A 144,179-nucleotide genomic window follows, 5' to 3' on the forward strand; every position below is an offset into this window, starting at 1 on the left:
TAAAGTTATCTGAACAAAAAATGCCTTGGATGAAGAATCCAGTCTCGAATTTTGAACGCTCTAGTACAGAGTTGGCCAAACTTCATGTCAGTATGAGCCGCACGTTTGAATTCAGGAATGTTCGAGAGCCGCATCTAGATTTTCTAAAAGCCTAGTATCTGATACTCTTGACTCTGAATTACCCACACTGTGACCTGCAGGGAAATATTATGACCAGATTATGTTACAATAAAAAAAATTGACACTTAGGTCTTTTTTTTATTTGTTTGCTTTCTATGATATTGATTCTCTAGAGTCTAGACAAACCACGAACTAGAAAATTAATAATATATATATGATTTTTAAAAGTTTTTTTTTCTTTTTGGAGGTAACTTATGTCACATAATTAATATTCAGGGCTTTCCGACAAATCATTTTAATATATTCCATGGTTTAATCGCGTTAACAAAGTCTGTTACCAAGTGATTTATAGGACCATGATTGTGACCTGGAAGAAATTAAGGCCAGATGCAATCAGAAACTTTTGACCCTTAGATCTTTTTTGTTTGTTTGTTTGTTATTTAAGCTATTGATTCTCTAGACAAAAACCATAGGCTAGGAAATGAATAATGAAGACGCGGAGAAGTTAGTTACTAGAGGGTTGGGAAAATGAGCGTAATTAGAAAGAATTGCAATAAATAGCAAAACAAAAAGCAGTTGCGACAGAAATGTCTTCAGAAGAAGAGGAAAAAAGAGAAATGACCCTAGTTCCTTAATTCACGAAATTTGTACAAAATGGGATAAGATGCAAAGTTTTCTCATAACGATGTCACCTTTTAATAAAGCTATAGTATAAACATTTTTAATGATAATGGCATGTGTCACTGTAAAAGGATTTTTAAAACTTCGGCCCCTCAAAAAATAAAATAAAAAACACTGGACAAATTTTGAGTAAAACAGAGGCTCAACAAGTCTTCAGCAGAATCATGTGGCACTTAGAGACAAAGAGAAAATGAAATAAGAGAATCATCTGATGTTTTCAGGGAAGCATCTTTCGCATCCAAACAATAACATCTTCCTCTTCATTTTCCACTTTTGCCATCTCATTTGTACCGCTTACACTAAAGTTAAATTAAGTTTTTGTCTATCTTATCTCTTAGATATTGTGTTTATCTTTTTATTTGTATATCTTATTTCCATCGGTTTTGTGTTAACCTTTCCACAAAGTACTGTTTTAAAATTTATATGAGCAATCACCTGTAGTCCAGGAATCACTTAATCCATTCTACATTAATTCCTATGCGAAAACCTGTTTTGTATGACGAATATTTCGGTTGACGAACAGCCTTCAGCAACGAATTAAGTTCATGAACCGAGGTTTCACTCTGTTAATAATTCAAAATTGTGTTTTCATTTAGCTGTCGCTTGGGAGAACAACTTGTTCGGCGACTACCAAACATCGATACCTTAAGCGGCTGCCTATGATGCCTATGCTTGGATATAGCCTTTATGGGCATTTTCGTGTTTTAGTTAGCTTATTTCACTGTAATTTGGCATAACTATCACTGCTTCATGGTTTGAGACACTCGGTCTCTAGCTGGCCTTGTTATAAGCGTGAAAGAATATGTTAGTTTATAAATGAAAGTATTTGTAAAAGTATTGAAAAATTCATAGCGTAACTGTTATAACACCGTACAAGTAAAACTGATGCAAACAATTCAGTGTGCACGGATTACGTTAAGAAACTTAAATTATTAAAGGGGAATTGCGTCGGGAGTACATTTTAGGCGCCAGATTGGCCACCCCTACTTCAAAGCGTTATTTTTATAAAAGAATAAAATACTGATATTGATTGATGCAAAGCTATTTATTTAAAAATCACTTTAAATTACAATGCTTAAAAAAATTCAACTTCAATGCAGTACATCAGCTTGGTGTTTCATCAATATTGTGGTGATTAAACGATTAAGTCGCTCGCATATCTTATTATAAATTTCGAAATTCATGTTTCTTCGTTTCATATTAACCATTGCTGAAAATCTTGCCTCACAAAGAATATGGCTTGGAAAATAATGATAATGTTATTTTGTTAGACCCGGGTATTCTTTGACGGGTATTCTTCCACGGTCTAAAGAGAGCGAAGTCGGCGCTTTTTCATTCAAAGAAAAACTGAAAACGTCGGAAGGAACAAACGGATTTCTTATCCAATCCAACTGTTCAGTGTTAAACAAAGGAAATATTTTCAAAATTTTTCTTCTGTTATTAAATGTTTGATTATTAACGAAGTGACTGCATTTCCACAAAGTAGCGACGAAGGGATACTTCCTGCATTTCTTTCTCTTACCTGTCTCTCTCATAATAATTTTCTTTTTCATTGCATATAGTTGTCAGTCGGTGTGTAAGGTATTTTCTCCTTCTTCATCACCTGTCTTTATGGTGTAACTGGAAAGTACGTCTAGTTCGCAATCCGGAGGCGCGCAGTTCTGATCTTGGTGATAACCAACGCATAATATTAATGTCTCTTGCTCCGAAATAAATTACCTTATGATCTCTGCAGATGTAAAAATGTTTGTGTTGTGTAGCCTTTCATTGACTCATTGACTCTTTCATTGGGACTCAAATTGACAGTATGAAAGTAAATATATCAAACAAAATATTGCAACAATTAATATTTTGCAGATATTTTCCAAAAGTTTCGTGTGTTGCTGTTTCGAAACAGGAAGAACAATAACAACTAGATTTCATAATTGGAACGCAACGATTCACAGTTACCTCACTTCCTATTAAGAAGTAAACATTCATTGTCTGCTTTCATAGATGAACAAAATCGTTTGAAAATTTGCTTTTCATCGCTTTGGCTTTTCGTTCATTTTAATAAAATTAACCTTTGAAATTACTCAATACTTTACTTAGTTGATCAATACTTTACTTAGTTTCTTAGGTTAACGTATAAGGTATTTTATGTTAACTAACTATTATTATGATGATTTCAACGTTTACTGTAACTTCTCTTTTCCGTAATCCTCTCCAAAATGCAAGTTAGTTGTTTTAAACTGAAGGTTTGAATGTTTAGATTAGAGTTTCTGACAGCATCGTTTGGCTATTACTTATTATCGTCATCTCTGCCTAAGCTGTATTCCGGCTTTAGCTTCTTGTTAGCTCATGTTCTAAAACTCGCACCGTAAACAATATGAAGATGCTTAAGTAGTGTATATTATGTGCACTCTCAGACCACATTATATACATTTGAAAGTTCGTCTGTCGCACAAGACTAAGCGATAACTCGCTAAAAGTCAAATAGGGTCAGCAAGACTTTGACTCAAGCTTCTAGATACAGTAGATCTCTATAGCCGTCTTTATGATATGTACGTCTCGGTGTAAAAAACAGCGATTAAATACTTATACTATATTTAGATCGATTTCGTTCACCCTAAAGTTATAACTATTTGATTGATCCTATGATAGATGCTGCTCGATTGGAACAAATATCGACACATTCAACCACGATTATGTGAACGTATTTAAATACGAAGTTGATGCGGCAAATAAAATCTGCCAATTGTACGCCCTAAGAATTTTTTGTAGCATGAAAATTGATCTATTATTTTCTGTCTGTTGTCGTCCTGGGTACCTGCTCGCTTCTAAGATTTTATGTATATACTAACTACGAGCAAAATATTCCTGAGCCACTTTGTCATCCAACTGAATTCAATGTTTCGATTAACTGTAAGTCACTGGCGTGATTCAAAGGCCCTGCAGTCTGTACTGATGGGTCAAAAGAAGAATGTGGCAACCAGCAGAGGATATTGCGTACTACATGGAAGTCAGATCATAAAGATCTGGGAAAGAAAGTTCAGGCAGCATAATGCAGTTTTTCAAGCTGAATTGGTTGCATTAAATCTGCACTTGTCTATGCATTGACTAATGATTATTTCAATATTATTATTTCAACTTTGCCTATAGCTCTCAGACAATTTAAGTCACGTAAAGTGCCACTAGTCAGGAGCACGACGAATACCTCGTCAGTCGCATTTCTGTTTTTGAATATAAGAAAAATTCCTCAAAATATTACTTTTCTCCTTAAAATAACTGCATGAAAGTATACATATTTTCCACCCTAATTTTGAGCAGGTAACTATGCAGAAATTAACGCAGGGTGAAACATGTTTTTTACTTTCTTCTCATAATACTTACCTCTGTTTTGGGAAAAGATATTTTAACGACATTTCAAAGTGAGATATGATTTAAAGAAATTCTTTAACTTACCCAAGAAAGCGCCATATTAGGTGATCTTGAAAATCACTTAAGTATAGAGGCTGTTAGCACATTTTTTACACGATTTTCATTAAATTTACAGAAATATTTCACCTAAACTTTTGTATTTTAAATGTTCCAATTGATAACCCTTACTTTTCACTATCTTTCCTCACTGTAATTTCCAAGGTAATAAAACCTTTTTTGTACCGAAAGAAGTATTTTATCCCATACCTCTTGGAATAGCTTTCCCTAGTCCAAGGCGAGTTGTAAGTCGACTTCTGGACAATTCGCTTTTTAAAAGTCCAAAAGCGCAAACCTCGTAGTTGATATATCAGGAGATTTAGTAGGAATATTACTGAAGAGTCTGGCCTTGATCCCAGTTTCTTGTTCCATTTTTTCTAGGAAATTAACAATGAATTTTGACGTACGGCTGCTTTGTCTTGATGCAGTTCTACTGATTGATGGCATTGTGGATAAAGAGAAGGTATTTCATATTTGAAAATTGGGTATAAAATGTGTTCCTGATAATATGTGGAGCTTGGCCCTAGGTTTCTGCAGTCTGTTTAATTATTATTTGTCGTTATATCAAAAACCAGCAACAATCATAAATTCCTTTATTTTCCAAGCAAGCGATTTTTTATATCAAAGAAAAATCGTCTAAAAATGTGCGAACAAGCTCTGTATATGTTCTAAATAGCCTATATAATAATCACTAATTAAGGTATTAAGAAATGTTATTATTTGACTTTTGAAAGGCAGCTAAATATGAGCAATCAGTTATAACTCTTAATATTGACAATATGAAACAGCGTTCAGTTATTGAATTCTTGACAAAATGAAGCAGGCATTGACAAGCATTCATGAACTCGTGATTGCAGTTTATGATGATAACAGCACAATCTTGCATCATCATTTAACCGTGATTTGTTATGCTTAGACAGCAGAAAAGGCCATTGGAAAATGATCCCAGACCAGTAAAGTGCAGAAGTGGCCACCGAAGACCTGTGCTCTGAAATCGAAGAATATAATAGATGTGTGACATTTTCTTAACTTATTAAAGAAATAGATATCATTGCCGGATCAGTGGAAAAAGTTCTTTATAAAATGTGAAGATATCAAAAACCGTAGCCAATAGTAATGTTGAAACCAGAAAAAACATAAGATCAATGTTCGAGAGAGCTTCTTTCCTTGATAAATGCCAATAAAAATGTTATTCAAGGTTAGTGACAAAAGATGAACCGTCGCTTCACCCAAAAATGAAAGCATGGACTTCCCCAAACTTGTAAGTTCAGAAACCGGTAATTCGCTGGAAAGGTAATGGGAACCGTTTTGGGGGATGAACATGGACTAATGCTTATTAATTATATGGCATATGATACCATTTTAAATGGCATTTATTATGGTAATATGTTGTCGCAACTTCAACAAGCCATAATGGCCTTCTCGTTCGTTTGAAGTAATTACTGATAAGTGTAAACTACGGTTGAATTCGCTGAATTCAGGCCTCGATCTGTAGACTATTTCTGAGGAATCAAGGAGTACCAAGACGTGAATAATAATTGCTTATGCCATGAACTTTTTATCCTTTTAAGAATATATTGTAACTAATAATAATAACAATAATAACAGCTACCAGTTAAAAAGAATACTGTAGAACGTTATAAGCAAAAATTCTGTAATTTGGTTTGGTATATTTTGAAGTTTCCTGGACTATTTAAAAGTCATTCATATTTTTCGATTATTCTTGCTCAAACTATTTTATCAACGATGATAATCGAGGATCAGATGCAGAAATGGATGTGATGTTATAATACAGATAAGAAATATCCTCCAAGAAAAGAAAAGAAATGCATTAAAATCTAACGGTCGTAGAAAACAAAATAAATGATTATTCAAAATAGGGCTGTGATTTACACATCATCAGAATGTTATAAATTAAAGAGAAGTTACCTTTAGGCATTCAAAGAAGCACTTTTAAAATAGAAATAAGCAGTGAGTCAAATATAATGAATAAAATAGAAAACAATAGTACAACATTTTAGTAATAAAAATTTTGAATTCTATGTAAATCAGAAAAATTACAATAGCGCAGAAATATTATACCTCTTCCATTTAATTTGAAGATCCTTAAAATTTTTTGTATCGTAAATACATGATATATCCGTTAAGAAACATCTACTTTTAATCGTAATAATAATAAAAAATTTAATAATATTATTGACAATATTAATTAACAGTGTTAATATTATTAATATGACGTTGCTTTTTTATATTTAAATATTATAGATTTTTATAGGATTAGTCAACAGATATTTTTAGCATCGAAAAGCAGGAATAGAAATTCGAAATGCAAGCTAAAGAAACCGATTATTTTTGAATATGTATAAAATTAGCATTTAAAAGCAAATTTTATATAAATGTAATAAGAAAAAGAGAAGAAAGAGAAAATTGGAAATAAACGCAGAAATCCACAACATAGTAATCGATAATCCAAGTACGAAAAGAGCACAAACTGTAACGGATTTCAAGAAAAAAAGGGATAATATTAAAAAAAAAAAATACTAGTTGTGTTTTTATGCTTAATTTTCATTAAGACTTATTTTAGAAAAAGTGATTTCGCTTACGACCATGAACTAAAATAACTAAATAAATAAAAACCGAAAAAACAAATAAAATAACAACAAGTAAAATAATAAGTAACTACTAAAAAAGAATCATTACATTCTGATTTGCTTGGTTTAAGTTAAAATATATCTGATTTTTATAAGCAAAGTTTTTGTTTGATAATTAGAGCAATTACGTATCACATTACAAAGCTCGAATTATACTATTTAAGATTTTAATGATATTGATACATGGAATTTCTCATTTTATACTTAGAGAATTAATCCAGAATCTTACAAGAATTCTACACTTTTCTGGAAAAAATGATTGACAGCAACATGTGTATACTATTCAAATGATTTCCAAGCAAAACATGATATACTTAAATTAAATTAAGATTCGGAAGTGAGCGGCTGTTAATCCTCACAGATAATCGGCTGATTTCTTCTTTTGATGCGGTTTCGCACAAAAAAGTCTTCTTCCCCTTCATTGTACTTCCAAGATTTTTCTGTTGAAAAATAAGAAAGCATACTTGATATTAACAATAATTTAATGTCATGGACAGAATTCAAATGATTCTAGTTTCACAGTGGTGGCCAAAACTCTGGAAGTGTTCTGATAATTAAAAAATATTATGTGAGTGCAAGTTAAAAGTGTAATCCTATTCGAAGAGTGTTTACTGAAAAAGAAAACTGTTTTACAGGAATAAATTATCCCTCATAACTGAAGCTACAATTCAAACTGTTCGCTTGCAAGACCATAAATATCTTTCTTTAAATTTATTTGATTTGGGGATCTGCTACAGCTTTGTAGATTTTGCAGATGAATTGACCTATGGAAATTTGAGAAGGGTTTTGAAAATGTGATACAGTAGATTTTCTATAAGGAGGCTAACAGCTAGGGTGTTCAATCCAGACAGCGATGTAAGTCTTAATGAATTTTCATAGTACTGACAATTAAGTAAGAAGTCAAGACGAAGGAAGAGGGTACTGAAAAGTGTTAGCAGCAAAAAAGCTCGCGTTTTCACACGAGTGGATTACTTGAAGGCAGGTACTGGAAAGAGGTTGACGTAATGCAGTGTACTCTCCTAGAGTATTGCATTCAACTCTTTAAATCGAGGTCTGGCAACTGAGGTGGCTTTCCTTTCTGGCAAATAATTTTCTTTTTGAAGAAATGTTTGAATAATTGAGCTCTATGAGCCATAGTTTGTAAAAATGAGCTGACATTGAGGGCATACCGACAACAAAGAGTGTCTTCTTATAACATTGTATAATCTCAAGTTGATGACGCATTTCATATCATTTAATGGGTATCCGGACATAATCCCGACAGCCGAAATACCGACAAGCCAGAATCCCGACAGACGGAATCCCGACAGGGTCGAAATCCCGACAAGCCCAAATCCCGACAGGGTCAAAATCCCGATTGTCCAATATCCCGACAGGGTCAAAATACCGACACGGGCGAAATCTCAATAAGGCCTAATGACCCCTTAACATATTTCCACAGCTGCAACCAGTATATGTTTTGATGACTAGCAAATCTGAAGAAAATTACAAAAGATTATTCCAAGATTTAATTGATTTCGCTGAAGAAAATAATATTGAACTGAGAGAATCTAGAATCATTAGTGATCTAGAAAAGGCAGCTATAAATGCTCCGCGCACTCAAAATGCTGTCGAGGATTGGCACAGAAGATGGGAGACCTTAATTGGACGGCCCATGTTGGCGTTTATAACATCATAGAAGGATTTCAAAAAGAACAGGAGCATGTGGAATACCAAGTTGAATGCATTCTTCGCGGAGAACAACAACCAAAACGTAGGAAGGTAGATGATGACAGAGAAAGGAGAATTATGACTGTTGCGGACGATCGTGATAATCGACCTGTGATGGAATATCTTCGTGCTATCGCTCACAATGTGTCATTGTAAATATGTCGTTTGCATGTGTAAGTGATGTTTTCTTTTTCTTAATAAAAAGAATTTTATAAATCTTCATTTGAAATTTTAACGGTCATTTCAATTTGTTAAAAATTATTTAAGTAATGACATAATTTTTATGATTTTTTGATTTAAACTTTTAATTAATAATATGTAATAGTTAGTTAAAAATTGTATTTTATTAAGCTAAATTGAGTGTTTGTATTTAGATATTAACTTGTCGGGATTTTGGACAGTCGGGATTTCGACCCTGTCGGGATTCTGACCCTGTCGGGATTCTGGCTTGTCGGGATTTTGATCCTGTCGGGATTCTGGACATTCGGGATTCTGACCCTGTCGGGATTTTGGCTTGTCGGGATTTTGACCCTGTCGGGATTTCGGCTGTCGGGATTATGACCCAGACCCCATTTAATGCTTTAGCCGTATTCATAAGGGTCAGTTTTGTAAGGTTTGTCTCACTACATCTATCCTGCCTGCCTAAGTGACAGTATTACATGAGCATATGCTATGTATGAATATGACCATCATTGGACGCATGACGAAGTAAGAGTACGTTAGGAGAATCATATCAAAGTAGATAACGCTATGTTTCAAATGTTGTTCATTATCCCGCAACAGTATTGTACAAACGATGCTCAGTATAGTGACATCTCGTGTCATGACGAAAAAGGATGTTCTAACGATTGATCTGTATAGTGAAAGTGGACTCAATATACTCTCAAAATTTGAGAACTTTCTGCACCGGTAATTAGAATGGTATAATAGCTATAATGTGCTGTCATCATAAAGAAAGCTGATTGTATTTCTAAGTTATTAAATATGTATTCAAATGAAGATGAATTAGCCACTTATGCTCGCTTAAAAGCACAGTATCTTCTAATATTGTTGCAAAACATTTGTTGGCGATTTTGAAGAATTTGTTAACGAGTATGCCTAAGGAAATAGGCTGATTGGTTAACAGACGCAGACGAAGATATGAAAATATTACTTACGTTCTTTACTCTGGAAGGAAGTTTACAGAGCATCAGTTGCTTCACAACTTCTGGCACAATCATTCGCTTCCATCGAGCAAATGCTATCAGGAATTTCATATAATCGTAGATGTTAAGCACTATCTTAGTCCTAAAAAAGCATAAAACTTAATTATAACTCTGTGGTAATATTTACAATAGCATCTAAAGTTAGGATTACGTTTGAAAAATATTTCGTTTGAAAGTGAATATGTAATTCATTATTAACTAATAGGGTAAAAATTCTGGTCATTTGCATTTTTGTATATAAATTTATGTACAAAAATATTGAATTTAATAGTCTTGAATTATATTTAGAGTCTGTGCTATTGAAATTGGTTAACCATTTAAGACATTGCTGTAACTGTATTTACATATTTGTTTGCACACATATTTGTTTCAATCTAGATAAGGAAAGAAAATTAATACGAACCCTGCTACTGCTTGAAACAATTCACTTGCAACAGCCAGACTATGGGAATCCGAAGCCAACCCGGCTTTTCTCAGCCAGTAATTGCTGTTAGATTTCGTTATGACTGCTCCAGATCTAAGGTGTCCTCCAAGCAAAGAAAATGAACGAAACGCATTTTTAAAAAAAGAAGTTACGATTTTTCTTATATTAATTCGTTTTAAAGCTGTTCTTGATTTTTTCCTTCTGCAGGTTCTTATAATTAATTTCTTTCTTTGTAAGTTTGATGGGGAAAGTGGGTCACTAGTACTTCCAGCGTCATGTTTTCTACTTCTCATACCAAATTGATTCTGCTTGGATTTCCCGTGTGTTCGAATTTTGCAACATTCGTCATTTTTTAAATGCAAATCGCAGTAAGGAAAACCACTGCTGTATTTCCATTCTTCATTAGAAGCACAAGGCAAGACATTTGCATTACTCTTGCATTCAGTTTTGAGTAAATTATGTGTACCGCTAGATGGATGTATGGGTATTATATTCTGTGAAGCTAATTCTTCAGCCCTTAGCGTTTTGATAACTTTTCGTGGATTGATAAGCACGCAAATAGGATTTTTTCCGGTGTACGTCCTAGAGCTCTGCAACAACTTCTCGAAAATTGTGCACTGACTGATACAACTTTCATTTTCAATAACAGCTTGCATTGAATGAATTGCATACAACAATATTTCTGTACTTTTACCAGTATTTCCTTCAGCGTATTTCAAAAGAACTGGTTTGTCCATAGAAAACCAATCAGACTTGGAGAAATGAGCATGAGTATTATTTGGGTTCTTGAAGGAATTGATTTCAAATCGTGTAGGTTGAATTATATTGCTTTTGCATCGGCTGATAATTTTTTTTGGATTACGTGGGAATTTGTTTTCATCTTTCAATTGTTTGTCATTTGTTTCAGAATGTTTTTGAGTAGTAGTTCTTGTTTCTGTTCCATTCATGGAAGCAGGATTGCTGTGATTACAGACTATTTCGTTTTCTTGTTTGCTGATCAGTTTACTACTATTAATTCCTTTTATTGATTTCTTATTCAATTTAAAATATTTATTATTTAAGGTCTTTGACAAAATTGTAAGTTCATTTCCTGATCTTCTCTTACCTCCATTTAAATTCGTTTCTTTTTTCAATTCAGCCGTCTCACGTTTAATAGGTAAAGTAAGTTCGGAGTTTGTTCTTCCAATGCCTGAAATTAGGTCTTCATTCTTTTGAATTCTGATTGGTCCTTTCTCTCTTATAGTACTTAATCTTCTGACTTTTAGATTTTGGTCTTGATTACTTCTTGTGTATACACTCACGCTTTTGATGTGTTCTTCTTGGCTATTTTTTGTACGTTCTTCTTGATCTAATTCTAAGCCATATTCTCTTTGGCAGTTCTGCATATAACCGAGTTTACATAGTTGCATTAGATTTAAATTTTGCTCGTTACTCTTTGTACGCTCAAATTCTAAATTTTGAGAATAAGGCTTAATAAGGCTTTTAAGCATAATAGGCACTTCATAGATGTTTAAAAATTTACTTCTGGTAATTGATTCTGAAATGTCTTTGTCTAAAATTGCTCTTATATCGAAAGTGGAACCTCGTGAACAGAACCGTCGGTTTTGTTTCACATTAACTTTTGATGCTGCCATTTTTTTGCTTATATCGTATGTTTCCCATGCCAGTTTTATAGAAGGAAGAGAGAGGAGTGTAGAATCAGATTTCATTTTAGACATTCTTTGAAAAATTTGTTCTATAAACTCAGAAGGTAAAGTATTTATATAATTTAACATACTTAGGCATAATGAATTTTTGTTGTCATCAAAAGTATTAATATTTTGAAAAAATGCATCAAAAGACTTATTTCCATCTCTCCCCATATTAGTTAATGTCAAATAAGTCATTTGATTTATCCAGTTCCTAAATATATTCAATTCAAACGTACATTTGTAGAGTATAGAATGAGAGATCCTTTCTCTATTCAAGTAAGAGATGCACTGTGATGAAGAGTTAAAAGAAATAATGCAGTTTTTGGAAGATTCAGCTGCCTGATTTCGTTGATAAGAAATAGACTTTAAATTTGCCTCGAATTCTAATTCATTAAATTGCCTATCAACTATATCTGGTGCAACTTCTGAATTCGTGTGAAGTTCTAAAATATGTTCAGAAAGCAAATTTTGTGAATCAGGTTCCAATAGTGGATTGCTTTCTGAGCTATTATCATCATTCCATGCTGAGTTATTTTCTAAAATCACTGGTGAAATAGAGGCAGATATATTTGGTTCATTATTTTCCGAAAATGAATCTGGACATTTTTCTTTTTCGTCTGTCACTGCGTCAAAATCAGCAGGGTTTCTGATGGAACTTGTAGAAAGAGGCCAGTACTTTCTCATAGCTCTCGGTACGAGAGAGGGAATATGAGATAAATTCATGTCAGGATTTTCTTTTTCCAACATTGGATTTCCACATTTTTCACAATTCTTAGATCTCTCAATGTCAAATGACATATTTTCGCTTATTTATTAGCGAAACAGACTTTTATATTTTACATCTAAATATGTCTTGAAATTTAACGGTTCGGAACTGTTAATGTTTTCTTTTTATTCATTTGTATACCTGCACAGAAAAAATATCACTTAATTAAAATGACAGAAATGGAACAGTAATCACATTCAATATAAATAGAAGAGTAAAGAAAGAAAACCTTCTTCAGACCGATTTAAAACAAATATGAAATGGAAATCTATAATATGAAAGGAATTTGAAACGAGTTTATGCTATGAAAAAACAGGAATTTTAAAATACGAAATGAATTTATTTTAGGATAATTATTTATAGTCTTAAAACATGATATTTACAATTTACAGAACTTATTTAAAATGTTTGTTAAAAACTATTGTTTTTTAAAAATCTAAAATTATTTTCTTTACAGTAATATTAATAATAAAATTATATTATCTTGAGACGAAACACATCATAGTTTAAGGTAGCGATCGATCGAAAGACATAGCATTACCATATATATAATATATACGATTTTGTTTCTAAGTTGCATGATCATAGAAAAAATGAAATAATACTAAGCAGTAAAATTGCAAGAGCTTCCTTTTCGATCATTCTGCAATTCGTAAATTTCCCGCTAAATGATCATAATGATATTAGCACATGCAAAATAAAACTATAAAACATGCATATGAAAGTTTTTGTGTTTTACGAACTTACTCAGAGTCAGAATACACACTAATATCTGATACGAAATCTTTTATATTGACTTGGATCAGAACTTAATGCATTTTTAAATACTATGAGCAACGATTAATAATTTTAGGAAAGGTATATACATTGATTAAAATTCTAATAAAAAGAATTAATTAGAATTCTAATAAAAAGAATTAATTTCAATAAAAAATAGTAGTGTAGAATCCTAAATTCAAGTTTTCCTGCGTCAGGAACCATATTTATTCTATGCGAGTGCACGTTTCGCAACTCGAAAGGAAAGAATAAGCTTAATACAAGTTATATATTATAATTACAGGAAAACCTTTAAAGTAAAAATGAATATTATGATAAAATTTAAGTAATTTATTTCTTGAATAACAAATTATTTTGGAGAACAATTATTGAAAAACTAAAGCAATTTTTTGTTTTCAGAGAACTATGTTTTGGCGTAATAAAAAGAAAAATCTATTTAGTAGTGTATCTCGTGTGTTGCTAAAATGTCATGTACATGTATTAAAATGATAGTCTAAAACTGAAATGCTATATAAGAAGTCTAGAATTAATTTAAAGAACAGCATGCAAATATTGCGAATAGAACTATCGTTAATTTCAGTGCAGCAGAAATGGAATCTTAAATTCTAAAATTAAGAAATCCCGAAACTGTTCGATCTATTTCATCATTGGAAAGCAAAGAATAAAAAACAAATATTATATTGTAACAGAACTATTTAGCCGTAACCGAACTATATTTTAGTGAACGCCATCTAGTGGCGAAATGGAACAATATAAGGCTCTAGCTGTTGATCCACACAAGTATGCCATCACAACTGTTAAGCAAGTACAATCGTTCGTACAAATTTGTTCCTGGTATTGTCGATATATTCCAAATTGTTTTCCAATAGCCAAATCGTTAACGGCTTTAACATAAAAAAGCACTGTGGAATTGGGAAGTAAAATAAGAAAAGGCTTTCCAGGAGCTGAAATCAAAATTAATAAGCCCACTGACTCTTAAGCAAGCTTATCGAACGAAGCCGTTTATCATTCGGATAGATGCTAGCAATGTTGCCATTGGAGCAGTGTTGCTACAAGGGAAGAAATATAAAGAATACCTAGAATATGTCAGACGCTTGCTCTCCTTATCAGAATGAAACTACTCCACCATAGAAAAAGCAGCCCTAGCAGTAGTATGGGCACTAAAATAAATTTAGAGTGTATGTCGAAAGTCAGTCTATCACAATCACCTCTCACCACCAACCATTGAAGTGGCTGATGTCTTCAAAGTCACTAACTGGTAGGCCTCACAATATGGGTATTACAATTTCAATTTCACAGTCTGACTATCAGTTACATTCCTGAACGATTGAACTTTATTGCTGATATAGTATCTCTTCTTACTTGTGTACACTTAAGTACAGATTCTTCTCAAGTCTGTGCTGTCTCTGACGAAATCCGTACTATTAACCCTGAAGAATTACGCCAATCACAACTAAAAGATGATGATTTTCGGAAGATCATTGAAACTTTTGAGAGTCCAGAGAAAGAAATAGACTATGAAAATTAGGTTGGAAGAGAATATATTATGAACAGAGTAGTGTTGTACCAATATTCCCCTGATTCGGAAGACGAAGCTCAACTAATTATACCTCAACAAAGAAAAGCAATCTTGAAAGATTCATGATTCGCCAACGGCCGGTCACTATGGATCTGAAGAGATGTTTTATCGAATAGCAAAAAGATACTATTGGGTTGGAATGAGAAAGGATATAGCAGACCATGTTTAAAGCTCTCTCTGCTGTCGTTATAAAATATTCTAATCAAAAGCCATCTGACTTACTCCAAACTCCTGTATATGCTCAACGTTTTAAAACCTCGTCAATTTATCGTTTTGGTCCATTTCCTGAAACACCATCTGGTGAAAAATGGATTTTCATTGTGCAAGACTGTGCCACAAAGTGGACAAAACTATTTGCTTTAAAGGAAGCAACGGCCAGAGAATGTGCCACTACTCCTTTGGAAAAAGTCGCCCTTCGATTTGGGTTACCCAGAAAAATGGTAAGTAATAATGGTGTCAAATTTACTAGTGCTGTTATGCAACAACTATGCTATATTTTGAACGTTGATCAAAGTTTTACTTCTGTCTATCACTCACAATCTAACCCAGTTGAAAGAAGGAATACTATGTAACCTGGTTCAGTAATACTTATTGGTAATGACCATCAGTGATGGAAGGATAAACTGCCATTAATAAGGTTTGCTTTAAATACAGCCAAATGTGATTTAACTGGAAATGCTGCTGAATTTCTTCATTATGCACGAGGGTTACAATCTTAGATAATGTAAAACATAATAGAAAAGTCGTAATTGAGAACGGTAATTTTATTCCCGAAATTACTTCGTATTTGAAACGTTTTGCAAAACATGTACAACAGATACGAGAAAGAATCGAATTACATCAAGATAAGCAGAAACGATATGCTGATGAGTAACGAAGAGAGACTCCGAAATTTGTTCCTGGAGATAAAGTTTGGGGTACAATCAGGAAAATTCGACTAAAGAAAACTGCTAAATTCATGCCTAAGGCGAGATGGTCCTTATTTGATAGTGACTACAAGATCTCCAACTACTTAGGATATTGCCGATCCTAACGAACCAGACAAAATTCTTGGCAAATATCATGCTTCAGCCTTGAAACCATATCAAGATCGCAATAAGCTTCAGACTTCAGCTCATGTAACTCCACTGGTTCCCTTTGTAACGTCAGAACACCCGTGTTGGATGCAAGAAAAGACAGGTTGTCTTTTAAAATATTTATTTTAAAAACTTAATCAGAAATTCTTGATTAAATAGTAAAATAACTGAATCATTACAGCCATAAATTAAACAAAAGCCCCTGGCCCGATGAAGACACCAAAATGCGCCCGCTTCCTCTCGTTTACAGCATCAAAAACTGTTACACAAAGCTCTCTCTTCGTTTTGTTAAGAAACCTGGACAGAGAATAATTAGTCCCTTATTGCCGGAAACCACAGGAGGGGGTTTCCGCTGCACATTTCTTCAAAGTTCTGCTGTCCATTTTGTCTCTGAACAAAACAGGAAGTTCTCATTAAGCACCTGGAAGTACGAGGGGTGTATATGTCTAATCGTCACACATTAAAGAAAAGGAGGACTCCCAAAAGTGTACTACCAAGCGAATCTGTTGCAAAAGATGCTTCTGAATCTAAAGCAAAACCGAGCCAGTCAAACCCGAACACGTTCATCTTGTTCTCCACCCACTGCACAAAGTAGACAAATATCAGTTCCTGACTTCTTGCCGAGACGTCTGCGAACTCAGAGAAGGATAATGTAACCGAACTATTTTAATGAACGCCATCTAGTGGCGAAATGGAATAATCTAAGATAGTCGACCTCCAGCCGCGATGACGTTAACTTGCACTGTGTTAGATGTCTCTATAATTCGAATGTTTAATGTTCCGTTTGGTTTATGTTTTATTTTTATGTATATTTTCTTTGTACCTATTCCTGCGTGCTCTGTTAATAAATACTTTTACAACTAGCCGGCGTTTGTGTTTATTGAGGAACGGCTACAATATGAAGTTTAATACGCAACAATATGAAGTTACATGAAGTTTTATATTGCAACAAGATTTAATTTGCTGTTCAGCAAACAACAAGCACATCGCTCTCGTTAAAGTGTGATTTTCTTTCATTCATTTTTGTATACTTAAAACAAATTCTAAAACAACTTCATTTCATGTGTAAATTGTTTACCAAGGAAATAAATTTTATTTATGGGAAAGTATTTATTTTTATATCTTTATTTTACATTTAATATCTGGGATCGGGAAAAAATCTCAATGACGAAAAAGGGTCATGAATGAAAAAGGTTTAAGAACTGCTAGCATACAGGGATGATAATACATTTTAAGTAAAAAAATAACTAGGCACGAAGGACTGTGCTGAATGCCCCAGATAAATAATAACGTTTAATTAAGCGTTATTGAACCAGAGTTCGATCAAAATTATAATCGAATAAATTTGAAATGTAATGCGTAACAAACACAATTAGATGAAAAAATGCGAACAATGTTTATTCAGTTTCACCTCTGTTAAATTTTGGTTTGTTACGGTAAACGAAATCTAAAGCCTTTGCCTTACAAAGCTTAAATTTTTGTCAAGAAACAGAAATTTATAAATTTTTAATTAGCTTAGTCTTTGACTCATCTTTCTTCATTTTCTTTGCTTGAAATTTTAATTAACAGTACTTCTAAGAAAATCGTTAGAGGTTATAACTAAGAGGTAAGAATTGTAATTTTATGAGCCATGGAGTTTTTAATTTTAGTCATGGAGTTTTAATTACTATATTTCAATTAGTCAGGCCTTGCCAATGATTATTTCATTAATCATTGGCAAGGCCTGACTAATTGAAATATTTTTAGCACTACTGCCATTCGACGTATCAAAAGATTTTAGCTTATCTTTCAAATATAAATTATGCATTACTTAAGGATTTAAAAGGAATATAATTAAAAGGAACTAATATTTAAAAGGAACTAAGTAAGTCTTTATTTTTGTTCTTTATGGTATACTTAATTAATGTAATTTATAATATTTCAGTTCACATAGTTTATACATCGATATTCAAAGTTAAGAAAATTTTAACATTTAGTTATCTCCAGAACTTATAGACAGATTTTAATGAAATTTGGTATGGAGATTGATTAATATAATAAAAAGATATACGTACGGTACAGCAGTTATGGTCCACGCGCATAATTGTGCGTAGAGCTTTTAAGCGAAAACAAGTCTAAACCAGAGGTTACAAGATCGAACAAAAAAGAACGCTTATAGCAATATGGTTCCATTTGACAGTCACACAGCTCTCAAAACGTGAATTCGTGTTGGAAATCAATCAGTTTCTGAATCCATGATGGCAGTCAGCCCCACTTCTGTAGCAATGCTGTTTTCAATACTTAGATGATTGCGGGAGGAAGAAGGCAAAGTGCATTTGCTCTCCCAAGAACATTCCAGAGATGTTCTATAGACTTTAGATCTGGAAATATGGCTGGTTAATTTATGTGGTTAATATCTTCACTGTACAGAAAATCATCCAACAGATTAGCCCTGTGTAGACGGAAGTTGTTATCCATTAAAATGAATTGAGATTTAACTGCACCTATGAAAAGTCGAACATACCGCCCGTATGTTAGCATATCTAAGATCCTTTATGTTTGCGAAAATACCTGCTGTTTGCGTCCCACTCACTTTTGCACTTAAAAAAAGCCCATTTAGCATGGCAAAGAGAGCATAAACTTTGCATCAAGCAACAGTGAGGGACCATTCTCATTCGCTTCCCAAATGGGTTCCTGTTAAGTCTAACCATGATTCTTGGCGTACTTTCATCTGAAGAAAACCAAGGATCTACTACCTACCCTCCAACATCAAGTGACCACCATAGCGGAGGTTTGATATTGTGGGCAGATATCATGTCGGACAGGCCCAAAGACTTTTGCCTATTTGACAGAGATTCTGTCACTGCTGTGAGAAGTAGGAAAGAGATGTTAGAGGCCTATGTTTACCTTATCAGGGAAGGAGGCAATTGGCCCTCTTTTCATTTTTATGGACGACAACGCTCGTTCCTAAAGGGCTAATAGGATGATTTTTCTAGGAAGTGAATACAGTAACCGTAGGGATTCGGCGCCCAGACTTAAACAGTATGGACCCTAACTTGTTTGGGGTGGTTATGAAAAGGCAACTACAGTTTATCATTTTACTCTTAGAATACTCCAGGGCCTAAATATAACTTCGCTGCAGGAGTGGAACTGACTGCCACAGAGACTCATAAGCTACCTCATTTCAGAATGAAGTTACGCAGTTACTCCTATTATTATCCTTTTTGGTTTAATCTTGTAGTCTCTGTTTTAGACTGCCCTGTGCCGAAAGCCGTGCGGCTTATCATGCATCTGTATCATGATCGCTGTAAGATATCGTGTTATATCAGTTTATCTCCGTGCCAATCGACCAAATGTGCAAATTATATTAATTTTGAATACCAGTGTATAACTGATTCAATTTTATGAATATTTTTACTGTTGTGGTAATTTATATAAGGAGATTCTACTTCATAGTTCAATAAAGAATGTTTACGGTTTGCTTAACCATGAGTGTTGTTTTAATTAGTTATTTAGATACATATTTATCGCAAAGCATTTACCCTAAAGTGGTGTACTCATCGAGGACTTCCTAGGAGATACTGATTCATAATTTAGGATACGCACGTAGAAAATCACATCATCACTCGCGTAATGGTATTTATACAGCAGAAATCCAATCAACGGGAATTAGTATTATTAAGCAGTTTTAGTAATCATTCGGGCACTGGTGAGTCACGCCCCGGGGAAAGAAATGTACAGAATTAAAACAGCTATGCATATTTTGTTAAAAATTGCTGAAAATGGAGAAAGAAAAAAAAAGGGGCAGAAGTTTTTCATTTGCAGAAACATTCTAATAATTACACTATATCAAATAATAAATAAATACAATTTTTGCATAAATCACACGTTTCACTTATTTCCAAACAATATATACAAATTCCAGATATCGTATTCTATTTTGAGAAAGCTATTGAAATAAAGATTAAAAATATGAAAATAAAGAATATAAGCATTAAAATTTCCAATATTCGTCTCGGTACTATTCGGTTTCAAGGCCCGTAAAAAAATTGCAGCGAAAATGTACGTGCAAAAGCGTCAAATCTAGCAAACGCGCCCATTTAACAGCGCGCCAAATCTAGCGTACGCGCTGATTTCAGATTGAGTAAGTTTATATAGTTCTATATTTCTCAAGACGCCATTGAAATACTAGTTTAATTTTTAAATCCTTTTCTTTTCCTTTTTTGATATCCCATGGATTAACAATTTGGGAGGTGCCCATGACGAAAACTCGGCAATAGAATTTTGGGTAAAGTGCAGAATCATCCACTGCTTGACGCGTTTTTAAGAATTGCACATACTCGGTATCTATGTGTACATCGACCCATTTTGACTTAAAAAAAATCCTAGAATTGCACAAAAATGGCACTGCGCACACCCTTGACTTTATCTATGTATAAATCGACCTATTTTCACTTAAAAAGTAAAATTGACAAAAAATCCAATTGTTTTTACCCTTGTAAAAAGCGGCAAACAAATAAGTGAGCCATTCTGCACTTTACCGAGAATAGTTTTAAAGAAAAGGCATCATTTATTATAGAAAATTACGTTTGAACAACCAACGAGATGAAATTATGCTTTAGCGATAAGTTGGTAGCGAAACAGCGATGCAGGCATCCATTCAGTTATGTTTAGCAAATTTTATATAAATTATAATAATGATCTGAAATAGTTATTTACTCTTATGCTTCCAATCAGTCATGTTTAGCCTCTTTCATATAAATTATAATAATAAAAAAGTATTATATGAAATTAACCTTTCATCTAAATTAAAACATCAATCTTAAATAGTTATTTACTATTATACTTCCTTTCTTGCCGCAATTATTAGGGTTGCCGCAATTATTTTTGGCAGCATTGGCATCAACAATAGTTTGGCGATTTTTTACGGCCCTCGAAACCGATTAGTACCTTCATCTCTTTTCCTTCACAGCAAACGTGAGGAGCAGTAGTGTAATTCTATTTTAGTTTGCATAATAACGCTCTAATAAATAAAGGAAGAACAAAGGCTATGCTTCTTATTTGATAGTGATTTTTTGTTTCGGTACATAGCCTTATTTGTATAAAAACTTTGGGTAAAAGTTTACAATTAGGAGCCCCTTGTTTCTTGGCGATACTTTTTTGACGTCAAGATCGGAGGGAAGAAGGCGTAATTTCAAGGTGGCCGCTACACAAAACCAAAATATGAAGTCAAAGAATTGCACAAACTCTGTGTCCATGTACACATCGATCTGTTTTCACTTAAAAAAACATCCTAGAATTGCACAAACTAGGCATTGCACACTGTCTTAAAATTGTCCATGTACACATCAATCTATTTTCATTTATATAAACTCAGGAAGCTAAAACAAATTTAAAACTATCATGGTAACCAGAAGTGAGGTTTCATCGCCAAAATTTAAAAAAAAATTGTCGCTAATTGAATGGGCACCCAATTCTACACTAGATCCAAACTCTTTGTATAAAACCTTTATAGCTAGAATGCTTAAATATCGAGTAGAACTTTCAGTTTTATCAAAGAGCAAAAATTAAAATTAAAATCATAATCCTCATTCAAATCAGATATTTTTTATAAACATGAAGTATAAAGGGAACAAAGTTCGGGGAAGAATTGAAAAATAGGTATAATTTTTATAATTGAGTGCCCCTGTTTTTTTTGGCGATTCTTTTTTGACTCCAAGATTGGCGCTAAGAAGGCACAATTTCAAGATGGCCGCTACGCAGCACCAAAATAAGAAGTCAAAGCATTGCACAAACTAGGTGTCTAGGTACAGATCGATCTATTTTCACTTAAAAAAATCAGAGAATTGCACAAACTCGGCATTGCGCACTGCCTTAGTCCATATGCACATCGATCTATTTTCACCTAAAAAAATCAGGAAGCTAAAATCAAGTTAAAACTATCATAGTGACCAGAAATAGGATTTCATCACAAAAATTGAACAAAATTTGTCGCCAATCGAAGGGGCACCCAATTCTACACAAATCCGAAAAATATTCTTTATGATGCCATCGCAATTAACAAAAAGGTTCCTTATTATAAAAGCAGCGAACTGTATACCAAAATGTTTACGTACCAAAGGAATACAAACACAAGTAGGCAAACCTGGTAGTACAATATAGCCTGGATTTGAATTTTATAAATGATAGCTTTTATTAAAATAAAGATTTACAAGAAATTCATATAAAAATTAATTTAACATTGTGAAAATGTAATTATCTTAATATTCCGTACATATACTGACGAAGCCAAATAAAATAAATACGCACTGAATACCTTTTCATCAATATTTAATATCCTTTCAGTGAATAAATATTGTATTTAATAAATACCAGCGTGCACAGTGAAACTGAATAAATATCAAACAATATCAATTCAGTAAATATCAAACAATATTTACATCATAAATAACGTAAAATAAGTATTTATATTATAAATTATGTTAAACACCTTAAGGTCGAAAATATATTAAATATTATAAGTATTATTAAACTGTGTAATTTTGTATTATAAACTCAAAATCCTGTTATTAGTATTGAATGCTTTTTATATTTAAGGAATAAAAATGAGAAGGAAATATTATATTTTTAAAAATGCTGCATATTATATTTTCTAATAAAAGCCATTATTCGCAGCTTAAGAGTCGCAGCTTAAGAGTACCCTAATAGCATTCTACGTTCGAAGTTACTTCAAAATATAAAAAAAAATAAATTAACTTACTTCGCTTAGGAAAGATCAAATGCTGAATTCTTTAAGAGTATAAATTAAACCCTTTGCTACAATTGTTGCCACTTTAATTTAAGAAAAGAACCTTTATTAAAATGAAAAAAGCTATATTTCAAATCGCGTAATTATTTATTACATGATTTGAAAAAGCATGCTGTCTGCTGCCAAGTTATTTTATTTCATTGAAAAATAAAAATATTTTTACGAAAAAAAAAAAAAAAAAAAAAAAAATCGAGGAAATTTAAATGCTTAAAAAAAAAAAAAAAAAAAAAAAATCTGAAATTTTTCAGATTTTAAATTACGTCTAAAGGGGCGTTTTTTTAACGTTTTGAGTATTACCTTTATTTATTAAATATCATATTCTTTGCACTTAAACCATAAAATTCAGTTCAAGAGCAATATCGCAAAATAATGTTAAATTAAGCATATCTTTAGAATTTCCGATATACACAGTCTCGCGAGCTGGAGATAAAAGTATTTTTTTTTTCTATATAACGTTGCCATTTCTCGCTTTTAAAGCATTGAGTTTGTAAATCAAAAATTCGTTAAAGTTTTACAAAATATAAAATCTATAATAAAACAAATTCCAAATTTGGGATTTCAGATGCCCATATTCGCAGTAGGATTTCGTCATTCAAAATTCGATGGCTCTATGTACCATTGTTTTATCACAATGCGAGAAATAGACAATCATTTATGCAGATTTTTCATTATTTAATTTCTTCAAATATAATGCAGGACTCTAACATTTTGTGGCAACAGTTTGAAAAGTGAACCGACGTTTATGAGTCCGACGCAAAATGCCAAAACGAAAGCAATAGTCCTTCGGGACTGAAATCCCTTTGGACTAAAAAGAAAATCTGAAGCGTTTCAGATTTTAAATTACATCCAAAGGGTTGTTTTCTAACACTTTTAACATTAACCTTTATTTATTAAATATCATCTTCTTCGCACTTAAGCCGTAAAGTTCAGTGCAAGAGCAATATCGCAAAATATTTTAAAATTCAGCATATCTTTAGAATTTCTGATACACAATCTCACGCGCTGGAGATAAAAATGTATTTTCTGTACAACATTGCCATTACTCGCTTTGAAATCCTCGAGTTTGTTAATCAAAAATTCGTTAAAATTTTATAAAATAGGAAATCGATAGTAAAACAAATTCCAAATTTCAAATTTGGGCTTCCAGATACCTATTATTCGCAGTAAGATTATGTCTTTCAAAATTGGATGGCTCTAAGTACCGTTGTTTTATCACAAGGTGAGAAACATACATACATTTAAGCAGATTCTTCATTATTTAATTTCTTCAAATATAATACAGGGCGATAATATTTGGTGGCAACAGTTTGAAAAGGGGTACAGCTTTTTAAAGATTTCAACGCAAAATGCCAAAACGAAAACAATAATCTCTAAGGGACAAAGCCTCTTTGGACTAATAATAGCTTGCACAAGTTATAATTACTGTCTACTAACTGTGACTTTCACCAAGAGATGAGCAGGATGTATACAACAAACATTTTTCTCATTCAATTTTGAACATTGTTTAGAAGATATTTTACTTTTCTGCTATCGCGACGGATTCAAAAATGCATGTATGTGTATGTATGTTTATCATGCACATACATACTTACACTCCGCAATAAAAATAGCACAGTTTTATATCGCCATTTCTATTGAGCCTATTGACGGAATTTAATTTACGTTTTCATTGTCTCGAAAACGCGACCTAGGATATATTCAGATTTATGTGTAGGATTGTTCTAAGTAGATATTTTGACACAACATCGGACTTCTTCTGAAATGGCATACCAAATCTTTTCCAATGCTTCAACTTTATGACTCAAATTATGCCTAAATATAAAATTTTGTTAAATTTGGGAGAAACTTACCGAGAAATTTAAAAATTTATCTTGAGGTACTTTTTTCAGTTGCGCCAAGAATAATTCATTTGGTGAAATTCTTAATTTATAGTAACCTATTTTCTTTTCCCTTTCATTGTGCACGAGCGGAAAAAAAGGCGCATCGTTCATTCTTTCAAATAATTTTAACAAAATAGAAAAACCAGATTTGGCGTTATTATCGCTTATAGCAAATACGCCAAATTTCAAAATACGCCAATATGTAAATTGACTTCCTTGTACGGAATATTAAATTAAACGCATTTTTTCTTGCATTTCATTTAAACTTATTGGATCAAGTTAAATCTACGTCGCCGATAACGCATAAACCACAATAGAATAAAGCGCTCTTTAAAATTCACTATATTTGTTTACCATAGTGTCACTTTGGCGCTATGTTCACTTAACAGCATTATATTTCATTCATGATATAACTCAGAATTCACAAAACTTACATCCTCTGAAGAACTATCTAATCGTTGCCACATGGTCTATTCAAATACTATAATAAATTTAAAACGATCTATAAAGGAAATTAAAGAAACAAACAAAAAAAGAAGCAGTTTTCCCCAGACTATTCAGTATTTCTCATTCAACTAGTTCAGTTATCATTTCGCGACAGGACAAAAATGCATAAAAACTCAAAATATCTATATTAAAAATTATGAAGTAAATCGTAAATACTTATTTCCTGGAATAAATTCCAGAATGGGTTAACATGATTTAATTCGCAATAATAAAAGAAGGCGGTATCTTTGTTGTTGCGCAGCTTAGTTTCTCTAGATTGGCAACAAATCCACTATTCTGCTAAGTTTCAAATGTAAAAAAATATGGATGGTATAGTAAAAATAATTAGGTTTAGCCTCATTTAAACAACTTTAAATTGTTGATATTTCTACAAATCTTGCATGCAGATTTACTTAAGGCATAAAAACCAAAGTGAAGGTCAGCAGTGAACTAACTGCAGTTTGACGGTCACCTGCATGGGAAGATATAGTAAATTAACACGAAGTGCTTCTTTTGCTCTCAGATCTCTTAGTTAAAGCTACTACTATCATTACTATGTAAGGGATTAGAATTTTATTAACAGTTAAATTTTAAGTTAAAGTTCCTTTCCTGTCAAATTCTTAACTTCAACTTACTACTTCCGGCCAGAACGTAGTTTTGGAATTTGATGAATATTTAATGAGGAGGAGCGGTATTTAAACCACGAAGTTACTTACTGAGACAGAGAGAGAATCAGAGTTTCTGAACTACGCGCGTCTGCCTTTATGGACCGCTCTCTCTCTCAAAGCTGTTTTTACGCTCGGCCGTACTCAGGCCCTTGCTAAGCTTCGTAGTCAAATAAGTTAAGGGGCCAACTCTCATTGAACCTTGGTAGCTTTATCTATACTTATTTAGTTAATCTTTGTTTTAGTTTAATTCTTAGTCTTTTAAATTCAAGTCCAAAGTGTGGACTTTACTTGTACACTCCCAGGCGGAGTTTTGTTAAATCTTATCGAAATAATAAAGGGTTAGTTACCCTTCTCTCTTGTTGTTTCTTGTCATTGAACTCCAGCGATTATTCGCTTATCACTTCTTAGGATTCCTCACTTCCATTATTAACTTAGAATTCCAAAGTGAGGTACCTTACAACTAGTATGATATATTATTTACTATCATTACTAGTATATGTCATCAATACCACGTTAAAATGCAGCATCGTGGAAACTCTTTGTTTGTCAAGCTGATGTGTAAGGTTTGGTTTGACTTGTTAGATTATGGCAAAACAATCAAGGGCTATCTGCCTAAGGGAAGGGTTGCCTTCGTGGAGAACTTTCTAAAGGAAACTGCCCCGTGTACACATTACAAGTGAGGAAAGCCACGGAAAAGCCCATGCAGCCAAACCCGTTTGCCCTAAAGACATTTCTAAGTTGAATAACTAATCTTCATAGCTAAAAGATATCTGTTTTAGCAAAATTACACCATTATTAAAAAATATTTTGGGAGTAATTTTGCTAAAACAGATATTTTAATTCTTTAAATTATAAAAAATTAACAATATCTACTTCTTGAATTATCTATGGCTTTTTGCTAGTCAAGAAGTATTTCTTAATATGCAAATTCAGAAAATTTTTATGTTTTGATGATGTCTTGCAGCTTAACATTAGTGACTACATTTTCAGAGAGTTTTGCACTCTCAAGAATCTTGAATTTCAGCATTAGTGATTAATTTTTTCCTCGGTATTTCGAGAGTTTCTTTCAGAAATTGTTAGAAGTCTCGACATTCTGTAAAAAGTATTTAGAAAAGATCCATTTTTATAATCAAAAATGAGAAATGAAAAATCACGAGAAATAAAAATAGAAAATTTTATTTTGCATGAATTTTTTTTATGTAATGTCTCAGAACAGATGAATTAATGGTAATTATTTTCCAACTTCAGACAGTTTTCAATGAAATTACTTTTCAAACACATGTAAAAGCTTTACTGATTTATCTATTAAAAAGTTTTGTTCGTGGATGCGAAAATGGTAGAAATAGTGTTAGAAGATCTCGTTTCGTAATGGTGTCGGTTTTGTCCATAATAGTGCCTTTTAGGTCTTTCAAATTCCATAGCTACACATAATGTTTTCTTGACAATATGTATGACTATCTCCATCGAAAATGAAGCCTTTTGGTTCTGACATCTACAAAGTTTTTGCCCTGCAGCAGTACAAAATACTGTAACATAAGTAGATATGAATATGAAAATGGCAATATGAGTAAAGTACTATATATACAACTGCAGCAATATATTCATTATGCACAGTATTGAAAATTATATACTGTGAATCGGATGTTTTTTGTTTGCCAGGTTTCTTTAATAATCGGATGTTTTTCTATTACTGTATCGACACGAAAATTAAGATTGATTGTTATTCCTAGTCACAGAAGCCAGGTATCCTAAATTTGTTAATTTACTGACATCGATTTTGTTTCCTATCACTACATTAATGCACTTTATTAATGTTTTATTTTTTAAATCTTTTTTATACAACTTAATATAATTCACTCAACATAAACTGTTGCATAAAATCAAAGAGAATTTCTTGTAAGTGAGTTATGACGTCACGCTTATTCATTATTTGCGATTAATTATAACTAGTGATGAAAACTGTCGACATCAAAATACGTAAGTATTCAAATTTCTGATGATATGAGGCAGACAACCGTAAGCATGAATTAATCATACACTAACAGCTAACATCGCCGATCAGACGATGTAGTGGTTAGAGAAGCCTACCGCTGTACCAATGGGCCCTGGCTAGAATCCTGGAGAAGGCATGGCTGTAACAGTCCGTTCCTTCATAGAAGGCAAAGGGCAATTGCGGGGGCGCCTATTAGGTGCCCCCATAATAAAATGGCCACCACTTCTGGCTTTGGAGTGGTCAATGATCAATAAGCAGGTGCCCGATATTAGATTTAAAAAAGATAAACTAAAAGGAAATCTGAAAGTTTTTTTCATTTACACACACATACACGTTTCGAGAGCATTTGAGATAAAAATATTTAAAAACAGCATATCTTTAAGAAATTCCGATAGACAATTTTGCGAGCTGGAGGTAAAAATGTTTCTTTTTGTATAGTGATGTTATTGCTCGTTTTGAAATCGTTGAGTTTGTTAATGAAAAACTCGTTAAGTTTCACAAAATATGAAATATACAGTAAACAAAATTGGCTTTCCAGGTGTGCTCATATTCGGGTGGAGGACTACATTATTCAAAATTGGATGGCTCTAGGTATCTTTATTTTTCACAATGCAAGAATCATACATACATTTATGCAGATTCTTCATTATTTAATTTCTTTAAATATAGTGTAGTTCTTTAATATTTGCTGGCAACAATTTGAAAAGTGAAATAGACATTTATACTGAACCGACACAAAATGCCGTTTCGAGACTAGTAGCCCTTCTAATCAAACGATCCTTTGGAATTTTGCAGGTTAATTTTTGTTATTAAATTATGAAGAATTTATATGTATTTATTTACCCCGCACTATAAATAAATAAGAGGTCCCTAGAGCCACCAAATTTTGAACATACACAGTCCCCTCCCGAACACGTGCACCTCGAAGCTCTAATTTTGAATTTGCTTTTTATTTATTTCATAGTTCATGCGAATTTAAAGAGCTTTGATTAAAAACTTTGCGTTGCTACTCGACAAAACGCAGTATATTTCCTTTTCAAATTTAATAAAAAAACTCAGAGATATAAAAGAAGTATTTCGCAACTTGTCGAAATGCTATATATTTGCCTTTTCGAATTTAATGAATAAATCCAGCAATTTAAATAAACGTATTGGCATTGCCCGAATTAAAATATTTTTATCTTCCGAACGGCAGTGGGTTGCCGTTCAGAGAAGCGTACGATATTTAAATTTCGTTCCAAATTTATTCTGTTTATCAATTAAATATCAAGTTATGTAAAAGCAAAAGACTATTCAGTTCAATTATATTATTCATTTTGAGTCAGCTGCTAACTTTCCCTAAAGATGAGTAGTAGACCCCAAGTAGACCAAGTAGTTCCCGAAGTAGACCAAAATTACAGTGGAATGATAACCTTATTAAAAGCTTTGTTACTATGAAATATTTGAGGTTTTTCATAAGTCTTATGATTGGGGACACATCTCATAAAATTGAAGGATAAAGGTCTCAAAAAAGAAGTTGAATAGACTTTCCCAAAATTGATACCACTAAACTGGAACTATTACCAAACAGTTAAATTTTTGTGGTTTAGAAAGAATGGTTGTTCTCTTTGGTATACTGGATACGCTAGAATAATTAATATTGTTAGGAATTTTGCACATAGATAGATGATTTTAGCAGAGTTGAACGTGAAATTGTTTTATTTTTATTAAAATGTGATATGAAAAGCTGAGAGGTACTATACTCTGCCAGAAAAATAAGAATACAGGAGAAAGTCTATTTAACATTGAGTGAATGGCTATCAATCTAAATTGGCGAGACATCGCCGAGCTGGCGATGGTTCTGGAGACTAATTTTTATCTCCAAAGTTGACAAGAAATCTCCGAAAGTCGCCAAACTTAGCGACGATTTGGGGACATTTTGGTCAGGTCCCTGTATCACCATAATAGGTACTGTAATTAAATAACTGTAATTGATTTTATATGCAACTGTAAACGTATCCATATTGCCTCCCAGTAATTTCGAGAAGCAGAAAGTACTAGAGATATCTCGTCAGCAAGGTGAAAGCTATATAAGACCGGAGACAGTATCGATTTCTCAGGTGTAGTTAGTTCATTTGTTAGCAGTTAGGAGTATTGTGATACCTCCGTATTAGCTTTGCTGTTTAGATGTGCTGTGCATTGCGTTGTGTTTAACGTTCTTAGTACTTTGAAATGTAAATACTGATTGTACTCTGTGATAATGTGAACAGTTGTGCGAATATTTTTGTGGAAAGTTCCAGAACTGTGAAGTGCTTCTTTTGATAAAATACATTTTATCAAGCTGTTATCAATTCCGAGTGCATTCAATCTATTACGAACCTGTACGCACGCAACAATATGTTAATTAACATAATATGTTAATTAATGTTTATATATATATTATTAATATAATATGTTAATTAATGTTTATATACATATTGTTACGAATTTGGTATTTAAAAAGCTAATGTTAGTTCAATTATAAATTAAATGGTTTTATTTCTCGCGCAGTGCAGCGCGTGACGAATATTAAAAGAAAGGTAAGCCGGAAAAATTAAAAATACAAGAGCGCGTGCGTTAAATAAATAAATATCTCTTTTTGATTTCGAGAAAGTGCTGGAAAATTCTAGCGCGTGATTTTAAAATCTTATAAAAGGAGGAAAACATCTCAGTTTGTAGTAGTTGCTTAGTTTGTTGTTGTTTAGAAAACTGCTCTTGTTGATTGTAGCGAATTCGCGGATTAGCGTTCTTTAGCTGTTTTGAATTATGTTCTATTGGATATTTGAGTAGTTAAAAGATAACTACTGTGAGATATTGTAATACTGCATGATAATTTGAGAAAATTTAAGCATTTTTGTTGTGATAATAATAAATTTTTGTTCATTTTTCAACGGACTTGTGCAACTTGTGCATTCATTTCATAACGAACCCGTACGCACGCAACAATTTTTGGTGTCAGAAGTGGGATTTGAATGCCAATAACAAGAGCGATGGAAGAACAATTCAGGCAAATGATGACTGCATTTGCTGCTTTCCAAGAAAAGATGGAAGGGGCCGTCAACTCCGTTAAGGAAGAAATGAAATTGGGCCAGGAATCCGTTAAGGAAGAAATGAAATTGGGCCAAGATTCCGTTAAAGGAGAGATGAGATCCGTTAAAAAGGAAATGGAAGCCGTTCACGAAAAGTTGGAAGCTGGTCAAGTAACTTTTAAAGAAGACATAAAAGCTGTACAAGAAAAGATTGAAGCAGGTCAAGACGAAATGAAAAGAGAAATAACCTGCGTAATAGAAAGTAAATTTGAGGCTATAGAAGACAGAATAGGAGCTGTCGAAAATAAAGTCGGGCAAATTGAAGAAAAGGTTTCTTCTGTCAAAGATGAAATAGAAGATAGAGTGTCGGCTGTGGAGCAACGAGTCGAAGGAAGAGTTTCGGCCTTCCAACAACAAATTGAAGAAAGAGTTTCTGCCGTCGAACAACAAATTGATGATAGGGTTTCTGCTGCCGTCGCCAAAGAAGTTGACAGCCTAAAGAAGTGCATAGCGACGGTAGGAAACAATTCTGAAGGTTTCAAATTTTTATCGATGCCTGCTCGTCCATCTCTGAAGCTATCCACATATGATGGGAAGACATCCTGGCAAGTGTATAAGACCCAGTTTTCTATAGTGGTGGATGCGAATGGATGGGATTCCCAAACTAAGGCCTGTCATCTCGCCGCTTCTTTAAGAGCCGACGCAGCGGATATCCTTCAGACTCTTCCGGAAAACAAAAGGTTAGATTTCGAAGCTCTGTCCGGCGCCTTGGAGCTGCGCTTTGGGGAGAAGTGTTTAAAAGACTACAGCAGGCTCCAATTAAAATCTCGTCAACAGAAGCCTACCGAAACACTTCAGGAGCTCGCCACGGATGTTGAATAGCTGTCCCACCTCGCCTTTTCGGAGTGCCCGACAGAAACAAGAGAAATCCTGTCGCTGCAATATTTCATCGACGGCATCCGGGATCCTGAAATACAGAAAGCTCTTCGAATGGCAGATGTAAAGGACATAAAAAGCGCTCTGTTGTACGCCATGAAGTTCGAGGCAGTCCAGCAAGCAACTAATAGAGATCGCTACCCAGTTAGAGCTGTGCGAGTCCATGAGCCAGTGGATCAACTGATGGCTCGTTTAGATGATTTAGCCAGACAAGTCGACGATTTGATACGGAGTAGGATTGAGAAGAAAGTGGCTCTAAGGTGTTGGAGATGTGGTAGTGAAGGTCACCTAAGACGGAATTGCAGAACACCCCAGGGTACGGAATATAAAGCAGATGATTTTATCAGACAAGTCAGTGGCTTGAGACGGAACATAAGTGAAAAGAAACTAATTCTAAAATGCTGGAACTGTGGAGCTGAAGGACACGTACAAAAGCATTGCAGAACACCCCAGGGTACGAAAATTGACACCATTTCTGAGCAACGACGCAGGAAACAAATTAATGACCATATCAAAGAACGGAGGTTGCCAGATGATGAAAAACCTTGTTTTAAAGCGCTTAAAATTTATACAGTGAGTGGCAACAGTAACGGAATGTCCATTAATGGGAATATCGATGGAGTTCCTTGCGATATGATCATTGACACAGGAGCTAATGTTACCATCATTAGAAAAGATTTAGCTGAACAGTTTAAAGATAAACTTATTTGGACGCCATCCTGTGTTACCCTTCAGACTGCGTCTGGTGATAAGATCGACATAACTGAGAAGTTAAACGTAAACATCACGTTTGGAAGTGCCGCCTACCATCATACGGCTTATGTGGCGGATATCACAGATCCATGCATACTCGGATTGGACTTTTTAAGGAAATACAATTTTTCCTTAGACTTCAAAAACAACAAACTGCTTTCAGCATCTGGTGACATGACTATCTATCCTCAGAAGAGATCCTCACTTGTCCGAAAGACCCAGCTCGGGAAGCCGCCGAAATCATGCTAGGGTCGAAAAGAAACGCAAGACTACCAGCTATTCTCTATCTCAGAAGCTCTTCGGTCGAGACCTTCGTCTGCCTTGTGACCGCCTGTTTGCTCGCCGTACGGATGCGCCTTCATCGCCTGAGGAACACGTCCAAAATGTCCAGGCCCGGTTTGAGGGGATGCACCGTTCTGCACGAAAGCGAGTCAACTTGGCGACGGAGAAAGTGAAGACCAGATATGACACGCGAGCTACTAGACATAGATCCAACAAAGGAAACAAGGTGTGGTTGTGGAACCCGATTCGGCGAAAAGGAGTCAGGCCTGAATTACAGTAACCTTCGGATGGTCCATATACAGTCCTGAAGAGACTGAATGACGTCATGATCCGTAAGTGTTCGAACTCTAAACCTAAAGTCGTTCATTACGACAGGTTAGCTCATTACTATGGCCATAGTACATAATGTAAATAATTGTAAATTGTATAAGACCATGGTCCATTTTATTTTTAAACTAGGTGTACCCGCCCGGCGTTGCCCGTGCATTTAGAAAATGCAGATAAGTGAATAGCGCAGGAATAGTAGTGTAGGACATGTAGACTGTCTCTCTCTCTTCCCCCCCACAAGCTACAAAAAAGAAATGAATTGTAATTAATTGATTTAATGTATCGTCAAAACAGCAAACTAACGCTAGAATAAAGAAATCAATTGTTACAATCGAACGTTATTTGAAAACAAATAATAATATCAGTGAGTCAAAAAAACCGTGATTAATTAATTATATTTATAATTTTTTTAAAATTTTTCTAATTCAAAAATCGAAAATCGGGCTTCGAGGTCTGGTGGCCAGCCCCTTTGTGCTTCCGTATAAAAAATTCCAGGTCCCTGCGTGCGATAGATTTGGCTGGAGAGCTCGGTCAGACAGACAGACAGACAGATAATTAATTATAAATAATTTTTTTAAAATTTTTCTAATTCAAAAATCGAAAATCGGGCTTCGAGGTCTGGTGGCCAGCCCCTTTGTGCTTCCGTATAAAAAATTCCAGGTCCCTGCGTGCGATAGATTTGGCTGGAGAGCTCGGTCAGACAGACAGACAGACACATTACACTTGCTTTTATTATTATATAGATGTGTATTTGATTTGATTTGTATTTAGTATTTGATTTGCATTTAGTATTTGATTTGTATTTGATAGCATTTGATTTGTTTTATTTATTGCATTTATTGTTTATATTGTTTGATATTGTAATGTAATGTTTATGCCTCAGTTGCATTTATGCCACAGTTGTAAGTTTAGCTTCCTGTCCAGGGATTGTACTGCCCGGGACGTGCAGTCCTTGGGAAGGGGGCAGTGTTACGAATTTGGTATTTAAAAAGCTAATGTTAGTTCAATTATAAATTAAATGGTTTTATTTCTCGCGCAGTGCAGCGCGTGACGAATATTAAAAGAAAGCTAAGCCGGAAAAATTAAAAATACAAGAGCGCGTGCGTTAAATAAATAAATATCTCTTTTTGATTTCGAGAAAGTGCTGGAAAATTCTAGCGCGTGATTTTAAAATCTTATAAAAGGAGGAAAACATCTCAGTTTGTAGTAGTTGCTTAGTTTGTTGTTGTTTAGAAAACTGCTCTTGTTGATTGTAGCGAATTCGCGGATTAGCGTTCTTTAGCTGTTTTGAATTATGTTCTATTGGATATTTGAGTAGTTAAAAGATAACTACTGTGAGATATTGTAATACTGCATGATAATTTGAGAAAATTTAAGCATTTTTGTTGTGATAATAATAAATTTTTGTTCATTTTTCATCGGACTTGTGCATTCATTTCATAACGAACCCGTACGCACGCAACAATATTATTAATATAACATGTTAAGTAATGTTTATATATATATATTATTAATATAATATGTTAATTAATGTTTGTATGTTAACATGTGCAAAAATTGGCTTTATTATCCATGACCAAAGCTTTTAATATTGCACCGACAGCGGCTTGATAAATCATTTCTGGAGTTTTGCCTATTCACTTCAAAGCCTAAATAGAGAGAAAAATGTGTTCTTCCATTCAAAGGAATGAATGTATTCCCTCTGAGTGGCCAGGGCTTTTGCTAAGAAAGCACACATTTCCCTCCCAAAACTACTATGAGAGCAAATTATTATTATTATTTTTATTTTAATGTAAAACCTCTCCTGGTATTACATACCTGGATTTCTGTACTTGCCTTAATTTCTTTGAAATATTTTAATATGCACGTATATATACGTTCTTACAGATATGACAAAAATATTCTAGGCCGTATATATACGGCCTTGCGGCTTAGAGGGTTAAAATCAAAGACCTAGAAATAAGAAGCTGCGATTAAGATTCTTTCTGTTTTTCGATGCTACCATTCTGCCTGCTTATTACGTTTAATGCGCTCATGTTATTTACGATCATGTAACAGAAGTCTATAATTTATCATTTTTTATCTGAGTCATTAAATAGACATATGACGGGTGAAAGATTGTTGACTTCTGCTTTTGTAGAACTTATTCATATCGATCAGCCTATTGTTGCAGGCTGCCGGTTCGGTGATATCTCTCTGAATAAACACTTTAAATAACAGAACGAAATTAAAAATTTATTATAAAAAATTAATTACAAACAATATAGTAAATAAATTGAAATAGCTTAAGCAGAATAATAAATAATTTCTCTTCAGTGTGCCAATACCAAATTCAGTTGCGGAGTAAACGCAAAATTCAACTAGATGGCGCTGTTGAATAACAAGTAAATCAGCAGGTATAACAACTCCACAGTCTTTTAGCAGCATTGATATAAATACGAACATTGGTCTGGTGTAGCAGGAGCTTCTGTAAATTTCGGAAAAGATCTGTCACAATACCCGTGAGAAATGTATCCCGCATCTCACTTAAGCTACTTTTACATTCTGAACGTTGTTACTCTTAGAGCATCAAAATCAACAATTCCAAATATGAAACAAACACTGATATTAAAAAAAAGATATGTGGCCACAAACGCATAACAGATGAACAAATCTTTCAGTATGCAACAATGAAACAAGATAAATATTTAGAGATATATGCAACAGCATAAAGAAAAACATTCCTTTGGGTTAGGAAATACTATGTTAAGGAGAAGTTCTTGACTACTGGAAACTTCGTATTATTTAAAATTTTTAACAACATTTATTACGAGTTATTCCTGGTTTTTAGCTCACGAATCTCCTGTTCACAATTAGTTTGAACAGCATTAAGAGCCTTTAAGACTCATGTTTTGCTTAAACTCAATATTGTTGTGCTCTACGGGTTCGTGGATTTGGAGTGATTGATGGCAACACTTGATGAAGAATCAAAACACGATTTATTCGCCAGGATTACACAAGAGAGTTCCAAAGACAGTTTACAGTTGTCGAAAAACTACAATAAACACGCTGAAACAATCACCAACACAGCCTTCAGGCTACAACGATGGATACAGCTTCACAGCAAAGCACTGAAGTACAGCTCCCGACTCGGTTCGATCACTCTCAAGCGAATCTCTGAACTCAAAACACTACTACTGAACTCAACACTACTAGTCAAACTACTCTAGATACTCCTCTACTCCGCGTACAGGAGATAGCCAAATATATAGCTTTCGACCTGCCTTCGAGAACATTCTCGGGAAAACCGGTAAAAATTGGTTCTAGAATGTTCTCGCTCCGTCTATGGCATATCGCCAATTTGTAGCCAAATATCCCCAGATGGGCGATTTCGCAACAAATCTGGCAACCCTGCCTTTATTTACCACTTTCTGGCAACCTTAACTCCGCTTTGCGGAGAAGCTATCTTACCGCAGCTGGGCATTTCGCAACAATATATACAAATGAAAGAGCACGTTCCTGTTTTGGATTTTACTTTCAATAGAACATTTCACATTTCTGATTTCACTTCAGTAGAAGCTCATTAAATTTTATGATTGTATAATATTACTGACATTGTAATTTTTACTTCGATAACTTAATTCAGTTCCCTATTAGTGAGTCTAAGGCATGTATTTTACATACAAGCCTTGATGCCTACAAATATGAATCATCTCATTTAGTTGAAAACTGTTCAGCAAGCTCGAAGTCAAGCTACTGTAGCCTCCATAACATAAAAATTTTTAAAAATGAAGAACAACGTTCACTCCATGAAAGAATACTGCTATGCATAAAATAGATATTTATTACAAATACAAGATACTCTTAGTTCTAGTTTAATTTTGTGGTCGAAATCAATACTTTGGTAGCTATTCTGTAAATTATGGCTTGGGAGTGCTTTGCACAGGTTGGAGACATTTACTTCCTTTATTTTCTTTCTTGTTTTTTACAGAGTAAAGTATGGATGATTCGTCACCACAAGCCAAATGAGTAGATCCAAAGTCACTTTTCTATCAAAAAGAGATTAGAATGTACATTCAGATCATGACTTAAAAACTATTTCAACGATATCACTTTCTTTAACCAAAATTTTGCGCATTTACAATTTGTAAAATGGCTATCTCTTACCTATCTTAATTACTAACGTGGCATGACAGATGGACGTTAGTCATCAATATACTGTTCGGAGATTGGTAAGAGATTAAAAGAAAAAATCTCTTTCATATTTTGCAATACGCAAGGAAAAAACGACTAGTATCCGACTACTCCTACGCATTAAAATTATGACATACATATAAATAATTTAGAAATTGTTGAAACAGCAGAGGACAAACACGACTGCTGAGTGACAGAGCTTCGTTCATAAGGGATCTTAATTGTAGCGGATGATTTAAAATTTCTTTATTCTCTAAATATATTCTGTTATTCCTTTTTTAAAGTCTTGCTTTGTTACGCTATAAATGTCCTCGCGCTCTTGAAAGATTCTCGAGCGAAAGATTTCTCAGGAAGCTAAAGAAAGCATGGCTCTGGACTGTTTCTGAAAGCAAGAGCACATGAATTAGAGATAAAGCGGTTTGAATTGAAAAATCAGAAATGTGAGCTAAAGAACCGCCAGCAAATACAATAGAATCTAATTCAACTGCCACAAATTACTCCAAAGTTTGATGAAAGAAAGGATTAAGTGGGACTATATTTGATAAATTTTGAGGGAAGAGCTGAAATAGCTTATGACCGTGTAAGAAAGATTAGGTGTCTTATCTTTTTGGTGTTTTACTTGTCGAAATGTCCAGTATGTTAGCCAGAGAACCGTTTGAAGATGGAACTAACTACAATTATGTGAAAAATCTAATTTAAAAATATACAAACTTAATAACGAAACTTTATAAATAACTTTGAAAGAGCGCTTTTATCGAGATCAAAAGACTCCTGAAAAATCTTGGAGAAATTATGGTCAGGAAATTGACACCTATTTTTTGGAGTTTATTGAGTATTTAGAAATTAAAACATTTGAGAACCTAGAATCTCAGTCATTATCCAACAAATTAAATATCAGGTTCCAGTGGAAATCAAGAAACATTTTCTCGACAGATGGATAGATTTAAAAACTCTGTATGACCTAGCAGAAAAACCAGACGAGTATGAGAGCCTCAAAACAAAGCTAGAGGAAAATCCTAGAAAATAGAGTGTAAAATTTCAAAAGAGTCATCAAAACTAGAACAGAATGCAAGGTAGTTATCACAGTAACTGCAGTCCTAATGAAATATCGAAATATTTTAATACTAAGAGAGAATCTACCAATGAAATTCATGAGAAGAATTTGAAAACGAAAGACAACTTTCTTGTTATGAATGCGGGTCCCATTCTCAGCTCCTTCCTCAATGTGATAAACTCACGAGGAATGTGCAAACCGTAGCCTCAAATGAAACGATGGCTTTAAATGGAATTTCTGGAAATAGTTTCAAGGATATTATGACTCTGTACACTAGCCTAGATAACACAAAATGGCTACAAAATGCCCATACTTAGAGATACCGATGCAACCTTGGACTTAATTTGCTAAAAAGTATGTAAAGCCTTCTATGTACACGAGTGGAACTGCGGTGATACGAACACTTCTGGAAGAATATCCAGTGTGCTTACCATCGGCTGAGTAGAGCTTGAATGGGAATTTGGTCATATAATACCAAAGACCGCAATCTTAAGAGATTCATTACGTCAAGAAAGGTACCTTAGGTAATAAAACAGCTGCATTATTTAAAGAAGCAAAACGAGATGAAAAAGTTCAAATTCATATGATAAACTTCGTCCAAACCCGTGCTCAACAACAACTTCTAGGAAATATTTAAAATCTAGGCTAGAAAGATGAGTTAAATTCTGAAACTGAACTTAGAGACAAAGACACATTGACTCAAATTGAAATTTAGCCTTCTTTGGATTATGAACGTTATGAATTTGATGTGATAAGTGCCTCTCTAGAAATATTTATACAAGAAAAGAACGAAAGCGTTGAACTGAAGCCACTATAGGAAGAAAATAAAAGAAAATCTTGTAAAAGTACTTGCGTAATACCTCATCTAAAACCACTATAGCCCAATATAGTAGATAGGGTTACAGGCGAAAACGTCGCGGAGAAAACAACGCAAGACAAAATTGTCGTTGTACAAAATGTCTTGGAAGAAAAGAAAGCAAAGAGAAAACATCGCAGTTCTAAAGCATCGTAGTACAAAACATCGTCCTTGAAAACAAAGCGATTCAGAATCTTAAATTTATATTCGCATAATGATTTGTGAGGACAAGAAGGAATAAGAATGTTTTTACTTTTGTATCTTTGAATTAATTAGTAAATTTTTGCTGAAAAATCGAGATGGAAAATTAATACTACTTATAGCAGATAACATAATTTTGTAATTTGAGAATTAATTAAATAGTTTTAATAGGTGTAAACACATGCAGTAACTCATCTTTAGTTTCCTAATCTTTCTTTAGACTATAATTTTTTATGAAAAATTACTAATAAAACTTTATAAAAGAAGCTAATCAGTTAATGATTTTTACTAGTTACTATATAAGTTTAAAATTTCAGCAAAGTTCTATTAGTTAATTTAAAAATATGAGATATTAAAGTAAAAATATTCCTCATTCGTTCTAGTGGTCAGGTCATTATGCGAATATGCGAAATTTTAAAGCCTGGCAACGCATATCTGAGATGTTATCGTCCTGCGATGACTTTTAGATGCGTTATTTTTTACCCGATACTTTCGATGACGATGTTTTTAAACCGCGAAATTTTTGAAACACGTTATTTTCGATGACGATATTTTATACAAAGATGTTTTAGAACTGCGACCTTTTTCTCCTTGCTTTCTTTTCTCACATGATATTTTTACGACAACATTCTTGCCTTGCGTTGTTTTCTCTACGACATTTTTGACCGCGATATATCTGCCATGATGTTTTCAGCGGACACCGTTGACAGAAGTGATACTCGCATTTTGACTACATTTGATAAAGCAGATTACCAAGGCTGTTGATAAACCAATAGAATCTAATCTTTTTTCGTATAAAAACATGTCAACCATGTTTTAAATATTACAATTTTGGTTCTTGAATATATGAAACTGACTTCAAGTTATCCCTTTTACAAAGAAATTTGCAACTGAAAATAATATAAATGTTTTGGAAACTCCTCTCCTTCATCTGTATCTATTGATATAAATAGAGGTTTGATTTGGTTTATTAGATTACGGCAAAGCACTCGAGGGCTATCTGCCTTGAGGAAGGGATGCTTTCGTGGAGGAATTTTTAAGAGAAACTGGCTCGTATACACGTTGCACATGGGGAAAACCACGAAAACCCACATGCAGCCAGCCCGTTCGCGGGATTCGAACCTCGGACCGAACTACCAGTGTTCAGCGACGTTACCGCTCGGCCGCTCGTGGGCCCAAATATATAAATAGAGGTACACTGCTTTACGATGAAATGCAACCTATGGATGCCTTTTGTGTGAAAATGGAAGTGTGCCTACTGAAACTGGAGACAAAGAAAGTCATTTTTTCAGGTCACAGAACAGAAAATTCTGCAAAACAGTCTTTATTAAAAGAATTTGTGAAAAGAAACCTGTGCCTCTGAAATACCTAGGAAACTGTTAAGCTAGTAAATTGCCTAAGAAACGGAAAAAAAAAAAAAAAAAAAAAAAAAAAAAAAAAAAAAAAAAAAAAAAAAGCTGTCGCTAAAATTACCTAAAAATAACCCTATCAGTGAATAATTGTTGACATTTACATCATTACTGTTTTTATATCAAATTATTGTAAACACTCTCTTTTCTGGTCTGTATTGGCTATGCTGATGACACAGTCACGCGTTTCTGATGATAATAAAGAATTTTTAAATTGCAGTGAACTCAGCTGATCCAGCCCCCACACTTTTGAAACTGAATTAGGATTCTCCCTTTCCTAAGTTCAACAATACTGTTTATCCCGTAAATCGTCTTTTGTTTGTTTCCTTTTCTATGTCAAGTCATGTCAAATTATTAAACCAAAAAAAAGATTTTTTTTTCCTTTTTTATATATATCATGCTCTCAAAATTTATTCTTCCGAATCTTTTATTTCTCAAGAATTGACTTATTTTACACCAGTTATCATTGACAAAGGATTTTCTGCTCTAGTCACTGATAATGTCTTTCAAATATTTTCCTCTTGCCATTATGAAAGACCTTTTGCTACTAAGGGGGGGGGGTGTAATTACAATAACCTTGTTGTCATCATATTTTATCATTTTATCAGTTACAGGATTCTTGCATTACTTACAGTTCCATTTTTTAGTTCGTTTTCTGACATATCAATAAAATCCATTATTTGATCGAGTCCCTGTTTGAGTTTAATTCAGGTAATATTTATCGCATTTTTTGTCACTATGATTTGAAATATATGATCCAAACTAAAAGAGCGTAAAATATGTCGTCAAAGAACAGGAATTCTGTGCTCGAAAATTAAAAATAGATAAATCTTCAATATCTAACCATACACTGGTGTGCAAAAATTAAGGACGAGACGGTTTTTTTAATATAACTTTGTACAAAAGCTTTCCAAATCAACACATTTAATACCGTAAGATCCCCAATACGTAAGGACATGAGTAATGTAAGCAACACTTACTAAAAGAAAAATCAGAGGGATAAAAAGAAGCTTTATTGAAAAAGTAGCATGGAGCGCAATGCGACTGAAGGCTGAAACATCCCTGTGGTGGGTGTCCAGCAAGAAACATCCGGTCTTTAATAGGGGATATGATCTCCCCTGACTGCTAGGCAGGTTTCACAGCGTCTGCCCATGCTGAGAATGAGGGTGTCAATGAGTTGTTGAGGCATTGCTGCCCATTCGTCTTGCAGCGCTAATCGAAGCTCCGGAATCGTTACTGGTGGTAAGGTAAGAGCTGCCAAGCGTCTGCTTAGAAAATCCCATACATGCTCGATGGGATTGAGATCCGGAGATCGTGCCGGCCAATCCATACGTTCAATATCCTCACTCTCTGAGAGCTGTTCGGCAGCTACTGTACGATGACATGGTGCATTGTCGTCCATGAAAAGGAACTGCGGACCCATAGCGCCTCTAAAAAGACGCACATATTGAAGAAGAATCTCGTTACAATAACGGGTCCCGTTGACTGAACCTGCGTCGAAGATGTGAAGGTCTGTACGACTACCAAGCATGATGCCTCCCTAAACGAGAACACCGCCACCTCCATACCTGTCCCTTTCAATGATGTTCGAGGGATGATTGCGGCTTTCCCGCTCTCTCCAGATGAGTATGCGATGAGAATCGCTACTCAAACTGAATCTGCTCTCATCTGTAAAGAGTACTCGTCCCCATTCATTGTCTCTCCAATTCCGGTGTTCCCGGCACCACAGAGAATGCCTTCTCCGATGGGCAGGCGTTAGAGGTACACACCGTACAGGGCGTCGTGCAAACAGACCACCACCGTGCAGTCTTCTGGCCACGGTAAAACGCGATATCGGTCGTCCAGTCGCCTGTGTCGTGTGTCTAGCGATTTCTCCCGCTGTCTGCCGCCTGTTTCTTCTGGCCTGTAAGGCAATATACCGGTCATCTGCGGGTGTGGTTCCTCGTGGACGACCACTGTTAAACCCCCGGATAGCTGTTCCTGTAGTTTGAAATTGTCTCCAAAGTCGTGAAACGATGCTGTGAGCAATTCCAAACTCTGCAGCCACACTTGTCACACTGCGGCCTTCCTCCAACTTCCCAATGATTCGACCTCGGGTAAAAGCATCCAGATGTCGTCTAACAGATTGATTATTCGCCATTTCTCGCTGAGGCAGCAACTCGGTGTCATTTTAACTGCTATACGGCGTGCAGTCTCTTTGCCAGAAATACTGATCTTACACCGACAACATGCTTTATACTACTCAGACACTCCCCCATTACGTCTACCTGCATATCTGCGCATGTGCTACCGTACATCACCTTACTTAATATCCTGATTGTTCTTTCTGTCCGCTCTGCCTCTTCGTTCAGCTGATATGCTAATCTTCGTCCTTAACTTTTGCACACCAGTGTAATTGGTCACTTTGTAGAATCATTAGATTATTTTGAGTAGGAGACATGAAAAATGAGCAATGCCCTAACCGGGACTCGAACCTGGACCTCTAGAATACGTGCCGAGTGTGCTAACTGTTACACCACGAAGGCATGCCGGAAGAAGGGAGAAAATACCTTATAACCTAATCATAATTTTGAACTTTGCAAAAATAATGCGCCAAACTTTTTCACCTGGTGTTTACGTTCATTCTTCGTTTCTTTAACAAACGGTGCTGCGTTTATTTTCTTTTTGTCGTATCCGTTGATTTTCCTGCAAATTTGTTTGTTTGCTTCTCCCATCTTCACCAGAATGTGGTGCTCCTGAATGAGAAGGACCTTTGTCAGATTGCGCTCGAAATCGGTAGGATTTTAGGTAATGCATAATCTATGCACGTATAACACTCGTTCTTTGCCTAATTCAAATTTTACACCGGCGTGTTTTTCTTATTATTTGTGCATCAGCAAATTATTTTTAGACAAATAAATCAGAGAACAATATGTATGGATTTTGATTGATTGATTGCAATATGTATGGATTGACTGATTGATATTTCTATAGCAAACAAAATTATACTACATCACTTGTCTGATTATTCCGGAGCAGTGATAAATTTAAGAATTTCTATTAATATTAATTAAAATTTTAAATTAAATAGGGGCCTTTTACATTAAAGATATTAATTTTAAAATTTCAAGCTAAATTCAAAAATTGCTAATTTTTCATTTCATATGAATATCTTTTATTGAAGGTGGTTTTTTTTTTTAAGATAGTATTAAATTAAAAAAGAGAATAAAGAAATTGAAGGTAAATTTAAAAATTGCATAACTGATAGATTTAATTTAAATCTTAAAATACGCAGTTAAATGAAGAATAGAAGATTCTTATTTTAAGAAATTTCTTAAGAAATTTCTTAAAATAAAAAGGAAAACGTAAAATCATATATATTTTGGATTTTTAACGAAATTATTTGAAAATCATCTCAAAACTGACTTTTAACGCCATAAGTTTCAATATCCAGCTGGCAGATTATGAAAAGCAGAACTGAGTGCATTATTCACCAAAACTAAATAAAAATCAGTACACAGAAAAGGAAATGAAAAGAAATTCTTTTGGATTTATCATTAAATCGATAATTTCGAAACTAGACTGCACAGAATATAGTTAGTAGTTTCATTAACACGCTTCTTACCTTTCTGGACAATACAGCGTAGGGCTCCCCAACCATGAGTTCTACAAGATCCTCTAAAGATATTCGATAACGACGTGATAATGCTTTCAAGTAGTCCATGTAGTCACATATATTCAATACTATCTTCTTCCTTCGTAGAAAATGAAGAAAGAATTAATTATTAATATTTGGTTCTGAGTTCTTTTCTTTGTGAAGCTGTAAAATAACATTATATCCAAGAAACACTGCTTAGGTTTTGATAGGCTAATTTTTAGGAATCTTTAACAGAGTAGCAAGGACAGTTTCTACAGTCAGTTTATTTCTGCAGTCAATATCAGAAGTTCCACATGACCCTTCAATGTAAAGCGATTACCTAAACAATTTGCTTCGGAAACCGAGAAGAGTAGCTGATGGGTAATAGTTTATGTTTCTACCTAGTGGGTAACCACATACAGTAAGACCCCGCTTAACGCGGGGGATACGTTCCATCAATGTAGAGCGTAATGCGAAACAGCGCTAAACGAGGCTATCTTTACATGTAAATATTGGGGTTAGGGGAAGATGGCTAGGAAATTGGTTAGGTATTGAATTTAAAAAGTATGTTTTTTTAATAAAAATAAAACCAAACATTTATTTCTTAAAGCCCAAATTAATACCACATTATTATTTCTTGCAAAAATAAAAACAAAATATAAATAACAAAATGAATATTCTTAAAAAAAAAAAAAAAAAAATTCTCAGTCAGTCATATTTAGTTAGCCTTCCGCGTTTTCAGTGTTCTGCCTTTTTGTGACAAAAGCATCTAATTTTGTTTACCTTTTTCTTTTGCGTTGTTCTCTTATAAATTCTTCATAAACGGATAGAGCATCTCTAACACCACGCCTTACTTTTGAGCTCCTGTCAAAATTCGGATCATTTTCAATGAATTGATCCATTATTTCAGTTATGGTAGACAAACTTCTTTTTACAAACGCCATCGAAAGTTCTTTTTGCTCTTCTTCTGAATCACTGCTGTCAACATTTTTGTTTTCTTCTTGTTCAGTTAATTCCTTGAGCTCATCATTAGAAAGACTAGCCGCTGCTTCTTGAATTATTTCTTCGACATCTTCCACATTTACCCCTTCAAAATATGTCTGTACAATACCGCACCAAACAAGAAATACAAGTACACTCTTTCGGATATGTATTTGAAACCTATCGCTGCATAATATTTCGGGGAATCCCCGTATGCTGCGAGCGATTTCGTGGAATCCCCGGGTTGAAATAAAAGAGCGCTAAACCGAAACAGCGCTAAACGAAACAGCGTTAACCGGGGTCTTACTGTACTTAACTGTTATTAATTGTAATTATAATTTCCGTTATGCTGGGAAAAAACCATATGTTTTGCAAGTGACTTGCGAGCTAAGTAATACTACATACTGTATTTTAATAATGATAATTTTGCTTCTTGAAAATGTCAGAACATTACAATTAAACAATTAGAACTTTACAGTTCTCAATGAGCAATTTAAATGACAGTTTTCTTCAAATATTGTCACTCAGACACATAGCTTATGAAAACATATTTTAAGTCAAACTGATCTCGTTTAAGTTCTCAACACGAAACGGAGCTAAAAAATGGCAACAAGGTAGAAGCAACAGTGCTTCTATGAAACCAATTCCAACTTCCGCTGTATGCCGGATTAGCATGAAACGTTCATGCTGTGTTCCGGCTGTCAGAACTTCGTATGTCTTAGAAGGTCGCTTCGTAGAATGAGTGCACCATAATAAGTCCAGGAGAACAGGACCAAAGATGGCTTTGTGAATGAAAAATGTTGCTATTTATATTTCTGGCTTTGGCAAGATCAAGTATTGCTAGGCGCAGACGATTCCAGTCGAAAGTGATATTTTTAACCATAAGAACGTTCAGAAAATAAGAACGTTCTTCTTCAGAACGTTTTGCCATTTTAGCGTGATTTGTATTGTTTATAATAAATAAAAAAATCATCTCGGACAAAAAATGGAATTGACTCGTGAACATTTTCGTGCGATTACTTTTCATAGCATTCGACGTATATTATCAAAACAAGAAAGTGCTTCGATGAATTTAATTTTTTATACAGCGATAAAACACCATCCTACAGCACTGTAAAAAACTGGTACGACGAATTTCGGTCGTGGTCGACGTTCGCTCCTGTACGAATTTCGTGAAGATCGTCCAGAAAATATGGATGCTGTGCGTGAACTGATAAAGCAAGATCGTCACATGACATATCGTGATATAGAGGCATTTTTGGACATTAGTATGACAAGCATCAATAAGGTATTACACAAAAAAGATTTGTTCGCGTTGGATCCCGCATAATCTGACAAACACTCAAAAGAAGGCTCGTGTCGGCTGGTGCAATGTTGGAAAAATACGTTCAAGATGCCTCAAAGGATGTGTATAACGTCTACACAGTTGACGAATCATGGACCCATTCATATGAGCCCGAAACAAAACAGCAGTCGACTGTATGGGTCTTCCGAAACAAGCCAAATCCAACAAAAGCTGTTCGGAAGAAGCACATCAAAGCAAATGGTTGCCTGTTTCTTCGGAAGTACCTGTAACGTGGGAACAGTAGCGTCAGAGCAACGCAGGATGGTCAATTCCGAATGGTACAAAACCATTTGTTTGCCAGAGGTCATCGGAGAAATTCGAAAAAAGCAGAAGAGGTGAATCATTCTTCACCATGGTAATGCGAGATCTCACATATCGGCTCAAACAAAGGAATATTTGAAGAGCCAAAACATTGAATTGATAGGTCATCCGCAGTATAGTCTGATTTGGCACCCAATGACTTTTTTTTTATTCTCGCACATAAAAAATGTGGGAACTGTAACTGTAACTAAGATTATGTAAGAGCGCCATCTAGATTAGGGTGTGGTCAGATGAGACGTGAACGATAGTGAGGACAGACGTGTCCAAAATGTTTTGACGATTATTCTTTTTACTTTTCTTTTCATTCTAATGTAAATAAATAAATCCTAGTTTAACATCATGAGTTGTAGTTATGCTTATCATTAATCCTTCCCCATATATTGGTGTCAGAAGTTTCGATTCCGTGCTCATAGTTGGATTGTGCCATTTGGATTCGTTCACCCAAACGGATTACAGGTGAGCAATTAACATTTATCAATTTCATTTTAACTGTATAATTGTTTCCAAGTAATAAAAATGTCTTCAGAAGAAAATTTTGAAAAATTAAAACGAAAGCGTAGTATTGAAAGAAGCAGTACTACGAAACTAATTTCAAGAATCGATGTTGCCTTAGCAGATGAAAATGTTACATGTGATATCTTAGACGAACATCTAGAAGTTTTAATAGAGAAAATGAATAAACTAAAGTGCTTAGATAGTCAAATTGAACATTTCATTGATGTAAACGTAACTGAGGAAGAAGTAAACACTAGTACTGATTACCAAGAAAAATGTCTTAAGTATACTAACAAACTTAAACTTTTATTGATGCAGAAAGAGAGTTTTACTAACTCATCGACATCTGAAAAACTGTTAAGTACTCCGAATCATAGTTTAAATTTACCCTCTTCAGTTAAACTTCCTAAGTTAAAAATCAAACCGTATTCAGGAGATCCGAAATTGTGGAATGAATTCTGAAATTCGTTCGAAACCAGTATCGATCGAAATGATTCACTTTCGAAAATTGAAAAGTTTGCCTATTTAAAAACATATTTGACTGGAGGAGCTTTAAGTGTAGTATCTGGTTTTCAATTAACTGATAAAAATTACGACAACTGTGTAAAGTTACTTAAAGATCGTTTTGGTCGAAAAGATATCATCATTGATTCTTTTATGAGTAAACTTTTAAATTTGCAGAGTGTTAAAATGTTCTTCAAATGTTCCAGCTTTGAGAAAGTTATATGATGAGCTCGATATAGCTATACGAAATTTAGAGTCACTGCAAGAGGATTCAAAATCCTATGGTCCACTTTTGATTTCAATTGTTCTAAATTTATTGGCAGAAAATCTTGTTTTAGATTTTAAGCGAAACACATATTCAAAATACGATGTAACAATTTCTGACCTTCTTTCTTTTTTAAAGTGAAAATTCAATCTCGTGAATCTACATTTTTAGCTTTACGTGATAGAAAAGGTTTCTCAGCAAATTCCAGTAATTACCAGTCATCTAAATGTTATAATTGTAATGGATTTGTTCATTTATCTAAGTTTTGTCCCGACAAACATCGCAGACCCAAATGTCTATCTTGTAAAAATTTCGGTCATAAATCCTTTACCTGTATTAAGAAAACTCCGAAGCAAATTGACAAAAACAACAGTCCTACATCTGAAAAAACGAATTCTGTCACATCAATGAACTTTCATGCGCCGAACCTACTCCATAAAGTAATCAAAATTAATGATATATCACTCACCGCTATCATTGATACCGGCAGCGAAGCAACGTTCTGTCTAACGACATTTATAAACAAATCGGGAATTCCGCTTTAAGTGTGTTTCATAATATGCTCACTGGCTTTGGTAATGCCAAAATTAAACCAATGGGTTATTTTACAGCTGACATTTTAATAGATACGGAATTATTTACGACTAATGTTTTGTTGTAGACAGTAATGTAATGCCATTTGACGCTATAATTGGCATGGACATTCTTAAACAGGGGGAAGTTAACATAAACAAAGATGGTGTTCATATTTCTAAACATGTTATTAAAGAAAATGACCCGGAAGATGTGTACATCAATAATATTTCCCTTAATCAAACATTTGAACTAGAAATAGGTCCTACTGCTACAAAAGAACAAGTTAAAGTTGTTGAAAATCTTTTTTCCGATTACAGACCTCTTAAAACCAAAACTACGAACATTGAGATGATTATCCAAGTAAAAGATAAAACACCTATTTTTCACAGACCTCAACGATTACCTTTTGTCGAAAGAGACATTGTAGACAAGCAAATTCAAACTTGGTTAGCCGACGGCATAATTGAGCCTTGTTCTTCCGAATATTCTAGTCAAGTTGTAGTAGTACGCAAAAAAAAAAAAAAAAAAAAAAAAAAACGGCAACCCTATAATTTGTATTGACTATCGAAAATTAAACAAGAAAATAGTTAAAGATCGGTAACCCTTACCCTTAATAGAAGACTTATTGGATAAACTACAAGATGCTCGTACATTCACTACAATCGATTTAAAAAATGATTTATTCCATTTCCAAAAGCAGCCGACATTACACTTCATTTGTCACACATAATGGACAATATCAGTTTCTACGTGTACCTTTCGGTCTCTGTACTTCTCCTTCTGTATTTCAAAGATTTGTAAATTCTGTTTTCAAGGATCTAATCTTGCAAGGTCATGTTTTACTGTATCTTGATGATATCATTCCTGCTAAAGATGAAGGGATTCAGCGTTTGAAATCCGTTTTCTCGGTTGCATCTGCTTATGGACTCGAAATTAATTTTAACAAATCTAAATTTTTAAGTCGTAGAATTGAATTCCTTGGTCATGTCATCGAAAATGGTCAACTGTTCCCATCTCCTCTTAAAACAGCCGCTGTTATTAATTATCCTGAACCTAAAAGTCACAAAGACTTGCAAAGTTTCCTTGGTCTTGCCGGATATTTATTTTCGTAAATTTATTCTCAATTTTTCCATAATTGCTCAACCATTAACTGATCTCCTTAAAAAAGGTAACGACTTCCACTTTGGTGACAACGAAAGAAAAGCTTTCAATCTTTTGAAACAACGTTTATGTGAAAAACCCGTACTCAACATCTATAATCAGCACAGCGATACCGAAATACACACTGATGTCAGTATCCATGGTTATGGTTGTATACTCATGCAAAGGTGTGTGATTGATAATTGCCTACATCCCGTTTATTACATGAGTAAAAAGACATCTGACGCAGAAAAGAAATTCACCAGTTACGAACTTGAAGTATTAGCTGTAATTCAAGCTTTGAAAAAATTTAGAGTTTATCTTTTAGGAAAACACTTCAAAATTATTTCTGACTGTAATGCTTTCAAAATGACGATGAACAAGAAAGAGTTGGGCATTGATGTTAGAAGATTTCGACTACGAAATAGAACACAGAACTGGAACACGAATGACACATGTTGATGCATTAAGCAGATCCTCTGTTATGGTCATCACTCAGGATAGCCTCATTTTGAAAATACGAAACGCTCAAGAGCAAGATGATCACATCCGAGCTATCAAAGAAGTCTTAAAAGTTAAACCTTATGATGACTATTGTGTTAAAGCTGATATACTTTATAAATTTGTAGACGGTACGGAATTACTTGTTATTCCAGAATCAATGCAGAGGGACATAATTAAGAACGCACATCTTCGTGGACATTTCGCTTCTAAACGAACAGAAGAACTCATCAAACAAGAATTTTATATTCCTAAACTTAAAGATAAAATTGACAACTATATTGCTAATTGTGTTCCTTGCATACTAATTAATCATAAATGTGGTAAACAAGAAGATATGTTGCATTCTATACCCAAACAAGATGTACCACTTCACACATCGATCATTTAGGACCACTCCAGAGTACCCATAAAAATTACAAGTATGTATTTGCTGTTATTGACTCTTTCAAAAAGTTTGTATGGCTTTACCCGACAAAATCTACTGATACCGCCGAAGTAATATCTAAATTGGAAAATCAAAAATTTGTCTTTGGAAATCCTTCGCGTATAATTTCAGATAAAGGATCAGCATTTACTTCAAAAGAGTTTCAAGATTATTGTTCAACCAACAATATACAGCACATTCTAATTACTACAGGACTTCCTCGTGCCAATGGACAAATTGAAAGATTGAATTCTGTCATAATTTCTGATCTTTTCAAATTATCGATTCAAAATCCGTCAAAATGGTATACACACGTCGGTGAAGTTCAACAAGTGATCAATTCAACATACCAACGGAGTATCAATACAACCCCATTCGCACTCATGTTCTAACTAAAATGAAATCTGCTAATCATGATTAAATTACAGAGTTGTTAAATGCAGAGATCCAGTCAGATTTCGTCAATCAGGAACAATCAGGAAGCCAAGTGCTCATACCTATTGCATACACGTTAAGTCAATTACTCATATCTGCTGCCACAGTAAGCCAAACGCCCACGCAAATATCTTAATATACCCCATTTTAAAGGGCAACTGGGTATTAGGGGACCCAGTCGCCAAATCCTGGTGATGAAGAATCATCATCCACCACCGTTTTTTAGTTTGAGCGCCATTGTAAAGTTATTAGGAATTTTGAAGCATGAAACGAGAAAATGATCAATGCCCTTATCGGGATTCGAACTTGGACCTTGATAAGTTATTATTTGCTTTAGTTATAGAAGTATCCCTATTATGTGCTTTCCCTCCTTTCTCCTGTCTTCTAATATTCCTCACTTTGTATAGTCAATTCTTAGAGGACACTGCACTAAGCTCCGGAAGTTTCTCTCCTTCTTACTCCATTGACGGGATCTAAAAGGCTGATGAGCGCCTAACACAGTGTTCCAGCTATTCTGCCGATGGCGGAAAAATGAAACTTACCATTTTTTGTTATTTTAGTTAAGATTTCCACATTTAGCAGTGACATCAGCATCTTGGTTAATATGATTCAGAAAGGCGAAGAGAAAAACTGTCGAATTAAAAAGAAGGGTGAAGAGCGAAAATGATTGTGATGTGGACGCATTCAGCTGATCAATGTTTACGTTTACAAATAATGTTTTCGAAAATTAGAATAATCAAAAACAGTCTGGGTGGGATCATTGAGCAGCTAAAAACTTTTAGTTCTCTCTGTGCGCTCGACAAGTTAGCATCGACATTGAGCAATCAAAAAATTGTTCGAGACAGCCCACTAGATAATGGTAACAAAGGCTGAAAGTTGGACGGCACACAGTTACGTTGGTTGGTCATTTTAATTTAATTCATATATAAATAAGCTTAGGCCGCACTCTGCTTTCACACATCTCAAAGATATAGTTCTAGGGTATGGGATTTAAATTGAGACAAAAAGCTTACATTTCTTGATTTTACTTATCTCAAAGGTTAGTAACTAGAGTCGGTAAACTGTTTTGAGGCAAAATACTATATAAATCTCAAAATATATATACAACTTCAAACTTGGATTATTCTCTACTTTTGAATCCTCCCATTCTTATTCTCATGCTATTCATAAGGTAACAAGTTTCATGCGTTCGCGTATACCCTTCGTTAGAAAATTGGAAGTTACTAGTTAAGGTTACTAGTTACTAAGGCTGAAACTAAATGTTTTCAAAAAATAAATTCCGTTGCAAATTCCTATCTATTTATTAAAATAACTTAGATTCATTAACAACCAGAGAGTATGAATATGCAAACATTACTATGTCAGAAGTATTTTACTATGGTTGTTACTCGAGCGTTTATACACTCTACAGTCATTAGGTTATTTTTGAAGCAGAAGATGTGAAATATGAGCAATTCCCTTACCGAGACTCCAACCTGGACCTCTCGAATACGTGCCGAGGTGATACGAAGGCATGTTGAAAGGAGGGGAAAATACCTTATATACTCCCCCTTCTGAAGGGCGACTTGGAATTAGGGTACCCTAGTCGCCAAATCTTGGTGGTGAAGAATCATCATCACCGTCTTTTAGTTCGGGTGCCACACTGTAGAGACATTAGGATATTTGAGAGCAGGAGACATGAAAAAGGAGCAAGGCCGTCGCCTGGACTCGAACCTGGACCTCTCGAATACGCGCCGAGTGTGCTTACCGTTACACCACGAAGGCATACCATAGACGATTGAGCTCTAAAAATTCTAAAAAATTGGCAGTCACATATTAAACAAATAAATTAGAATGTAATTTGTCTAGTCAAATTTAACTATTTCGTATTGTATTCTGAAAATGTGAATCTGGTCTTTGTTGAAATTGCTAGAAACAGGTTTTTGAGTAACAGGTAACAGCGGCAAACGGAATGCCCTCGTAGGTTTTAAAATATATATAATCTCACGAGAGGGAGCTACGAGCTATTATTGTTTATTTCTGCTGCTTGGGACAACTAGAAAGAATAGTACATGCATTATAGTTAAGTATAAAACCCGGTAACTATTTCAAATACCATATTTAGTAAATAACATGTGTACCATAAATGACAGAATAAGCTACAGCATGTCAATTAGAAGATTTTGTTTTTCATTGCAAACGTATAAATTATAGACATTTAAATATCATCGCCTGATGAAATGCATTGACTTACCTGGCAAATTCTGCAAAGCATTCGTCTGCTGCTTTCAGACTTTCCTGATCATAAATGATTCCACATTTCCTCAACCAATAATTACTATTACTTTTCGATATCACAACTCCCGATTTCAAACGACCACCCAGTTTTGCATAGAAGTGGAAACGATCCTTGAAACCATGTGAGATTATCTCGTCTATATTTTTTCTTGTCACAGTCGACCATCTTCTATCAGCCCTGTGTGTCTTGGTTTCGAGGCTATTTTCTTGGGATATGGTTTTCTGAGCAATCAGCAAACTAGTTTCATTTCGTACAAAATATGAGTGAGCTTTTTTTTCGTTTGTTATCTTTTGACTTTTATTAATGTTTGAAATACAACTTTGCAGCTTAGTGAAAACCTTGAACTTTTTAAGTTCCCTGGTTTTAGAACGTTGCACATCATCACGATGATCTAAAATAGCAGAATGACTCTGTGGTAATGTATTGACTTTGCATACGGAAAATTTAGATTGATTATTGCTTTTGGTTTTGTATGAAGAAATACGAGAAACGGATTTGGGTGGATATGGTGTTTCATCTTTCAGTGTTTTAAGAGTTTCTTTAAGGTTCAAGACGATTCGCAACGGTTTTCCTTCATAGATCTTGCTTCTTCTACGCAAACATTCCAGTACTTCCTTTTGAGACATCGCCTTGTTATATAACTTCGAAATATCTTCCAAGCACTCGCTGGAATACATTAACAACTCCTTCACGGCTTTCTCTTCTTCGTCCACGTATTTTATAATTATTGGTTCATGTACAAGGAAAGTAAACGATTTTGTTTCCTGTTTGTCATCTGATGCATGTAAAGATTTTGTACTGACGTCATTGCAGTTATTTTCTGAAATATTAGACTCCTGACAACAGTCACATTGGCAAAAGCATTCACTGCAGTCTGATGCTGAATCATTGTCACTTACGTTAATTAAATCTGTATTTTCTAATTCGAAAAGAAAATCCTCCGTTTCAAACTCTATATCTAACTCTTTATTTGCCGGATACTCTTCTGATTTATCTGTACTAATTCCTTTTGACGAATCTTCAGAGATATTTCTACTTTCCTCTTTTGTATGAAATAAAGAGTCACTTCTTTCTTCACTTGTTTGTGTTGTTGCTATTCTGTGAGAAGGGCTATTTGCAAGTCTGCAAAAATCATTGGTTTTAATTTTAGTGGTATTTCTGAATTGAGTTTTTTGGTCTAAAGTCTGAAACATTCTAAAATCTGAGTGTTTATTACCTACAACTGATATATTACAATCAACTTTAAGTTTTCCGAAGTCTCTTAGAACATCTGATTTCCAAAATGATTTTATAGAGCTAGACATCTTTATAGGGTTTGTTGAAGAATTCTCTGCAATGTTTTTACTAGAAATACCAATTAATTGCGAAGACTGGGTTCTTGAATGTGTAGCAAGGTCACTGAGAGAGCTATAGCCACTACTTGGGCTTAAAATCTCATCTCCCAGGGAATTTCTTCGATGGGGAGAGAATGTTTCTCGAAATAATACATCATTACATGATAATTCTCGGCTCTTTTCCTGCAAATCAGGTAAATTAAGCTTTAACAAATCAGGTTTATACGGAAATTTCTTGTTCTTTATGTTCTTTAACTCTAGAATTTCAGGCTTTACGTCTGCACAATTTTGAATCAGCCTGGACATAATGGATGAGGATAATAAAGTGAGATCTTCTTTACTGCGCCTTGAGTTTTTAGTCTTAGGTAAGGAGACAGCTTTTCCTGTAGTATTCTGAGATGTAAAACTGCTACAGCAGAGACTAGAAGCTGCTTTCATTTTTGGTTCTTGAGTAGGTGACACTGGAGCTGACACGCAAGCCTTCGTTGACCTACGTAATTTAGAATCTTGTAAATTTTCTACTGAATTAATTTTAAGTACGTAATTTAAACCATAAGATACGGGAGAAAAGTGTCCATTTTCCTTAAGGAAGGGTAATGAAATGTCTTCCTGATTTCGTTCGAGATAATCAGGAGGCAAAATATCCTCTGTATGAGGGTGGTTTTGAGCTGTAGGATCGAAAAGATCATAAATATTCTTGCGTAAGTCTATTATTTTGGCATTTTTTGGGGTTCCAGTCAATGGCGGTTCACAGCATTTTGATACACATGATTCTTCAATTGCATATCGTTTATTGTTTTTCACATTAAAATGTTTTGAAGCTTTACATGGCGAAAGTCGAGGTTTCTGCATTCTTTTCTTTCTTTTAGGAGATTTTACAGAATAAAAGAATTTCATACCAAGCTTTTTCTTTTTCTTTGTCACCAGGTGGGAACTATCGCATTCGAATTCGGCCATATCGTTGTCTTCGACGATCCGATGCTGTTATTTTAGGTAGTAGCGAAGGTAGGTCTTGTACCTCTCGCAAAGATGAAAAAGAGTGTGTTCTTACACTCGATTCGTGATATATACTAAACCTGAAATGAAACCAAACGCAAAAATGTAACAAAAATCATTCAGTATAAAAACTAATCAAGGCGTATTCTACTACTGTTTTTAATTTTAATACTTAAAAACATTAATTTATATGATTTGGAGCATTGGGTTTTAAATGATCTGTAATTCAATGAGGAAACTTGTAATTAATTTCACTCAGCTGATCTAGATTGTATAGTCCATTTAGTGTACTTATTAGACCACTTAATAGTACTTAGGATAAAAGTAAGTTAATTTAGACAATAGAGATTTAATTTAAACTGTTAGGCAATAAAAATTTCAATTTAGGAAATCGGATTTCCTTGGAGTGGTTTCAATGCCACCACCTTATGATTCAGTCTAGCACTGTCCAACTATCATCTGTTTCGGTCTCTACAGAATTCCCTGAAGGGTGTTATGCTAGCTTCAAAAGAGGCCTGTAAAAACCATGTGTAAGTTTTTTTTATTCAAGAAACCACAGAAGTTTTATAGCGATAAGATTAAGATACTGATGGAAAAATGGCATAAGACCATTGAACAAGATGGTACATAAGTGGTTTCATAATGTTAACTTTCGATAAAAATAAATGTATTGTCAAGTTTGGCCTTCAAATGCTCAGAACGTTTTAGACAACCTAATATTTCCTGTTGCTTAGCTTTTATCAGCAAAATTTGACAGCAAGTGATTAATAGGAACGTGAATTTGGTTCGAGATCATTGAAGATGGATTTATTGCAGGCAGACTCTAAACGGCTTTTAAGAACTTTTGTTATCTTTATGTCTTTTGTTACCTATGTGTCTTTAAGCAAACCTATGGGCAATATCTGAAATTTAACAATGGAAACAGGCAGAAGCACTAGAAAACCACAAAAATGAGCTAAACAGAAAAAGAAATAGAAATACTTCAAGAAATAGCAAGATAAGATGATTGTGGAAGTTATTTCAGAAGAAGGAATAAGAAAAGATAAAAACAATTCATTTTTGAGGTAACCGAAACAACACACGAAATTTGTGCAAAATGGAGTAAAGTGCAAAGTATCATGTAATGATATCACACTATTAAAGTAGTAGCAATCTACAGCATAAAAATTTTTTATCATAGCACGTTTATCATGCTAAGTTTTAAAACGTTTTAAAACTTAGCAACAAATAATATTGGAAAATTTTGAGTGAAACGGGGTCCAGGTAAATTTCAAGCAGAGTGGAGTGTGTTAAGAGAAAAATAAAATGTAAAAGATTCTCCAGACAGTTACCTAATGTTTTTTTGGAAAAGGAGATAGAAAGACAGTTGTTTTATCCAAATATATTTCTTCTTTAGAAGCTAATTACACAGGCAAATTTCGAAAATTTTTCACTGTAACTGTAACTGTGAGAGCTGTATTGTTTTAAATCACCGCACTCTGAAGCCCATGCTCCCAAATAACAATATCTGAAATTTCATTTCGATAAGTTGAGCGGAGAGGCCACTGGGAATTTATACATCGGGAAAGCATTTTTATAATTTTTTACTTTTTTATGACTTAAGTTTTTTATGATCACCCTATACGTTCTTAATCTTAAAAAGTTTTGAAATAATTAAAATTATAATAATTTAACCATACATTTGTTTAATAAAATAATTAGAACACTACCGTAAAGCTAAAGAAACGAAGATACTTCCTTGCTAAAGCGGCTACAACATGCCAGATTCTGAAACTAACCGTTTTGGCTGATTTAAATTAATAAGTTGAAAATTACAAAATTAAAAACTGGGCTGTCACTTTTGGCGACATACTAAAGTATCACTTTACCAAAGAATTATAAAAAATACTTTTTATAATTTTACACTATAATTCCAAAAACAAAAGCAAACTCAAAAATCGTAAAGAGCAATGAAATATATTAGTAGCTCTTAACTATTATCGCTGTTAATTTTAATTAATTGGGCAATAAAAGTGGAAACGCTTTATTAAAATCAAATGAAGCAATTAATTGAAAATATTCTGAAATTGTTCATATTTACCTACATGATGATTTTTAGTGATAGGATATTAAAAGTGCACAAAATTTAATTTTAACTCCAGAGCCCTTAAAAATTGTCTTCATAATTCGAGAAATAACACCATTGAATTCACCTTATGATTGTTTCTTTGAGATTAAGTAATATAGTATCTTAAATAAGAGCTAATACAATTGTTACTCCTTAATAACGAAACATAAATTTTTTTCGTAGGTAAAACATGACGAAAACACTAAATAATGCTTACGATAACACAATCCTTAGCACTTAACTTTACTTCTTCATAGTAGTATACATTCTTTAAGATATACATTCTTTCTGACAAATTCATGTTTCATATATTTACAAAATAAAGCGAGACGTATTACACTTTTTAATGCAAGAACGAGATTTTCATTATATGTGGAGTGGAGTTGTGAAGGAGTATGTTTCAGAAATTGGCAGAAAAAATCCTAACTTAAATAAACAATCGGATAGCTTTTAGTAAAATTCAAAAATAAAATATTTCTTTGCAAATTTTGCATCTTTATAATGAAATTCTCATTTTAAAATAATATGTTAAATACTTCATTGTAATTTACCTGAAAATTTGTACATCAAAAGAAATCCTGAAAATCTTATTCTAGATTTTTAGAAAAGTTATAACAAAATTGGTATTTTTAAGAAATGTGTAAAAAAAAAAAAAAAGAATATTGTCTGATTTTCCAAATGATAAATTCCTGATGATGATAAATGATAATAAATGATAAGTTGCCACGATCTTATATCATTGCAGTGTAATGCATGTGATTAAAAATGAAATCAATTTACTTAATAATAACCTCCTTTCATAGATTATGTCAGACTATCTTCGTAACTACTTCCTTTCATAGATTATGTCAGACTATCTTTGTAACGAACATAAACCCGAATTTTAAATGCTTGTAACGAAACACATTGGAATGTGTAAACGGTAAAGTTTCGTGGAAAAATGAAATTTTCATTTTATAAAAGCATAGTAATTGAATTTATGCTAAAATATTAGACTCATATGTTTTTAAAACAGAAATATTAAATTATTTAAGTTAGCTGCATAATTTTTAACTCTCGAGACAGCCAGAATTTGTTTCGGCAGTGTTACATGTTTGTTAACTGTATCCGACTGATAATGCTGAGTACTTCGCATTTGTAGCAGAATACTAATTAAGTATTTACTAAGTATAAATATATATTACTTAGTATTTAATACTATACTATTAAATACTTAGTGACGAATTATAGTTGGATTTTTATGAATATATTAATTTAAAAATTAAGGTTTTATTGATGTTAATAAATGTATGTATTTCTATGATTATTTTAAAATATTTTAGTTATAATGAAAACAAATACCGCTCAATCGCTATCGAACTTTGAGCAGTTTGTACACAACGTCAACGCACAACGCTGAGCATAAATCCAATATAGAATTCTTGAAATCTCCAGTAGGCTTAAACCTAATGGGACAATGCGGCCAAAAACGGGAAAGTATCCGAAAAAGCTCAATTCCAGAAGTTGTTTACTATATACACTCGTGTGAGAAATTAAAGGAAATTAAGGAAATTCGCAGTTAGTAATAATAAAATATTTATTTCTAAAGATGTGTTTATGTACAAATTCTTTCAGAGAGGCTTCTTCAGTTATTATAAATACACTCGTGCTCAAGAAATAAGCAACAAAAACACAATCTCTACTGTAAGGTACCTCACTTGGGAATTCTAAGTTAATGTTGGAAGTGAGGAACCTAAGAACTGATAAGCGAATAATCGCTAGAGTTCGATGACAAGAAACAACAAGAGAGAAGGGAAACTAACCCTTTATTATTTCGATAAGATTTAACAAAACTCCGCCTGGGAGTGTACAAGTAAAGCCTGCACTTTGGACTTGAACTTAAAAGACTAAGAATTAAAACTAAAACTAAGATTAACTAAATAAGTATAGCCAAAGCTATCAAGGTTCAATGAGAGTTGGCCCCTTAACTTATTTTACTACGAAGCTTAGCAAGGGTCTGAGTACGGCCGAGCGTAAAAACAGCTTTGAGAGAGACAGCGGCCAAAAAGGCAGACGCGCGTAGTTCAGAAACTCTGACTCTCTCTCTGTCTCAGTAAATAACTTCGTGGTTTAAATACTGCTCCTTCTCATTTAATACTCAGCAAATTCCAAAACTACGTTCTGGCCGGAAGTATTAAGTTGAAGTTAAGAATTTGACAGGAAAGGAACTTTAACTTAAAATTTAACTGTTAATAAAATTAACATAATTCTTACACTACGTATAATCAAAGAAAGAATCTGTGTGTCTTTCGTTCGTGCTGCGCGTAAGCTAATAGACCCAGGGCTACGAAATTTGGTATATAGGTGCATATAGACAAGAGCCAGTGCATCTCGAAGCGACTTTTTCAAAATTCGAATAAGTTTTTTTTTAATTTTATCTTTTCGATTTTATCGCATCATTTTGAATAGTTTCATTCTTTTAGAAATATGGTTTCGGCAACAGTGTTTGCATACTGGACTGCCAAGGTTTCTAATATATCCTAAACGTTTGCGCATTCGGGTAGGTTAGCTGTTATTGATTGCCTGTTTGTGACATAGTTTGCACGGAATGAAACAAAAGTTATTTAATGGATAAGCGTGAAATTGATCCAAGAGGTTCGTGTGATCATTAGTAAACCACATAGTAAGCAATAAAACAGAGACATACAAAAACCATCTTGTTGTGCAATATGCTTGTTGTTGACCATGACTGCTTCTTGTGCCATATAGCGGTCATGCATAATGACATGCATCCTGTAGTAATGCATGTCAGAGCTCATGAAAGATATCTAGGGTGGAGGGTGTTAGGTCTTCTACAGGATTTTGATTCTTTTGGTAATGATTCCACAACCTATAGATGACACTCCGATGCATATTCAGCTCTTTCGCAACAGCACATAGTCCTGCACCAGCTTGCAACATTCCGATCCGGCACATGCCCTTTTTTAAGACATTCTGGTGTGACTGCCTGAATGCATTTTGTGCTAATTTTGGTTGCCTATTTGCATTCGGCGATGCAATTTCTGCCTCATATGGAAATTGTATGTTTTAATTCTCCTTTTTACCCATTCGTATCTTTTCTTTTAGCGTTTGTTGCTCACTTTCTTAATTAGCACGAGTGCATTAAGCATCACGAAACTTAAGTTTATTTTAGGTCGGATATGAGATGATGTATTTTCTCCTCAAACAATGTCAGGCTTTATTAAATTTTTTTTTCAGTTTTATGTACGTTAACAGTACGCAGTAAAAGGTACAGTGTTCTGTATTAAACATAGCAACACATTTTAATAAAGTATGATTATGTTCCAATGAGAGTGCAATCAGGGAAAATGTTATGTCTATTTGTGTTAAAAGACGTAGTAATTTGCTTTACTTTGTGCTAAACCGGCGTTTTTCAAGTGGGGACCACTTTTATGAATTAAAATCTTCTGCTAACCACTTTATTCTTGCCCCTTTCGAAATACAATAATTTCTAAAATACAATTATTTAAAATTTTACTTAATTAAGTAATTAAATTAATAGAAGAAAATTTCATTTGTTTTTAATAATTCAAGGCTGTTAGTGTTTGGGTAATCTTATTAACTGAAAATTAAATGAATGTTGGTACTGAAATTAATGAAATGCATGAGCTTGTACAGCTGACTTATGTTTGGATGTATGCTGGTAAGAAGTACCACAATCACAGTGCATTAAATCCCTATTTTGATGCTAAGACTAGAGGGGGAAGTCTGTAGACAGACTAACCTGTAATAAAAAATAAATCTTGGAAGAAAAAGTAATAGACGATTGCCATGTGTCTAAATTGTCAAATCTGCAACTATACTTGGACATGGGTAGTTAATTCGAATTTTTTTAAACACAATAAATAAATAAATAAATAAAATAAACCCGCAAATACAGGGTTCGAGGAACACTTGCGGTCCGCGGGTCACAGACTGAGAAACTTTATGCTATATCACTGCACAATGAGCTTCATTTGTTTACTTACAAATGTAAATAATTATTTTTCTCGAGTAACTTTTCCTATTTTTTATAGCGTGTGCATAAAACAGAAGAAAAATACTGTTCATCAATAGAAGATAGAAATGATGTGTAATAAGCAAATACTTTTTTGATATTAGAGCTAATTATTTAGTTACATTATTTGTAAAATATTCAAGAATCTTCAAAAAGATATGAAAACCAACAATAAGATATGAAAAATATTATTGTTATGCTATATTTTCTGCTCTAAGATTTGAGCATACAGCAGCTCAAGCCAGCTCAGCTCATATAAGATACAGTAATTTGATCCTTGATGATAATACATAGAATTTTAATATCAGTAGGATGTGCGTGAAACCTGGACTTTCAAATGGCCCTGTAAGGAAAGTTTCCTTAATTGAGATGGAGACATCCATCTCGACTTCATGATGATTAGCGACTCTCATTCAGTTTTTCGGAGTTTGTTGTAGCAGAATTTTTTTTAACATTAACAACTTTAAAAATTTAATTTTTCAGGAAACTGGGAATATTTCGGAAGACAACCCATATCGGATCATAACAAATGTACCTGGGAAATGGCAGTTACATGCATAATTGTCCTAGACAGCTTCTTCAAGACGTTTTACTGCAGAGAGAGGCCTGCTTTGTAGATAAAATATACTGACAACTTACCTAACAATATAAAGTAGTATTTATTGTTGCGTACAATGAATGTGCTATCTAATTTTGAAAACAGACTAATATTAATGCCTCACCCTGCAGAAATAACGACTTGATATTTTATATGTTTCTTTGTATGACTGAAAACACACCTCGATGCTTAAATAAGTATTTATACGTTTAAATCAAATGTAAGCGTTCAGTTAACATATTCAAACGTCGCATATTTTTTTAAAGTTCTTTAAAAATCATTAATTTTTTCTCTTTTATTTTATTACTTATAAAACCCTGAATCGTTTAGCAGAAATTATTTTGTGAAATTTGATTTTTTTTTCAGGGATTTGAAATTATTTAAAATATACTCATTTTTTCCATTTGCGTGACATCCGTTACACACATAATCTTGGTAAGAAAGTTTTAGTGCAGTTATTTATATAATAAATCTACTGGTATAGTCTAAATAATTTATTATTACTATCTATAAGACGATAGTTTTATCCAGATAAAAACTCATACTAGTTTATCAATAATTACATTTTCAATATTTAGTAATTTCGTATGTATGGTAAAACTTGAAGCATACTACGCGTAGTATAACACTGCATTTCTATAAAAGAAAGTGATTGGAAAAAAATCATCACAATCATATCTAAATTCTTAAATACTAAAATCATATTTTTAAATAAAGCTACTTCTTATTTTACAAATGTATTCGATTAAACGGAAGCGAAAAAAGTTGCACAAAGCGCGTATTTTGTTTTGTACAAAGCTCTAGGCAAATAACTTCCAGTATAAAATCAAACTTACAAAAACTGGTGCTACTAATTGATTGATTGTATTGCTACTTTATTTTTTATCCTACTAGTCCGAAAAGCGAACGCGGAAATTTTGTGTATGTTTTCTCAGCAAATTTTCCTAATTTCCTCAATTATAGATGGGAATAAACTGGATACTTCTTTATTCTGCAGTCGATAGCGAAACACCTCGATTAATGGCCTGTTAGGTGAAAAATTATTTATTTTATATATTTTTTATTTTTCCTGCACAAAATCACTCTAGCAGCATAGGAACTACTTGTTATCTTATGTGTGATTGCGAGTGTCAGCACTGTAATTTCGTCGAACAAAGCCAAGACACTTCTTGGCAATTTCTGAAGCTTTTCTTTTCTTTTTCCGGTGTCAGGTCTCTCAAGTCTAGGGCTTCATGTTTCTCCTCCATATCCATTTCCACCGTCTTCCAACCGACTTCAAAAAGACCAAGACCAACATCACATTCACTGATAATTTCTCACGGAGAAGAAGTCGCAAAGAAGTCAGAAACCGAATCTTGCTGGATAATTTTAAATTTAGAGAGAACAAGCAGAATGAAGTCAAAAAAATCTGAAAGGTTTCAGATTTTAAATTACATCCAAAGGGGCGGTTTTTTTAACGTTTTGTGTGTTACCTTTATTTATTAAATATCAAATTATTTGCATTTAAACCATAAAATTCAGTTCAACAGCAGTGTCGGAAAATAATTTTAAAATGAGCATATCTTTAGAATTTCCGATACACAGTTCCGCACGCCAGATAAAAAGGTTCTTCCGCCCCCATAGAGTGTTGCCATTGCTCGCTTTTAAATCGTTGAGTTTGTTAATCAAAAATTCGTTGAAGTTTTACAAAATATGAAATCGATAATAACACAAATTCCAATTTTCAAATTTGGACTTTCAGATGTTTATATTCGTAGTAGGATTACGTCATTCAAAATTGGATAGCTGTAGGTAACGTTATTTTATCACAATGCCAGACACATACATACATTTATGCAGATTCTTTATTATTTAATTTCTTCAACTATAACACAGTGCGATAGTATTTGTTGGCAACACTTTGAAAAGTGATACAGCCTTTTAAAGTTCTCAACGCAAAATCTCAAAACGAAAACAAAAGTCCTTCAGGGACAAAGTCCCTTCGGACTAATTATAAATTTTATGAGTCTAAAATACTGTCGTTACTTTTATTATATGAATATCACATATTGCTAGATTTTATCCGGAAGGGATATTTCGATTTTTTTATTCTTATAAGGATCTTAACACATATATCGACATTGTTAACAATAAATATCGAAATAAACCGGTTAAAAGTACCACATCTAAATATAATACTTTTTTTTTTTTTTTTGTAAACTTTTACAGTATTCAGGTATTTATAAAGTTTAAGTAAGTTTTAAAAAGCTCTAAAAACTTGGTAAACTCTGAAAGGTCTGTGAAATAAAAATAGGTCTAAAATTAGGAGAAGAGTAATTAGCGCATCTTTCCTTATGCAATTATTTGTCTATTCTTCCCTGAACAGTTTGCAGTTTTTCCCGAAAACTAATACTTGACAAAGTTTTATACTTTCTGAAGGTTATTCGATGTCGTTTAGAACGTTATTTGATGGTGCTAAAGAACGTGAACATATATTTTCAAGTAAGCTGCTGATTTGAAATTATTCAGATAGAAATTTTTGTTTCCGTTACTCGTGTTGAAATAAGTTCAAAATTTTTCCAGACCATGAGTAATGAAAAAGTTCCATTTCGTAAGTATCCAGTTTCATGTTTTACAAAATAAATGCAGAATTCGAAAAATACGATAAAAATGCAGTTTAGCAGCATTATTTAAATAACGCTGTTTAGCATATTTCCTTTTCGTTTGTTACATTAATTCTTTGATCGGAAGTTGTCCGTCCTTAATTTCCATACTTCATGCGCCAACATATGCGCAGATGGCTAATTTTGTTGTTTGTGTTTGTTTGTCTAATTTTGTTCTAATTGCAGATAATTAACATAAATAATATTGTTTGCTCCATTGGACATTGCTTGAAAACTTTAAACCGAGCAATATCCAATGGCAGAATTATTTATGTTAAATATCCGAGGAGCAATATAGTTAAGTTCTTTTGAACAGTATTACCAGCTGCGATAAATTAGTTATCGAAACCCTAGTAACTGTTAGTTCATCTAGAATTAGAGGTATTGATATCTGCTTTGCTTATGTGCGTGCTCATCATGGTTTCTACGGAAATGAAAGAGTTGATTTCTTAGCTAAAGATGCCTTAAATTTAACCATTGATATCAACATTAGCATTCCAAAGAGTTATTGGAAGTCCTTTCATTATAAAAAGCTTTTAGCTATGTGGAATGAGGAATATATTTCATCTTGTAATGCGGAAGTCACCAAAAAGTTCCTTCCTTCTATTTACCATAGACTGAATTCCGAGTCTTTCCTCTTGTTAAATTTTAAAGTGTCTCAGTTTTTATCTGGTCACGGTAAATTTGCAAGTTATCTGTTTCGTTTTAATCTACGATCAAACAATTTATGTGAATGTTCAAAAAGAGTTCTTTAGGATGTAGAACATTTGATTTTCTCGTGCCCTACATTTGATGGCCCTAGATTATGCTTACAGAACGATTTGAAAATGTTCGGAGTGACTTGGCCAGTGAACTTATCTGTTTTCGTGAAGTCCAGACTGCTGTTCTCTGCTTTTGTTCGCTTTATTTATGCATGTAATTTTTAATGTTTATTTATACATGTAACCTTTAATGTTCTAGTTAACTTATTTCTGTAAGCCCCGTGTTGTACATATGTGGTGCACGGGGAGTCTGTATGTTCTCAAAGGAAAAAAAAATATAGTTAAGCTCAAAAATAGTAAGGAAAGATGTTGCTATTTTGGCAGTTTTTCGCACAAAAATAAATCAACTTGGGCTGAAGAAATCTTGGTTTTAATTATAACTTTTATAGGAAGAGTTTGATCCTTTTAGTAGCGATTCTACAGTCGGCTCGTGATGTTGCTATGCCAATTAATTTCACTCTTGAAATCGGATTGTCTTGCATCAGGTTGCGACCTTTCTAAGTCTTCCAACGCATTTCATCATTCAAATAATTTCTTTTATTTGTGATTTTTAATATACTCATCTCACATTTCTTGAACTGTTCTTAGATCAGGATCTGAAACGCAAGTGCTATTTTAAATGGGTTTGGCATTACATTTTCTGTAAATTTCATTGGTATATATTAAAACAGCGCTAAAAAAATGATACCTAAAAGGTATCTGTTCTAAATAATAGGTATGATAAAGTTAATTTTAGAATCCTTATTTTTTGAGGCAGTTCTGTATATTCTCAGAATGAAATTAGCTCTGCAAATGATCACATTTGGATTAAACCAACTAAGCCATTTCTTTTTTTAACATGAGGAAGTTTTCTAAAAGCTGAAAGTGGAAATAAATAATGCTAATGAAATTATTAGATCTATGGAAAGGAAAATCACAAAAATGGATAGAAAGATATTTTACTTTCGAAAAGGTACAGCGAATCATAAACCAATAAGGCAATATCGGCAAAAAAATATAGCAAAATCGTAGAGGTTCCTTTATTTTTCAAAGGGAACTTAATTTATGCTAATTAAGCCTTTAAATATTATCTAATTAAATAATTAATTTATTAAAAATAATGACTGCTTTTTAATGTAGGCGAATGCAGCAGCATGAAAGAAGAAATTTATATTTAGAACTTTACATCGTATATTTATGGGGAAATTTTTGCCACAAAAAATAATAAAAAAAAACTTTAAATAAAATAAAGAACAGTTTTTGAGCCAATAACGTATTCTTTAGAATTCAAAATAATCATTAATTGGTATTAAAAACTAAATTTATGTAAACAATAATAATCATTAGTTTATTGAGAAAATTTTCTTCATAAATTTCTGCACAAAGTAAGCTCGATTGACAGCGGTTCAAAATTTCTTGCACTTCTAAGAATTCAAAGTAAATTTTTCATATACTAAGAATTTTTACTGAAGAAATCTTTTATTTGTATTGTCAACCTGGATGGAACAGTGGCTAACAGAGACTAGTCCTAAATCCAAAGTGCGTGTTCGAATCCCAAGCCGTAAGCACTTCTGTATGTCCTACTCCCTATTCGTGCTGTGTAAGCGCTGTCGATGATTAGACGACTGAATTCTTCAGTGGGTGCAGCCATTCAGAGCAAATGCTTGAGGTGGAAGTGAAAAAGGAATATATATATGTATATAAAGAAGGGATTTCTTAAGTATTTGGTAATGGCATTCTAAGAAATTACATATCACTAAATTATGATAACATAAGTGTGCTAAGACTTCTCTAATACTGTAATACTGTATGTATTAACGCTCCTTCTCAGAATATAAATTTGTATGAAATAATAACATTTTCCTTAGATATTTCAAGCGTTAATACAGGAAATGTTATACCGAATTTACGCTAGTTAAAATATTGCATAGTTCGTATTTTAGTTAAACATTTCTCAGAAAAATTTTAACTACGAAATTTTTCATTTTTTTTTTTTTTTTTTTTTTTTTTTTTTTGACAAAAAATTTTACTAAAATTCAAACTGAGTAATTTTTCCTGTGGTAAGTTTTACAATGTCAATGCCATTTTAATTTAGTATGTTTTCAAATTTAATTTTAAAATATTTTGGTTGAAGCGTACTTTGATTTACAGATAAAGATTTAAAAAGATGACCGGCGTACCTAAAAGATTCCAGAAAGTTCCGGAAGTACACCGTATATAAGCTGTATTCTCCTGTGTAAGCTTTCGCACATTAAATAACTTTGTAGAGTACATTAGGATACTTCGATGCAGGAGACATGAAAAATGAGCAATGCCCTAACCGGGATTTGAACCTCGGATCTCTCGAGTGTGCGCCAGGCGTGCTGACCATTATACCACGAAGGCATGCTAAAAGGGCGGTAGAAATATCTTATATATTCCACTCTTTAAAGAGCGACTACTGATTAGGGGACCCAATTGCCAAGTTCTGGTGGTACAGAATCATCATCCACCACCCTTTTAGTTCGGGCGTCACTGTAGATTTATTAGGTATATTTTAAGAAGGAGAAGAGAACAAATAAGCAATGCCCTCGCCAGGACTCGAACCTCGGACCTCTCGAATACGCGCTGGGCGTGCTGACCATTACACCACGAAGACATGCTAAAAAGGCGGGAGAAATACCTTATAATTTTTGTACTGGACATTTTTTACATTAAAACAATATTCTTAAGGAAAGTTAAATTTCGTGCTTTATCTTGATAACAAAAGAAATTTTATTTCACAAATTTGAGAGAAGTTTTCTTGTTATAACCGCAGTACAGCTTTACTGGGAAAGTAGCGTCAGTTTAGAATGTTTATTGCTAATAAATTCGCAACAAACTTCATTATTTATATTTATCCGGATTGAGTTTAGCTGGTCTAGATAAATTCTTTCGCAGAATATTAGTACATATGTTATTATAAACTATATATGAAGGAATACTGCTTACATAACTGTTTTTGAATCAAACAGTAATTGCAAGAATAATACGTCGTATAGATAACTTCGGGTAAGTTAAGTTAAATAATTGTGCCTCCGCCTTCTAACACTAGAAAAAAATCACTTGTCATATTTACCGTTTGAAAATAAATTAAAGGTTGTCAGATTTCTATTGTCTATTCTGGAACCATACTATTGCGTGCGCACAGAACCGATGATAGCTTGATAAAATTTATTTGAGCAAAAGGAACACTTTACAGCTCTGGAACTTTCCACAAAAATACTCATACAGCTCTTCTTAGTATTAGAGTACAATCAGTAGTTACACTTAACTAATAAGAACGTTAAAACACAGCGCAATGCAAAATGCATCTAAAAGGCGAAGTTCACAATACTCTGAATACTCCGAGGTCAACTCTATGCTAAGAAACTAAGAGCAGATTCCCTCTCCGGTCTTATATAGTTTTCAGCCACCTCTGAGAATTCTCTATTAGCTTCTATTTCTTGAAATAACTGGAAGGCATATACTGTCAAAGTTACATCTAAGGGCCGAATACGGTTACAGTTGCATATAGGGAGGAGTTAAAGTTATTCAGTTGCAGTATCAGTTATTTATATAGGGACCTGACCCAACGTCGGCAAAGGGTCGCCAAGTTTGGAGATTTTTGGCAACTACTCGCCAAATTTAGCAACAAAAATTAGTCACCCAAACCGTCTCCAACTTGCTGAATTGGCGAGATATCGCCAGTTTTTCATGCCCAGAATTTCATGTTACTTTATAAAAAAGTATTACAATTTAATACACAAATTACATACAAAATTCATGACAGTATTATAGATTTATGTCCCGTTATATTATTTTCTAAACTACTGTGTTTACAGCGGGAATAAAGAAACAATATACAAATTTCAGCATCACAATTAAAATAGTACTCAACCATGGAATACACCAGGCAATATTTAGCTGTAAGATATAACAAGTAATACATTTAGCTGCAGAATTAAAGAAACAAAACTCAAATTCTCAAAGTTTGATGTGCTGAATTAAAAAACTGAATACGGGTATTAGATAGTGAACAAGTATGTGAGAAACAAAACTGATTTTTATAACGTTGGAGAAGAGCAAATAAAATGCTACTACTTTGGCGTCGCATAATTAAGATACGTTTTGATCTGCTGTGACGCGTAGAAAAATGTTTTTAAATAAAGCATTATTCCTTACCTTCCTTTGTGTATTTTAACTAAACATTTTTTTTAAAACAATTTACAAATCATTGGAGTGATTCTTAAATAACAAAGGAAATAAAAAGCAGAACTGTTTTGTAGAGCAGGGTATGAAATACGAAGTGAGGAAAGCACTTGCCGATAGGCTCTAAGTTCCTGAGTGGATTAAGGAAGGAGTTTTTGCATGCATTGCTCGATACGGTAACTGCGAAAAACATATTATACGATGTCACAGGTTTTAGTTGGCAGCTAGAACTACGTTTTCAATGTTACAATTATATGATATATAACACGACAAAATGCATTAAGAAAATTTTCTACAAGTAGAAAATAATGGCTATGCTGGAAAATTTCATAGCAGAAAAATCTGGAGGTATTAAAAAGGGAAAATAAATCGAAACTCGTTTCTGAAGGATTTTGTTTTTCTTTTAATGTTCAGCTTTCGGATTCCCGAGGAAAAATTCTAGAATTTCCTAGAACCTTTTCTCTTCCACTTAGCTTCATCTCACTTGTAACGATTTTTCAAATCTGAAAGCTGTGCTTTTCTCTAAATCATGTAAATGAACTGCCACATTTTGATATGGGATTTTACACCCTCTTAGCGTTAGAGCCGGAAAATTCCGTACAGAAGGTTAGCTTCCACATTCATTTTACATGAAAATTTCTGCTACATTTTAATATATCTGATTTCAGTTGGGATGTATATTGGAAGAAAAGGAATCAAGGTACAAAATGAAAGAGTCATTTTTAAATTAAAATCAAGAAAATATCACTTATTCATGACATTTTGAGGAACTTTGTTATTCTGATATTTCACTTCGAATTAAACCAATATGTATTGCAAGGTGTAATTGAATGCAATGCCGTCTATTCGTTATCATGCAGAATTATGAATAAGGTACTGTTAAGAACGAGATGAAATTTCACATTCTTAGCAATTTCCAGATAATGTATTAATTGATTTTACAGTATTTATGTAAGCAGAAAATTTTATTATAACCATTAATTTCCGTTTTTAATATCTCCGACGCGTTAGTCAAATGAAATCAAAAACGTTGAAAAATGCATTATTTTGCATTTTTCAACAGCAAACACACCGCAAAATAATAAAAAAGGAAATAAAAATGCCTAGTTCTGAAATTTTTATCCCCAAATGCAGTACGTTTTAGATGTTAGATTAACACAGAATTTGCATGTGTGAAAAACTAGTTAAAAAAAGTCAATAACAAACAATATAATAACAAAGCATCCAAAACAAATAATAAATATAACAAAGCAATTAAAAGATTGTAAGATTGTTATAACAAAGCAATGAAAAGATTATAAGATTGTTATAACAAAGCAATCAAAAGATTGTAAGATTGTTATAACAAAGCAATCAAAAGATCGTAAGATCTAGTCTTTTCGGCTACCGTGTGTCTAGATCTGAAAGTTCAACATGGCGAATTCTCGTACAGGCGTGAAGATTAATCAATAAAACAGGAAAAGGGTATAAAAAGCTCTTTTTATTTGTCACAACTCTTTAACAGGGCTTACAAAAGCACCGACTACTTGCGGTGAGAACTTAAAGATAATATAACAATAAATTCAAACGTTACGAAGCCGTGATAGACTACACAATTTAATTTAATGTGATAGGCTGACTCAGCAACCTTCACCACCGATAAACTAACTAAACGGCTAGAATGGTAGCCGCTACTAAGCTTAATAGCTGGAAGAAAAAATAGGAAACGTAAGGTACACAAGCGGAATCACGCTCAGTCTTAGCTTCTCTTTTCCCCGCTCAAATACTCTTATTCACCTACTTCATTTGCATCCTGGGGAGGAAATGTGAGAGGAAATAGAGAATTTAGAAAAGATACTAAAATTAAAATAACTAGTTAATGAACTAAGAGGAACCCTACAAGATTAAGTAGAAAAACGAATTTAAAAATGAAGGAACATGTTTTCTGCCTTCATTTTTTCTCCTATTCCCTCAATTCCGCTTCTTTAAAACAGGTTATTTTTTATAAAATAATTCTTTTTAAAATTTCAAGAACTTCCGAAAGGAAATCTGGAATCCCAAAAAATAAATTAATTTAGGAATTCCAAAATCTGTAGTAGGCAAGATGTTCAAGAGAATAAAATCATTACCAAAAAGCGACACCTGGATTGTGAAAAAAGTACTTAAGTGTTGATAGCAAAATATCATGTTCATTTACCATATAACTGCTTCTTAACAGCCACTAGAAGCTCTTTACTTTTTTTATCATTCAAAGTGGGGTGAAATTTTGTTTACAAGTAATAATGCCAGTGAAGAGTCCAGTTACTTCTGTAGGAGTTGTTATATTCAAAAATCACTGCAACGATTTGTTGCAACAAATTCTTTAGTCAACGCTTTTTGGATGGCAAAAGAGTTAATGATCCCATAATTTATTTTAATAGTCATTTAAAAATCCAGTTCACAGTTTTATAACAAACTAGTATACTTTGCTAAAGGTTTTGCTTCGATTTCATACTTTCAGTTGGAGCTGGGAAACCAATTCCGATAACTGATGGGCTGCTGATCGCTTTCTATTGGATTTTAGCTAAATGTTTTCTGTTAGTGCGTATCTCTTTTCATTTGTTTCTGACTGTACTTTACTTGGGAAGAAGACAGCAAGTCCCAGCTATTAGAAATGAGCTAATCTTCAAGTCTGCTACCAAACTTGCACAAGAAATACGTGAAGGAAAGGTATGTCTTCCGTTCTTTTGTTAAAATTCCTACTATTAGCTCACACTCTCCCTATATCTTGTTCAAATGTTTAGTCGTTAATAAAGTATTTTTTATTCCTCAAGTTCAAATACATTTTTAAACTTGTATTGGATGGCATAAGCGATAGGAAAGGCTTCCTACAAAAACTCTTCGCAGCAGGTCAAGCATATGTCGCCTTGAGTCGTGCGAAATCATTAGATGGAAAATATTTAAAGAACTGGACTGCTTGAAAGTCACTGGAAAGGTTTCTTGCGATAATGAAGCATTACAAGAGATGGATAGAATGAGAAATTATAGACCACCATCAGCTTCATAAATTAGAAACGAAAAAATTTTAATAAAAAGTAACTAAAACGAAATTTTTCTTTGTTGACCTAAGTAGGACTTGACCTAAGTAATTTTTTAATATTACTTGTTTTTAATTACATCGTAAAGTTTCATATTTTACCATGTTTAACTAGAGTTAGTCAGCTTCAGCTCCGATTATCAGTCATATAAAAATATGGTCAAAAATCGAATTCGGCGAATTACTTAAGAAACTGATGAAATCTGATTTGTCGAACGTAAAGGATTTATTATGACCTACAAAGGAGACGAAATGTAAACAAAGGAATAAAATCCCAGTTTGGGGAAATGGATTTGAGAAAGCAATCTTGTTCTTAAATGAAATGCTTAACAAGAAAGATACAATTTTTGACGTCATTTCTTTGACTTCGTTTCTTAATGACGTTTATCGACTATTCGTTATTCAAAGTAAAGTTATTAGTTAGCTTTAAATTTCACTTTTATCATTTCCCACCAAAATGGAGATTAGTTAAAGCATACAAGCGTTCTTGAGTTTAAGAGTTAGCAGCTTTGTTGATCGTTATGCTGTACTTGCAGCTTAAGTTCATTTATCGGCTTGAGTTTCGGAAAGCCCCATTTGCTTCGCAAATACTCAGACATCTCGAACCAAAGTATACTTAGGCTCGTGTTAATTTTTATTTCATATTTAAGTTTGAAATGAACGTCTGCTCTACGTTTCCCACAGGCTGCGGAGTTGATTTCTGCTAAATTAAAAGTTTTTTGTATGAAGTATTAATGAATATGTCTATTTTAAATTTTCATTTAAGATGATGATTACTGTAATAGAAGTAATTTACTAAATTACTAATAAAATTTCCAGGTATTAATTAAGGTATGATTCCTGTAATTAAGGCATTGTAATCAGAAGGTAGGAACATACTATACGTCGACTAATATCTTTAGGGTTTTAGTAATTTAAAGTAGCATACAGCATAACTGATGCATATAAGCATTCCGTACCGCGTCGCGCGCATAAAAAAAATCCTTCTTGTGACTGTATATAATTTCTGATGACTCTAATGACGTTTAGGCGAGATTCTAATGGTTTTTTTTTTCATTGAATGACGCGTACGCGTCACCCAGAAGCGTGAAAATTATCATTTATTTTCTTTGAATAATAATTCTAGACAAAAGAAATATGCATGCAGCGTTCTGCAGATGCTTTCCTATTTCATGGAATAATAAAATTATAAAATCATTCAAAGATGCTCTTAATATCAGAAGTAGTCTTTAGCGCTTAGATTATATAAATAGCTCAGTTCAAGAATATAGTGCAAAAACCGAAACCTACTGGATTACACGACGATCTGAACCCAACTGTGAAGAAACTGTGTGCCACTAAGTATATTATTTTTGCAATTTTGTTGCATTCTGTTCCTTTCACAGTGCAGAAAATATTTCCTTTGCAAGTGTATATGTTGTTTCCATTTTAATGCCTATGTTTTTACATTTCTAATATTATGTTGTCTTAAAGGAAAGGAAAAAATGCATTCAGTATTATCTCATCTGAACTTAATACACATGTATAAGAAAAGAACTTTCCTTCTTTAAACACTGTTTTTATACAAAGGTACAGAAGACGTTATACATTAAAAATTGGCAATGTTCATAAATTAATATTTAATTTAAATATACGTATTTCTGTTACTCTATTAAGGATTTGTAGTAGTCTAACTTCAAAAGTGAAATTTTACTTTTTCAGACTGATTACAAATATCGCGAATTTACTGAGTATAATGTTAGCTTCCATGGTTTTTCTATTCGAGAAAAGTGACTTGTCTCATTCTTTCGGGGACTGCGTCTGCAGAGAATGGATATATAATGAGTCTGAAACAATGAATTAGGAATACATTTAACCTGAAAAATGTATTCTTAAGAATACATTAAGAATACATTTTTCGGGTTTTGAATTAAGAATACATTTATTAAAAAACTCTCCACCTAATATGAATACGCGTTTACGGAGTTAGCACACTGGAAATAATACATTTCTCTCTAGGGAAAAAATCACTACCATTTTTACATTAAATTCACCACACTACAGTGTCATAAAAGTAAAATCTCATGGTAACAAAAATACAACATAAGAATGGATTATCCAGTCCGCACCTCAATGTTGAGGTATCACCGGAGCCAAAGGCTAAGAAAATTAACTAATCAGCCAGGACTAGGCTAAAGAAAGAAGAAAATTTTGAAATAAAATTTAAGAATATAATTCCTAGCAAATTTTGAGGTCCACTAACTGAAAGATGTATTGACCTCGCCAACATCTTTATTTACAAGACTTGAGTATTTACAGAGATTAATCATATTTTGACAAATAACATTAAAAGTAATACATAATCAGAGTACATGAGTAATATTAATAATAAACAATAGTTATGATACGATTCAGAAAGAACATAGATAAACATAGATTGAAATAATAATGAAGAATCAGAATATATAAATTTCATTTTCAAGCCACAGTTATATTGTTTATACATAAATTGTATTTTCATTGGTGTATAAGAATTCCATAAATTTGGAGAGCAATTGGCGACCTTTATCATTTAAGAGTAATTTACATAAAAGGTCGAGATTCAAAGATTGAGGGAAAAGTTCTTTTCGTTTTCTGTCCAGACTTGGGCATTGAAGAATCATATGTAAGGCATCCGCTTCTACTTGTCCACATGTACAGCGGCTAGGTGGCATTTTTAATTTAAATCTGTTGAAGTAGCATGGGAAGGCTCCATGATTTGAAAGCAGTTGATTCAGAAAAAAGTCGTTAAAGTGTCTCTTTTCGGAGATTCTAGGAAGGATCTTGAATGTTGATCTGCCCGTATCTTCTTCTTGCCATCGAAGTTGCCATAGAGTGAGAGCTTTTTCTTTTGCTTGCCTTACGATGAAGCTCAGAGGAAGTTTACATTCTATGTGCGCTTCAGAAGTGATACCTTTTTTGGCGAGTTCATCCGCTTTTTCATTACCTCTGTAGCCTTGATGACCTCTTATCCAATGTAATTTAGCTTTAGTTTGGAAGACGAGCTTTTTAACTTCCAGTATTTCTTGGTTTAGGGAATCAAATTTTTTCAAAGATTTCAAGACAGCTTGGCTATCAGTATAAATATGGGCTATATGCTTATTTATTATTAGCCAATTGAGGGCTGATTTCAACGCTTGAGTTTCGGCTTGAAATACTGAGCAGTTAGGGTTTAGTTGAAAGGCAAATTCCTCTGTCAATGCGCCATTCCAATAGACACAAAAACCCGCTCCTGTGCCTTCTTCAGATTTGGAACCGTCCGTAAAAAGTTCATAATTTCTATTTATTGGTAAGTGATCATCCCATTCATATGTCATTATTGATGCAGGATGGATTGACCATTTATTCTTGGGAAAGTCTAAGGTTTCTTTTGAAAAATGTAGATTTTCAAATGTAAAGTCTGACCAGCCTCTTTTGGTTCTTTGAATAGCACTTTCTTGATCCAGTTTAATATCTAGTGGGATCAAACCGGCTAAAATCTGTAGAGCAGAAGTCGGAACAGTCTTATAACATTTTGTCATAGCTAATAGGGCAACTCTTTGTATAGTATTCGCTTTAGTTCTCATTTTAACAGTTGGTGGAAACCACCATGCTGCACAGGCGTAGACTGCCGTTCTTTCTATAGCTCGTTTGTAAAGTTCTTTCATAACTGCTTTGGAGAGGCCGGGAAATTTCATAAGTCTATTAATGATCTTACATACTTTTGTTTTTATATAGTCTAAATGGGGAAGCCAAGTTAGGCATTCATCTATGATTATGCCCAAGTAGTTAATTTGTTTGCGCCTTTTAATGGTGGTGCCGTTCAACTTTATGGTTGGGGCTGAGTAAGCTGCACCCCTCTTTTTAACCGCTATAAACATTGAGCTAGATTTCTCCGGGGAGAAATTAAGTTTGCAGTTCTTCGCCCATTCAGTTATCAATGATAGGGCGTTATTAGCTCTGGTATAAATTTGTTGGTGGTTGGCTCCTGATACTATAAATAGTACATCGTCTGCATAGGCTTGTATTTGTACTCCCTCGCCATAGTCTATTTGGAGTGCAGTGTTCATGAAAATATTCCAAAAAAGTGGCCCAGAGTTTGAACCTTGGACACAGCCTTTTTCTTGAGAATGAGAAAGAGAAGTGTTGTTTACTTCATAGATAATTCTTCTATTTTCTAACATTGATTCAATTACCTTATAAAGGTTGATAGGACACATAAGATTTCTCAATTCTTGTAGAAGAAAAGGCCACCAAATATTATTGAAAGCGCTTTTAATATCAAGAGATATAATATTCGTGTAACAATTATTTTTCCGATTATTTTCAACTGTGTCAATTATGTCTTTTATGGCATCCGTAGAGCAGACTCCAGCTGTAAAGCCGTACTGTTTATTACTGAGTTTGTTGTTTGAAAATAGGTAATAGTTTAGCCTATTAGTAATTAACTTGTCATAAACTTTGCTCCATGTGTTTAGTAGACATATTGGTCTGTAAGCTTCTGGAAGTTCCAAATTTTTGCCTTCTTTGGAAAATAGAATAAGTTTAGCGGTTTTCCAGCAATCAGGAAAAGTACCTCTTCTAAAAAGTTCATTAAATAGTACCGTATGTACTATTGGGTTGGCATGGAATGCTTCTAAGATTATTTCTTTAGGAATGTTGTCCAATCCAGGAGCTTTGCCTGAATTGAGTGATTTAATCGTGAATTCAACTTCCTGTTTGGTGAACGGAAGATCTCGCTTAGCGCCATATCGAGTCTTAATTTGATTTCTTATCTGTCTATGTCCAATTGAGTCTGTGCTCTGGTCATCAGCTGGGAAGTGGTGCGCCAGTAACAATTTAAGAGTCTCATCAATGGTCTCAGTCTTTGAATTGTCTGGTTTAAGAAGCGCTTTAATTTGAAAAGGAAGGGAGATATTTACCTTTGCCAAATCATAATGTATGCCAAAAGGAGATTTTGGATCTATGCTTTCTAAGTGATTTTTCCAGCATGTTCTTTTGGAGCGAAGAATCTCTCGCTTGTATTTGGCTAAGTCTTTTTTGTATACAGTCTTATAATATGCTCTTAGGTTATCATCTTGAATACAACGCTGATAGCGTTTTCTTTCTGCTAAGATTCTTTTCCGCATAATATTAAGCGATTGAGTCCACCAAGGGACTCCTTTCTGTTAAACATTGAGAAATTTTCCCTTTGCTTTAATTGCTTGGTCGCAGATAAATTGAATTTTTTGAGTCCAGGTAATTATTAAGGCGTTTAGGTCGACTGTATCTATCACATATTGAGGATTGATAACTGAAAAGTAACTACCAAGTTGTTCTTTAAGTGTGAGCCAGTCCATCTTATTCAATTTATACTTCCTTCTTATTGCCTGATTTGAGCTTTTATCATAGGAGATTTCAAAAGTTACGTAGCAATGATCGCTAAGCAAAGGAACGTCCAAAACTTGCCAATCATGAATTATATTTCCTTGGGATGCTGTTAAATCTATCCAGCTTTTTCCTCTAGAACAATTATAAGTTGGGGGACCTTGAGGATCATTTTCAATAATAAATTGTCTAGAAATCAGAAATTCTCTGACCATTCTGGCTCTGGGGTCTTCGAATGGAGAACCCCATAATTCACTTTTAGCATTTAGATCACTCAAAATAATATTATCTTTATTACTTGATAAGTTTCTCTCGACTAAGTCGAGGAGAGAAGTTAAGTCTGTAAGGTCCGTGATTGGTGGGCTATATCAATTAAAGATCGTTAGAGATCTTTGTTCAAAGTTCAGTTTTACGATGTTCAAAGTTGGAGTGGTCAACATGTTGAGAACCGTAAGGTTAGGATTTACGACCACAGTGGCCGTTTTTGGAAGTCCATCATTTGTATAGATGACTTTAGTTTGTAAGGGAAAACCAACCGGTTTGTTGTCAATACAGTAAGGTTCCTGCACGAAGACCAAGTCATAATCAAAAATATGCACTTTAAGTTGTGCGGTAGCAACGTGAGAGCGTGCTAAGTTGATTTGTAGTGCTCTTAAATACTTCTTTTGAGGAGTATTATCCATAATTTATGCGTTTCTTAAGTTCATCTAATTCTAAAATGCGACAAGGGCAGTTTTTATCAAAACTTGAATGTCCTTCGTCGTATTGTTGCTCGTTGTTGGCATTTCGTTCCGCACAATTAATACATTTGAGAGTTGAACTATCGCACTCTTTGTGAGAGTGGCCCACCTCGCCACAGTGACCACACGCTTCTTCCGTCTGACATTGCTTTGAGATATGCCTGAATTGGCAGCACTTGAAGCATTGTGTAGGTCTTAAATATTCTTTAATGCTAAATCGTTCCCAATTAATGCATACCTTTTTAATTTTTTGGAGTTGCTTGAAAATTTCTGGGGTGACCTCGCACACCCAGTGGTTTTTGTTCTTTTGTTTAATGGGGAATTTAACCGTTAAACCTTCCCCAACAAGTTCTTCATTTTGAGCCTTTAATGATATGAGTAACTCTTCTTTTGTGATATCCTTTGGGATATCATAGATAATTATTCTTGGAGACCGTTTTAGTGGCCTGACTATTTGGAGTTCCTCTTTTAGTTCTGGTACCGAACTAATTTCTTTTTCCAAAATCTCAAGATCGGTTTCCTTGTTCGTTTCTATAAGAAGTCCTCCTTTCGAGACTTGTTTGACTCGTTTGACTCCGATAGGGAGTTTGGAGGGATCAATTGACTTCAGTACTTTTTTCTTTATCGAGTCTGGTTTGTCCCCATCCGTTTTAGGGTAGAGGATGGTAATAAATTGTTTGTCTGGTCTTTTTCTGGACCTTGAACGATCTCGTTTTGGGCGTTTTAAGATTTCGGCGTATGAGTCTTTTGCTTGATTATTATTGACAGAGGCTTGAAGTTGGCCTTCTAGTTGGGCCATTTCGACACATTGTTCTGTCAATAAGTTAAACATCAGTTGAAACTGATGTCTAATGTCAGCGGCCACATTTCTATTTAGTCCACTTGCCTTATTCTTAAGAATAGTTTCAAGGTTGGCCACATAGGCCTGGCCTTCTTTAAGAATGTCTTTTGAGTCCATTATGATTAATCACCAGATAAGTCAAGAAAATATTATTCAAATGCCAGGGTAAGACCGACTTGGTACCCTAGGGTTCACACCAAGTCAGTCAGAAGTAGTAGGCTCGAAAGGCTCAGGATTTCGACCCTCTATAAAGAGGGAGCCCCCCGACCACGCCAAGGTACCCGAGCCCTGGGAAAGCACTAGAAATCAAGAACAGAGAATCAGTACTCGTAAAATGCGCTTTTTAAGCACTAATAATCATGAAATCGCATTTCAATCGCATTTCTAATCGCATTTCTAATCGTATTCTAATCGCTTTCCCCCGGGGGGTAACAAAAATACAACACACGCCATTAACAATAGAATATTAATTTTTTTCGGTACTACTATCAAAATGTAAACAGACGTTATGGATATGTACTGTTGAGCCCAAGCGAAGTAAAGGCTTTCCTAAGCGTTAAGCGTTGAGAAAATGTCATCGGAAACCATAGCGAATCCCGAGGACGGACTTTGCCCTATGCGCGTGACGTGGTACGGAATGTTTATATGCTGGGAATGAAAATTAAATAAATATTTTCTTCTGACTGATTATCAGAACAGGTAACCTCTGATTATCATTCCTTATTAAATAAATCTGCATTAATAAGTTCAATATGCCATACAACTCAATTAAATAACAGTTAAGTTTGATACTTGACACTACTAAGCAAATAAATATCATTAACATACGTTTAATAAGATTTTAAATTACAATTGAGGTTTAAAAAAAAGAAATTATTCCAACGTGAGACTGAATAGATTCTGAGGTAATGAATTAATACCGAAAATGTTTTTCGTAGTTAAAAAGTGAAGATGTCATTCGGGCCTATATTCAGAGGATATCAGAAGTGGAACCTTTCATCAATGCCATTGTCGAAAGGAGATATGCCGATGCTCTGAACGAAGCCAAAGATGCGGATGTCTTGGTCGCATCTGGGAAACTCACTAAAGAACAGCTTGCTGAAACATATCCTCTTCTGGGAGTTCCATTAAGTGTCAAAGTTATCATTAAGGTGAAAGGTGAGTAAAGTACGATGAATTAAAATTACTCACAAAGTAAATAACCTTATCGACAAAGTAACTGCAGCACCTTGTCGCTCTAACTTACAATCCAGGATCATCTTAATATCTGGACGATTAAATTAGATGATCCTTTTCCTTTAATTATCTCTATTCATTAGAGAACGTTTATGGTAGGATGAAAGAAAATATTAAACTTTGGTAAATATAAAGCATGTGCAGATTTTGCAGACATATACGAGGGTGGAACCAAAAAAAGGTTACAAGGGTAATAAAAAATTATTTATTAACAATAGACAGAAATTACAAATGAGAATTTAGAGGCATACTTGCCTATCATTTTACCACTTAATACTTGCCTATCACTTTACATTTAATTAGCTATTCAGTCATTTATCTGAACGCAGGACCAATTTGTTTAACCCGACTTGATAGAAATCACTCTGTCCATTGAGCAGTACTCAGTTACTGGTTTTACATCACTCACTGGATACTAAATCTGGGCTATATTGAGAGGTTATTCTAGATTTCCCACTTCCACATGTTTTCAGCATTTCATGAGTTTGGACAGCAGTACGGAACCGGACATCATGCAGAAGGATAACACCATCACTCAACATGACTGGGCGCTTGAGTCGGATGACTTCACGTAACCTTCTCAAAGTGGCACTAACAATCAATAGTAACGGTGTGGCCACATTTCAGGTACTCGATCAGGATAACGAATCACTGCTCGCACCTTCAAGCGAGACCATGTTTCTAAACGTCTTGCCATTTCAATTGCTCTGAAGCGTCTGAAAACTTACTCTACCTACTAGCCCAACCGCTGCTAGTGCCATCTGTTTCTACTCTGGAGAAAAAGTATTCCCCCACGATAACTACTTTTCTAATGTTGATGCTTGTAACCATTTTTTTTTTTTGGATCCCCTTCATATACATATCACTTTCCTCCTTAAAGTCGATCAACTTTTCCCAAACTTAAAATTTACTTAAAAAAACCCCATGATCAAGAAATCTTTTAGTGGATTCCTTCGGTCTATATGGTTAATTCTCAAGACTTATTTTATTCTATTCTGGAGTCCAGGATTTCGGCTCGAATTTTCTAGTTTCTATTTCCGTGTTATTTTCCTCAAAAAGCACATTATATCGAATATGTAAATAAGCTAGTTTTTTTATAGGAAGCAGTTGGAAGACTGTAGCGTTTTTATAGGAACAATGGTAGACTCCAAAAATTTTGGGATTATTTGCTTATGTTATAATTCTGTATTTACAATTTAACAATTAGCATAGAATATACGATCGAATAAAAACCTGGTAAGCACTGAAAAAATAGACACTATTTCGCAAGAGTACTAAGACACGGTTCTATCAAATTTAAGATGTAAAATTCTTTGTTGATGGATCTGATGTCTTTTCATATTCAGTGAACAATGCACTGCTTTCAGTTATGGCTTACTTGAAAGAAGTTCACTTTGAAGGAGTGAGCATTTTAAAAATTTACGATTTTCTAGAAATCCAAAAATTATACAAAAGATGAAAGTTTCGTTCTGATTAGCTGCAAAATTCAGAAATATTAGGAATTATAAATTTACAATTACGAAACTTCCGAAATTCATAAAGTTCAGACATATAATGCAGAGGTTCGCAGGTGAACTTCGTAACTGCTGCGCGATGACGCCCGTTGCAAAAGCGTAGTTCAGTAAATAATTTTGTACCTTTTCCACAAATTAACGATGTCATTCTCAGTTTTAAATTTAAGAAAGCATATGAAAAAAGTTACAGTGGAAACAATTGAATACATTTTAGGATCTAAAGTAAGATTTCAGATGAAAGTACGGATCCTAAAGATGTTATTCTGCATTTGAGTTCTAAGCTCTCCTATAGTATCTGTTGCTGTGAAACTCGAGGTGGAATAGCTTAAAAGGTGAAATAATTACTTTATTTCAGTAGATAAGAGCAATGGTCTCCCGAAGGAATCGTTTGTGGCCAGCGAATACATTTCCATTATATACTTCTTGCAAATATTTCAAGCATTTAATTATTTGTCGTCAGAGCTTACATTATTTTCATTACGATTTAAAACGAATGTGAATAGCGCAAAATGAAATCTATAAATTGAGAAAATAAATTTACTAGGTAATATAAATCTTATTCAAAGATTTAAAGCTATAGATTTAATTAGCTTTCATTCATACTATTGCTTTCTACGTATTCGTGGATTTGAAACAAATGATGGCAACACTTAATGAGGCATCAGAATATAATTTATTCGCCAGTATTGCGCAGGACAGTTCCAAATGTGCTCGCTCTGTCTACAGCATATCTTCAAATGAGCGATTTCGCATCAAATGTGGAAGCATTACATCTTCCCGCCACTTTGTGCAAACCCTATCCCCGCTTTGCGGAGAAACTATCTCATCGCAGCTGGGTTTTTCATAACAATATTTTAATAAAACACTCTTATTTAGGATCTGCTAACTTCTAAAGAAGGTTAAAGTAGAAAGCAACTTCTATAACAAGGAAGTAAAATTGGTTTACTTTTATTGATTAATTGTATTGAATCCAGTCATAATTCAGTAACCTTAATATGTTTATCCAAAACAATTAAATTGAATGAACATGGTTTAAGGACTACCGTGACCGACGTTTAACATAAAACCTCCTAACACCATGATTCAGATGATTTGATCTTCTGTTGAGGTAGTCCCCGGGGATGGGTGATAGTTCAATATTTAGCTTCGAGAAATATTGCCATTATTATAGATAATTTTCTTCGAAAGATAGTTCCCGTTAGAATTTTCTTTGTATTTTTATCTTTATCTACTTAGCATCATTTAAAACGCTCAGGATCAGTGCGCTATTTAAAAATGCATTACTAGAGAAAATGCCTGACAAAGAACGACTGTTGTTGAATTATAGGCAGGCAAGCTGTTCAAAAATTCTAATATATAAATTTTATCCTCAGGGCTGAGAAGTACTGGATCATCTTTGTTATTTAAGGATGTAAGAGCATCAGAGGATGCTCCTGCTGTGGCTGCTTTGAGAAATGCTGGTGCCATTGTTCTAGTCACAACAAATGCTCCTGAGATGTCTATCAGTCTGGAGACCAGCAATAAAATTTATGGAAGGACCAATAATCCTTACGACATCAGCAGAACCAGTGGTGGTAATAGTGGTAAGTGGTAATCGAAACATTAGGTAATATCTCTTAGTATCTTAAAACTTTTCTTTTATTTGCTTTCAATTATAATTCTAAAGGTGGAGAAAGTGCCTTACTTAGTGCAGGAGGTTCAGTCCTTGGCTTGGGGAATGATTTGATGGGAAGCATTAGAATACCGTGTCTTTTCACAGGTCTCTTTGGACATAAACCTTCAAGAAGTAAGATAGATTCATTATCAGTTGTAATTCTTTATCTTTCATTTTAAATAGTGATTTCAAGATGTTAAAATATTCCCATTTATTACAGCATATGTATTTTTAAAATTCTTTTTATTTTGGTTGTCCGTTTTTGAATGTGTATTGATCAAACACAAAGCTGAAGCATATATCTAAAACCCAAGTCTTGCATTTTTCATTGGGTATTTGATCAAGCTGACTAAAGATTTGATGACAGATCCTAATAAATTTTATGTCTTATATTTTGTTCTGAAATGATTTTTGTTTTGAGATTCCATTCATAGATCTTTGTAACATTCAATATGGATGATTAAAGCATGTAATTTTTGTATTAATTTAAGTTAAGGCGATAATAAATGTGTTTTGCGAGGAAGGAATTATATTCCTGTATTATTACCAAAACTCATTTCAGTAACACTTCTTCGATATTGTCTTCTAACTACCTACCTTGAATATTGTCCGGCTATCTTGACGTTATATTTGATTAAGCTTTCATAAAATTATTAGGAAGAGTTAGCCATTTACAGGCCTGGGTTCGAATCCCGGAGGAGGCGCCGAAAGTTCGAGAGGACTTTGTGTCCGAGAGGATAGAAAATGTGGTTTGGTGATAGGAATGAAGAATAAAATACACGGACAAAACAACAACAGCAACAGCTAAGACATAGAAAAATGTTCTAAAAATTACCCCCCCCCCCATTTTTTTACTTTCCATTTTTTAATTCAGATATAGCTCACATATGCATTATCTGTGCAATATATTATGCTAATTTAGTAGAACAGTATGTACTTACAGTTTACAATAGGAGAATTTTGTTTTGAAATGCTTAGCAACATATTAATTTTTAATAATCAGTAGAAATGTTAAGAAAATAACGGAAACTCTTTTGCCATACATGTGTATTACGTATTTTCAGATATGGCGTTTCAAGAAGAAAGTTTTCCATTGTTCAACCCGAAGCTTTCACAAATGCTCTGTACCGGACCATTGTGCAGATATGCTGAAGATCTTGTTACAAGCATGTCTGTGCTTTCTTATGGCCAAAAGACACATAGGAAATTTGGACAAGCTGTAAGTTACTTCCTTTTTTAAAGTTACATCTCATACATTTAAGTTGAATTTCGTATCTCGGAATGAGAAAAAGAGTATGTTATACATACTTGTTTAAAATATATGATCAAATATGTGATGGTTGCTGAGGAAAACTTTACAATTAAGAAAAATATCTTTAAGTATAAAGTTTAATAAATGGATTATTTTAGATATAATTCACATAAGGTTAAACAAATTATTATAAAAAGACAAATTTTTATTAAATTATAGTTTAATTAGAAGAGCAATAGCTTTATTCTCATTATTTATAATTCATTCTCTTTTTCAGTATTATTGTTGACAGATCAGCAATTTGGGTAGCAGACAATCTATTAGAAGTTATTTTAGATTATATATAGTTCCAATGAATGAGAAACTGTTTTTACAATATATGGCCAAACTATATTGTAAACGAAAGTAATGCGAAAAAAATCAAAGCTTAAGAGTTTAGTAACTGAATCTCGAATCAAAGTATTTCAGGCAATATGTTTTTTCAGAAATTTCTTCTCCACTTTTTATGAGTTTTAATTACATTTTACTTGAAACACTTTGATATGTAAACGTAAAGCATGCTCGGTTATTTATGTAGGAAATGTTTTTAAATTAAAATTCAAGCATAACATAATATTTTACATTAAAAAAAATCCTTCGATGAAACACTTCTCTTTCCTCGGTGCGACCCTTTCATATAAAGCTGCTATAATAACAATATTGACTTTTCAGAGTTTGAAGAAAAATTTATTAAGGCAAAAACATGCATTTGGTTATAAAATGTAATAGAAAATCTAATAATCTGAATAAGTTCATTTGTAAGGATCTTAAGTTTTACTAACGTTTATTTTATTTTAAATCTTTACTATCACTTCTTATTTTCTACTTCCGGCCAGAATTAAAAGCTTTAACTTGTTTATGCAAATTTGTCTGGCGAACGCCAAGTACTTAAGTTGTGGCTTTTTGCCAAGCGAGAGAAGAGGAAGGAGTTAGTAGAAGCAGGCCGCGTGCCTTAGCAGTTTACTCGGTTGCTGGTTGCCTTCCAGGCCAGAGGTTTAATCCTCTTGATAATTTTAAACGTATTGTAGTGTTAACAGTTCTCTGTACTACATACGGCTTCCTGTTAATATACAGCCAATCTTCCACGTAGGCCCTTGTTTATTATTCCAAATTTAAGTTAGAGTTTAGTTAATATTTTTATATTCTTACGTTCAGACCACAAGTAGTTGGTCTCTGTATTCCGAAGTACGGAAATTATTGTAAAGAGTGAAAAATAAAGGGTTTCGTATACCCTTCCTGTGTATCTTGTCTACTTCCCACATTTATTGAACATAGCTTTAATAAGCTCCCTGTTCCGAGTCAGGTTCGTGAATATTCCAAAAGCAAATAAGGAGAAACACTGAACCTGATAGAGGCGCCCAACGAAGAAGAATAACCATGGCAAAGTTTCAAGAAGAACCTGTGCTGCCTGCAGAAGCGGCTCAGAATCCAGAAATGCCAGCTGCTGCCCTGGAAGGATTTGGTTACATCGTCCAGACCATGCGCGCAGCAATGAAACCAGAAGCAACATTTAATGGAAAGTCACCGGTTACCAGTTTTTTGAAAAAATTGGAGGACCACTTCATGATGTATCCCGTGCACGAGTTCCAGAAAGTTACCTTAGCTACCAGCGCTTTAAGGGGCCAAGCGCTTAACTGGTTCAAATGTATAGGCAGAAGTCTCTTGGGTCAAGCAGGAAGTCCGTCCTATACTTACGAAAATTTCAAGACTGCCCTAGTAAAAGCCTTCCCTGTCGTAAGGGATCGTGCGAAATTAGAAACGGAACTTTTCAGCATATATCAGCAAAGACTCGAAAATCTCTCAAGCTTTATTTTAAGAAAAATTCACGTTTTCAAACTCTTGTATGGAAACCGTCCGGATCCTGAGATAATTCAAGTGATTTTGCCGAGGTTACTTCCCCAAGTACAAGACTTTATTGAATTAAGGAATCCGACTACACTGGAAAAGTTATTTGAGCTAGAAAACCAGTTTGAAAGTAGAAGAACGGCGGACATTGAAAGAAGACGCCAATATCAACAACGAAACCAATTTGGTGAGCCAAGACCACAGCAAAGTCAAGCACACGGCTACGGAAGCAAAGCGAATCAGTGGGCAAGGAAACTCGAGCATCCAAAAACAGCCGGCGAACGTCGACAGTTCAATAGCAATCCAGGAAAAAAGTCTCAAGGCTAGTGGAGAAAGAAGGAAAGCATGGAAAGAAAAAAAAAAGATTTAAACTAAAACGGATTTCTGCTGACGGGAGGGTGCGGCAATCCGAAGGCCAAGAAAACCCCTCTTCATTCAAGTTAAATACAGTAATGGTGAAAAATTTGACTCTTCCGAAGATTGAAGTGTTAGTGAATAACATCCCAGCCACCGCACTCCTGGATACAGGCGCGCAGTGTTCCTGTGTGGCAGAAGATTTTTTTAGGAAGTATTTTCGGAAATACCGCATATATAATTCGGATAATACCACAGTGTTAGCTGCGCAAGGAGAAAGATGTAAGTGCATAGGTAAATTACCGCTATATGTCCGTATCAAGGACGAACAAGTAAAGGTTATGTTTTTTATAGTAAAGAATCTGCAAGCACATATTATCTTAGGGATAGATTTTCTTTCAGAGGCAAAAGCAATGCTGGATTTTAATGAAGCGTCCCTTAAGCTGACGATGAAACCAGTTCGAGAAGAAAAATCGGAACCGCCAATATTAAACCTTGATCACCTGCCTAAGGAAGAGCAACAAAGAATCCGACAAGTGGTAAGTGAATTTGCTTCGTTATTTAGTGATATTCCAGGATTTACTCAAGTTACTAACCATAGTATTGACACCGGAGATTCAATGCCAGTTCGCCACAAAGCATACCGGTATGATAAGAATAAAGAAAAAATTATAGAATGGCACATTAGCGATATGCTACGTAAAAAGATCATAACGCCCATCTCAAGTAGTTATGCTAGCCCGGTGGTTTTATGTAAGAAAAACAATGACTACCCATTAACACATCCAAAAAGGTGGCGTTTCGCGATCGACTATCGTAAATTAAACTCCATAACTAAATATCCGGTATATCCGTTACCTATTATTGAAGAAATTCTAAGGAACATAACGTCCACCAAATATATGACGACTTTAAACTTAACGACTGGTTATTTTCAAATAGGGGTTAGACCGGAGGACGTGCCTAAGACTGCTTTTATAACCAAGTCTGGCACTTATGCATTCCTACGTATGCCGTTTGGCCTTTCAGGGGCACCGGCAACATTTCAGCGATGTATGGACATTGTGTTAAGGCCTGTTCTTGGAAAGTCCACATTTATCTATTTAGACGATATCATTATTACTAGTGATAATCTGGACCAACATGTACAGGATTTAAGACAGGTGTTTTCTTTATTAAATGACGCCGGTCTAAAAGTTAATGTCGAAAAGTGCAAATTTGCAGCCCCTGAATTAAAATATTTAGGTTACAAAATATCTCAGAAAGGAATCGAGACAGACGAATCAAAAATAATCGCTGTGCAAAAGTTTCCGCCGCCAAACACGGCGAAGAAGCTCTCTTCTTTTCTAGGACTTTGTTCATATTATAGGTCCTTTATAAAAGATTTTGCAGCTATTGCAGCTATTGTTAAAATTAAAAAGGAAAAAGGCAAGATTCTTGTGGACGGCTGAAGCCAATAGTGCTTTCGAAAAATTAAAACAAGCATTAACGCAAGCCCCTGTGTTGAAATTTCCTGAAAATGATGAGAATTTAGAAATTTCAGCGGATGCTTCGGATTATGCGGTAGGAGCGGTACTTTCGCAAAATCAGCAGCCCGTGGCATTTTTTAGTCGAAATTTAAATCAAACACAAAGAAATTATTCCGCGACCGAGAGAGAGGCACTTGCAGTTCTGTTAGCAGTGCAAAAGTTCCGAGTCTATTTTGGAAGGGCGCCAATAACAGTGTATTCTGATCATGCGGCGGTAACTAGATTTTACTCAGGAAAAAAACTTATCCCCAAGGTTAATAAGATGGGCACTCAAGGTGCAAGAATATAATCTGGTAATCAAGCATACCCCCGGAAAGGAAAATATCGTAGCAGATGCCCTATCCAGAATAAAAATAGACGAAGAAGGTAATACTGTAAACATGGCAATGCTCAGAGCATGTACAATAAATTCTCGAGAAATTGTAATAACCGAACTGGGTAAGGATCCTGAGTTTGGAAACATTTATGAGTATTTAAAGGATCCTGAAAATTTTAGCCACCAAGATGTTGTGGCGATAAGAAATAGGGCGGCCCATTACGAACTAATAGATGGTCTATTATTTTATACAAAAACTACAAATTCCAACAACGAATTTCGACCTGTTATCCCAGCTAATCTTAGGTTAAATATCCTGCAGGAGTTACATGACAGCCCTTTTGCTTCTCATGCTGGTATTCGAAAAACTATCCAACGCGTACGAGAGGCAGTCTATTTTCCTGAACTGCAAAAGTTAAAAAGGGCGTATGTCCAGTCCTGCCCAACATGTCAAGCAGTTAATTATATTAATTTACGCCAGGCCGGGTTTCTAAATAGTATTAAATCCGAATTTCCAAATGAAATAATTGGCATCGATTTATTGGGCCCTTTCCCAAAAAGTCAGTTAAATAAAAGTCGCTATCTCCTTGTTATGGTTGATCATTTTAGTAAGTGGACCGAAATTGTTCCCTTAAAACGAGCCTCCGCGAAATTAGTTACTGATTCTATTTTAAATAAATATATTTTAAAATACGGGGCACCCCTAAAAGTTATATCGGATAATGGTCCTCAATTTGTAAGTAATGTATTTGAAGACATGTGCCAAAAACTGGGCATACGTCATTTAAAAATGGTCCCGTATCGGCCGCAATCAAATATAGCGGAACGGGTCAATAGAAATATGGTGAAAACTATCCGTAGTTATGTTAAAAATTTTCATAAAAGCTGGGATAACTATGTCAATGAATTTGCTTTCGCCCTTAGGACCGCAAAACATGATACAACGGGCAAAACTCCTGCTGAGTTATTTTTAGGCAGAAAGATTATAACGCCGTTAGATAAATTATTTTATGTTCAACAAAGAGCCCCAGAATTTAAAATGGGTGATATAGAAAAATTAATTAAAGAAGCTAAAAAGAAAACTGAAGTAGCACAAAGAAAACAAAAACTCTATTACGATTTGAAACGACGGGGAGTAACTTATAAAGTAGGAGATGAAGTATTAAAAATTAAGCATTCACTTTCTTCAGCACCATAAGATAAAACCGTCAAATTTTTTCCACAATTTGAAGGACCATATGTCATAGGAAAAATAACTCACGCTGTAGTGGTGTTAAAAGCCAGGAATGGTGAAACATGCTCCGCAAACATTGATCAAATAAAACCATACTATGATCGTAATAAAATGCAAATATTCAAAGATCTTTTGCAGGATCCGGCACGGCAGGCACAAGCTCCAGAAATGGAACAACGACAAGTACAAGGGCAAGCCATTAGGAGGCAGGAGCAATTGAAAAGAAAGTTTCCCCGTTGGAAAATTGAAGGTAACAAGAAAAAGAAGCCGTTCCACCGTCCAGAAAAGAGAGCTCACGACCACCCCCAGAATGAAGAAGGGAGAAGTATGACGAATGCAAAGAGAGCCAGGAGAAATAACGGCAACTATAACCCGGCTCCCAAACGGAAGATCTACTCATCGGACAGGACTCTCCGCAGCAAATGTCGCCGAACTGCGGAAGGGCCATTAGCGGCGGAGGAAAAGATACAAGGAAAATTTGAACGGCCAGCAACGAGGTCCAAGCAGGAACGAGAGAGAAGTGTCCCGGTTCCGCCAAGACCAGCGGCCATCAAACGGCCAGGACCACAGGCAGAGGCGAAAAAGAAGGTATTCAAGGGTGACCGAACTGGAGGAAAAAGAAAGCTTCTAGAGGAAGGCACTGAAGGGCGAGCCCGCACAAGAAGGAGGATAAATCAAACTAGAATCTTCGCTACCTTCCAGGACTGGGCTGAGAAGAGAATGTCCGAATATCACAAAGATAAGTAAAATTTTATGTTACTTTGCAAACTTAAGTTAATCTTTCATTCTTACTGCAAGTGGCAGATTTCAAGACGTTTTACCTCATGTGAGGTCTACCTTTATCGCCAAAAAGGCGAGAAATGAGTTGTTACCTATTTTGGTATTATGTTTTTCAATTACTCGCGAGTAAAACTAAAGTTGATGTATCATAGGAATGTGTAAATACTTGAATATTGTAAAAGTTATTGTATAAATTTTATTTAAAACATTCTGGCAAGAAAGATGTTTTAGTCTGAAAGACTTTTGAAATGTAGTATTTCAATGTAGAAGAATTGGCACTTGCTTGGAAAAGAATAGAAGTTAACAATGTACTACTAATGTATGTTTTAAAATGCGTAAAATTAACGGCATGTTAATATGTTCTTATATACCATGTGAACTGTTATTTTAAATGTTAAGAAATACTGTGATATGGTAAAAGTGAAAGTAATGCTAAAAATTTTAAGCTTATTCGTGTGACTGAAAAAAAAAAGAGAAAAGTATTGTGAATATGTGTTAAAGGTTGAATGAATGCAGTTAGGCTCTCTGACGCTACACTTCAGAGTTAGCCACTTTCAGAATAGTACCTCAGGGTTTAGAGATGAACATAGGGTGTGTTACGAGGTCTTGTTATGTTGAATTTTAACACGTTAGTGTTTTGATTGTAGGAGGCAGTGTTGAACACGTATACATAAACACATTCGTGTTTGGTGTTTTCTTTTATAACACATGTCAGAGAGCACGGGGAGAGATAATTAAAATAGTCATGAATGAAATAAGAATGTTAAGAGAAATATAATTATACATGTTACTTGCCATTTCATTGTGTAACATTTCATTAAACTAGTTTTCCTTCCAGATCTCTGGAAGGAACCAGATTTGAATAAAAGCTCCTGTTTAGATGCAGTACAGATGAAAAAATTGTGTCCTGGGAGCTGCTATTGTAAAAACAAATTTCTTTCTTTTAAATTTCTAGTTTCTAGCGAAAAATGTTTGTAAAAGATTGGCCTCGCGTTAGATTCTAGAGCTAAAAGTTTTCAACAAGGTCGTTTTAGACCTCAGTTTCAAACTAATTAACTCTGGCGGGAAGTATGTAAGGATCTTAAGTTTTACTAACGTTTATTTTATTTTAAATCTTTACTATCACTTCTTATTTTCTACTTCCGGCCAGAATTAAAAGCTTTAACTTGTTTATGCAAATTTGTCTGGCGAACGCCAAGTACTTAAGTTGTGGCTTTTTGCCAAGCGAGAGAAGAGGAAGGAGTTAGTAGAAGCAGGCCGCGTGCCTTAGCAGTTTACTTGGTTGCTGGTTGCCTTCCAGGCCAGAGGTTTAATCCTCTTGATAATTTTAAACGTATTGTAGTGTTAACAGTTCTCTGTACTACATACGGCTTCCTGTTAATATACGGCCAATCTTCCACGTAGGCCCTTGTTTATTATTCCAAATTTAAGTTATAGTTAATATTTTTATATTCTTACGTTCAGACCACAAGTAGTTGGTCTATTTATTCCGAAGTACGGAAATTATTGTAAAGAGTGAAAAATAAAGGGTTTCGTATAGCCTTCCTGTGTATCTTGTCTACTTCCCACATTTTTTGAACATAGCTTTAGTAAGCTCCCTGTTCCGAGTCAGGTTCGTGAATATTCCCAAAGCAAGTAAGGAGAAACACTGAACCTGATACACTTACTTCGCACAATACAATATATAATATATCTTATGACAGATTAATTAATGTATAGTTATTTAAAACAGTATTGGTACAATTAATATACGCTATTTAACTTATCTTTATATTAACAGAGCAAGTCGTATTAAAACGATATAAATTAAGGAATTAAACCTTTTTGTTTCGTTTTGATTTCAAATGCAATCGGAAAGAAAATGTAAATCGGTTTTTCTTCATCAAAGGCAAGCTACTTCCCATACGAACTCCGTTTCAAAGTATCTTTAAGTATATCAAAAAATAGCTCCATTTCTTAACAAATATAAATGGACCATTACAGAGAGTAGTCACTTGTGTTCAATAAAAAATGAAATCATGAAGTTATAATTTTATTCATTTACTTAAATAAAATCAAATTTACTAACTTATGAAAGTTATTCCTTATTTTCAGTGCATACACAACAAAATCTTAAATTAACAAAGTTAAAGGGTTTCATAATTTCAGAACTTATTCGTTGATTTTAATTTTCTGACTCACCCAGGTGTGCATTCGCAAATTTAGTGATGAGTTAGTTATGAGAAGTCAGGAATTTTGATTGAATTTTAATTGGAATTTTGATTTTATTAAATTTAGTTTTACAATTTCATTTGTCAGCGAATACCTTTGCAATGATTAATTTAATAAGTTAAAAATAATTGATAAATATTAAATTTCCAAAATACATTTCAGGTGAACTTCAGAGATATTAAAATATTTTACATGCTGTCGCTTGATGCCAACTTTGCAACGCCTGTTTCCGAAGATTTTCAGCAAGCTATCAAGGAAGTAAATATTATATATTCAGCCTTTACTAATTTCTTAATATTTCATCGCGCTGGCCACATATACCTTTATCCGAACTTGAACTATGATTCATTTTCTTTCTTTTTTTTTCATGTGATATTATTTGCAGATACGCATAACTACATAACGTAATGTTACAAATTTTCTATAATGTAACATGAAAAGCTGTAAGAGAGTGAAGTTGTGCCGGAAGAATAAGATTATAGGGATAAGTCTATTTAGCATTGAGATAAATGACTATATTGACAAATTGGCGAGACGATCGCTAATCTGGCGATTGTTTGGGCGACTAAAGGTTTTCACCAAATTTGATGAGAAATCGCCTTCGCTTTTTTTTTCTCTTTCTTCCTTTATTCCCTTCTTTTTTTGGTGATATAAAAAGGTGCTCTGAGGATTTTTAAGTTAAATGTTAATTATATAGAGGTCTAATTCGTAATTTATTTCTTCTGATACTTTATTACATATTAACAGATTATGTCATTTTAAAAGTTGACAATGAAGGCATTATAAGAGGACATTAAGAATTATATTGCGAAGGATGTTCTGCTTTTTATGGCATGTTTAAACATACGTCCGTTAGTGCTACACATGCACTTGCTGCATATATGATTCAGCAATTTGAGTTCCTTTCATATACTTTATTTTTTATATAAAAAGAAAAAGAGAGAGAGGGAAATATTTGAATGGGTTTCTGTTGTGTAACTAGTTTTCTTTTTAATTAAAAGTGATATTAATTTATATTAATTTAAAATTCTTGAATGTTCTCGAGATTGATTTTTAAGTGATAAGAATTTTATTGATTTGAGTTGTAATAATTTAACTGTTATATGATTAGTTTTGGTTAGAGGGTTTACGACCCTCAGGGTTTATTTAATTTTTAATTTGGATTCTTCGGTTTGCATTTAATGGTGTTTTCAATTATTTATTCTGCTAATTTAATTTTTTCCCTTTTCCCCATCTTTTCCTTTAACGTTCCGAGTCTTTGGCCTCTGATATTTCAACAACTTGTGATAAACATTTTATGCAATTGAAGAATTGGGTCTTAGGGGGGGGAGGGGAATTATACTAGAAAGCTGTATCTGAACTTCAAAATGTTCGAAACTATTCCCTTACCTATTTTCGTATGCTCGGCTTGGTAGTTTAGTAGCCCTCCCATTTTGATAACCTGGCGAGGCTGGAAAAAGGAATTTCGGTACCATTAATGAGACCGTTGAAGAAGGGATTAATTGCGAGACTAGGAACAGGAATGTGTTTACCATCTGGGACCGCTGAAGCAAGGGAGTCTTAAGTCCTGGTTTAAAAGAGGGCTTAGTGAATTGCTAAACCTTCGACGCTTGTTGACTTTTTTAAAGGACTCATTGTGAAAAAATAAAGAGGAGAATTTTGCCAACGTTGGAATACCACTTTAACGGCTCCTTGCTAAGTCCACATCATTTTCTACTGGAGAGGGGGGCAACAGAGTTTGCTAGAAAGTGAAGTGAATGGATTTTTTACAAGGACGGCGATCGTTTGAAGCGTTACAGCCGAAAACATCGCGGACGAAACCAATGCAAGGCGAAAACGTCGTGGTACAAAATATCGTGATAGAAAAAAAGCAGAGAGAAAACATTGCAGTTCTAAAACATCGTGGTACAAAATTTCGTTGTCGAAAATAAAGCGGTTCAAAATCTTCGCAGTTTAAAAACACCGTCATCAAAAATATCGTGATAAAAAATAAAGTACCTACAAATCATCGCAGGACGATAACATCGCACTCGTGTGTTTTTTAAATCCCGTCCTGACATATTATGTAACTGTCATCATAACTAACAAAGCGATATAAAAAAAATACATTGCACGCTATACATGAAAATGTTAACGACACTTTAAGAACGAACGAAAACAAAACAAAATATAATTTTCACTAAAACAATATCTGATTAAAAATGGGAAAAATAATTTGAAAATTAACTAAGCATTTTTTATAGAGGTAACCTCATGCGGTTATTTATCTTCCTTTTTCCAAACACTTTTAGACTGCATTTTTTGTAAAACGTTATCAATAAAACTTTATAAAAAAAGGGTAATTTATTAATGACATTTGTTAATTAATTATGTAAATTTAAAATTCTTTTAAGTTTTATAAGTTGCATTAATTTTCTACTCATTTTCAATTTTTAAATGCCTAAGTTTCCTTCTTATGTTTTCAGCAAAAATTTACTAGTTCATTCAAAAATATGAAATAAAGAAGTAAACGAATTCCTCTTTCCTTCTTGCGCTCCCAAATCATTACGCGAATACGTATTTACAGCTTTTAAAAGCTGAAAACGCATGTGTGCGATGTTATCGTCATGCGATGATTTGTAGGTACTTTATTTTTTACCATGATATTTTCTACGAAGATGTTTTTAAATTGCGAAGTTTTTCGGCGGAAACGCATTCAAAGCGGAGCAGCTTTTTTTTTTTTTTTTTTTTTTTTTTTTTTAGTCCAAAGGGGCTTTGTTGTTCCTGAAGGACTATTGTTTTCGTTTTGCGATTTTGCGTCGGACTCATAAACGTCGGTTCACTTTTCAAACTGTTGCCACAAAATGTTAGAGTCCTGCATTATATTTGAAGAAATTAAATAATGAAAAATCTGCATAAATGATTGTCTATTTCTCGCATTCTGATAAAACAATGGTACATAGAGCCATCGAATTTTGAATGACGAAATCCTACTGCGAATATGGGCATCTGAAATCCCAAATTTGGAATTTGTTTTATTATAGATTTTATATTTTGTAAAACTTTAACGAATTTTTGATTTACAAACCCAATGCTTTAAAAGCGAGAAATGGCAACGTTATATAGAAAAAAAAAATACTTTTATCTCCAGCTCGCGAGACTGTGTATATCGGAAATTCTAAAGATATGCTTAATTTAACATTATTTTGCGATATTGCTCTTGAACTGAATTTTATGGTTTAAGTGCAAAGAACATGATATCTAATAAATAAAGGTAACACTTAAAACGTTAAAAAAACGCCACTTTGGACGTAATTTAAAATCTGAAACATTTCAGATTTTTTTTTTAATAAGCATATCAATTTGGACTAATAAGCATATCTTTAGAATATACGATACACACTTCCGCGCGCTGGAGATAAAAAGGTTTTTATTTCCCGTAGAGTGTTGCTATTGCTCGTTTTAAAATCGTTGAGTTGAAAAGGTTTCAAAATTAAAAATAATTGTTATAAAATTATAATACACCTTACAAAGACAAAAACAAATTTCATTAAAAATTTCTATTTATGCTATTTTTCAAAGACAAATAATAAAATGCATCTTCTTTTCAGGTTGTTTCTTATTTTCAAACTACCTACCAGGTAAACAGCAAAGAAACACATATTCCACTGCTCAAGCAAAGTAACTCGATAGCTCTTCACTGCGTTTTATCTGCTGCAGGTAACATTACAGAAGTTCTCACATCAAGTAATGGAGATATCAACAGTTTCAAAGAACTTTTCAAATGGCTTATTGGTATGTCCGATTTGACACTTGGACCTCTAGCATGCATGAACTTTGCTAAATGTTTTTTGTGGTACAATGAAAGTAAGGTACCACACTATGAAAATCTAGCGAAACAGCTGAGTGAAGAGTTCGACAGCTTATTAGATGAAAAATCTGTATTTCTTTTCCCGACGTTCCCTGTGACTGCTTTTCATCATAATGAAAGTCACGTTTACATACCGAATGTGTGTTATACTAGTATTTTTAATGTTCTAGGACTTCCAGCTACTCAGTGCCCATTAGGACTTAATAGCCAAGGGCTTCCAATTGGAATTCAAATTATCGGACGAAAAAGCAATGATTCACTGACTATTGCTTTTGCAGCAGAACTAGAAAAAGCTTTCGGTGGCTGGGTACCGCCAGGAAGTAAAAGGAAATAGCATAAAAGGTGCAAAGTTAAGAGATTTTTAAAAATAATTATAAATTTTTCTAGTATTTGTAGCAGACATTCAATTGCCTTTTGACTGTAGCTTTTGCAGCTGTATTAGAGAATTGCAATGATTGGGTCCTGTCCAGAAATAAGAAGGAATAATAAAAAGTTACAACCATGTAGAAAGTTTTAAAACCAATTGTTTCCATCACATAGTTTGGTAATATGTGGTATAAACTAAATCTCAAATTTTGATAACATGAGCGTAAATTAGAAAAAACAAGACAGTTTTTTGTAATTACAAGATAACTGATGAGAAGAGAATTTGACTCATTGCATTCGCAGTGGATCTCGAATAGTTTGGTCTTATAATATGCAGTGCAGTTGGTTAGTCTATCAGCAGCCACATGGGAAGAGACATGAACTTGTAGCCATGATATTAAATTATCGACAAACATAGTATAGTAATGCATCTTTCGAGGAACGAGATTAAAACATCGGGAAATTCATTTCTCTATACTGATTTACAAGAGAATTTCATCTGCTATAGCAAGCTGATCTGGCCGCCGATCTATATTGTTACTATATGTCCAGCTGCGGTAAGATAGCTTCACTGCAAGGCGGATTTAGGGTTACCATAAAATGGAAAGGGAAGGCATATTTGGCACGAAGTCGCCCATTTGGAGTCATTTGGAGACAAAAATGGTGACATGCCATGGACTGATGGAGTACTTTCTGGAACGAATTCTTACCGGTTCGGCTCAGAAAGTTCTCGAACGCAAGCCAAAAGCTATATAAACCCAGTCGATCGAGAGTCGGCAACATTGCTCTTCGTAATAGCTCGGTCAATTATAGAGTCTAAGTCTAAGTCTATTGAGAGTGTCTCGTAGTCTATCGAATGTCTCGTTGTGCATCGAGAATGTGCGTCGTTGAGGCTATCGAGCTTTATCTTCAGTGTGTTGAGCTCCGAGATCGACCGAAACGAGTCAGGAGCTGTGTTCCAGTACTTTGCCGTGAAGCTGTCTTCACCGTTATAGCCTGAAGACTGTGTTGCTGATTGTTTCATCTTGTTTGTCGTAGTTTTTCGACGACTGTAAACGTATTTTTGGAGCTGTACTGTGTAATAATGTCTAATAAATTATGTATTCATTCTTCATCAAGTGTTATGGTTAAACACTCCAGATCCACGAACGCGTAAGAAATGCAAACACATTATTTTATGTAAACAAGGCGACTGGCATGACGAGCAAAAACGGATAGCACTGTCACGGTGGTTTCGCACTTGGAATTTAATTCCAAATCGGCTTAATGTATTGTGTATGATGACTTACACCATACCATAAGGTTCTGCAACTTCAGGTACAGCTTCGAATTTTGCGTCAGCAATAAAAACTGAAATTTGGCAACTTATTTCTTATAGCGCTAGGGAAAAGACTTGAAAGTTCGAAGAAGACTATTATAGTTAATGAGATAATGGTCCATCCAAGACCAACTTCAGAATTTTTGATGTCTTAGACCAGTGGTCTCAGACTGGTGGACGCCGGCCAATGAAGCAATTTTATGCGGTCTGCGAAGATATTTAAATTATTTATTTGTTAGAAGCACGGTATTGCAAATATTTCAAGATTTTTGTTATTTAAATCCGAGTTTATATTATTTTCAATTCCATTAAAAATAAACATGAATAAAACACCAGAAATCTATAAATGCAGCTAACCAATTTACTATGTGATATGCACATTATTCAACTTTTGAAGATACAGATTTTGTTACTATCTTTGGCCAAGCACGATTACCCTCAGTTACGAATTTTTGCACTGAGAATAATTGCTTTGTTTGGGAATGGATTTACATATAAACAGATATTTTAAGCAGTTGAATATTAATAAAAAAATCTGATGTGTACACCACATGACTTCCTTGTATGGAACATTAAATTATACGCCTTTTTTTCTGCATTTCGTTTAAACTTATTGAATTGAATTAAATCTACTTCGTCGATAGCGCTTAAACCTTAACAGAATAAATGCGCTTTTTAAAATTCACTATATTTATTTATCATAGCGATACTCTGGCGCTGGGTGCATTTAACAGAGTTACATCTCATTCATTTTACAACTCAGAATGAAAAAAAAATCTGAAGAATTATCTAATCATTGCCACATGTTCTATTCAAATACTTTAATAAATGTAAAAAGATGTATAAAAGAAATTAAACAAATAAAGAATAAGCAGTTTTTCACAGAGAATTCAGCGCTGCTTATCTAATGCGCGTGGGCTACTCATAAACATTCTCCTCTGTCCGAAACGGACTGGCGACAGTATTTTCCGCTAATATGAAACACTTATTTCCTCGAATTTCTTTAGAGATGTATTTCTAATTCAATTAATTCAGTTCTCACTTTGTGGCAAGGCAAAAATAATAAAACACACAAAATATCTTCATTAAAAATATAGACATAGAAAAACATAAAACACCAAAAAACAGAGATCGACCGAACAGAATTCATTTAAACATTAAAAAATTTTAAGAAAGCAATTATTAAGGATAAAATTACAGTTTCTACGCAAAAACAAGCAATTCGGCCAACGTGCAAGAAGACAGATTTTTCGGTGCACGAAACTGAAAGTTTACTTTTGGTTTTACTCGGCAAAATACACTGAAGGTGTAGAAACTGGTTTAATTTCTTGTCGACGCTACGCTGAGTCAATGTATGGGATAATTTAATAACTTAAATGTTAATTCCAGAATGGATTAAGCATGATTTAATTCGCAATAATAAAAGAAGACGTTACTTTGTTGTTGCGAAGCTTAGTTTCTCTAGATTAGCAGCAAATCCACTATTCTGCTAAGTTTTGAATGTAAACAAATATGGCTGCTGTATGGTAAACAAAATTAGGCTCAGCCTCACTTAATCAACTTTTAAATTGTTGATAATTCTACAACTATAACATGTAGGATAACTAAATGCATAAAAACTTTAACTGGAAGATAAGAACAATATAATTCAATCATTTTTAAAGCAAAAAATGAACAATTTATCAACATATAAGAATAAAGAAACTGAGATCACTGAGCCGAGTAACAGAGTGGATATATATACGTATATTTATATTCGTTTGGTGTATCCGATTGCAACTAAAAAGGGAGGTGCACATCTACATGTTATAGCAGTCCTATATACAAAATTTCAACGTTCTGAGGCTAATACGTACGTACACACAGACGCCATGGAAATTTCTCTTCAGAATTCATTTAAAATTAGTTTTATAATTTTTTGAGAGTCCTTTTTCCTGTCCTTATGTACAGATGTCACGCAAAAACATCATTGAATTGCATTCGATAGCGGTCAAAATGGATATTTTCGTTGAAATGAACCTGAAACTTTTCGCGATTACAATACTTCCTTTTTACTTCGTACAAGGAAGTAGAAAAGCCCGATTGACCCATGAGTAACTATAGTAAACTTCTGTATGACTTATAGTAATTACAAGTTCTAAAAAATTCTCTCTAAGGCTACAAATTTTATGAGAATCGAAATACCATCAAGTAAGTAAGAAATAACCAAGTTTATGTTATTTATATATAAACATATGTATTTTTATTTAGGCTTCGAAGAAATGTTTAATAAATAAAAGAAAGAACCAAGGTTGTAATTATTTATTCTAAAATTTTGTTTCACTTGGTAAATTTGCTCTGAAAACTTAGAGAATTTTCATAATTCGTTTAAATTAAGGTAAGTTATTGAATGAGCAATTAAACTGTGTTTAAAGCACAATTGCACAAGAAGGATACTTACTTATTCATAAAATCAAAAACAAAACACCCACACGAAACCCGAATGCAAAGATATCTGAATCATGCCCCTTTGCCATCTGTTTCGTGAAATATAGCACTTTCATCTATAGAGTTCCTCACTTTTATTCTATCGAATTAAGTGTCGAGGAACCTAGTGAACTGCTACCTAAAATCTAAAACTTAAGAAGGTTTAATTATCCTTTATTTACTTTATCATATGCAAATTTCAGGAAGTAACCAGATGACACCGATGGTACGTCACAATGACGAGAGTGTAAGAGAGTGATATATAAGGAATACAGGCAAAGAAGTAAAATTGTTCTCAGGCGCTTTATAAGCATTTCAGTGCAATAACAATAGATATGACACAAAGGACGCATTTGGATGATTTTTTACGTTATAGAATTATCGGCCGTCTGGAATGGGGGCGTACCCAACTGGAAGCATCAGACGAACTTGGAACTGCCCAGAGTATCATCTCCAGGCTTTAGCAACGATTCCAAGATGATGGCAAGATGAGTAGACGTTACAGCACGGGTCGCCCCATAGTTACAACGCCGAATGAGGACCGGTATTTGGCAGTTAATGCCAAAAGAAACAGGCGGAGCACAGCCTCAGACCTGTCTCGTTAGCTCTGTTCAGCCACTGGTACGACAATTTCAAGGCAGACCGTGTACAGACGCTTAGGGCAGATTGGTCTATATGCTGGTAGACCTGTCAGATGCGTTCCACTTACTGAAACTCACTGTCGCCTGCGGTTAGCCTGGAGTAGAGAGCATGCATTGTAGACACCGCAACAGTGGGCTTGTGTGATGTTTTCCGACGAGTCCAGGTTTAGCTTGTAGCCTGATTCTCGCCGGACTTTCATATGGAGAGCTCCAGGTACCCATTACCACCAAGAAAACATCATTGAACGACACCGTTACGGTGGTGCAGGAGTGCTCGTTTGGGTTGGAATTATTCTGGGTTCCAGAACTGACTTGCATGTTCAAATTGGAACCATGACAAGCCAAATCTATACGGACGTCATTCTGAAACAACATGTACGTTTGTTTCAGGGCGCCATGGGCGCACAATTTGTGTTTATGGATGACAACGCCCGTCCTCACCGTGCAAACATCGTAAGCGAATGCCTTCAATCGGAGGATATCACCCGCGTATGGACTGGCCAGCATTCTCACCGGACTTGAATCCAGCAGAGCACGTGTAGGACATGCTTGGCCGACAAGTTGCAGCCCGTCAACCTCCTCCTACATGTCTACCGTAACTTCGGAGAGCATTGATTTTTGAGTGGTGTAATATTCCCCAAGATCAGATCGATAATTTGATACTCAGCATGCCTAGGCGTTGTACGGACTGTAATTGCATCGTCTGGGAGACATACAATGTATTAACAATCATACCAACCATGTAATATTGGTTTTTTGTAAATGGGTTTTTTTTGTAAGTTGCTCCAGGGAGAAAAAATCGCTAATTTTTTTAATAATATTAAACATATAGCGTCTTTTTTTGCTCTTTACCTTTTTTTTTTAATAAATAAGCTTTACAAATAAGTCAAATTTGTTTTGCTTCTAACTCTTCCTTCGCCTGATTTTGCATTATCCTTAATTTATGGACATGAGAGTAATTAAGATAATTCAAAATTATTACAAACGAAGAGTCGCTTTGACTCCTTTCTAAAATTAAGTATATCTGCAACTGCAGTATTAATATCTCTCAGCAATATAATTCGGGATCATAAAATCCCCAAAAACGCATTAAACGCAAAAAATCGCATTAAGGCACAATGAAGAAATTTCGCGCTTAGAATGACTTTTACAAAATCAAAATTCAATGGAATTTCTAAATTAAATGTTGGTTGTTACACCATATTTCATTCTTAGAATCTTTCGCGGTTGTGGAGGACTTCTAACTGTTAACCGGTTTTAATCAAATTATAGTATTATACTTATGCACAGACATATATGTCTATCTAAATACGTTTTTATATAATAACTTACTTTAACATGTTATATGTATATGTAGGCATATAGTTAGTTCTAAATAAATTTTATTAGTCTATATAATTTGTATTTACTTAATTATTTGTAGGGGCATACTTTCTTAAATATTTACAACTACCTGCTTGTTAATTATTATATGATTAATTCAGTATGATTTAAATTATATTAATTTGATAATAATTAAAAATTAAATAATTTTTTTATGGTTTCATTTTCTTTCTCTTCAAAAATTACAGACATCCGACATTTTGGTCACTTTAGGGCCCTTGGTATGGAACGTTAGAACGTTGTTTTGTAATAAATTCTTATTCAGTTTCGCACTATACATTGAATTATGCGAATTTTATTATGTAACTGAGTTCAAAGTGACAGTTCGTGTTAACTTTAACTTGCATTTTGTACATTGATTTCTTCATGCATAAATTCTCCAGAAATATTATGTTAATATAATTGGAAAACAGATAAAACACGTGATAATAATTATAGATCTTATTTGAATTATGTATTTTATAATTTAATTTTCTTGATGCTGTAGGGCGCACTGAAGGTTTTTTACATTTCCCATGATAATAAATAGATCTCATGTGCTTTGCTGTTATCGGATATCCTAACCAACCTAATGTCTACTGTTTCTTTCACCTCTACCTTTTACTTCTTGATACAAATATTGTAATTGGAAATATTGTAATCGCGAAAATCAAATTATGCCTAAGTGTCAAAAAAATCGCACAAGTAGGTTTTAAAAAATTAGCTTTCATAGTTCAAAATTTAAGTTCAATTCAAATAAAATTCGCAGCTAATTTCCGATTTGTTTTCAAAATTAATTTTCATAAACTTTTCGAAAATGCTTTTGAATTATAATCTATAAAGGTTTTGCCATCATGTTAGAATAGATGTAGGGTTGGATTCAAAAATTTATTTTCCGTAACATCTATGTACTTACGTTTCAAAAACGATCACCCGTAGAACGTTGAAATTTTGTGTACTGGAATGCTGTAACTTTAAATTTGTGCTCCATCCGTTTCATCCAGGAAACAGGCTTTTGGTATGAGATTTGTATAAAAGTAATAAAATGAAGGGGAGATAATTTTCCTGAAAATTTCTCACTTTGATTCTGCACTGAAGCAGACAGCCCACCTACTAAGCAAGTTACCTTCCTAGCGTCAAATATTTAATTGATATCCAAGGTATTTTAAGCACACATTTGAAAATAATAATAATAAAAATAATAACACTTGATAAGTATAATGTCTTATTTGCCGAATATCTCAGTTTAGGCACTAATATTTTTAATATATATCTATATCATTCTATTTATCAGCTTATCTATGTATATAGAAAAAACTAAGTAAACTTGGTAATTTAAGACTTAAAAGGCCTGGGGCACAGGGGCGAATTGCTTCTAACTTTACTTTAAAAATATTAAAATTTGATTAGTTTTGGTATCACTCAGCTGAAAGAGATATATTAAGTAGTTCGACAAAAGCAAATGCGATCATGACCAACACTTTATTCCAATTTATTTAAATTTTCAAGACATAACGACTTAAAACATTTTTGAGAAAATTATATATTTATATATATATCTTGAGAAATGAAATGGTTTGTTTAAAATTTCATGGCGGTAAAGAGGGAATTACGAAAATCAACTTTTTTCATTGAATCTTCAATTATTTTCTTTCTATCAATATTATCCTATTACACTATTCGCCAATAAGATCTCAAAGAGAATTATAACTCTAAACAAACAAACAAACAAAAAACGTTGATACCCGAAATTAGTTTGAGTAAATTCTAAATATTGCTCTTCAAAATTCTCTGGATAGTTTTAAAGAGCAATATTTAGCATTTACTCAAACTACTCTTGATTAGCTTCAAGACTATAGATGTTTCATACTAAACAAAATTAAAGAATATGGAAGAAATTTTCTAGAAAGCTTAAGCTTTAAATCATTTGATTAAAACTAACGATAGAAATCTTTTATTCGTGAAAGAGGAAAAACGGTTTGACTGCTTCGCTTTCAGCAATAGAAACAGTATAATATTTATCGGTTGGAAAAACGGTTTAATGTACTCAGTACCACGTCAAATCCCCGAATCATCAAAATTTTGTTTGAGAAAAATTCGTTTCAATGTATACGATCTGTTTAGTTTCTAGAACAATCGAGTAATAGCGTTTACGTCACAATCCATTTATATGCTTTCATGCGATGAACAACGCTGTGTCAAATAGCATTAAAAACCAGACAATATTTATAAGTGTAAATAATAAGAAATGCAGATTTAAGGGTTTGGCCTGATAAATAAATATGTAATTAACTCAAAAATATGCATTGAAATTTAATCTATTTAGAGGATTGATTGAATTTGAGGTTAATTTCGAGTACTCAAAACTTAAACACAAAGAACTGAAGGCAGCAGATACTTAAATAATTTTATTGAACGCCATTTATCGGTTTACAAAAATTTAAGACAAATTAATTTCATCAAAAATCGAAAATTTATCACAGAATGTTTTATTACAAAGTTCAACGCATTTTCTGACATTTTTATGGATGTCAGATTTCGCAAATTCATTTAAAAGAAAATAACTAATGTTGTTTCAAACAGTCAAATATTGTATTCTTCCAGAGTCAAGTAGTGTGATCTTTGAATCAGTCCCGTTTGCTATTCTTTCAATCAGTCAAGTTTCGTATTCTTTTAACATGATATCGAAGCAATCACTTAGCTTCCGGAAGAAATATAAATCAGGAAAATGTTTTCGGTAGCTTTATATGCCCATTGAAGTTTTATGTTCGTTATCTTCCCCATATTTTTCATCATGGGCAACTTATTTCTCAGTGTGTATATACGACGGTCATCCGGAAAGTCAGTTTCTCATAGCCACCAAATGATGGCGCTGAGAGGGATGGAAATTTGAAGTCGGTAGTTTGTGCGTGTGGCTGTCGTATGCGGCAGGTTGTAATAAAGTCGTTGTAGTGCCCTAAGTAGATGGCTCTTACTTACCCTCCTGACGACTACAATGTGATGTCTGTTACAGAGTTTTTAAATGCTCGGTTAGTAGCGCCGATCGAATTCCATTTTCTGTTGCGCGTAGTGCATGTACCAGATGTGATCAGCAAGCTGATGTTTCGTCGTTGGTGTGTCGGGTTTTCCGAAGGCAGTCAAAATATACATGATGAACAATGCAACTGCCGGCCATCCGTCTGCAATGACGGCCTTATGGAATAGGTGCGGCAATGCATTCTGCAGAATCGTCGCTTTACGGTTGCACAACTCAGCAGCAATTTCCCGTGGATATCACCAACTGTGTTGCATGAAATCGTCACTGAACACCTCTTTTCTTCAGGAAATTATGAGCCAGTTGTGTGCCCATGAACTTGACACTCCAACAGCAAATGAAACGCATGGCAGCAGCATTGACATTTCTGTAGCGATACCACAATGAAGGCAATAAGTACTTCAACAGAATCGCTAAAGGCGATGAGATATGAAACGTTCACTTGATGAGATGTGAGTCGCAACACAGAAACTAGCAACTGTCGATGAATTGGAGTCATAGCAGATCCCCGCGCCGGATTACAAGCAGGCACTCTATGCACGAATTTGATGAGCGCAGTATTCTGGGGCAGCGAAACTGCTTATTAAACTCTTCGCGAGTGGTGCTTCGGTGAAATCTGATCTTTACCGTGCAACGCTAGGGAACAGATGGTTTGGGATGCAGTGCTAGCAATGTGTTGTTCAACGACAACATTCGGTGAATTCGATATATTACGCATATGGCTAATTCCACAAAATATTTGTTGCATGAGGAGGTGTCTGAAGATCTATCTCTCCGATCTTGCTTTCAAGGATTTCCACGTGTTCTTACACCTGAAAACTTTCCTGTCCGGACATCACTTTCGCACAGAAGAGATGTTGCAGACAACTATGACAGGCCGCCTTCCTTCCCAGGCGGTATACATCTATGGCAGTGGACTGGAAATACTTTCAATATGACAATTGGTACACTTCCGATGTTCCTTATGCTGAGAAATAGTTGAAATATAGCGGTATCTTTTCAATCTTTCCAGGTAATAAGGATTTATATATTTATGGTCCTCAAGAAATTAATTTTTCGGATGATCCTAAGAGTGTTTAAATAATGATTATTAAATGAACTAATCATGATCTAAATCAATATCTAACTCATTGAAATCATCTTCTAAATATAAATCTCGTTACCAAATCCAATCAACATCATCCGCTAAATTTAAATCATTATCTAGGTCAGTTATATAAACTTAACTACTCAAAACACATCATTATTTTAAATCATCATATATATATCATCATCATCATTGAAAACATCGCCAAATTAAGATAAATCATCTTCGTTCAAATCAACTAAACAAAATTCACTGTCATCTAAATCTTCATCATCATCAACACGACTGTCATTTGATCCTTGCCTTCATCACCTGAGCCATGTAAATAATCATCTAATTTACTATCTAAATCATCAACATATACATTATAAAATTATCCCCAGATAAATCAAAATCATCATCTAAATCATTTTAATAATCCTCATCATTCAAAACACATCATCGGTTTAAACCGTCGTACATATCATTGTCGCTATCCTCATCGTCGAGATAGATAAATCCTAATCATCCAATGCACCTAAACCGAAAGCAATGTCAGCCAAATCATCTTTTTCTTCATACTCATTTAACCATCGTTTTCATTGCCTAAACCCTCTAAATTATTATATAAATCACTATCATATCAACTATAAAATCGTCATAAGTCCGATACATATCATCATCAAAATCATCTAAATATTCCTCACCACACAAAGCATATCATCAAGTTAAACCATCGTATATATCACGTCACCATCATTATCAAAACAATAAGATAAACCATCATCATCCATATCACTTGAATAAAAACATTATCATCTAAATCGTTATCGTCAACATCATTAAATCACGTAAAACAACAAAATCTTCATCTAAATCTGCATCATATGAATTACAATATCATCATCAGCTAAATCCGAATGTCATTAAATCATCTTAATAATCATTACCACCAAAATCACATCATCATTCTAAAAAAACATCCGTTATATCATCGTCACCATCATCATTGAAGTTGCCGTCAAAATAAAAAAAATTCACCTAAATAAAAAGCACTACCACCTAAAGTTTTATTATCATCATACCCAATTAATCCATATTATTCATCACTAAATCATATAATTACCAACACCTAAATAAAAACTCATGAACAGTTAAACTAAATCCTCATCCTTAAAACACCAGCTAAATTATATAAATCATCATAATTTAAATCCTCATTTTTTTGGTGTTTTGCTAGTCTGACGTCAAAAGGAGCCAGTTTCATTCAGATACAGACAGAAGGAAGTCATCGGAAGTTCACTATTGTTGGTAGAGGAGTAGTAACCGACCCTGCTTAGGAGATGCCGGAGGCTTGAGTACGCTGTTGATGCCTATGTCATCTTGGATCACGTGACACTCGGAAGTGACGTGAAGTGTTTGAATAACGTAATGTTTATAAAGTTTTGTTTTTGTGGCAACGAAAATATTTTTGAAAGTTTCATTTGTTCTGCCAACAATGAATTGTTTTCTCTTTTTTCTGGCTACGGCAAGTCTTCTTTGGAATGAAACTAACTTCATTGAGCAAAATCGGAAAAATTAATCGTTTAAGAAAATTGTAACAAGAAAGATAAGTTTAAAAGTTAAAAAATTACTTTTGCAAAAATTAAAAGAAAAAAAAAGTAAATTTATATTTCAAGTTTCACCAGAATATAAAAAAAGATAAGGAATTATAAAGAATAGAAGACTTAATAGAAAGAGAAAAATAAAAATATAAATTGCATTTACGAAAATAGAAAAAAGGAATAAATTCAGCTTATAAAAGTCAATTTTACTTCTGCAAACTAAATAAAGTGAACATTTATAAAAAACTTTTTAAAACTGCGAGAAGGAAAAATTTTAATTTTTAAAATAACATATTACTTATGTAAAATGAATAATGTTAAAATATTTTTTAAAGTAAAAATTGTGAAAATAAATTTTAAAGTTTTAAAAGTATTACTTTTTTAAAATAAAATAATAAAGAGAAAATCATTTGTGATATGAAAAAGGAAAAGTAAAAAATAAGCCTCCAGCGTCTCCCTTGACGGTTGGCTACTATTAAGCTGGTTATTGTAAATTGGCTATTAAAATTACAGTGGATTGAGCAAAGGGAACCTGAGTCTTCATCCTGAAAAAAAAAAAATACTTTTATTACTCATCATATACAAATATCGGTTGAAATGATTATTCAATTTTTAGTCACATACATGAGGAGGAATTGAGAAAGCGTATATAGCATACGTAAATATCCAAATTGAAAAATACTCAAAAAGAATGACTGAACACCCTGTGCGAAAAATTCCCGACCTGATCCTGTTCGTTTAGGGTAGCCATTGACTTCCACTTACAAAAGTGTTTTAAGAAAAGTAAATATTTGCGCTTCGGTAATTTTAAATTTAAAGACATTTAAAGGCATTAGTTTTGTAAAAATTACATGTGCAGCTTTTTATATGTTCTTTCCACACTCATACTTAGTTTAGGCAAAATTTTGCACTCGTTATGCAAAAGAAAGCGCATTAAAGTGAATATCGCGCGACAGAAGCTGACCGAGAGAGTTCATGGTAAAATCCGGCAACACATTGAAAGTTCATTCAGAAACTAAAAAACAAAATAGATGCATTTGTAAGTAACTAAAAATAAAATATCATTTTAGAAAAGGTCTCTTATATTAAGAGAATAAATGAAAGCATTTTACATGCAGATTATCGTCAAGAATATCTATCACTATAATGGTTTTCGAATTTGCTTATGAATCTAAAGAGTTAAAATTTCAAGAGAATATTCATAATGTAATTTAAACTTTGGAAACCTCTAAATTATTTCTATGAAGATTTTTTATCTGATACTAAATGTAAAAAAATATAAATAAGGACACTAGAAAATCGTAAAAGGGTATGATTGAATGACATTCGGACAAAAAATAAACTTCAAAGTTTAGTAATTTATTTATAAACCGACCACTCAACGCAAATTTAAAATGGTATCAAATATCGTAGAATATGAAAATAAGTATCACGGTCTGTTTTAGACGTACAGCAGTCAAATGTTTTGTGTTTTCCTTCTTATAACAAGTATAAAATTTCCCTAAACAGAAATATATGTAATGGAGGAACTTCTAATAAATTACATGTTGTATATTTTGCAAGATTAATCGTTTAATATTCGAAAACACAAATCTTTGCGTCATTTAAAACAGTTTTGTAATCAGAGTTAACACACGGTGCCGGAAATAAAGAACGAGCAAAGATAGAGGGTATACTATTTGATGAACTACAATTTCATACTATTTGATTTCATACTATGAGTAGAAAAGTACCGAAAATGTTGTGCACAATTTTGTACGAAAATGACCTAAATGGATAAGATGGATTTAAATTAGTAAGTAATTTTTTATGATTAACTATTCATAGTTAAAACGTTGATAATTCACACTTTATTTTCACCTTTTTTGAAATAAACTAATTATGCAAGGTGTAAAAAAACAAGAAGAAAAAAGACGTCATCACAAAAATTAAATGATGAACTGTCTTTTATCGGAAATGAAAATTTTTATCACCAAAGACAGAAGTCTTCCTTTACTTACGCAAAATATTTAAAAAAATCCTTGACTTCCCTTAGCCGGTAAAAAACTGGAATCTGTTCCTAAATTTGTCCTGTAATATCTCAGTAAATTTCAAAAGCAAAAATGTGACCATTTTTCTTACATATAAAAAATTGTTATATAACTAATTCTTGTATTAAACGTTTTTTGAAACTTCTTAAAATATTCATTCGCTATTCAAAATTTTATAAGTGTAACTAGATTGAGTAGTGACTAAATGAAAGTACAACTCACACCCACATTTTTCGAACATCGTATTTCTGAAAGCATGATCGCATACAAATTCAGTTGTTCTATTAATTAATTACTATGCATCAGATCTTTAATTAATCGAAAAGAAATAATATGCATGGGGTTTGGCAACACCATAAACTTCGCATCCCGCAACTGCGCTGATTGATCATAACTTAGCAAAAGCAAAAAAATATGTAAATTAAACATTCGTTCCAGATATAGCTTAAATATCGGTGGAAAATTCTGTAATAACATTTGCTGTTAAGCTATCAGAAGAAAATGAAACTTTAAACCGAATTTTTTTTTAATTATCATATTAGGAGACATAATTAGTAGTGAGATGTTTTTTCTTTCTGTAGCCTTTTGAAGTGAACATCGAAGAAGTAAACCGCGTTTGTTTAATAGAAATCCAGATGATTTAGTTTCCAGTCCAGTCTTAGTTAATGAGTCCAGTATTTAGCAGTAAATATGTCTTCCGCTAAATGAAACAACAGTTTTCTGGACAGTCAGTTTTCGAAAGAAAATCTAAATTGTTATGCAGCAAGGATGTTTGGTTTTGGAGAATCTAAATTGTGATGCAACAAGCATGTTTGGTTTTTGGTGAATCTAAATTGTGATGCAGCAAGGATGTTTGGTTTTGGTGAAAGGTGACTGAAACGTAAATGTAATTACAAAGAATAATGTGCCAAGGAATAAATGCGCATTGCATAAAGAACTAAGGAAACGGTTTACAGTAAAAGAACATGTTAGAAACTGCATTGTAGAAAATCCCCAGAATGGATTTGAAAGAAGAAAAGGACATACGTGTGTTTGCCTGTAAGTAAGCTAAAAGGATCACAAATAGAAGTGAAAACCATTATGCCGTGTTGAATTCGTGTGGTCAGTTTTTTAACGGAATAATATAGTTTTACGAGAACGAAACAAATTTTTTCTAAGATTTGACACTTTCTAAAGAAAATTTTTCGAAATATTGGGACAAAAAATTCATAAGTTTTCAAAGGTATTTTACTGACCTAAGAAGAAAAAAAAATATTAAAATATCACATGATGCAAATATGGATGTAACTCCAATAGTGCTTGATATCACGATAGGAAATCAAAATGATTCTAGAGGGACGAAAACTGTTCACATAAAAACAACAGGTGACGAAAAATCTTACCTCATCGTAGCGCACTCTTGCTTAGCGCAGCGCACTAAATTAAAATCCAAGCTTATCTTTAAAAGAAAAAAAAGTCTTGCTAAAATGCATTTTCCAGAAAGTGTCATGGATGAAAGGAAAGGGTGCTACATTATAGAAAAGGATTGTTTCGTAAAAGCTTCCTGTTGCCTTAAATAATCATGAAAATCTATTACTTTGGGACATGTTCAGATTTCCTTTAAGGGATAATGCACGTATATTGTTGAAAGAGTGTAATACAGCCATGGCAGTTAATCCACGCGGATTAACGCCATTAGTTCAGCCTTTAGATGCATATAGCAATAAACCATACAAACAAGTGGAATACACGAATGAAGGCGAAGAAATATTTACGAAAGGAGGCCAAATGCGTCGTCCCAGTCTAGAAATATTTTTTGGTTGAATGGATAATAAAAGCACGAAAATATAATTTTTGTATGCCCATCCAACCTTACTTATAAATCTATCATTTTTATATCCGGCACATATCGCACACAATAAATTTCGGTCTTATGTTTTATATTTAATTTGCGCCTTATACACTAGCATACACGGTAATAAAAATAACAGCAATTTCAATGATATGGACATTTACGGTACTTGCTGAACCATTATATTCGATTTCTTTCTTCCGCTTATTACAATGGAGTAAAACGTTTCGAAATTTGGAAGCCACGTTTCAATCTTTCTGTTGAGGAAAGAAATAATGTAGTCAAACCTTTTCCTCGGAAAATAAAATTTTGTATCAGGTTACTAATGCCCAAGTGAAATTCGCTATGCTTTTGATATTAAAAGAGGGAGGAGAGAAAAAAAAAAGAACTGATTTGGGAAACCAGAATATATATCCATTAAATATCTGTTAATAGGAATGCATACAATATATTGTATAATGAATAGTACAGAAATACGATTAATTCGCGTTTGACTTATAGGCCTTATACTATTATAAAATTGCTTTATTATGTAGATCAAAACGCATAGGATGAGAAAATTCTCTCAATATCTATTTGAGTAATAACGTCACAGAATTGTTCTTGAAAAAGTTAAAATGTTTTTTAAATAATACGCCCCTTCAAAATTAATCTATTATGGTCAGATAAGATGTTCTCGAGTGCAGAAAATTACGCCCATCTCCTTCAGACTATTATCCTGAAATGTTTAAAAAGTCTTTCTCAGTCTTAAGTAATAACAAAATGTGGTAGTGCTTGATTTTATATTAAGGTAATGGGATCAGATTATGTAAATTGTGTGTCTAATATTCTACGTGTTTGGGAAAACAAAGCCTTCACCAGGTTATTATATGGGTGATGCCATCAAAACAAACGCGAAGAAAACCAATATTTGCTTCGAATAATTTAAATTTCATACTAAAAATACCATTTTCTTTTTAGATAGCCAATTTGTGAACAACATTTGTATCGTAACAGTGTACTGCTTTGTTGCCAACTTTCAAATATGAAAAAAAGCTCTCGGGCTTCATACCAGTAATTTATGGGAGAATTTCCAGGTACAAAGGCGGCCCCGTTTTGAAAGAAATCGAAATTGAGTTAGATTTGCTTTATAATATGTGATTTCCTTTTTTAAACTATGTATATTGTAATTCTTACGTAAAATATACTAATATTTATTTACATATTCTAAATTTTATGTTCTTTGGTTAATTTACAATTGTAATCTTGTATTTTTACACTGAGAAAATCCTGAGCAGAAAATGAAATTGTAATTTGTCAAGGTGCTTTTAAACACGGTAAAAGTAAATTCATAATTAATGGACAATAATTATGCGAATAAATTTAGTATTGCACACAAAATTAATCAGCATAAAAATTTCTGTTTTGAACGTTTCTTTGAAACTTGATACAAAGTTCTATAAATATCTGCAGCTGATTCAGATAATTTAGGTTCATAAACTTTAAAAAGAATGATTATTTACAATATCACTAGGAATGGAGGAATGAAATTTGTATAAATTTACGTTTCAGAAATTCCATTATAAAATATATATGCTCTGCAATATTTATTTCCAAAAATTAGTGTCAGTAGCAGAACTTAATTTAAGTGTTGAAAAGCACTTTCATTAGTAAAGACTAAAAATTAAGAACGTTTCCAATTAAACCGAACAATTGGCATCTATGTGTGTGTGTGAGTATGGCAAAGCCTCGAGGGCTATCTGCCTAAGAGGAGGGATGCCTTCGTGGAGGACTTTCTAAGGGAAACTGGCTCTCATACACGCTACACATGGGGAAAACCACGGAAACGCCCATGCAGACAGCCCGTTTGCGGGATTCGAACCTCGGACCGAACTACCAGTGTTCAGCGACTTTACCGCTCGGCCGCTGGTGGGCAATTGGCATCTATGAATAGGCAATGAAAACACAGATCTGCACTACAAAAGTGTTTAAATACTTCGTACGAAAATAAATGCTGACAGTATAAAGTTAGCATGACTAATTACTAGTTAATAAAATATCATTTATACTTACCGAGCAAAATATTATCAAATGCTGTTCGTATGCTATGAATTCGATCAAGTTTTGTTCAAAAATGTTGCTGATAATAAATTTGGTTAAAGTAAAACAGGGATAAGGTTATTTGTTCATTTCTCTTTTTCGGGCCTTGCTTTCTTTGGTGATTATATCAATACTTCAACAGTCCATCTCCAGTTTTGACTCTTTTTCCAGTTCATCCTTTCTCTCTTCCGGATTTGCCAGTTCTTTTCCGGTTCCGGCTTCTTTTCCAGTTCTGGCTCCTTTTTCGGTTCTTGCTTCTGTTTAAGATCACATTCAGGGTTTTCCAGTCTGAAAAATAGTCAATGTAGCATTATTTTTATTACTATAAATTAAAAAGTAATGCGGCGACGATCAAAATTTGAGATGTACAATACTTGTATATTTATAATATGTATAAAACTTGCTGCTCAGCTGTACAGTAAAAGACTCCCTCGCAGATTTTTTGCCTGATAGAATTTCTTCTACAAAGCGCGATTTTGTTCTTTTCGTTGTTCTGACCTAATAACAACGAGAGAAGTCAAATCAGAGGACGCGAATTGTTTCCAATAAGTGACCTTCATGAGCCCCACATAAACCGCAGTAATTTGCAAAGGTTCGGTGCTTGTATTTTTCATTCCTTAATTTTTTTATAAATTCTAATAATAATAAAAATAATAATAAACAGTTGGCTTAAAAGCAAAGAGAAACTGCGGCATTTGTAATTTAATTAAACAATTTATCACAACTAGGAACAAACGAAAAAAAGCATTTTTAGAAGATTTACAGGTAACATTCTTTCAGCATCAGGAAAAACATCTTCTGTATTTAAAGGAGCTTACTCGTATATAAATTTAATAAATTTATGAAAATATTAAATATAAATTTTTGAATGAATTACTATTTCACACACATGCCAGATATTTCTACGTTCTACAAGTTTTGCATAATTTACTTACGTATTTGGTATTTTAGCGTTGTTCTTATAAAATTTTCCCTTTTTCTTATAAAATTTTCTTTGGCTGTTAACACTTTGGGTGACAACGAGGAATCTTACAGATTTTGCGAATGGATCTTCAGGTGGTTCTTCGGGGTTATAAATATCGAAGCTGTAAGACAAACATTTTTACTTTTATATTGTAATGAAATTATTACTATTGCTATAAAAGTAATTTAAGAAAACTTCAAACTAAAATTAGGAGCCAAGGAAAGAAAATGTTTAATCAGTCCTTTCATGTTTAATCAGTCCTATTTCTATGTTCCTGAGGTGGTAAAATATTATTATCCCAGAGCTTTACACATCATTAATATATCTCCGGTTTTCCTCATTCAAGTTATGTTTCTCGCAGGTCAATTGCTCTGCATCTCTGACTGCACACGTTAAAAATTTTAATTGGTCATTCCAATCTTCAATGACATGTTGCTGGTCTACTTCCGGCAAAGCAGCACCAGGACTCTTGCCACGATATGTTTTTCAATTGAAAATTTTATTTTCGTTGCTCATTTGCATTCCTAAAAATTTTAATTTTTTATACATAGAGAAAGAAATCAAGCAAAGCAATACGAATAGGGAAAATCATTATTTGTTTTCCCTTACATTCCGTTAAATTTGTTGAAGGAAAAAGGGCTGAGTTTCTAAAAATGTATCTCCTAACTCTTTTTACAAATTATGTCTTTTTCAGTGTTTCTGCTACACTTTAACGTATTTTACAATTTATTTAATATTTGAATATTACAGCTTCCTATGCTGAAATAGGTTCTCTATTTTCTTCGAAGAAAGAAGAAATAGAGTTCAAGAATTTTTTATAAAGGAGGCCATATATTTCTTACTTTGAAGGGAAAGAGAGACAAAAGATATTTCCATATGGCAAGATGTAACATTTTATATATCCCGGCTTTTAAAACCCATTAGAGTCTAGCAGCAGTTGAGTCGTACGTAATTATGCACACAAATATAGAGAGAAAGAGACGACGGGAAATCATATGGTAAAGCATGGTCGAAAAGTCTCTCCTGTCCCGGTAAAAATAACACAAAACACAAGAAAGAAAGAACATGAGTTTATGCTTAGTACAGTAAAAATTAAAGAATAGGAACAAAATTAGACAATGATCGCCCTTCAAAGAAGGTATCCGAAATTAAGACCCGGACCCTTTTGCAGGCATCACATCTCCCGCACGTGGAAGATCTACTGTTCTGGAAAATACTGAGCATGCCCAGAACTTCTCCAGCAGCTGCCACGATATATGCAACAAGTTCCTCAGGACTTCTAACGGGCGTCTTGTACACCAATCTCTTGACATACCCCCAGAGGTTGTAGTGAGGTCTGGTGATCTTGCTAGCCAGTGTACTGGACTAACCCTACCAAACTCTTTCTGAGGATACCTTGCGAAGGAACATTGGAACAGTTTTTTTGATGACGATCGCTTGTTTTTTTCTTATTTGTTGGTTTCCGCTGCGCTAAGAATAATAAACATATATATTCCCCCTGTTCATGTCCTACTTTTTCTGTGCTTTCTGTCGTCACTATGGCGCCATGAATGCGTTTCCGACCATGCACGGCCGTACGTTTTTAAAATCGTTTTATGCTGTTGTATATATATATATATATAATTAAAGTAAAAGAGACAAACGAAAAAAGACCTATATATATATAATATTAGGAATCCTGATTGCCCATATTGATCTATGTTGTGTAATAAAGAACGAATTTAGCAGATGAAGAAGATGACATTTTGACATTTAATTTCAATTCACATTTGTAGCGACAATTAATTTGAAATTCTAATCTCACTTATTTCCAGAATATTAATATTTCTCATATTGTTGGAATAGGAAGAATGTAGCAGGACGGCGTGTCAGCGGGTACAGAAATAGAAGCAAACTGCATAGTTAACCAATATGGTAGTTTATTAAAAGATAGATTTGGTTCAGGAAATTTTAAATTTCCACTTATCTACGTCATCATTTTTATATAAAAATCCTGTGATGTGGATATATATATATATATATTTTATTTAATTAATTTTATATTTTAATTAGTTATTAGTTTAAAATTACTTTATTTTATATATCTAAATTAATTGCAATGAACAGTTACAAGCTCGAAATGTTTATTATGTTATATTCTGAATACTCGAACTAAATAATAACATGAATCTGTAAATTTAGAAATATAGTCTAGTAGAAACAGTTGAACTGAGAAATTTATATTAGAATTTTTCCGAATAGAATATTGAATAGATTTAAGTGTTTTACTTAATTTATTTAACATATGCATATATCATATTTACGGATGTATACATATTATTCATAAACGTAAAGTAATTTTCTGTCTTTGTTATTTTATTTATTCAACAGTTTGGCTCTTACTTCTAATTCACAAATTTTGAAAACTGGGCGTTTAAACACTTTTATTTGTGTATTAACATTGTGTTTAGATACTTTATTAGTTAATGAAATAAAGTTTCTTCATAATAAAAGGTATTACAAGAAATAATTTTAAATTCTTCACAACGTGATTTTCCATATTAGGGTTTTGTAATCTACTTTTTTAATGAAGGAATGAAGAAAAATTACACAGTATAAATTTCAAAACGTATTAGTTTTCAGACCAGCGTTTTTGTCAAAACATTATTAAATCTTTAATCAAAGAGGATCTGAAATATTATCTTTTGTTTTATTATTTTTTGATAAATGACTTACGTGTCCGACACATCTTCAAATCTTAAACATCGGGGATCCATTTCTGCTAGTAATTTTTCTGTGTACCATATTTCTCCATCTCCTCCTGGTTTTTCAAATACACGTCGATAATAAAACATTTCACGGCGAATCTTTTTCTCTTCGCTGAAATATTTTTATTTTACTAAATATATGCATTCATATATACGTAAGATATAACAAAATACGATGGCTGCTTTAAGAAAAGATTGGCGACCTCAAAACTAGCTATTCTAAATTTTATGTTCTCTCCCTTAATTCATCTGTTCTCCCAAATTCTAGATCTTTCCATGTTACATAACGCCTCTTGAAAAAGTTAACTAAAACTAAAAATGAACCAGTCAAAGTTTAGAGTACTTTCTGCATATACTCATTATAAATACCGCTCAGAGGTTAACTACGTCATTCTTCCTTTCGCTAACTTCTGCTCTGCCAATTTCTCCAGCCTTTCTAAGATTTTACGGGCAATATTGACGCAATTGCAAATGCGTTTCAATTCATAGAGATTTTTCGAAGTAGCTTCGCACTTTAATGGATGTTGTCCTCTACTGGCTATCTAAGATGATGTTCGGCAGTCTCTCTGCAAGCGAACACATAGTGGTCCGGATATCCTGCCATACCGCATGAGCTACGGTTATTTTCGCTTCGTCTGAAGCGATGCAGGTACATCATGAAGAAGCCATGCTCTGTTAGAAACTTAGTGAAGTGAGTCACATTTTAAAAGCCCGCTAACGTCTGGGAAAAATCTGTAAACTCTTCAGCTAGTAGTCTGTCTCCCACGCATGTTGCGAACGCTTCAATAATTCTACCTCGAGCTCAGCTTTTATGATCGAGCACGGGAGAGGCACATCAAGTCTGCGAACGTGGGGGCCAGTTGCTGCACTTTTGACTGTTGCATTTGCAATTTCAGTATCCAGTATTACGGTGTCGGAAGGTAGCTACTGGTGTTCAGGGTTATAGCATTTTGGTTTCTTTATTAAGAGTTTAAGTGTGGCCTTGACGAGTGGAATTTTACTGCATGAACCTTGGATAGCCTGAAGGCTAAAGGCCGAGGTAAGTCCTATCCCATAAAATGTTTCTCTCTTTGAGTCGGAGCACACGCACTATTGCACTCTCGCGCTGAGCTAAGAGATAGAGAGGCGGCAGTCCTCAAACCACGTTTAGAGCATTAGTAGTCCAGGTTTTATATACTCGGGAAATCCTTAGAAGGAATGCTCTTTGGTGTCTTTGCGCTCAGCGTAGCAGAATCTCCATTTTAGAAGTGATCGTTATGCCTCTAATCGAGGCTCCATACGGTGCAATACGGTCAGCAGATGATGGGACAAGGCAGATACAACAAGATTACCTCACGGTTACTTCCCGAAAGTATGCAAACCCCCAAATCATCGAAAGGTTCCATTTTACTTTAAGCGATTCTTAAGAAGAAACTCAAGATGCGAGCGCAGAACACCTGCACATCTAGAAGATCCTAAGATTTATATATAGCAATGCCCATTACTTTCAATTATAAGACAAATTTCCCGGGATTTGGAAAAAAAATGCCAGAAAAAATTTTATTCTACAATACCAAATTTTATTCTACAATACCAAGTGCACTTCAACAATTTATGAAATACTATATTACTGAAAAGGAAGGCAATGGGATTATAAGTAAATAATCATATTACATGAGTGAATAAGCAAGTATTTAAGAGCAATTAAATTTTTAACATATCCTGTCGACATATGCAAAGATCCAGTCAAAACAGAAAATTATATCTTCTAATTTCCGTCTGTATATGTTGCATAAGTTTTCCTTCCTTACTCTAATCAAATTTTCAGTCAAGTGTGGTTACTCAATATTTGTGCTCTCAACCTGATGGCTGCGTATGCTGAGCCGATGGGTAATCAATCGTTTCGGCTATTTCCGCACAGGATTTCAAATTATTTCCCTCTAGAGTTCTTAACTGAACGAGACGGGCTTTCAAAATATAGCGTTACGTTATTTTCTTCCTTCATGTTCGTACGGGGTTCGTAGATTTGGAGTGAATTACGGTGATACTTGATAAAATATCGAAACACACTTTATTTAGCCAATATTATTCAGGACAGCTCCAAAATCACGTTTACAATTGTCGAAGAACTACTATAGACAAGCTGCAACAATCAGCGACACAGCCTTCAGACAATCAGGCTATAACGATGAAAACAGCTTAACTGTAAAGCACCAGAGTACACCTCCCAACTCTGCTCGGTCGTTCTCGGAACGCCACTTACTTTCGAGATTCTCTACGCTACAACTCACGATGCATTCGACGATACCCTAGAGTACAGCTCCTGACTCCTCGGTTCAGTCGCTCCTGGAGCTCAACACACTCTCTCGATGACGCACTAACTGCGACTCACTGAGAGACTCTTTCGGTGAACTGGACGACCAATTTACCACTAGGCACTCACTGACTAACTATAAACTCGATGGACTCCGCACTAATTACGTACCAGCAGGGTTTATAAAGCTTTTAGTTCGTGTTCGAGAACATTCTAGGCTGAACCGGTAAAAATTCGTTCAAGAAGGTTCTCCAGCCGTCTATGGCAAATTGCCAATTTTGTCGCCAAATGTCGCCAAGAGAGCGATTTCGTGCCAGATGTCAAATGTGGCAATCCTGCCTTCCCTTCCCTTTGTCTGGCAACCCTAAAACTGTTTTGCGGAGAGCTATCTTAACGCGCCTGGACATTTCGTAATACTGCCCCACCTCAAGAACTGCACATCCCAGGCTACACAACCCTAAGGCAGAAGCCAAATTCGATACAAACAAAACGTAGTAAAATTATAGTGACGTGATCGAAGTTTATTTGCAAATAATCGTTGTTATCATTATTTACGCATAAGGATTTTTTTTTAATGTTGGTATTTTAAAGGAATAGCTGCTTTTGGCAACTTTTATGTTTCACGTTAAGATACGTGACACGATATGTTGCCGCTACGTTAATTTTTTTATTGATATTTGAAAAATTTGTTATATTACATTAAATTTAAATCATGACCTCATTTGTATTACCTAAAGTGTTAAAGATCTTCGTTTCCTGGCTTGGAACTAAAAATTATTTTGTATCGGTGGTTGCTTGGAGAGAATGAACTGATTTTCTTCAAGCTGAAATGTTTCTATGCATTTCCTCTTCAGGCGTACATAGAACTTACCTTAAATTAACAGTTCGTTTTATATTCCGTTTTTTACTAAAATTTAATTATTTTATTTACAAAAATTTAGTTTCTTTTAGTCTACAGTTTCTTTCTCTTGACAGTTTAAACTTCTGTAGGTATTTAACGTATTTTATTTGAATTATTATTTTGCTACAGTTCTATTATTTTTTATTTTTTCAATTTACTAAAATACCGAAACGCAAAAAGGTATTACGGGAGATGAAGACGTGAAGCATTACAGAAAAATGAAGAAAATCGACTAGAAGATCCTACGGACAAGAAAAATTATATGCTCCAAAAACGAATGAAGATACGGCTAGAACCTCAGCAGGCAAGCAAAATGACCAGAAATGTTACGCATTCAAGAAACTGAAGGACAAACCAACAGGAGACAAGCAGAAGTTCAAGAAACTATGCGTCCTCAAGAAACTGAAGTAGAAGCGAAAAACAGGCTTATTTGACAATTGGAACAACAGAACATGCGTGATGAAGATAAGGAGAGGTTGCAAGTAGACGAAGGACATAAAACATTCATCATCGTCGTCAAATTCGAGTATAAATGCCAGAACAGGATACCACTTCATAAACAACTCAAGACGCTGCGCATCACAGAAAAGTTCGGTCCGAAGAAGCAATGGTTATGCGACAAACCAAACTTTGCATAAATATAGCACAACATACACGTAGCACTCTTCACAATGCAGAAAGATGTGGACTCGAAGTTTAAGTTGAACAACACAGTAGTTGTTGACGGTGAGTGACAGTGATTTGACGGTGAGTGAACCCACAGTAAGTTGCATAGAACTCATAAACATACATAGATAGAACTCACAAATTTTACTTTGAACGCAGCCCAGTAGTAAAATTGTGGGTGGCCAGAAGGAAGAATGTATTCAACAGGCTGTACAGCATGCGATATCAGTATTGGTCTACGTTACGATAAATGTCGATAACACAAGAAGGTAATATACTTCCATATTACCAGTTTTGACATAAGAACATATATGTCAGTGTCTCAAACCTACAAATTTTGCATCAAATTGGGAAAAAAATACCTAAAAATTTGCCATTTCATGCATAAGAGTTCAGCATTCGAAAAATTATATTTTCGTAAACGCTTTAGCAGAAAATAATAAAACTTATTGCCTTGCGAAGGAGAACGAAATCAGAGCTAACCCGAGGCTACAATGGTTGTTTTAAACAGGCCGAATAAAACAAATTTCCTCATGAGATACTATCAAAAATACAAAATTAATTGAATATCCAATAACACTACAATTAAGAAACCGAGGCATAAAGTGCACTGCAAATCAGATGCAAACAAAAAATGTAAACAAAATATGTATGTACTGCAATACAAAAGCAAAAGAGTCAGAAATGAAATAATGATGATATTTTTAATGAAAAATTTAATATAAATGTTTAATTCATAATATTAGTAAATATATAGTGTTTATATTATTTATAGAAACGTGCAGAACTTTCATAATATTCATTACTTACGAACGCTTTTTCATGCATCGAAGCATACCACAAGCCATTTTCAGTTGAGTGCTGGTGCACGTCAAAATAATCAAGATATTTCTAGATTATTACGAAAAATGAATCGCTTTGACTCGTTTCTCGAAACAAGTATATCTACAAATTCAGTATTAATCTCTCACAGCAATATAATTAAGGATCATAAAATCTCCAAACACGCTTTAAACGCAAAAAAATCGCATTAAGACAAAATGAAGAATTTTCACTCTTACAATGACTTTTACAACAATACAAAATAGAATAGAATTTCTAAACTAAATGTTTATTCTTACACCATATTTCATTCTTAGGAAATCTTTCACGGTTGTTGAGTAATTCTAACTGTTAACTGGTTTAAATACAATTATAACTTTATATGTATGCACAGAGATATATGTACAGGGTGTCCATTATTAAACTTGAAATTTGCGAGCAGTCTGTAGCAAAAACTAGGTGGGGGAATTTCATGAAAATTGGGTAATGGCAGAACGAAATGATGGGAATTTTATGAAGAGACAAAAAGAATAGCTTTCGAAATTCACATTTAGATAGCGTTGTGTATTGTAAACTGTTGTCGTATGCAAATTTCGTAACCATAGAAATCCTGTGCGTGCACAGCAGCCCTATAAAGATGCTAGAGGACTGTATACAACAACCCTTTAATGACCGCACTCATACTCATTTGCTAGTCAAGGAAGATGACATTTACTCTCCAGGAACGGGCTTTACTGGTCAAATTGTTTTACCAAAACGGAGACTCTGCAACCGAAACTTTGCAGAAATTTCGGTCTTTGAAGCGGTTACGAAAAGATTTACTCACTAGTCAAGGACTAACAAACATAATTAGAAAATTTGAAGCAACGGAAATATTGGGGATTTAGCCAGCAAGGGGAAGAAAGTATGTTGCAGTACAGGTAGTGGAAGATGTAGTTAAGCAAGTGGAGGAAGACAGATTACAAACCATCGCCAGCACTAGTGTTCCCCGTAATACAGCATCTGTTGACCAACCTGATTCCACGGTTCATAAGATTCTTCAAAATGTCTTATGCTACCTATGTTTAGTTATAAAATGTTTAATATTTATAAAATCTTATAGTGAACACCATGAAATATGTGGTAGTCCAGCAACTTGCACAGACCATTACCCAATCAGAACTGTCCCAGCCCAGGAGCTATTATATCAAGTGACAGCTCGTCTAGATAATTTACTCAATGAAATAAGTGCTTTGAAGCCGAACAGGTGTGGTAACAAACCAACCTTAAAATGCTAGAACAGCAGTGGGGAAGAAAACTTACGAAGGAACTCCAGAAAGCGCGAGGGCAAGTAAGATAAGGTTGCTAATCAACAAGGAAGCACGAAACAAAACCGAGAGTCCCATTTAAAAGCCTTTTTATTTCTGTTATGGATGGTAACATTAATGGACCTTTCATCATGAGGCACACAAATTAACTTCCTTTAGTATAGCAATCGATACAGGAATCACGCTACAATCACCCGAAAAGATCTAGCTCAACGTTTGAAAGGTTAACTCATCTGAACGCTTCCCTGTGTTGAATGTGTCCGGTGATAAAAGCGACATCGACGTAAAGATAAACGAGAATGTCCCGTTTATAATTTCCGCCAACCATCACATGGCTTATGCGCAAACAGTACCGACCCTTGCATTCTCGGATTAGACTTTCTAAGGAAATACAATTTTTAATTCTTTTAATTTCAAAAAACGAACTGCATTCATTCTCTGATGATGTAATCCTGTTAGGAATTAAAAAGAAGTTAACGCCATCTGGAAAACCTCCCAAAAGCGTCGAGTCGAGATCATACCACCGAATCGAACATAATTTCCTCTTCCTGAATCATAGCTGAAAGCAGAAATTTCCGGTAAGGCATAATGAAATAGCTAAGAACTTTAAGTGCACGAAAGGAGTACTAGTGGCCTGCCTGTGCGTTCGTTGACTTATCAAGACCAGTCATTCCGGTGACAGTTTGCAACGTAAGTGCTGAAGCTAATGCCATTAGGAAATGCGAAGTGGTTACAGCACGTACTCCAGTGAACTGCCTTAAACGAACCAATAGTCCTTCTGTCTCTGTGTTTCGCAAACCTTAAATTCGGAATTTTTGCTGAACACATAATTAGGAGTTGGATACAGCAGTCTTGCAGAGAGTGTTCTTGAAGAATTTCAAGAGGTTTTCTGCTTTTTATCCTCTAATATAGCCCGAATAAGTTCGGGAGAGTGTAGAATTGATACAAGTGATCATCTAACAGTCACGCAACATCCAAGACGTCTATTGATTGCTACACCGCAAGAAATAACAGACCTTACAAAGGACATGCAGCAAAGCACCGTTATGGAGGTTTCAGTGAGTCCTTGCGTAACTCCGAGTGACTAGTCGGAAAGAAGACAACTTTATCTCGATTGATTATCGCCTGTTGAACGACCTCACGAAGAAAGACAGCTACAATAATCCCAGAATTGACTATATTGTCCATATTCATTTTGGAAGCAAGTGGTTGAGAATATTTGAATAATGGAGCTGATACAGACTGTTACAGAGACATCCTGATAACTGAGAGAAGACGGCATTTAGTATCGGACAACAACTTTGGCAGTTTAAGCTGATGTCGTTTGCATTTAGTAATGCGGCGGCGACATTCGAATGCCTAATGAAATCGTCCTGAGAATTATTTGATATGAAGCCTGTTGAGAAGTGTAGGGAACTAGACATTTTCCTACAGACGATGTGTGTGTGGGGGGGGAAATATGTAAGATCGAAGAAAGCATAAAATCCGAACTTTTCAGATCGGTTTAGGGGTTCTGAGAGATGTCCAAGCGAGTTTCTATCGTTAGATGTTAGATGTGCTTTGAAATGTTTTGTGCTTAACATTTAAAGTAGTTTGAAGAAGTAATAAATAATTGTTCTATAGAGGAGACCTGTACGAGTAGATTTCGCGAATGTTCCAGATATGTAAAGAGCTTCTCCAGGAATATAAATTCTGTTAAAATGTCCCTGGTATTTAGAGCATTCTATGCACAACGAACCCGTTCGCACTCAACAATATCTTAAATTAATTTCATTTTGTCTCGACATTTAAAATGTATTCAAAACTAGAAACTTGAAAAACCTAGTGATCTAAAGTAACAAAATTTTGCGGATTTAGATAAACAGATCTCTCTGTTTCTATCTGTAACGCGGCTGATAACAAAGTGACACGCCACGTTTTAATTCTTCAATTCTTTCTATTTTGCTTAACAGGTCTGCCACAAAAGCATTTCTATCTCTAGGTAGATATATAAGTCTTGCGAGAACTTTCCTACAATGAAATCAAACCAAAATATTGTTCATAGCAATTAGGTATATTGAAATAAATATATTATACTAGAAGCGAAGCAAATTTACAGGAGATGAAAAATGAAAAGTGAACGTCATCAGCTGCAAAAATAAAAAAATATTAAAGTTGCTTATTAGAGCAGAGAAATTTTATGCAAAATCTATGAAATGAAATAAATAAAATATATAAATACAGTAAGGAACGTAGGATATGAAAATAGGATTAGGTCGTTACAGCAATAACGACCAAATCAAAATTCGTCTTCCGTTCTTACAAGAGACTTGAACCTGATGTCTTTTTATTACTCTTTAATAAAAGGATGCCGAGAATTTCTCAGTTTATAAGTTACAATCAAAGTGAAAAAAATTACTGGTTAAGAAACCTTGCACCTATGATTGATGAAACAGAAAATTGTACGAAGAAATTGAGTAATACTCCTTCCTCGAAATCATTTATGTTTGAATTAGGCGACACTGTTTTCAAACAGATGATAAAAAGTTTGGTTTTAAATGAATTGACAGGTTACGTATAATAATAATTATCGCTATTTAAGATAGTACGATCTTTTAAAAAAAATACTAAAACTATATCTAAAATATGTTACGTCAAGGATAACATTTTTGAAAAGAATTATATCGTTTCATCACTCTATTTTAAGTCGAAATTTTTTTTTGCTCTACTTCTGTTTTTGAAAAAAATAAGGAAATATCATGTAATGTGCTGACTATAACAATTTAAAAAATCTATTAACAGATATTAATTCCAATACATCGAATCTCCTTAAACTAGCATCAACGAAATTTCCTATGGATATTTTATATCTACTTTCGTTGTAGCAGTTATTTCTTGTAACAACTTCCAAACAGAGATAGAAACAGAGGACGGGAGAAACGTCATGTATCGAGTAAATTTTAAAATAGTTAAGATGTAAATTTCCCTCAAGATCCAGGTCAGCGATGCCTGATCTGCGCAGAAATTTTCTATCATAGAGTTAATGGTGCAAATGTTCTGAGGCTTTTGGTCTGAGACACCTTCCTGATGACACAGTAATTCCTATCTGGTTTAGATGGACATTTGCTTCAGTATAACACGACACGTTCTTGACGGTTTATACCCTTGGTACAAGAAAGCATCAACACTATAATTGCTCGTATCCGTGTCAAGATTGAACGGGTTACGCCATTTTCAGTTCAATGCTGGTGATGCCAAACTAATCAAGATAATTCAAAATTATTACAAACGAAGAGTCGCTTAGACTGGTTTCTCAAAATAAGTAATCTGCAACTGTCGTATTACTATCTCTCAGCAATAAATTCGGGATCAATAAATCTCCAAAAGCGCATTAAACGCAAAAAATCGCATTAACGCACAATGAAGAAATTTCGCGCTTAGGAGAACATTTACAATATAAAAATTCAATGGAATTTCTAAACTAAATGTTGGTTGTTAAACCACCGCTTTCCTTCACTGCACTCTACTTTAAGCAATTAAGCAAGTAGAAGGGGAAAACCGCGTGGGGCAGTAAGCAAAGGGGCGTCCTCGCGACCTGTCCTGGGTAATTCAGTTTGAATTAGCAGACACCTTTGCACAAATCATTTTCATCGCAATTTATTATATCTAGAACAGCGATCATTTCGCATGACGGCCGGGCTTTCTAGTCATATGTATGCACAGACATCTATGTAATATCTAATCACGTATTTATATAATATGTTATATGTATATGTAGGCATATAATTCAAAATAAATTTTATTAGTCTATATAGTGTGTCTTTATTTTCTTAATTATTTGTAGTAGCATGCCTTCTTAAATGTTTAAAACTACCTGCTTGTTAATAAATATATAAATAATTCAGTATGGTTTATATTTTCGTAATTTGATAGTCATTATAAATGAAATAAAATTTTTTTACTGTTTCATTTCCTTCTCTTCAAAAATTACAAACATCCGGCATTTTGATCAATTTAGGTCCCTTGATATGGAACGTTATTGCATTGTTTTGTAATAAATTCTTACTCAGTTTCGCACTATACATTTAATTACGCAAATTTTATTTTTTAACTGAGGTTAAAGTGACAGTTCTGATAAACTTTGCATTTTTTCATTAATTTCTTTATGCATAAATTCTCCAGAAGTATGATGTTAATGTGATTTCAAAACAGATAATAAATATGATAATAATTATAGGTCTTTCGCACGTTCTGAAAGCATAATTCTGTATATTTTATTTTAATTTATTTTAATTTTCTTAGTACAGTGTAGCGCACTGAAGATTATTTTACATTTACATGATAGTCGGTACATATAAAGCAAGTGATAATAGTGTTACGGAATTTGTATAATGTGACAGAGACATTCTGAAGAGAGTTTTTCTGTACCGGAAAATAAGGTTACAGGCGTACGTCTATTCAACATTGAGGTAAATGTCCATCTTGCTCAATTGCGATAGAACTTATTACCGAGGCTTATGTGTTAATTTTCGACGGTTTGTATATATCATGCAAATATAGGTATGAAGCCATACAGTAGACATCTTTGAATTATTGGAAGGCATTCTAGACGGCGACCCCTCACGAGAAGTCGATGCTGTTTTAATGTAATCAATTAAAAGTGTCGCTATTTTTATATCATGGGAGGCAAACTCCTTACAGCAATAGCAGTTATATAACTCTCATTTCGAATCATTTATCGTTCTATTTGATTTGAAACATTGTAGCATCTGTAATTTCTCAGGATCCGGGCCATGTCGGCTGGCCTAAATATTTATTAATATATTCTAACTCCAACCTGAAAAGGAGCACTTCTCCAAATTAGACGCTATGTTTAATCTCTGTAAAGTTCATTCTCCATCTCTTAAAATTCTGCTTCAGTTTCATAAATTATTTTTACTCCATTGATGGGACAGCTATTATTTCTTAATTTACCTTTTTTAACATTATTTAACCAATTTCACATACATCTTGGAAAAAAAAAAAACATAAATTTCCTAATGAGATACTATCAAAAACAGACAAAATACAAAATTAATAGAATTTCTAATAACACTACAAGTGAAAGGACCGAGGCATAAAGTGCGTGATAAATCTGATGCAATCTTAAAAATGTAAACAAAAACATTTATGTACTGCAATAGAAATGCAATAGAGTTAGAAATTAAACTGGACCTAACATTTGTTCTCTGTAGTGTATATCTGCTTTTGTGTCTTCTTCAAATACACGCCAATAATAAAACATTTAACGGATAGCCTTTGCAAAGATTTCTTTGCGCTGAAACGGATTTTCTTTTGTGCTGAAAGTTTTTTTTTATTTTATTATTTCGTTGACTTAGTAAATCATTATTCATACGTTTTATCTCAAAAGTGATAAGTTTTGTGCTTTCCTAATGCAAAAAAATAGAAAAAAATGTCTACATATATCACATATATGTAATCAATTTTCACACTAAAATATTATTCTTCACATGTGTACTTACGTAAAATTTCGCATTAACAGAAATTTGATATAAAATTGCAGCGAGGTGTTATCCACGATATTGGATGATAATCTAAATATTTCCCTTTAAATGGATAGCTGCAATAGCTGGAAAACAAGCGTCAGACAAAAGCGGAGCTGCAAACAGCGGTTTGTTGTGCTTGTCAGTTTATGGTATACCATCATTCAGTGTAAGTAATTCTGCTATTCAATGCATGCAGTTTTGTTGAAATTCGTCATATAAATTGCTTTATTTTCTGATGTGAAAGGAATTATTCCAAACAATGGTTTCGATCACTATTTTCAACAGTTACTTGTAAATGATTTGGAACAGGGGATCATAATAACGTCATTTAAAACATTTAATACCCGACAAACCCCCAGGAGTATAGCGATATACAAGCGTGACGTAATCGAAGATTCTTTAAAAAATAATCGTTGTCAACGAATGACATGCATATTCGATTTAAGTAATCATTGTGATCAATTTTTAATATTCGTTGCAAATAATTATTGTCATCGAATAAGCATTGTAAAGAATCATTCTCGTAGAACAATCGTTGAAATGAATCATTGTTATTATATGAGTTGCCATAGTCCCTGATGTATAAGGAACTTTACCCAAATTCTATTCAGAAGAATCGAATATGTATTGCAATTTATCCTATGATCATTATTTACGGCAAGGATTCTTAAATGTTTTCGGCCTACGCCTCCTAATGAAAACTTGCGTAACAGTGAGAAAAAGAACATTTAAAAATACAATAAAAGCTTGAACCTTAGGGGAAAAATCTGAATTTAGCTTCCTCTTACTTAAAAAATTGTTTTTAAAAGGCTTAAAAAATTGAATATTGTAAACAGGAATCTGCACTATAAACATCTCTGGGGGCATTTGCGTCTTTGTTTGTTTCTTTGTAATATCATCTATTCCGGAACGGGGGTGGGGACTTAAAGTTTCGAAAGAGGTACTCCCGAATTCCAAAAATTCGTGATAAGCCATTTCGACCATTGTCATCTTTGTACGACAATCATTCGAGATATTACATAGAATCACTGAAAACGCTAATTTTAGCATTCATTTTTCCGAGTGGGCGAAGTCTCGCGCGCTGGGGATGTTGAGAATAATCACACTTACTCCCTGGTTTATGATTTGATGTCATATGTATATTAATCTAACTGTTTTTTGTTTGCTTAGGTTGTATTGGCAACAGTCGTTGTAGTTTTGTTTTGGTGTGATATGTAGAAATGTGCTGTTCCATATGCGTGATTAATTCCATCATTTAATAAAGCCTCAACTTAATTATCATCGGCCTCTGATGCACCTTTTTAAATCTTTACAGCAGAGCGTGGTTCTGATATTGAACACGCTAGAGGCGAAGCATTAATATATGTTTTGTGGAACTTATTTGCTTGGAACGGAATCGCGCGTTAAGTGAAATTTGAAAGAGCAGCACGTGAGGAGAACACAAAGTATTGTATTGAGCCGTTTAACGGTAAAAACTTTTCTCTGTTTAAGCGCCGTGTTGGAGCTGTCTTTGCAGCCAAAGAACTTGATAAATATTTAGACTTTGAAGCGGATGAAACGAAAGTTGCTGAAATCAAAGATGCAAAAACGGCTTACGCATTGCTGCTAACCCTTCTAGATGATGTCATATTGGCGACCGTGTCGAGTGAATCTTCTGCATGTGAGATTAGGAGCTGTTTAAAGAATAAATACCATAAGGTGAGTGCAGTTAGTCAAATATTAGTACGAAAGAAATTATCGACACTGAAGGAACGCCGAGATTGCAGTATGCAGTCACATATTAAAGAACTGTTGGCGATCGTAAATGAACTGCAACTCTCGGGTGCTGAAGTCAAAGATATGGATGTGATTATTTATTTGTTGATGTCGCTACCTGCTGAGTACGACATTATTAAATCGACGATTGAGAACCAGCCAAATGAAATGCTTACGCTGTACTTTGTTATGCAAAGGATCTTGAATTCTGAAGAATTGCAAGGTGAGAGAATTTCTTACGATTCTCCTGTTTCCGGCTCAAGTAATAACGTAGCTTTTAGCGCTGATAAGCGTGATATTATCTGCCACAAATGTAAAACTAAAGGTTATATTGTCTAGCGTTGCAAGAAAAAATTAGTTTGTTTTGGATGTGGACGCCCAGTACATTAGAAGAAGGATTGCAGATTTAAGCATAAATCAGATTACAGAGAATCGGCTACAGTAACATTCATGGTTGGCGAGCCTGTTGGAAATTTCATTCTGGATTCTGAAGCGTCTACACACATCTGTAATAAAGGTGAGTGGTTTGAAGAAATTAAACATTTTTCTGGAACTGTTGCAGGTGCTTCGAAAAATTATGTTTTAAAGGTAGAAGTTATCGGTACAGTACCTGGAACATTAAATGGAAGAGAAATATTGCTTAAAGATGTGTTATGTGTGCTTGAATTGAACGGTTAATTAATATCTGTGAAGAAAATGCAAAAAGCAGGTTACAGGGTTATTTTTAAGAATCATGTAGCTGTTATTGAAAAGAGGAATAAAAAATTTGAGTTTCCTAAACTCAGTGAGAAAGGACAGTATGCGAGTCACTTTGAACCTGTTAAAGCTTCAACATATATTTCAGATCATAGTGCAGAATTATGGCACAGGCGAATGTGGCACTCATCTGATAAAGTATTAAAAGAAATGGGTTTGCCAGTATCTGAGCCACCATCAAGCTTTTGTGAAGAGTGCATACTAGCAAAACTCCTATGAACAAAAGCCCTAGAAACAGAGAGCATGTGCCGATGAGAATGGTACACACTGACATATGTGGTCCCATTGATGCACCCACTAGGCAAGGTGAAAAGTATTTTGCTACAATCATAGACAATTTTTCTAGATTTACTGAAGGGCAAGTACGTGTCTAGTGAACTAGCTCGTTATTGCAAGAAAAATGGTGTTATGATAGATCCTGCTCCTTCATATTCACCTCCTTTGAATGGTGTGGCTGAGAGAGCCAACAGATATATTTTAGAGATGGCCCGAGCTCTAATACGTGAAGCAAAGCTTCCTAACTCCTTTTGGGGTTATGCTGTACAAACAGATGTATATCTGAAGAATAGAATTCCAAATCAGACTGTTGAAAATCTACCTGATGAGCTCAAATATGGGAAGCCGCCTGATTTGAATATTATTAAGGTGTTTGGATCTGATGCATACATGAGAGTTCCTGATAACTTAATCCAAAATCAAAAAAGATGATTTTATTGGATACTCTACCATGGGTTATCGTTTACTGGACCCAGTCACAAATCATTTTGTGGTTTCTCGAAATGTGTTGTTGTTCAATGTTGTTCAATTGTTTAATGAAGAGAAAAAGAAATGTATCTCAGCTCAAGATGATTTTTCCATAGAAAGTAAAGATCTTGCTAAAAATGAAGTAATATATGATTCAAGTGATGTAGAATCCAGAAATCTTGAATAAAGTCGTGAAGAAATTATTAGGCAAAAAAGAAATACAAAATTACCTGTAAAGTTGAATGATTACTTTGTGTATGAAGCTAATGTGGCAACTCTTGATACAGTAACATATGAGGACATAACAACATTGCCAAAAGAAGAGCAAGTTCTATGGAGGAAAGCCATGGATGAGGAAATAGCTTTCTTCTTAAAATGAAGTGTGGAAGTTAGTCAACTTGCCAAAGAATGAAAAGCGAATATTCTGCAAATGGGTGTTGCGCATCAAACGAAACAATGTTTACAAAGCTAGACTGGCTGCTCGTGGCTTTGAACAGAAGCCAGGCATTGATTACTTTAAGACCTATTCTCCTGTAAATAGTACATCATCACTTCGACTTGTTCTGGCTATCATTATTCAAAAGAATCTTGAAATCTATGCATTAGATGTAAAGACTGCATTTCTGAATGGTCTCCAAGAAACAATCTACATGGAACAACCAATGGGCTACAATGACAACAGTGGTCGTGTTTGAAAACTTCTTAAGAGTTATTATTGACTTAAGCAAGCACCGAGGCAGTGGTTCAAGAGATTTACTGATTTTATAATTCAGTTAAACTTTTAACAACTAAACTGTGGAGCATGTATTTTTGTGAGAAGAACTATACAGACTTAAATATTTATTGTGCTGTATGCGGATGACTTGCTAATTGCTGGTTCTAATGCTTCAGAGGTAAGAATTGTGATAGAATTACTTAAAAATGAATTTGAGATGTCCCAGGCTGAAGTTGCAAATGAATTTCTAGGAATAAGTTCTGAATATTCACAGAACAAACTTACTTTAGGCCAAAGGCTTATGTTGGAAAATTGAGCCATCTGATACTTCCCTAGTGCCGAAGTCAACTTTTGCGAATGGTGAAAGATTTCATGGCCCTTATCGTGAACTTGTAGGTGCATTGCTGTACCTATCTATAACAACTCGTCCTGATATTGTCTGAGTCAAATGCAAGAGCAACCCACTAACAGTGCTTGGGCTGGTCTGAAGCAAATTCTTCGTTATTTAAAAGGGACATCTGATATCAAATTATTATTTTTTAAATCTAATAGTGCTGATATTACGTTAAATGTTTATGTTGATACTGATTGGGGGTCAGATACATATGATAGAAAATCTATTTCTGGGTATATTATTTTCTTCAATGATTGTCCTGTGACTTTGTTAAAAAGCAAACATCTTTTGCTCTGTCCTCTACTGAGGCAGAAATTTTGGTTAAGCAAAAGCTATCCAGGACCTAACTGTATTTTATAATGTATCTAAAGAACTTTTAGGAGTCGACAATATTAAAGTTTCCGTTTATGAGGATAATCAGTCTGTAATTAAAGCAATATTAAATAAAACTCATTGTGCTAGACTAAAACATTTGGATATGAAATTAAAGTACATTAGGGATATTGTAAAATTGTATGATATAAATCTTGTATATGCTTCTAGTGAAAATCAGTTCGCTGATTTGTTTACAAAATGCTTGCCTAAACCAAGATTACGTTATTTAAGATATAAATGTAAAATCATATGTGATTAAGGGAGGGTGTTGCGAATAATCACACTTACTCCCTAATGTATGATTTGGTGTTCTTTGTAAATTAACCATAACTGTTTTTTTTTCTCTTAGGTTGTATTGGCAACAGTCGTGGTAGTTTTGTTTTGGTGTGATATATAGAAATGTGCTGTTCCATGTGTGTGATTAATTCCATCATTTAATAAAGCCTCTACTTAATTATCATCGGCCTCTGATTCACCTTTTTAAATCTTTACAGGAGATAAAAATGCTTTATTTGTGTCGCCTCTTCTCGCTTTCAAATCGTAGAGTTTGTTCGGAAGAAATTAGTACGTTTTAAAAAACACTATTGCCAAACATGAGACCTATTATTATATAATGATCATATTGTGAAGATGAACAAAACACGCGTTTCCATATGACGTCATTGTATGCAGAAAATGTTTCGTTAATGTCAATATTTTAAATAAATAGCTGTTGTTGGCAACTTTTATGTTTCACGTTACGATAAGTGACACGTTATGTTATCGCTACTAATTCTTTGATTGTTATTTTGAAAATTTGTTATATTACATTAAATTTAAATCATGACTTTATACGTATTACGTAAAGTCTCAAATGTCTTTGTGTCCTCGCTTGGCATTCAAAAATTATTTATTAATCAATGGTTACTTGAAAAGAATGAACTGATTCTCTTCATACTGAAGTATTTCTATGCATTTCCTCTTCAGGTGTACACGGAACTTAAAACTTTTGCTTTGGTAGCAAGTAGCCACTTTGTGTACAATGACTTAACAATTCATTTTATATTCAATTCTTCAGTGCATTTTAATAATTTCTTCTAGAAAAATTTCATTTCATTTATTGTATAATTCCTGAGTACAGTTTAAACTTCTGTAGGCATTTAACGTATTTTTGTTGAATTGTTACTTTACTAAAATTTTTTTCAATTTACTAAAATGCCGAAACTCAAGACTACATTACGGAAGATGGATTAGGAAGCCAAAGAAGAGAAGCACAAATGTTATATGGAGGTACAGAAAAATGTGGAAAAACCACTAGAAGACCCAGCAGGCATGTACAAGTAAACTTACATACTTCAAAATCGAATGAATGTATGACTGGAGACTCAGCAGGCAAGCAGAATGACCAGAAATCTTACTCATTCAGGAAACTGAAGAAGAAACCGATTGGTGGCTCGGAAGACAAGCAGCAATTCAAGAAACTGTAGCAGAAGCGAAAAGAAGGCTCATTAGACAAGTGGAACGTCAACAGAATATGTTTGATGAAGAGAAGAGGAAATTGCAAGTAGAAGAAAGGACACAACACTCTGAGCAGCATCGTTAAATTCGAGTGTAAATGCCAGAACAAATTGCCACCGCATAAACAACTTAAGACGCTGCACATTACAGAGACGTTCGGTCTGAAGAAGCAATGGCTATGCGAGAAACAAGCTTCGCTTAAGTACAGCACGACATACACGTAAGCTAGAAGATGGAATGTATTCAACTGATTGCACAGCATACGACATCAGTATTGGTTCTACGTTACGATAAATTTCGGTAACACAAGAAGGTACTTCCAGAGTTTTGACATAAGAACATACCCATCAGTGTTTTAAAAATACACATTTTGCAACAAATTGGAAAACAAATATCGGAAAATTTGCCGTTTCATGCATAAGAGTTCAGCATTCGCAAAGTTATATTTTCGTAAACGTTTTAGCAAAAAATAATAAATATTACTGCTTTGCGAAGGAGGTAATTTTGGTATGAATTCAGAGGAAACTGAAAGTAAATTTAACAAAACAGTAAAAACGAAATCAGAATTACACCGAGACTACCCGTCAATGGTTGTTTTAAACAGGCCTTTAATATATATATAACATTTCAAAACCTTAGAGGGAACCTACTACTATCACAATATCTTTATAACTTCAGTTTTTAAGAATTAAAAAATACATTTATCTATCTGGATAATGCTAATACTATTTGACGAATAACAACGTTTATTTAACACTTGATATAACCAACTTCACGCTGATCTTGAACTTCCTAATGAGATACTACCAAAAATAGAGAATTAATTGAATTTCTAATAACACTACAAGTAAAAGACCGAGGCATAAAGTATGTGACAAATCTGATGCAAACTACAAAATGTAAACAAAAAATTTATTTACTGCAATAAGAAATGCGATAGAGTGAGAAATGAAACTATTTTGTGATTTTTAATGAAAAATTTACGATAAGGTATTGATTTATGATATTAGTACGTGTATAATGTTTATATTATTTATTTAAATATGATGAAACTTTCATAACATTCATTACTTACAAATGCTTTTTCATCCATCGCAGCATAGCACAAGCCATTTTCTCTTCTGTGCTGGTGCACGTCAAATTAATCAATATAATTCAAAATTATTAAGAAAATGAATCACTTTGATTCGTTTTTAAAAATATATATATATCTCCAACAGCAGTATTAATATATCACAGCAATATAATTCGTGATCATAAAATCTCCAAACACGCATTAAACGCAAAAAATCGCATTAAGGCAGAATGAAAAATTTCCACCCTTACAATGACTTTTACAACAATACAAAATTGAATTTTTAAACTGATTATTGTTACACGATATTTCATTCTTAGGGAATCTTTCATGGTTCTTGAGGTATTTTCACTGTTAACTGCTTTAAATACAATTATAATTTCATATATATATATACACACAGACATATATGTATATCTAAATACGTATTCCTAATAAATTACTCCGATATATTATATGTAGGCGCATAATTCTAAATAAATTACAGTAGTTTACATAATTTATATTTTCTTAATTATATATGCCAGCAGTCTGTTTTAATTATTTATAAGTATCTGCTTGCTAATGATTATATAATTAAGTAAATATTGTAGTCTGACAATCATTAAAAAATAGGTACATTTTATCTTATGCTTTCATTTGTTTGCTCCTCAAAAATTAGTAGCATTCAACACATTCGTCAGTTTAGGGAGCTTGCTATGTACAGGAAAACTATGTAAGACCATAGAGAACATCAGCTCTGAGTTTTTCAGTTCAGAGTAGACTTCGGATATTTGAGAGACTTTATTTGAGAGTGTGATCTTCGCTCCTTAGATGCGCTTTCCATCCTATTTTCTTTAACGTCTTTACCACTTTGAAGTGGTAACTATTGACTGTGCTCCATTATAATTGGAAGATCTTGCACAGGTATTTCGGGAAAGTTCCAGTATTTTAAAATGTTAAGAAACATTTTGGGAAAATATTCTAACAAAAAACCGTCGGTTCTGTGTGCGTTCTCTTCACTACCAAATTTTACGCATGGAACAATATTAGATATTAGATGTAGGTCTAAATGCCAATGTTAATAGCCTCCGTTACCGAGGTTATGAATGCGGGACGAGAAAAGATGGAAAGAGATGGCAAATCATTTCAAGAAAAGATGGAATCTGCCAAAAAGAAATTGAAGCAAATCAAGAAGAAATGGAAAGTGGATAATAGAAAAAGCTATCGAGGATATGGAAGGCAGAATTGATATGGTTGTTGGAGAAATTGCAGAAATATTAGTCTTTTCTGCTGTCAAGAAACAAATCAAAGAAAGAGTTTTTGCTGTCAAACACCCATGAGAATTTCTGCAGATGTCGTCAAGGGAGTTAAGAGCTTACAAGTATTCATAATTAAAGCTGAACTCAATTCTGATGACTTAAACGTGGTACCTATCTGTCTTCCTGTCCCTCTCTCAAGTTATCCACATATGATAGAAAGAACTACTGTCAATACTGAGTTCTCAATAATCTCAAACGCAAACGGGTAGGATTCCGACGATAAGCCAAGAAATCTGGTCGCCCCTCTGACATTGGACGTGGTGGATATCATTCAAACTCTACCCGAAAATCTGAAGTTTGATGCTCTATTAGGCGCGTTGAAGCTATGGGAATAACGGTTTAAAAGACTGCACCACGCTGCAGTTAAAATCCTGCCAACAGAAGTCCAAGGAAACACTCCATAAGCTCGCTCCTGATATCAAAGTGCTCTCTCATCTCGCCTTTTGGGCTACCCAACAGAAACATTGGAAGTACAATACCTGCAGTATTCCATCGGTGGGACATGAGAACCTGAGGTACACAAAGATCTGTGAATGAGGGTTCTCAAGTATTTAAAAAAACGTTATAGAGTACGCCATGAAATAAGAGGCAGCCCTTCAAGCAACTTTTAAAACCCATCACCCAATCAGAATCGCTATGATCCAGGAGCCAGTGGTTCAAGTGACTGCTCGTCTAGACAATTTAATCAGGCAAATCAATACCTTCATGTAGAACAGGTATGAGTACAAACCGACTTTAAAATACTAGAACTCCAGTGGTGAAGAACACCTACGAAGGAATTTCAGAACACATGAGGACACAGAAATTAATACCTCTTCCCAACAAGGAGGCAAGAAACGAAATTGTGGATATCTCCCAAATGGAATTTTCAAACATATTGAGAAGCCCCATTTAATAGCGTTTCGTTTTTCTGTTATGAGTGGCGACAATAATGGACTTTTGATTTTGAGCCATATAAATGAAGATTCCGCAGTATAACAATCGATACAGGAGTCACATTACAATCATCAGAAAAGATCTGGCTCAGCGATTGAAAGATAAACTCATCTGGACGTTGCCCTGCGTGGATCTCCGGACTGTATCAGGTGATAAATCGATATCGATGAAATTTTCAAATATAATGTCACGTTTGGATTTTCCGCCAACCATACATGCTATATGTGGCAGACAGCGAACTAATAGATTATAATAATGTAAGTTAAGTAAACTATGAGGATAGCCTTATAAAATTTCAAATTTTGCTTCTTCGTATCTGGATATATAAACAAAAGACGTTTCAAAACTTTACAGAGAGACTGAAATGTGGATGCGGAAAGAACGCGTTGTGATGATAGAGGGTGTTGTTGAGCTTGGCACATGAAAGTGATCCGCTGGCTTAAATCGTAAAATCATTTCCCACATAAATATCGCGCGATGAGTTGCTACACGAATAAGGAGCTCATCGAAATGCATTTTATCTACGGGTTTGCGATGAAAACAGAGCAGCTGTCAAAAGATGAACCAGGGCTGCTATACTACAAAGTTTTTCCTTGCATGACATCACTAACTACTAGTTTTCAAAAAGAACGCTCTAACCTACTCTCTTCGTTTCTTCCACTTCTGTAAGTAAATGACGTCAATGTTGGGAAGAGCGTAACCCTGTTGGTCTACTGACCCTAAACAAAGATATATTCCCGAGCAGGTAGCAGTGGAATCAGCAAATGTTCCAGCGTATTCACCTGGAAATGTACGGGACTATATTGCTTCGGGCTTACCGGCCTGATATGAGCAGGGAAAAGTATTTCAGATCTTCTGCAGTGGAAGAAGCTATAGTTTATATATTTGAAGACAATTATCCTGTTACGAACACGAGCGCTGTTAGACATGTATTCGGAGTGAGACGCCAACCGTTTGAATGACTCTAAATTAAAAATAAATGCATCCATAACATTTACAGAGAAGGCAGGTGTTGAAACCAGACGCTTATCCTTTGTTTGTTAGCTTTGTCTGCAGATATCTAGCAAATCCTGACTACACTCTGTATGTCTTATTCACTAATGGGGCTGCACATTTGCATGTTCGAATAAGTTTACAGAGTTTCGAATAAGTTTACCCACATCTTTGGATGCATGATAAGCTTTGGACGCATGATTAGCAAGAACGAGTCTACATTACTTTTTTCGCTGACATAAAATAAAACTACTTAGTAGGACCATTCTACCTAGTCGCTTGAAACTCCTGCATCTTCCAACAAAATATTCTGCCGGAACCTTTTTCCGGTGTTCCTCTAGGCATTTGCACATAGATGTTTTTGCAACCCGATTGCTAGCTCAGGTTGTCCCATCCGTGTCTAGTTACGGCCGTTATTACATTAGACCGGGTGCATGTGTTCCTCGGCCATCCCAACCACCATATTTGACATGCACGGATTTCTTCTAAGAGGATGACCTAAAGTAGCCGTCACTGAATGCGATGAAGATCTAGTGCCAAAGTGTCAGTTGCTGCTGGAAGTATGCACTAAATTCACTATAAATCTTTACTAATGTATGCCAATCCATGCACCGCTGCTGTGGATCTTGTATTATTATTGCTAGTCGTGCTTTCGAACACTAATGCAAAAAGTGGAGTCATTAAAATAATTATTTTTTTTAACTTTATCTATCTTTCTTACTTGCCTTCCTTATGTGACAACACCTACAAGCTCAATTTGAAATGCATACACTTTTCTGTTGCGATCTTAAGCCTTCCGTTAATGTTCTGCTTATTTTGGTACCTTCTACCTGGTTTTACATTTTTGTCAGATCTTTTATCATCACCTTGGATAATAATTCAGCCATATTCAAGTTTATAGATAAAAACGAAGTTTAATTCGAATGAGCATATTTTGTCTAAACTCTGTAAGAAATATCTTACAGACATCATCTAGACAGTTTTATGCGAATAACAAAAAATTATAATCTCTACTAAATAATTAAATCCATCAAAATTTTTCTATTTTTCTTTCGTATCATAATCTCAAAAAATAATTCTGTGCTGAGTTAATATGCTTAATTTATAAAGTCCTATAAGTAAAAGTGATATGCCTTCATTAACAAGCAGCATTTCTATTATCCAAATTGGGATTAAGATTATTGCATGTGCTGTTATAGTATAATGCACAGCACTTTCAGATAATAGGTAGTAGAGTCAGATTCAATTTCTGGAAAAGCAAAAGTTACATTTTTAAGGTTGTGTTTTTTACAGTACTTAAAGACTCTAGATTTCAGAAACTGTTGCAGTGTGCTTCAACCACATTTTGGAATGACAGGTTGGTAAATAAAGCAGATTCTTTACCAAAAAAAATGTTTTTTAATAGAAAATTTATTAATAAACAAGACAGCTCTTGTCTTAATTCTAAAACTGTTTCAGAAAATATTTTACTGTATCGTCAATTTAGTTTAATATTATAAATTATTGCTGTGGTAAATCGTGTATCTATTGTAGTGGTTTTCAAAGAGCAAATGTTTCCAATATCTTATGCGGGAGTCGAGAAGATGCATAATGAACATGAGTAAAACAAATAGCCATGAAGATTTGATTAAACTGCATTAATCCCTCATTTCACTTACCCTGCTGAGGTTGTATACACTGGTTTAGTTTATACGATGACAGTGGGGCACAAAATACACGGAGCGGCTCCCTGGTGCCGAAAGGGGTAGTCAATACTCTCCTGAAAGAGAGGTGGCTTCGGCCTTCCGAGTAGGCTGGCGTGGTAGCCAGTACTTCGACGCTTCGTTTCGCGCCCTGCGTGAAGCTTAATAAAACATGTGGCAACGATTAGATAATTCTTTAAATGATATACATTTTGTGCATTCTGAGTTATAATATGATTGAAATATAATACTGTTAAGTAAACCTAGTGCCAGAGTGTCGCTATGGTAAACAAATTGAATTTTTAAAGAATGCATTTATTCTATTGTGGTTTATGCGCTGTCGGTGAAATAGGTTTAATTCAATCTAATAAGTTTAAATAAAATGCAAGAAAAATTGCGTATAATTTAATATTACGTACAAGGAAGTCATGTGGTGTACACATCAGATTTTTTTTATTGGCTCACCGCAACAATTGTCTGAATTCAGTATTATTTGTAACCTTGTGAGCCCAATAACCCTTGCCGGAGATGGGGATTAACTATTGGACAAGCCATGTTGCGCGACCTTGAACGGATGAAGCTCGTG

The 144,179-nt window shown here is 34.0% G+C and overlaps 4 protein-coding genes across 4 annotated transcripts; 2 read left to right on the top strand and 2 right to left on the bottom strand.

Moving 5' to 3' along the window:
• Nucleotides 1-7,067: 7,067 nt before the first annotated feature.
• On the bottom strand, nt 7,068-12,833 carry LOC118182771 (uncharacterized). The gene is made up of 3 exons (XM_035352156.2): nt 10,227-12,833; nt 9,776-9,905; nt 7,068-7,348 (listed from the first exon to the last, which is right to left on the bottom strand). The coding sequence occupies exons 1-3, from the start codon at nt 12,734-12,736 to the stop codon at nt 7,223-7,225; spliced, it is 2,766 nt and encodes a 921-aa protein (XP_035208047.2). The 5' UTR covers nt 12,737-12,833; the 3' UTR covers nt 7,068-7,222.
• A 24,331-nt stretch (nt 12,834-37,164) lies between these two features.
• Nucleotides 37,165-56,276, bottom strand: LOC118182772 (uncharacterized). The gene is made up of 3 exons (XM_035352157.2): nt 53,828-56,276; nt 44,593-44,722; nt 37,165-37,323 (listed from the first exon to the last, which is right to left on the bottom strand). The coding sequence occupies exons 1-3, from the start codon at nt 56,161-56,163 to the stop codon at nt 37,195-37,197; spliced, it is 2,595 nt and encodes an 864-aa protein (XP_035208048.2). The 5' UTR covers nt 56,164-56,276; the 3' UTR covers nt 37,165-37,194.
• A 4,741-nt stretch (nt 56,277-61,017) lies between these two features.
• LOC118182770 (fatty-acid amide hydrolase 2-B-like) lies at nt 61,018-85,696 on the top strand. Its single transcript, XM_035352155.2, has 6 exons — nt 61,018-61,162; nt 73,014-73,222; nt 81,473-81,692; nt 84,658-84,867; nt 84,951-85,070; nt 85,596-85,696. The coding sequence occupies exons 1-6, from the start codon at nt 61,018-61,020 to the stop codon at nt 85,694-85,696; spliced, it is 1,005 nt and encodes a 334-aa protein (XP_035208046.2).
• Nucleotides 85,697-86,004: 308 nt separating this feature from the next.
• On the top strand, nt 86,005-99,760 carry LOC146993545 (fatty-acid amide hydrolase 2-like). Its single transcript, XM_085827396.1, has 3 exons — nt 86,005-86,157; nt 94,661-94,756; nt 98,089-99,760. The coding sequence occupies exons 1-3, from the start codon at nt 86,005-86,007 to the stop codon at nt 98,680-98,682; spliced, it is 843 nt and encodes a 280-aa protein (XP_085683522.1). The 3' UTR covers nt 98,683-99,760.
• The last annotated feature ends 44,419 nt before the right edge of the window (nt 99,761-144,179 follow it).

Source organism: Stegodyphus dumicola, chromosome 12 (assembly GCF_044657685.1).
Source record: "Stegodyphus dumicola isolate Sdum_Otavi_A_Nest chromosome 12, ASM4465768v1".
Lineage (NCBI taxonomy): Eukaryota > Metazoa > Arthropoda > Arachnida > Araneae > Eresidae > Stegodyphus > Stegodyphus dumicola.

Coding starts and splice junctions, on each gene's coding strand:
- LOC118182771 (XM_035352156.2), bottom strand. CDS start 12,736: ATGTCATTTGACATTGAGAGATCTAAGAATTGTGAAAAATGTGGAAAT. Junction 9,906..10,226: donor TTGTTTCAAGCAGTAGCAGG/GTTCGTATTAAT, acceptor ATGCTTTTTTAG/GACTAAGATAGTGCTTAACA. Junction 7,349..9,775: donor TTCCTTCCAGAGTAAAGAAC/GTAAGTAATATT, acceptor ATTTTTCAACAG/AAAAATCTTGGAAGTACAAT.
- LOC118182772 (XM_035352157.2), bottom strand. CDS start 56,163: ATGGCCGAATTCGAATGCGATAGTTCCCACCTGGTGACAAAGAAAAAG. Junction 44,723..53,827: donor TGCTTTGCAGAATTTGCCAG/GTAAGTCAATGC, acceptor TTTTCTACGAAG/GAAGAAGATAGTATTGAATA. Junction 37,324..44,592: donor ACGCTGTATTGTCCAGAAAG/GTAAGAAGCGTG, acceptor TCTTTTTGATAG/AAAAGTGACTTTGGATCTAC.
- LOC118182770 (XM_035352155.2), top strand. CDS start 61,018: ATGCTTGTTGTTGACCATGACTGCTTCTTGTGCCATATAGCGGTCATG. Junction 81,693..84,657: donor AGTTATCATTAAGGTGAAAG/GTGAGTAAAGTA, acceptor TTTTATCCTCAG/GGCTGAGAAGTACTGGATCA. Junction 85,071..85,595: donor TGGACATAAACCTTCAAGAA/GTAAGATAGATT, acceptor TAAAATTATTAG/GAAGAGTTAGCCATTTACAG.
- LOC146993545 (XM_085827396.1), top strand. CDS start 86,005: ATGGCGTTTCAAGAAGAAAGTTTTCCATTGTTCAACCCGAAGCTTTCA. Junction 86,158..94,660: donor ATAGGAAATTTGGACAAGCT/GTAAGTTACTTC, acceptor AATACATTTCAG/GTGAACTTCAGAGATATTAA. Junction 94,757..98,088: donor TTCAGCAAGCTATCAAGGAA/GTAAATATTATA, acceptor TCTTCTTTTCAG/GTTGTTTCTTATTTTCAAAC.